Raw genomic sequence first — 144,179 nt, 5'->3', positions numbered from 1 at the left:
AGTTTTTTTTTGCATAGAATAGGAAATCTGGATAATATATTCCTTTTAATAAATAAAAAGTAAAATAATGTTTGTTGAATATATACAAGCTCCAGATATGAGAGAATGTGTCTACTTCATTTCTTTCAACATTATGAAATAGGTTTATCAATCCCATTTTATAGATGAGAACTCCTAGATTTAGAACTAAGATTATTGGGATGGCATTTATCTGGTTTTCAATCCTATACAATTTATTCTACATTGTAGTGTACACACACACACACACACACAAACACACACACACACACATGCATACTCACACACACATACACAAACATATGCCCACATTTTGCACTAAAATTTTCTGATGTGAAAATTTCAGAGCATGACATTTCAGAGCATTAAAAAATGATCCACTTAGATTGTGTTTTTTTAGGATCTCACATTCAGAAGTCAACAAACAAAAAAGAATCCAATTTTAATGTGTGATCCTTTCCAAATATCTAAATGATTTGTGAGACACAACTCCTTCAAGCTTAAAGGTCCTCGTTATGTGGACTAGCTGTGGACCTCTCTGAAGAATGCTGAAATGAAATGGTTAAAAAAAAGGAGGGATGCATCCCCTTCTTCTCCTCAGGTTGCCTTGAAGCGTCTCCCTCTGTGCATCCTTACCACCACATGCTGGATATGATTTCTCTTTCCCCTGAATTCTGTTTTTTTTCTGAGCAGTGCTGCTCCAAAATTCACATGCCTACAAGTCACTTGTGCAATATGTTAACATGCAGTAGGTCTGCGGCGGGACCTGATACCCCGCATGCTATGAATCTCCTATGTAATGCTTATGGTCAGTAAGCCATTTACTGAGTCTAGCAAGAACATAAGGGCACTGGCCACTCCTCCTCCTCTTCTTTGTTCCTTCCTTCCCTTCTTCCTTTTTAATGTCTTTAACTGTAGCTGGACACAATACCTTTATTTTATTTATGCACTTATATGTGGTACTGAGGATTGAACCCAGTGCTTCACATGTACTAGGTAAGTGCTCTACCACTGAGCTGCAACCCCGGGTTCACACTTCTTAACTAATGCTGAAATTGTGTGTGTCTTACTTTCCCAATGGGATCAATAATCTGATTGCAGTTTAAAAATTGGATTCTTAAGAAAATTTCTGACCAATCTAAATGGACATTCAGTGACTGTCTCATGTACCTTTGTTTTAATTATTAGTACAGGATTTATTCTCTATTTGTCTCCCTATTCATATTTTAAAGTAAGAGGAGGGGCCTTTCACCTAGGACCAGTGTTTTAGTCATTTTGTTTCATCACTGTGAACAAAACACCCAATAAGAACAACCTAGAGGAGGAAAAGTTTATTACGCCTCCTGGTTTCAGAGGTCTCAGTTCACAGTCAATTCCACTGATTTGGGACCAAGTTGAGGCAGCACATCGTGGGGGAAAGCCCAGTGGAGGAAGGTTGCTTACTTCCTGGTGAGAACAGGAAGCAGAAAAAAAGAGGAGAGGAAGGGACCCAGGAAGAATACCTCTTCCAGGGCATGACCAGCAACACACCTCCTATAGGCATAACCCACCTGCCATTCAAAGTAGGATGGACTGATTGGGTTTCAGGTCTCACAATTTAATTATTGCACCTGTGGATATTCCTGCAGAAACACAGGAATTTTAGGGGGCAACTCACATCTAAACCATAACTTTAAGCATCAAAATATTACATGACACAAAGTAAGAAAATTGTTTTGTTTCTTCTTCTTCTTCTTCTTCTTCTTCTTCTTCTTCTTCTTCTTCTTCTTCTTCTTCTTCTTCTTCTTCTTCTTTTCTCTCTCTCTCTCTCTCTCTCTCTCTCTCTCTCTCTCTCTCTCTCTCTCTCTCTCTCTCTCTCTCATTTACAGGTTCTTTTTCCTTATAGTTAATGACAGAAGTTACCATAAGCATGACAGGATAACTGTGATGGCTAGTTTTTCACATTCCTTAAAATTTATCATCTTCTGTATCTTACAGTTTTTGTGAGAAGACAGGCTAAATGGAGGGCCACTAACAAGTTTAATCCTATTTTAAACCAAAGGTCTTTGTGTATAGGTACAAGTTTGTGTAAATATAAAATATGCATGGCATAAAAATGTAAAATGAATAATATGTACCTTTCTTACATGTTTTTTCCCACTTGTGCTTCTAGCCTATCTTGTCTTCGTTTATTTATTTATTTGAGATTCTTGAATAGAATCAGGTAAAGTACCATCTTTTTTCCTGGGTAGCAAAAACCCAGCATTGATTTTTCTTTATTGACCAATCATACATTGCAGTATAAATATTTATGATGGCTGCACGTAATAAAAAAAATAAGTTAAATACCACAGAGGAAAATGAAATGTAAATGGGAAAGGACTCCTCATGGGTAATACATCACTTTATAATCTTATGTTCCTCTGAGAAGCACCTAACAGCTTTCTGGGATCAATGCTCAGATTAAGAAGCCTCCATCATCACAAGCAGACATTTGCAATTTGGTCTCATGTCCTCCTGGGGCTCACCCGTGTCAGGTTTATTTGGCGATTTAGCAAGTGAAATACAATATATATGCAAAGCCTTTCTAAAGTAGCCAGGTATTTAAATGGAGCTCTTTGAATATCTTATAGCACTTCTGTAGATTCCCCAAATGTCAGAGTAAAAAGCAACCATGAAGATCATTATTTCAAGATGTTTGTTTGTTTGTTTGTTGTTTTATTGTTAAAAGGAAAGGAAGTATAGAAAAGGAAATTGGTGGCCTGAGGTCACACAGCAGGTTGTTAGTTGATCAAGAAATTCATGTGGGTCCTAGTCTTTCAGTATGGTGGTTTTTCCTAAGCAAGACTCCTTTAATTCTGGAAAGCTAAAGATGATTTTGAAAAGAAAGCTGGGGGGGTGCAAAAGGGCTGGAATAGGGATAGGTCTGCTTATAAAAGACATTTTTTCATTAAATACTTATGCAGAAAGGTTAAAAGTCTAAAGAACTCAGTAAAGAGCAGCACATTCTCTTTGGGGATGGTTACTGATTTGGTTAGGCTACACAGAGACAAACACTCTATCTGACATGCATTTCTATTTTATCTACCTCAGAAGGATGGTGGCTGAAACTGAAAGCTTTTGAGGTCAAAAAAGTCCTTAGACCTTAGTGAAAGAGATCTTAAGCAAATGTGCATCCTCCCCACCACCTTTTTCCCCATGTCTCAGTCTCCTTAAGGCAAGTGCCTTCCATTCTTAGAGGCACAGACCATGTTTGATAATTCAAGATGGTGGAAGATGGGAAATTCTGATGATGATGGTTGACAGAGTTAGAAATCCTAATTGTACAATGTGCGTGTGTTGCGTGAATACTATTAGTAAATAAAATTGTGTTTAGAAAGCTAAAAATAAATAGTGCCTTTGTTTTCTACACTGCTATTTAGGGAAAAGAGGAAGTAATCATAGGATTTAAATCTGTTTTCATTGTCCTTTTTATTTTCTTTCAGGCTCCTCACAATTACTGTAGCAGGAGGTACACAATACCTCCTTTCTCACTTATCAACCTCCCCAAACCGGCTTACTGAACACATTATCCAAACCGTGGAGGGGTATAAAAATGCATCTTGGTGAAAAACACCAGGATCATATATATAGCTCAATTGGATAGAAATTATCTTATTAAAAAATGACATGGTGTCCACAGAAAGAAATGTTTTCTAATGAAATTGTATATATGTGAACACATATATTTATGTTTATGTGTGTATATATGTGTGAACACATATATTTATGTTTATGTGTGTATATGCACATGTATGTTTATTTTTTAAAGAAAGGGGCAGAAGAAAGTCACTGTACTCTCTTGCACTGAAAATGCAGAAAGTCAAGGTAACTCGAGCATTCACACCAGGTCAGCAATGCTATGTAGTTTGAGATTTGACAGAACTCCCTCAATGGCTCTAAAACCAGAGTCCAGATGATGAGAGGGATGCCTGATGTTTGAATTGCCTTTGCAACTACATTTTTTTAGGGCTTTCAAATTGCTGCTCGCTAACATTTACAGTTCCTTGCAGTCATAATATACCTCCATGGGATTTGGGAGGAGATCAAAGAAGCAGAAAAGAAATTGCTATTCCCAAATTCTTACCAGTAAAAGATCGGTGCATGTTAAATAGCTTTTAATGTCCACAAACCCAGTTCTGTGTAGACACAAGGCCATTTTCATTAGTAAAACCCACACTATCCTCATCAAAAATCTGTTCAGCTCCAAAAAGGAAAGAGACTCTGCTGTGAATCTTAATAGTTATAGACTTTAGCCTTCAAAGGAACATTCTTAACTAGGTAAATATCTTTCCCAATGGTTACGGAGTATAAGTGAGCCTTTTGTTTGGCAAACTTGCTCTGAATAACCCGTACCTTTACTTAAATAATTGGAGTAGATGCAAGAAAGTAGAATGTCTCAAAGAAAGGATTCTTCATTTTTGAAATTGGTTTTGACAAGGTCATGTACAGCATACAATACCTCTCTTCTAAGATCCACATTGCACATATGTGGAAGTGGAAGACTATAAACAAAAATGAACAAATTAAAGTGATTATCTATATGGAGAAGCAAGGGGACAGTTAAAGGTTACAAATAAAAACCTAGATTCCTCTGAATGAGCCCCATTTTGTAAATTTGACATTGGAGGCATGTAATTATGTTGCCTCATTCTGAAAAGTCAGTCAAAAAATACAAATGGCAGTATACGAAAATCAAAAGCAAAATGTGACAAACAGCTGTAATTGTGTATGAAGTCAGTGATTTAGTCACACATTGAAGACTTCTTTTTAACTGACTATAAAGCACAATGAAATGGGAATATAAACAAATTACAAAATGGACTGCAAAAACAAAAACAAAAAGTAAATAAATTGCTCACAACAATCCTAATTATAGTAATAAAACTGGTTAAATTTTGGTTCTATTTTCTAGTAAAAGACGCTATTATAGCTGGATAAATCAAATACATATTAAGGAGTCAAAATGTTTAAACAGATTCAACAATTCAAAATAAAAATGTTAAAACTATAAATTGCCTAAATTTGTATCAGAAGTAGTATGCACTGTTGACATATTTTCTCTTAATCAGAGACATATTCTGACCAGTACTTATCAATATCACTGAGTACCCTCCAGATGGTACGGCTCTCAAAATGTTAGCTCTAGTAATAAACAAAGTGGGGGGCAACTTAGTGTAATAATTAATTTTTTTCCAGATATGGGACCAGAAGCCCTTATAACACATGAAATTGCATCTATCAGTGAAAAAGCCTATACCAAAAGGAATCATTGTCTCCCACTGGACAAAAATGTGACACTTTAGGCCACAAAAAGACCAAGTACTGAAATGATTAAAATACATCCCATATTTTATAACCCATGAGCTCATAATGACGCCTTAAACAAAAATCCTAAACTCCCATTTTGTGCCTTTATGTGCCAACTTCCTCTCAATGGGAAGCCGGGGTCAGATTCAAACATGGTGTCGTCTGTGCACTAAAGCTCGACCTCATGTCCTCAAATACTTCTGGAAGGAAAATCCTTGCTAACAGAATTATGACACCTATTTATCTAATGTAGGAATTGTAGTACAATGTCAACACTTGGGCATTTCTAAAGAATTTCCAGCTTCTCAACGCTTAGGCAAGATGTTGATAAGGAATTTTAAAACGGATGGATCAGACTGAAAACACTAGAATCTATTGATTAATCTTACCATCATAAATCTATATAATCAACATTAATTCCTCTCTGATGTCGTGCCTCAGAAACGTCAGAAAACCTATAACATATTCTTTTTTTTTTTTTTTAAGAGAGAGTGAGAGAGGAGAGAGAGAGAGAGAGGGAGAGAATTTTTAATATTTATTTTTTAGTTCTCGGCAGACACAACATCTTTGTTGGTATGTGGTGCTGAGGATCGAACCTGGGCCGCACGCATGCCAGGCGAGCACGCTACCGCTTGAGCCACATCCCCAGCCCTATAACATATTCTTGCCAAAAAAAAATTAAGCTAGATTTTACCAATTTATAAAAAATATAGGACCAGAGGAAAAATATTAAGCAGCGATGCAATCTATAATCTCAAAATAAGGAAAATTCTACTGACAAATTTCCAAGTTTCTTCAACAAATAAATTACACACAAGTTTAGGTGCATTTACAAATGAGCACACACAGAGAGAGGGATCAGAATCTGTAGATTAAAACAAAGTGAAAGGGCATATCAGTCAGATTGATTGTTTTTAATCATTTTCATCCTGATTTTTAAAAACATTTGATAAAATTTTGTTTAATAACAATCAAGGAAATTTAAATTCTGTCTATATGTTTGATAATATAAAGGGATTTTTATCTGAGAGCATATGAGCTTGGTATTCTGGTAATATATTTTTAAAATGTCTTTTAATTTAAATACTTATATTGAAATATATAGAATTGACTATGAGTATGTTTGAATGAACCCAACTACTACGTGTAAATATAAAGCTCTAATTTAAAAAGATAAAAGAAAAAGAAAGAAACATATAGGTTTTGAGTGGCAAAACATCTGGGATTGGCTTCAAACTAATCCAATGGTGTGTATGTATCTTGCGGAGTGGAATGTAGGCTGAGCAGATGGGTGATTGAGACAAGATTAGCAAGACACTCAAACTATCTAAAATTGAATATTCAGTTTACTAATCTCTCTAGAATTGCATATGTTTGAATATTACCATGATAATATTCAATGTGATTTTTAAAATGCTAACCTGGGATGAACTTACACTAGAGTATTACTACATTTTTAAGACCAAATAACAGAAACCCAACTCAAAATAATTTAAGAGAAAAAGAAAGAAGGAAAAATAAAATGCACTTGTTTATATCACTGAAAATTTCACAGATGGAGCTGGTTTAAAAACTCTGAAGTTTTAAATGTCAGGGTGTTCTGCTTCTTCCTCCTTCTCCCCCCTCAACATTTCCATCTTTCCTGTTGCCGTTCTCCCCTCTCGCCTCCAAGGTCTACTTTCTTCTCTGTTTCCATCTCATTTCTCCTCTCTGTAGCCAAGATTGCTCCATGGGTAGAGTGAGATAAAGCCAGTGATACACAATCCCAGTTTACTCATCCTGGATACAAAGACTCTCTCCCAGTAAAGGTCTTCCTGCTTTCAAGTACAGAGTTAAATTAAGTTGCTGTTCTTCCCACCAATGGCTCAATCACCTCCAAAACATTTCAAGTTTCTTTCTAGTTCATTTTATTTTCATTTCATCTCTTTTGTCCCAAATATCACTTCAAAATATTTGTTATATGTTCTTTTCTACATTAATATCTCTGTAAACTATGTACTGTGGTTCTACACACACACACACACACACACACACACACACACACACACACACTGTCTATATTTCATCTGAAATTAATCATTTTGTCTTTAAAGTTTGCTTTAAAAATAACTCTACTGGAGTGTTTTTAGATACAGCAAAATACACTGGTCTGAAGAAGAGAGTTAAATGAGTTTGACAAATGTATATTCCCATGTAATGCACACCCTAATCCAAACACAGAACGTTTCCATCACCCGGGAAAGTTTCCTTCTATCCTTTACAGTAAGCCGTCCAATTAGATGCAACCACTGTTCTGATTTCTGTTACCACAGACTAGTTTGCATGTTCAATGAACTTCAGAAACAAGGAACCATACAGTACATGCTCTTTTGTGTCTAGCTTCTTTTACTCAATTGAGTATCTATGAGATTCTTCCAAGTTTTTGCATGTATCAGTAATTTTGGAATCATTATTGCACTTTTGAGTAATACTCCAAAGCAAAAATAAAGCATGGTGTTCTAAGTAGCATATGTGTATCTAATCCACTGTCTCTACCCGATTCACAGTGTTCTGAGATGTGCTGCTTTCTTTTCCTCATCTTTTCTTCTTCTCCTTCTCCTTCCTTCTTTCCTGGGTTGCGGATTGAATAGAAAGCCTCTCTCAACAGGCAAATGCTCTGCACCTAAGCTGTATCCCCTGATAAATCACTCCTTCTGTATTTTGTTCATCCAGGTGCTGGGTCACAAACATTTGGTTGTTATGTATTCCCTGCTAGCACAAAATAATGCTGCAGTAAACATCACTGAGTGCACCCCGTTTGAGGTTCATGTGACAGTTCTCTGGAGCATATAAACATTTTTTTTTAAATTTTCACTAGAACTATTCCTCTCTAGAATGCTCATAGGGGTTTGCATCCTCTTCAGCAGCCCTTGCAGGCACCATGTCCCCCTATTATGGCAACGTGTAACATAGTAATACAATAAGTTAAATAATAGCAACCAGTTTTTAAGATTAGGATCAAGGATCTTCAATAGAAATTTTAATGATGAAACAAGTATTCTGTATCTTCCTCGCATAAAATGTTAATGGCTACACATGATTATTGAACACTTGAAATGTGCCTACCATGATCGAGGGGTTGAATTTTCAATGTATTTAATTATATTTGGATTTAATGTAACTTACATAGTCACATGTGACTCTATGGCTACCATACTGGCTGTGCCCATTTAGAGTCCACCATGATGATGAGATTAGGATTCATTTCTGAGGCAAGAGGGTGTCACTGAAAAGAGGTTCAAGAGAATGACATTATAAAATTTGTGTCTTAGATCATTCCAGCTGGAATAAAACAGGGAAGGATTTGGGTTAAAGAGAATTTAGGAAGTATTACTTGAGAGGGTGTCTCAGTGACCACATCAAGTAGGTGGGGGCTTCAGAATTCAAGAAGGTGGGAGCTTGGGTAGGAGCAGGAGAGCTTGAGAAAACAAAGAACGAAGAATTTAGTGAAAACACTGGTAGCACTTAGAGACTGACTTGAAATACAGGATCGGGGAAAAAAAAATCAACCATAGATTTCAAGTTTCTACGTTGGATAACAAGATGCATGGCTGTATGTAAAGTTTCCAATTAGGAAGGTTCCAGCAAATTCGCATGGAAAACCACTCATCAGCAGGAGTGGTGATGGAAATTTAGTCAAGATCTTTTGAGTCATAGAAAGATTGTGTCTGGGGCCAATTTGTCTTGGGTCTGGAACCCCATCTGTTCCTGCTCCGCTTTCACCAAAGCTCACGCCAAAGGTCACCTTGATCTTTCACATACCACCTTTTGCTCAGTCATCTGTTGACAGAGTTTAGTACGAGTGGAATGAAGCGACGCGGGGAAATCTGCAAATATCTGGGAGCTCTGAGGTTGACATAGAAGGAGAAGTCTGGGAACTGGTGCTCATCCATTGTTTAATGTTGCAGGCAATTAGTGAGCAGGAGCAGCTGCTATGGTTAAACTGCTAAAAATGCCAAAGCAAGTGAAGCAAAACATATGGGATTGGTTTTTATCTCCAAAATCCTGCTTTGAGGATAATATTGACATAATTTGCCTATCATATTTTCCCCCTTTGAAATGATTTGCATAATGTTTCCTAGAAACAGGCTCCATATGTGTTTTAGTAATTTGGTGGAAGAGGTGTAAACTCAAGCTCATTGAAGGAGAGCCAGCTACAAGAAGAGCCATGCATCTCCAACTGGAGGCAGGAAACATTTCTTTTCACGGGAAATGTGGATCCTCAAGAGAAAGTCAAACAAGGAGAAAGGAGCTGGAAAATGCACAGAGAAGGGTAGAAGGGTTTACCTGCCAAGCACTGTATCAGCACATTGTGTTGTCCTTAGTATATGTTCTAGATATTTATTGGCATATTTATAGATCTGAAAACTGAGATTCAAGAACAGGAGATAACACATCAAGCTCCACAGGCAGAAAGTGTCAGAAGCAGGATGCAAACCAGTTCTACTTGATGAAAACAAAATGGCTCTTCTCAGGCAAAAATTCTACCTCTGGATTTGAACGAATGTGGTAATTCTCAAAGTGTGGTCCCCATCCAGTCACGTAGACCTTATGTTCCATGAAAATGGATCGCCAGAATCACCACTACAGACTTACTGAATCAGAGATTCTGAGAGTGGCCTAGAGATCTTCATTTAAATATCATTACAAGTGATTCTGACGCATGCCCATGTTTTATAGTTGCTGGATAAGTAAGGTTTAAATAATCAGATATGAATCTGAATACACAGGAAAGCTATAGCTGAGAGTGTAGAGGATAAAAAGAAATTAACACGTTTTCTACAAAAATTAATTGCAGAACATTTTGTGGGGAGATATAAGTTACTAAATGTGAGCAACTTGATTTAATGAAAAGAATGCTATATAGCTGATATTGAAACTTTGTTTCCAGACCCAGATCTGAACCTAATGTTCAGGTTGGCTTTGGACAAACCATTTAACTTCTGTGTGTTTCCTTTTAATCATCAATCGTAATGATAATGGTGATAGGTGGTAATAGTTGGTACATTTGCATAACCCCATAGAGTTAACAGAATCTGCAATATATCAGACATACATAGGACTGTAGATCATCCAAAAAGGGAAGTGTTTGCTTAGAAAATTTCCAATACATTTTCTAAATAAACACTCTAGGAAGCTATACATGTAAATAAGCTGCAAATATTAAACATTAGAGATGGTCATGTCCCTGTCTCTCAAACATAATTTGAGATCACCTGAGATCTAAACAGAGAGTTAAAAAAAAAAAAAAAAAAACTTCAGGTCTCACTCCAGAAAAATAGACTCTGCTCACGTCCCACTTACTATGGACACACAGACACACCCTTCTGGTTATTCTACCATAATTCTAAAATTGAGAATGGTGACTCTAAATATTGAATGAATTCAAATGAAGAGAGATCACAGTGGCCGACAGTGATTTTCTAGCCATCCATTTGCAGTGGCTCCCTGTCATCTATGGGGAAAATCTAGTTTACTTAGCCTGGAATTCAAAGGCGTTTTTATGTTCTACTTCCTGAGAACATTTCCTGCTTCCTGTTCCATTAATCATGCCCATAAATCCTGGCCAAATTACACTCCCTGCTTTTCCCCAGCTACACTGATAGCTCTTTATTCTTTGTAGTTTTCAAGTGTTGTTCCCAATGACTAATTTTGCCTACTGATGGCATAGTCTTCCTCCATAGCATGATGCAAGTGTCAGATCCTTCATGAAACCTTCCCTGAGGCCATCACCTGGTGAGCATCTCTTCTTCCTTTGATGTCATTTTGCACTTTGTATTTTGTCTACTAAGATGCTACTGATTGTATAAATAGAATGTCTGGTCTTGAGTAGCTTTAATCAGGTGGATGGTGTATAATCTTACAAAGTCCGAAGTAAGATTACTACAGAGTGAGATCATTTAATGGCTCCACAATGTCATTGAAGACTCTGATTCTTTCTACCTTCTCCATCTTCCATATTAGCTTTAATTCTCTCGGTAAATCCCAAGCAGCCACCACATTCCCAAGGGTCACATGCTGACATAAACATATCCAGTGGGTGGTGAGGGCTTTTGTTGATACAGCTTCCTTTTAAGAACAGGTAACCTCTCCAAGAATCTGTCCATCAGACCCCTTGCATCTTTCCATTGGTCAAAATCATGTCACGTGCAAATTGCTACACTATTCATTGGCAAGGGAAACACAACTTCTGTGACTGGCTCACTGAATTCTTGTGCAACGGGAGGAGCTCCTATATAAAATTGGAGAGCTCTTAGCAAGGACCCGTGGCAGTGACTAGTGAAGAGTGGGCAGCAAAGCTTCTGCCTCCTTTTCTCAAGCAAGGATGACCTTTCAGTTCATAAGATAATTGTCCATCACCATGTCTTCTTTCCGTCTTTGACATCAAGTCCCCCTGGAGACAGGTTTTCATTTTATGATGGACATGAGCTTCGAAGTCTGACACAACTTGGTTGAAATTAAAGCACCAAGCTTATCTTCGTGTGCCTGGGGCTGTCCTGATTTTAGCACACAAAGTCCACGTCCACAGAAACCTCTCTACATCCTGGGTGAACCAGTGCGGTTGGTCACCCCAGCTGAAATCTCATCCCTGATATTGACTGACTGCATGACACTACTTCTTGAGTGTCCCCCATGTGCCAGGCACTACTTCAGAACGCTCTTCTTGTTTGTCTGACCACTTTGATAGGAGTTCTTTCATTTCCCGCAATCGTGCTCATGCTGCCCCGAGGCTGCCCTGTGCATGACCCTCTCTCTGCACCCCATCACTCGGGGGTGATGTCAGAGGAAGCCTGGCCGCCTGACGAATGGGGCTTGGGAAATCCCCAGGAGTTTTCAGACACTGTTTCTGGCCTAAAAAACAAAACACCCGCAAGACAGCCAAGGGTCCCAATCTGCTCAGGGAACATGCCGTCCTCTCCCGTTTGCAGGGCTATTTCTTGGACAAGCAGCAGCTCTGTTTGCTGGACTTTTGGCCCTGTGCAGTCACTGTGAGGCAAGGCACATCTCGCACCAGCGAGCCAGTGAAATGAGGTCATTGTGGCTTTCGATGAATGCTATTTCTGTCTCCTAGGCGATGCTGGCTGGGATACGAAGAACAAGAGCTAGTGTATCTGACACGTTATAGCTCTCAACGTGGAGATAGACAACACAGGAGTGGGAAAGGCCCCCTCCTGTTCTCTCTTCCCAATGACGAGTGAATCTTCCATGCACGTGGTATTTCCTGACAGGATTGCCTCCATGTTGGAAATTCCTTCTAATTGCCAGATCTTTTCCATTTGATTGCCAAAGTGATCCTTAAGTGTGATTTAGCTCAACTTCATTGAACATAATCTATGTGCCAATGACATACGTGCCTGTGTGTAGATACATGTGTGTATGAATGTATTATACGAACACACACACACACACACACACACATATACTCACTCGTACATCTTCTCCTTCTGGGGGGCCCTTGGAAACAAATACGGTTATTTTTCCCACTTTAAAGAATAGCAAAATGTGACTCAAGTGGTGAAGGGCCCTGGACACAGAAATAATGCGTGCAAAGTCAGGGAGGTTACTAACGTTGCTTCTCTGAAATATGTCTTACCCTTTTTATGTTACTTCAAAATGGGAAATATAATAACTTAATTTCTGTTTAACACAGAGATGCCACTCTTTGCAGCCACATGCCTAGGCAGAAGACAGTGACAACTCTGCCTAAGTGACCAAGCCAATGGTTGATGATTGGGCTGAATGCTGTGCTTTGTTTTTGTTTTTGTGTGTCCTCGCTCACTAATACTAAGTTTCCAGTACTCACTAGTGTTGTGGATGGATTGACCTCTTGGGTCTTCCATAACTAGTACTCATTAGACCTTTAGTTTTGAACCTCTTAATAAAACCAACTAGATAACCATACATCATCCAGTTACTGCATGAAGAAAGAATAAATGACATCCACTCTTGGAACCTAAGGAGCTATATGTTATAGCTAAAATAAAAAATTTGGTTTAGTAGGCACTTTTATATCCCCATAGGAAGATGCTTGCAGTTAAGAATATTCAGTAAAAAGCAGGGATTTTTTTTTGTTTTTTGAATCCCAGTTCTAGGGCTAGTGCATATATCTAACTCAGAAAACTTCTGCATCTATTCAGCCTTTCCAAGCTTTAGTTTTCTTATTAGCAAATTGGAAATGTATATAACACATGAGTAATTTTTACAACTATTTTTTTTTTGGTGGGGGATAGTGTGGATTGAACTCAGGTGCACTCAATCACTAAGCCACAACCCCAGCCCTATTTTGTATTTTATTTAGAGACAGAATCTCACTGAGTTGCTTAGTGCCTCACAGTTGCTGAGGCTGGCTTTGAACTCACAACCTTCCTGCCTCAGTCTCCTGAGCCTCTGGGATTACAAGCATGCACTTCCACTGTCCCTGGCTATTGTTTTGCAACTATTCTAAGATATAATGTATGAGAAACTCAACAAGATGGCTGGTTCCTAATGGAAGCGCTACGAATCATAACTATGCATTCCTGCTGAGAGTTACTATTTCTATTCTTACATCAGTGACTTAAAATCTTTCACTGTCTATCCCTAGGTATTGGACTAGAAAGAGTTGTTTTCAACTTAGGGAGATCCTCAAATGTGTCTGCATGTTCACAGTACCATTTCCATGGAACCCTTTCACAAACTCTCTTGTCCAGAAAGATGTGGAGAACCTCAGTTGTGCCATCAATTACTGGGCACTCATGACCTGCATTCAAGTTTCAAATTTCAAGTATGCCTAGGATTCAGGCTATGTCCTTTGCCATGTATCCTGTTTTCCCTCACTCTTATGTTCTCTTCTGTGCCTCAACTTCACTGATTTTTTTCCAAGACTAAGCAATTTATGTCTTTTTAAAAAAAATTCAGATTCTAGCCAGGCCCAAAGGGTCTCCCTCACCTTCCACTGAAAGGAGCTAATCAAAGTACTTTGAAAGACGAAACATTTCCCACCCTGGAAAGAAGTTTTGTGCTGGCTGTTAGGTTAATGCACATAGTTCTTCTTTCTGCAATTAAGTCAGAAAAGTGTGTATACGCCAGGAGGCAACTAACTCAGCCACAATTAGAGGCAGGTTGGGAAGTTAGAGAGGCCTCACTAAGTATATATCATTTGATCTGAACTTTGAAGGATGAGATAATCAGGTACTCAGCTCAAGGTTGCCCTCTCCCCAGTGCTATTTCAGGTCACCATGAGGCAGACCCAATTAGGTGAGTTCCCAGCATGCTCAGAGGAAACATTCGCTACCAGCAAAGAACATTAGAGCTAATAGAAGTTGCAAAAGTGCAGGGCTTCTGAAGGGTGAGGATGGGAGGTGTTCTGGACATTTGCTTCTGGTTGAAAATGGAGCTGCATGTTCATTAAAACAAAAACAAAACAGAGTGCCTCCAGGAAACCCCAGTAACTAAGGCCATGAGGACCAAGAAAGCCGAGCCCTAATCCCTCGCCAGACAGCCTGTCATGGAAAAGCCTCATTTAGGAATATTGACAAATTGATCTATGCATTTTTTTTAATTCTTAAAAGACTGGTGGTTGTGTTTATGTAATTGGAAGGAGGAGGCAAGAAGTGAAAGGAAAGCCATATTATTCTTTCAGCAAGTGTCCCTGGATAAGCAAAACACGGGCAGCCCCATGGCAGGGAGTGGAGGAGAGTATTGCTCATATAAGCACGTATGGGGTGCGCACATAGGTTTATACATGGAGGAACACCAAAGTCAGCCAAGGAGGATCACTGAGTAAAGCTGAAGCTAAGATAGACCATCGTGCTACTGTAGGTCTGGTGCCTTGTGGGCATGTCAGCCAAAGCTGTGGACATTGGAGCTTCCTGAGGTCTGGGTCCTCTGGTGCCCACCTGCTCCCTCACATTATAAACTTAAGGAATGTCTTTGACTCTCCATATCCCTCCTCATCCTTACCCAATTCATCTCCTGGTGTTTTAAATAACCCTCCTAAATATGACTTCATTCTGTTTAATTCACCTTCTCTCTTTCTTGCTCTTTCCCTCTCCATCTTGCTGTAATATTTTGCTGGTTCATTCCTCAGGTGGTGACTTGCACACATAATATCTGGGGATCTTGTTACATTGCAGATTCTGGATCAGTGGGTGTGGGATGCAGCCTGGACAGAGGACAACACTTAGAACAGTGAGACACTAGGGGTAGAGACAGGTCTAGAATCTAGAACAACCCATGTTCCTTAAACCACTTGAGAGAACTTTTGAAGTATTGAAGAATAAACCTTCAATATGACACACCCGAGGCCCAAATAAGAACCACTGGGTGGAAGCAATATAGAATCTTAGTAACAGAAACACAATTCTGACATAAAACACTGATGGGCAGTAATACAAGTATCTTGTGAAATCATGACAGGGTAAATACGCAAGAAGGGGTCGGACAATTATTTTTTCTAACGTTTTCCATAAACATCTCAACCATGAAGGGAATTTGTAAAATCTGTACTGCAAATACATGCATCTACTTTCTAGATACCACACTTACATCATACTATATTTGACAGATCCTCTAGCTATTCATTTATTCATCCCTCTGTTTACCAGGCAATACAGTGTTTTTTTTTGATCCATTCCAGAGTAAGTTGCAAACACCTGTATACTTCCATCTAAATACTTTAACCTGTCTATCACTGAGTAGATTCCATTATCTGTTTCTTTTCCAGTGGGCTTAAATTTACATGCAATGAGTTCACATGTCCTATGTGTGCCATTTGATAGCACTTGACAAATATGTCACCCCATCCCCTATTAAGGTATAAAACATTAGTGTCATAACAGTAAATTCATTCAAGTCACTGTCAGTCAACTCCCATCCTTATTCTCCTAGAAACCATAACTGCTCTGAATTGTTTCTATCATTAAAAAAATTTTGGTCTCTTCTGGATGACCATGCCAATGGAATTATAGTCTCCACTCTTTTGAGTAAAATTTCTTTATGCTGCAGTTTTTAGGTTCACCTGTGTGGTTGGACATATTCATGACCTGTACCTTTCTCTTTTCTGCTGTTTTTTAAAACATTGAAATATAATTAATACACTGTCAACTTACCCATGTAAAATGTGCAATCCAGTGATTATTATTATAATTATATGGTTGTGCAACCATTACCATTACCTAATTCCAGAACATTTTCATCATTCCCTAAAGAAATACTGTATCTATTTGTAGTAACTTCCCATTCCTCCCCTCCCCCAGAATCTGGAAACCACTAATCAACTTTATGTCTCTATGGATTTGCCTATATTGAGCATTTCATATGGTATGCTAGAGTTTCAACTTATCACAGTTTATTTTTCTATTCTCCTGTTGATGTGAAACTGGCTGTTTCCAGTTTTGAGCTATTTTGAAGAAAGCCATTATGAATATTCATTCAAAAGGTATTTTGTAGACATATTTTCTTTTCTTTCTTTTTTTGGTTTTCTTTTCTTTTTTTATTTTTTGGACTCATTATCTAAAAGTAGGATTGCTGCTTCCTAGCTGAGTTATATATTTAGTTTTATAAGAAACTGTCACACGTTTTTCCAAACTGGTTGCACTGTTTTATACTCCTATCAAAAGTTAATATCACGGGCTCTGGGAGAAGATGGCAAAAGGGTACTAAGCAGTGATTTCTGATCTCACAACATAGAAAGGAGACAGAAAAGGAAAAGTGGAAGCGAGAGAACTTTACTACAGTTTATATCTGGATTTGAAGAACCGTGGAGAACTCTATCAACACATTTATTGTTTTTCTTCAGGTTGAATAATACAGACCTTGGATCTAAAGTGATTTATAGAAAATAGGGCTCTGTGGCTTCTCTCAAAGTGGTGCTGTTGAGGTCAGTAGAGGTCGCACATTGAGTTAAGCTATCAATATCTGGATATTTGCCCATCTAAGGCTCTTAAAAAAAAAAGCTAACACTATCCTGTGCATAAAAGAACCCGCAATAACCATAACAACAGGTGACTAGACATACAAACAAATGGAAAAGCAAGGGAATAGCCAACCCAAAGAGCTCGTACGTAATCCTTCCACAATTGACTCCATCAACATTACTGTAGGGCAGATGTCAGAGAAAGAATTTTTAAAGTTCATAGTAAAAAAAAAAAATACCCCACAAACTGAAAGAACCAAATAGAAATCTGGAAAAACTCAATAAGCCAAATTCAATATTCAATGGAATGTATCACCAATAAGCTAGACCATCCTGAAAATGGACTTTTGGGCCGTGAAGACAAAGTATAAAGCTTTGAAAATAATGTTGACCATAAAGAAAAAAAATGTAAAGGACCACGAGCAGAATATCCAAGAAATCTGGGACAGCAGCAAGAGACCAGCGCTAAGAATGGCTGGGGGAGGTGAAGGATCTGAAATACTAACTAAAGTGACGCACGATCTTTTCAATGAAATAATATTAGAAAAAATTGCATATCTGAGAAATGAGATGGAAATCCAAATATTAAGGTATATAGAACTCCAAATCAACAGGATCAAAGCAGATGGACTCCAAGACGCATTGTAATGAAAATGTGTAACATACAGAATAAAGATAGAACTTACAAAACCACAAGAGATGTCCTACTCCTCAGTCTATACCCAAAGGACTTTAAAACAGCATACTACAGGGACACAGCCACATCAATGTTTGTAGCAGCACAATTCACAATAGCTGAACTGTGGAGCCAAACTAGATGCCCTTCGGTAGATGAATGGATAAAAAAAAAAATGTTGCATATATACACAATGGAATATTACTCAGCAATAAAAGAGAACAAAATCATGGCATTTGCAGGTAAATGGATGGAATTAGAGAAGATAATGCTAAGCGAAGTCAGCCAATCCCAAAAAACCAAATGCCGAATATTTTCTCTGCTCTAAAGAGCGTGATTCATAGTGGGGTAGGGAGGGGGAGCAAAGGGGGAATAGACAAACTCTAGATAGGCCAGAGGGGTGGGAGGGGAAGGGAGGGGGCATGGGGTAATTAATGATGGTGGAAAGTGATGATCATTACTATCCAAAGTACAGCTATGAAGACATGAATTAGTGTGAGTATACTATATATACAACCAGAGATATGAAAAATTGAGCTCTATATATGTAATAAGAAGTGTAATGCATTCTGCTATCATATATAAATAAAAAAAATTACATAAAAAACACAAAAGGAAGAACAGCTGGTCACATTTAGGAGTAAACCAATTGGATTTCAACAGATTTCTCAACCCAAACTCTAAAAGCAAGGATGTCTTGGGATAATATATAGCAAGTTCTGAAGGAAAATGGAAACCAAGTTTATGATAGCCAGAAAAATCAAGCTTCAGAATTGAAGAAGAAATGAAAACCTTCCATGGCAAACAGAAGAGAAAATAATTCATAACCAGAAAGTCTGCACTGCAAAACATACTCAAAGAAATGTTTCAATGAAGAGGAAACAGAAAACAAAAATAATAACCAGCATAAGAATGAATTACACAAGAAGAATAGCCAATTAAAGGAGAATTAACTACAATTTAATTATTAAAAATACACCACAACTGCATAAACAAAAGAGCGTTTTCCTATAGTAACACTGCTTGTGAATGGTCTAAAATCTTTAATCAAGAATCAGGTTGGCAGATTAGAGTTTTTTAAAAGACCCCCAAAATATGCTGTGTGCAAAAAATTCACTTCACAAAGATCTTTGTATTGAGAAACCCAATAAAATTCCATCAAAAGACTTCTAGAACTGACAAATGAATTCAGTAAAGTAGCAGACTATTAGATCAACATACATAAATCAATTGCATTCTTATACTCCAGTAATGAATCTCCTGAAAAAGAAATTACAAAGACCAGACCCTTCACAATAATCTCAAGAAACAAAGCAAAATCAACCAGCTAACAAACAAACAACAAACCTTACCTTGGGAATCAATCAAACAAAAGAGGTAAAAGATCTCTACAAGGAAAACTACAGAATACTAAAGGACATTGAAGAAGACCTTAGAAGATGAAAGACCGCCATATTCTTGGATAGGCAGAATTAATATTAACAAGATGTCCACACTGTCAAAAGCGCTATACAGATCCAATGCAATCACCATCAAAATGCCAATAACACTCCTCACAGAAGTAGAAAAGTTAGTGATAAAATTCATTTGGAAAAATAAGTGACACAGATTAGCCAACGCAATCCTTAGCAAGAAGAGTTTTGCTGGAAGCATCACAATTCCAGACCTCAAATTATACTATAAAAATAAAGTAACAAAAACAGCTTGGTACTGACACCAAAACAAACACGAAGACCAATGGAACAGGGTAAAAGACAGAGACAAACCCACATAAATAAAATTATTTGATTCCAGATAAAGGTGTGAAAAAAGTACCCTGGGAAAAACTTGCTTTTTATTTGTTATTTTTAGTTATACATGACATCAGAATGTATTTTGACATATCATACATACATGGAATATCATTTCCCATTTTTATTCTTGTATACGATGTGGAGTTAAACTGGTTTGCATTAATATATGAACATTGGAAGACATGTCTGATTCATTCCCATCGTCAATCTCTTCTGCCCACTCTCCTCTGTTCAATCAGGCAAATCTCCACTCCTCCCTCTCTCCCACCTCCTATTGTGAGTCTGCCTTCGAGTATCAGAGAGAACATTTGGCCTTTGGTTTTGGGGGATTGGCTTATTTTAATTAGCATAATAACCTTCAGTTCCACCCATTTATGGGCAAAGGACATAATTTCATTCTTCTTTATGGCTGAGTAATGTTCCATTGTGTATATGTACCACATTTTCTGTATCCTTTCAGAAAGATAGCCTTTTTAACAAATGGTGCTGGAGAAACTGAAAATCTACATACAGGTGACTAAAATTTGATGACTATATCTCATCCTGCACAAAAGTCAACCCCAAGTGGATCACAGACCTAGGAATTAAAAGAGAAACTCTGCAATTGCTAAAAGAAAATATAAATGCAACACTTCAGCATGTTGGCACAGTAACTGACTTCCTTAGCAAGACTCCAAAAGCATAAGAAATAAAATAAGAAATCAAAACTAAGAAATTATACCCCATTTGAATCAAACTTATGATATGTCAAGATCATTGTAATGTTTTGAGCAACTAATTTAAAAATCAAAAGAGAAAAAAAAATCAATAAGTGAGATGTCATAAAATTAAAATCCTTCTTCCCAACAAAGGAAACTATTAAGAGCATGAAGAAACAGCCTATAGAATGGGAGTTGGGGGTTAATATCCAGAACATACAAAGAACTCAAAAAATTTAACACCAAAAAATCCAAATAACCCAATACATTAATAGGCAAAAGAACTGAAAAGACACTTCTCAAAAGAAGAAATACAAATTATCAACAAGTATATTTTAAAATATTCAACATCTCCAGCAAGGAAGGAAAAGCAAATCAAAACTACATTGAGATTTCATCTCACTCTAGTCAGAATAGCAATTATCAATAATAAAAATAATAATAAGTGTTGGTAAGAAGTTGGGAAAAAGCTACATTCATACATTGTTGGTGAGATGGCAAATTTGTATCAGCACTCTGGAAAGCAGTGTGGGGATGTCTCAAAACACTAGGGATACAAACACAATACAACCCAGCAATTGCACTTCTTGATGTATACCAAAAAGACTTAAAATCAGCATGTTACAGTGATGCAGCCATATCAAAATTTATAGCAGCTCAGTTCACAATAGATAAGCCATGGAACCAAGGGATGAATGGGTAAAGAAAATGTATATGTATATACACACGCACACATAAACACACACACACACACACACACACACACAATGGAGTACTACTCAGCCATAAAGAAGAATTATGGCATTGGACAGTAAATGGATGAAATTGGAGACAAGTGGAATAAGCCAGTCCCAAATAGTCAAAGGTTGAACGTTTTCTCTGATATGTGGAATCTGTTTTTTTTAGTCAGCTATTATGTTTCTACAACCAAATGACCTGACAAGAACAATTTTAAGGAGGAAAAGTTAATTTGGGGGGATCATGGTTTCAGAGTCTCAGTCCATAGATGTCCAACTCCATTCCTCACTGCATGAGGCAAGGCAGAAGATCATGGGAAGAGTGTGGTGGAGGCAGGTGGCTCAGGGCATTGCACCAAGAAGCAGAGAGAGCTCTGCTAATCAAGGTCAAAGCCTGCCCTCCAAAGGCACAGCCCAAGGACCCGCCTCCTCCAGCCACACCATAGCTGCTTATGGTCACCTTCCAGGTAATCCCTATCAGGGATTAACACACCAACCAGATTAACGATCCCGTAACCCAGTCCTTTCACCCCCAACCTTCCTGTATTGTGTCACATGGGAGCTTTTGGGGGACACCTCACATCTAAGCCCCGATAAAAGCTAATCCAAAATGAGGGGTGTGGGGAGAAAGGAAGAGAGAAAGAAAAAATAAGAGAGAGGTAATTCCATCAAAACAGAGGAAAGGTCAGTAGAGTAGCGGATGGGGATGGAGGAGCAGGAAGGAGGGGCTGGTAAGGGAAGAAGAGTGGCATGAATCTGGCTTCCTTATGTACATACACGAACCTCACCACAGTGACGCTCCACATCCAGGGTATCCATGAGGTACTAATTTTGAAAAAACCTATAAATAAATTGCAGAAAGGTCAGTAGAGTAGAGGGAGGAGATCCGGAGGAGTGAGGAGAGGGGAGAAGGAAGTGTTGGGATGGGATTAGAGTGGATTATACTCCATGATTTTGTAATTATGTCAAAATGTATCCTCATGTTATATACAACTAGAGAGAATTAATTTAAAAAAATTTTAAAAAGGAGTTAGTGTGATGAGTCTTGGTTGCTCCGGATGATCACCACCCTGGGCATTGACAATGTTGCTGATCTTTGCTGTTCTTGAGGAGCCAAGCATTACTTAAAAGGCACACGATAGTGAGAATTCCTGTAGAGTAAGACACTTGAACCAGGTGTCTCCCCACAGCACAGAGCTCCTGGGACCCCACTTGGTCCTGTGCTTATCAGTTTCTTTACTGCTGCCACGACACAGTGCCATCAGGGGGTGGAAGCACCACATGTGTATTATCTCGCCGTTCTCTCAATTAGAAATACGGCTTGTTTCTCAGTTTCAGGTCTCGTAAACCTGATATCAAGGCACTGCTTGACCCGAGATCTTATCTGAACAGCTGTAAGAAAGAATGGATCTCCAAGCTTATTCAGATGGCGGGTAGAAGCTAGCTCTTTGAGAAGGGAGGACTGAAGACCCCATTTCCTCCTGACCATCAGCTATGGGACGCTTTTAATCCCTAAAGACCCCTTTCTAGTCCTCTCCCAAGGACCTCCCATCCCACAGTGAGCGACAGCACGTTGGCTGACCCCCACGCTGGCGATCCCTCTGACCTGCCTTTTGCCACAGCCAGTTCTTCTGTCTGAGAATGAGAAAGGTCTGTGTGCCTAAGGGCTCATCTGATGAGCACTCACCCGGATGAACCAGAATAACTTCCCTTATTTAAAATCTGTTACGGTCACCACCATGTGATGTAACACACCCACAGGCTCAGATTAGGACGAGTATTGGAGGGAAGCCGTTGTCATGCCCACCACAACCTTCTTAAGGAATGAAGACCCTCTCCTCTGCAAGACGAAGAAGCTTGAAATTGTGGGTTCATTCTCCACACTACTCTCCAGTTTTCCTCCTCTGTCAACATCAGTTGACCCTTATCCGGTAGGTCTGGTATTTTTTCTAACCTGATCATGAACGACTTATTATGAATATTTTGGTTTAACTTGATAAAAGAGTGAGCTCATGGAGCTGTTGCTGGTCTCAGGATTTATCCACTATTCAAAATTTATTGAGTGTTGAAGAACACAAACAAGTAAAGACACAATTAGGATTTTCAAGGGCCTCATTCTTTCAATCATCCGCTCAAAAACTAATTAATCACACACCTGTCAATACGAGAGAAAAGCCTTAGCAACCTCTTCTTGTCCTCCTGTCATCTGCTTTAAAGCACCAAATTGTATTTTTTCTGTGCAATCATATATCAAGGAAGAAGAGATATATGAAAAACATTTACCATCTTCTGGGATATATTATGCACATCTCTTCACTAATTCTTCCATGAACTCTATTTTTTTGTTTTGTTAATTTTTTGGGGGGGCGGGGTACCAGGGACTGAACTCAGGGACACTTCACCACTGAGCCTATTTTGTCTTTTATTTAGAGACAGGGTCTCACGGAGTTGCTTAGTGCCTCACTTTTGCTGAGGCGGGCTTTGAACTTACAATTCCCCAGCCTCAGCCTCCCAAGCCACTAGGATTACAGGTGTGCACCAGTACGCCCAGTTTCTTCCACGAACTTTTAAAATATTGTCTCCTTTTTCAGATGAGGAAATTGAGGCTCATAGAGGGAAAATAAGTTATTTTTTAAGTATGTGATGCTTGTGAGAATTCATATCCAGTTCCCTTTTCATTTCATTTTGCAGCCTTTATTAAAATCAATTGTCTTCAAGACTCCAGCGGTTAGGATGAAGATTTAGGGATCCTGGCCTTATGTCCACCATTGACATGTATCGTCAGCATGGGGTGAGGTCCATGGCAGTCCTCAAGACGTTTTGGTTAAGTGGATGACCGCAGAAGTCGTGGGTGAAGGAACAAATGGATGTCTTCAGGTGCAGATATTTTTATTAAAAAAGTCAGAGGTAGCCAGGTTGAAATAAAATCTAGAAAAGCCAGGTCTTAAGATATTGGCTGAAACTTCTGGGCAAACATCTCCAGGAAGATGTGGTTCTTGTTGAAAAGCATCCCCTGCCACTGTCCTTCCCCTTCTCCACTGCCAGGAGCAGGGTGTTCCCATGTGGGAGACGGACCCAGGTTTCAGCATTTGTAGAGATTGCAATCTCGTGTCAGGGGCAATAGCAGGGGACAACTGTGAAGACCATGCCAGGACAAACAGAGCCTCCCCTGTAAGGATGGCACCACAGAACAAAATCTGACTCCACAGCCAAGATGATATTTCTCACTCTTTCTTACCAAGGACTGGACTGTATTAGTAAGATGCATTAAGCTTTCCATGGACTCTTGTATTTAAGCTTCGTACCTGCTCTGTGAGCAGGTATTATCCATCCACCTTACAGATTGAAAAACTGACACTCTAACAGTTCATGTAATAATTCAGGGTCACAGGAAGGACAAATGGCTATCCTGGGTTTAGAAAGCAGCATGCCTAGCTGTCTATCCTCTGTCAAGAAAATGCCACAAGTCATAAGCGTTATTTGATTTGGGCTGGTATTTTAGATCAAGTACGATGTTCTGCCATTCTTATTTGAGCTTATTTTCACTTCTAGACAAATTATATCTTGATGGCTGCCTCATGCAATTAATTTACTATGTTCTTTATCGTTATTTTAGTTCAAATATATATATATATATAGAAATCCTAATAAGACTTCTCTAAACTTGCATTAACTTCTATTAATGAGAACTCTGCATTTCAAGTTAAAAAAATGCAGACCATAGTATGAATACATACTTCACCTGTGTGACCTTGGGTACGTAATTGCAATGATCTAAGAATCAGTCTGATGAACCACTGTGAGGGGCAAATTATCCTTGTTCAGCCAAGTTAAAGAAGTTTACAGAATAAAATTAGAAATAGCACTGTGTAGACTTTGAAGTATGGTGAAGATGCAGCATCTGGTGAGTTATTCTTGTGATTTTGCTGTTGAGTGTGCTGTCTGTGCAGGTGTGTGCTCACGGAGGGGTGTTCTCTCGATCCCCCACATATCCTCTGAACTCGATACGGGGTAAGTTTGCTTTCTAGATTTGTAGATTTCTTCTTCTCCTCTTTTGTCCCTCCATTTTCCCCTCTCCTACTTTTTCCCCCTCCTTGTTTTCATCTCTTAAAAAAAATGCACTTGAAATTTTGCCATGAACTTGGCACTGTGCCACATTATATGAAGTCAAATGAAGCGGAGTCCCTGCCATGAGGAAGCCATTGGCTAAGCCCAGGTAGACAGATACATGACAAGATCAAGAAAGAAGTGGATTAACTAAGGCCATGAGGAGGCTTCTGCAGAGACAAGCTGGTATCCGGATTTTCATATTCCCAAGACGCTACTCTTCCTACAATTTTACAAGCTTCCTCTGGAGGAAAAAAAAATGCCACTTATAAGCACAAACCAGTGTTTCCAAAGCCAGACTCTGGCTTAAAGGAGAAAGAGGGCAATGAGCTTTACTGAACAGTTAAACACGTGCAACTCTCTGCTTTATTTTCCCTGAATATCTGCACATGCAGAACATTACACTTTGTTTTCATGTCCCTCAGTTATCCTCCTTCTATAGATAAGGACAAAGTTCCAAAAGGGCAAAGCATCTTATTCAGGTCATAGAACAAGAACATGGTGGAGCTGTTATCATGCTAAACCAGTTGATCAAACATGCCAAGGCGGAGGCATTTTAAAATCAATACAGAGAGCATTAGCGACAGCCCCAGTCTAGATTTTATAAACCAGGAGGGTCTGTCCTTCCCGGTCTTAGGGCTTCTAGTCCTCTAGGTCAGCTTTAAAACATCCATGGGTTGCGTGTGGATGTGGCTGTTTTCGCTAATGTTCTCCTTCTTCAGAGCTTTTATGTTGGTGTCTATCAGGGGACACCATCACAGAGACCTGCCGATGCCCTTTGAAATTGTCCCAAAGCTCTCTCTTCAAGTTGAACAGAAACCCACTTCAGCCCAAAGGAGCAGCCTATGGAAAATTCCTGACACTGTATGTTCTCGTAATTTTTGGAACACTGTAAATATTTGAGTCAGTAGATCTTAATCCATAAACACAGCTGTACTTAAAAAACCCGGATGGGGAGTTATTATAATTTAAACAATTGGGTAACAAAACAAATCACTGTTAATCATTTTCGTTTTCTAAGGACAATGGACTAAGACTTCTCATAAAACTGACATGATGAGCTTCATAATTGCATCCACAAATAAACTTACAAATGCTAAGATAAACCATTCTCAACTTTTTAAGAACATTGTAAAAAGAAAGGGAGGTGGGGGCAGGCCAGGGAAAAGAAGAAAAACAAAACAATTCTGAGCCAGACCAAGACTCTCATAACTGCAACGCACATGGGGCCTCCAAAGATAAACACGAAGGGAGAAAACCCTTTCTGGCTTTGTTTGTTCTCTGGCTAAATTACGTTATGGATTACCATTATTCAGGGATGATGCTTGTTTCAATCAGAGCTACCTTCAGCTCCCCTGATAGACTTCCCCTTTGCATCCATCTGCAGAAAGTGCTCAGAAGAGCTGACTCATCCCTGGGGGGTTTGTCCAGCTCTTTTGTATCCAAGCACAATGCTAGGCCCAAGGACACTCATGAGAAGCATTGGAAGAAGCACCTCCCCACAAGGTGATCACAGACTAAAGCCAGAGAAATAACATACTAGACAAATAATTTCACAAATTATTTTTTAAACCAATGAATATGCAATGCTTTGACTGAGAAAGCAAAGAGAAATGGCGTCCAAAGACGTAGAAGGACATGTCTAGCTGGAATGTTGATGAGTGATGTTTGGAGATGAGGTTGGAGATGATTTGGGGGTCTTCATGAAGAACAGACATTTCAGCTGAGGGTGCAAACAAGCAGACATTGGAAGGATTCTAGGCAAAAGGAACTGTTTTGTCAAAAGAGCAACACCAGAAAACAAAGGCAAATGGATGGCTGAAGTGCAGGCCAATGGAAGAGACCAGGGTATCCAAGATTGGCAGAGCAAAGCATGAGCATTTCTCACTTGGGCACTTATCATCCCTTCTATTAATGGACTGGGAAGCATAGCACTTTCATTAAAGCTTGACCAGAAATGAGACATTAAAGCTTTATCTGGCTAAGTATAGCAATAGATTGAGATAAGAATCAACAGGACATGGAGAGACCCAGGGAGAGGCGATTAAGACTTGGCTGATGAAAACAATAAATAGATGGAAAGGGGAAAAAAGTGTTGGTGACCATTTAATGATAGATTGGACACAGGGAGAGCCAGAGATTATGGACCAAATCAAGACAAACGACTTTGACTGGAAGAGACTTTAGGGTTGGAAGAGATAGTGTTTGAATTCAATACCCATCACTATTGGGGTTCCAGGTGATTCTTTGCCTACATATAAAGACAAGAACTCTATCTTATATACCCTGATCTCATCCATTGGCCTGCATTTGAGGCAGCCTAAGAGATTTTTATGAAGGCCCCTTACTTTCCTTCCATTTGCCTACATTTCCCCCAGGACTACACACTGCAATTCATGACGACAGGGGTTCACAATGGACCAAGAGTCTACTTTATTGTCACTTGCTGGTTTTCCTATGACCACCTTCGGAAGAGAAGAGAACACACGCATAAGGACTTCCTGTCCTTATTTTACAGAAGGCAAAACAGAGGTTCACACAAAGCAATCCTTAGGAAGAAGAGTGAACCAGGAGGCATCACAAAAACCAGACCTTAAACTATACTAAAAAGCTATAGTAACAAAAATAGCATGGTGTTGGCACCAAAATAGACAGGTGGACCCTGGTACAGAATAGAAGACACAGAAACAGACCCACATAAATACAGTTATCTCGTACTAGACAGAGGCGCCAAAAACATGTATTGGAGAAAAGATAGCCTCTTCAACAAAGGATGCTGGGAGAACTGGAAATCCATATGCAGCAAAATGACAATAAACCCCTATCTCTCACCCTGCACAAAACTCAACTCAAAGTGAATCAAGAACCTAGGAATTAGACCAGGGACTCTGTGACTATTAGAGGAGAAAGTAAGCCCTAATCTTCATCACATTGGATTAGTCCCTGAGTTCCTTAACAAGACTCCTAAAGCACAAGAAATAAAAGCAAGAATTAATAAATGGGATGGACTCAAACTAAAAATCCTCAGCTTCTTTTCCTGTTCAATGGAGCATTATGTAAGGATAGCTTTGGCTATTCTGGGTCTCTTATTTTTCCAAATGAATTTCATGACTGCTTTTTCTATTCATATACGGAATGACTATAGGATTTAATTGGAATCACATTGAATCTGTATAGCACTTTGGGTAGTACGGCCATTTTGACAATATTGATTTTGCCTATCCAAGAGCATGGGAGATATTTCCATCTTCTAAGGGCTTCTTCAATTTCTTTCTTTAATGTTATGTCGTTTTCATTGTAGAGGTCTTTTACCCACTTTTTAAAGTTGATTCCCAAGTACTTTTTATTTGAAGCTATTGTGAATGGGGTAGTTTTCCTAATTTTTCTTTCAGAGGATTCATCACTAATTGATAGAAATGCATTTGATTTATGGGCATCGGTTTCATATCCTGCTACATTGTTGAATTAATTACTTAATTCTAGAAGTTTTATGGTGGAGTTTTTTGGATCCTCCAAGTAATAGACTCATGTTGTCAGCAAATGATGATAGTTTGAGTTCTTCTTTTCCTATTTGTATTCCTTGAATTTCTTCAGTATGTCTAATTGCTCTGGCTAGAGTTTCGAGGACTATCCCCTGTTAAACCTCTAGCACAAGCTTTGAGGAATGGGTAAAATGCAGTGATCCTGTAGATGCTTGGAGTTACTGCTGCCTCATGCAGCACATTCATCTTTGCATTTATAAGAAGTTTCTTTGTGCAAGCCTCTAACAGCACTCCATCCCAAAACACAATTGTATTGCTAGATTAGAGGCTGTCCTCCTTTATCTATCCCATAAGCCCTGTGCAGTCTATCCCTTCCCTGCCTGTCCTGTCTCAACTCTCATCGTCCCGCGAGTCCTCCAATGTTCTCTTCCATTGACAATGTTGGACCTTCTGGGTTATTTTCCCCTCTATCTAAAAAAAAAAGAAAAAAAAAAGCCTTTTTGTTGTTGTTGGTTCTTCTTTCCAGGTGGCTGAAATATCCTCATTATTCATCTCCCAGATTAAATGTAACTTCACACAAATGCCAGAAACACCCATCGTGACTTCTCCAACCAGGTTAGGTCCCTAAGTGAAATTTTTTTTGTGTGTTTTTCTTTCACAGTGCTTGGGACACTGATTTTTAAAAATTGTTTATTCCTCCATTACTTCCCCTTTTTCTCTAACCTTATCATGGACAGCAAGACATAAGCCTCATTTTGTCCTCCCTCCCTCCCTTTTCCTGTGGAGGCACAGGAGTTTCACAGAGTACTTTCTGACCATCTGTATGACAGATTCAATATGTTGTACAAAATTGGATCAAGACCAAAAGACTGAGGAAGGTTTTATAGTTGATGGCAAGACGGGGAATCAGTCAAATTTCCAAGAGAAGATTCTGAAGTCTGATGGAGAAACACACGAGTTCGAGGGTCGGAAGCACAATCGATGAGGCTCTTAATAACTGCAGCCCTCCATAAAACTTACAATCCCTAGGAGGCCCTGTGCAGATTCTTGTTGCCTTCCATTCTGGTAAGTTCTGAAACCAAATCCTAGTTCTGTCTCTGTTTCTCTTTCTCCCTTCTCCCTTCAGGCCTCTTTAATTGTGATCTAGAAAATGTGCTCTCACTACCCATCAGACCAGGTGTCCACAGCAAAAACAGGGTAGACCTTGAAGCCTGGACCTTAGCCACAACAGGGGGGCTCAGAGTCCAGAGGAATGCTCCTGTGAGCTAGGCTGAATGCATGGCGAGACAGCCCAGAATTTACAGCAGGAAGACAGGTAGGCTGCCGTCAGAATGTCACAACCTGCCCCACAGAATGCTTCAGGGACAAAGCCAGGGGCCAGGCTGCCCACCCACACTCCCTATCCAATTCCGGAAGCCCCAGCTCTCAGCTCCTCTCTGTGTTTGGCAGGTTAGGTTCCTCCCATAGTCCTGGCTGTGCCTCACCTGAGGAAGAGAGCTCTTCAGAAGCCATAAACCATTTCGTCCCTCAACTGTGAAACTAATCCATGTCACTCAAGCCCGAACCTCTCATTCCACCGCGGAGATGAAAGGGGACTCTGGTCCAGGCCTGCCCTCTGGCGCTGCTGTCCTGCAGCTCTGTGCTCCATGGATTCTCCATCTGTGGAAATCTCACAGACGCCTTTACCCTTTTTTTTTTCCTGGTAATGGACTCAGAACTCTTCCCTTTTGGCCACGGGGCTGCGGTCTGGAGAACTAAAGCGAAAATTCCAGAAACCTCCGTGTCGGTTCCAAGACATCCTATTAAATTCGTGCATTGTTAATGGGGTGAATTCAAGTGAATAAAAATAAATCCATTTCTTGTCAAGTTGAGTTTGGGGGTTTGGGGGAAGAAGAAAAGTCACTCAGTATATTTTCAGTCTTTCTGCAGGACTCTGTGTTCATTCTCTTCCCATCTGTCCTTCTGTCAGATACAGGCATATGGGAGACACACAAAAAATACTGTTCAACAAAAGAAGTCTAAAGTTAATACAAAAACATGGAGGGGGAAATGACACAGGTGACATGGTCCTAGAATTGAGAGTCCAAACAGAACTTGGCCATTCCCTACCTCTCTTCTATTCTCTATCATTTCATTTATGTAATGAGAGTTCCACTAGCCGATAACCTAAATTCATTCAGCAGTTCTTCACCCTATTTCTATTTGTCCTGGCACTTACCAACTGACTAATCTTGGGCCAGTTGCTTAACTTCTCTATGTCTCATTTTCTTCATATACAAAATAGGTATATTAAGAAGGAAAAATGATTTAAACTATGTGAGGTAATGGGGTGGTGGGTACGGGCGCTGATGGTGTTGTCAATGTGAGGTGACGGTAGTGAAGAAAACATAGATTAAGTGCTTAGAAGTTATGAAAATAATGGAGGATCCTTTGAGAAAATGAGCATCGAGAAGATGAAGAACTCCCTCATGGGTTATATAAACTGCAACCAATTTGCAATCCCTTTACTATTCTCCAAAAGTAATAGGGAAAGCAAAATAACTCAAGTCAGCAAATTTACTTGATCTTGACTGTTGGAAATTAAGGGCAGTCTAAGAAAAATCAACAGCAAGAATAAAGGCATGAAAAGACGAAACAGTACACCACATTGTGGAAAAGGTGAAACATTCAACACAAATCAGATGGAAGAGGAATAGAGACTGAAGAAGGGGTAGAGGCCGACCATGGGTGGTCTTACAAGTCAGGCTAAGGAACAGCTACTCTCGACAGCAAGCAGGAGCCTTTGAAGTCCGGGGCCGTCGTATTCCTCACTTTCAGAACACCACTTCATCCACAGTGTGGAAAATGGAGAACTGGAAAAAAGACCACCAACAAGACATCTGGTTCAGACGAGAAAGGACACATCCCCAACTGGGAAGAGATCAGACTCAAGAGACATTTTGGAGCCGCAACTATCGGATTTTGGGGGAAAAAAAAAGGATGTAATTTGGAGGGTGAAAAAAAAAAAGTTAAAATAATAAAGGTAACAAATTGTCTCCATTTCTACTTTAGGTATCTGCTGGAATTAATGGAAAAAGTTTTGAGGAGTACTGTAATGCAGGATACATGGCAGCAAACCTGAAGGAGCTCCTGATGACCAAAGTGGATCAACTTGTGCACAAGGCCCAAGGACAATTGATTAGATAGAAACATTCATATATAGGAGTGAACGACAGTCCTTTCTTACAGTAGAATTCACATTAATGCAAGTAGACAAAAAAGAACAAAATGAAAAATCAGCTGTGAGAAAGGGCACAGAAATGATAACTGTAAATGAGATTTGCAAATGGATATTAAAATTGGCAAGGAAAAGTTTGAGGAGAAATAGGTTGTGTACAGTTTCGAGTTATTCCCCCAAGATAGTTGCTAACTATAGGAAAAGTGGGGATGAGATGGCAACGTTGTAGTGGAGAAATTCAGCAAGAACCACACCAAAGGATCAAAGGGAACCTCATCAGTATTAAAACTTATAAACCCTATTAACACAGCGATGTGATGCACCAGCAAGGATATAATACCATTTCTTTCTGTAATTGCCTTGACCAAACTGCACAACCTTAGTCTAATCGTGTGAAAGTGCTAGGCAATGCCCAATGTTCTTCAAAAGTGTCAAGGTCATTAAAGACAAAAGAATGTTATAGGCTATAGAAAAGTACAGAGAAAAGACATCCGGACATAATATGGAATCCTGAATAGGACCCTGGAGCAGAGAAAAAAAAAAAAAACATGAATGGAAAAACAGGTGATATTCCAGGAAGGTCCTGAGTTCAGTTAATGGTGCTTAGCAATGCTGACTCCATGGTTGTGATCACAGCATGAGATGTGAACATCTATCTGAGATGTTCATACTGGGGGAGTTGAGGTAAATGATATATGGAAACTCTAACCAATCTTTGGAACTTCTCACTAAGAGTACTAAAAATGGTTCAAAATAAAAAGATTATAAAAGTATCAGACAGAAATATGGCTGCTTATTCTTACTTATTTTTGGAGACAAATGCTTTGGTTCCAATGTGTACTTTTCTGCCCTCTTTCTATGTGACCTCTAGCATATCACTTACTTTCTACTGGAAGGTAAAAGTCTGGACCTTCTTCCAGAGTCTTTAGAGGTATGGTAATATTTTGCCTCTGCAAATGTAGGAGACTGGCTCAAGTAGTTATTGGAGGAAACTTCCAGCACTTAGGAGTCTATATTATACTGTCCTGTTTGAGATACTATTGGATTTGAGCCTGTACTATTTTACCTGCTAGCTGTGGCCTTGGAAAACTTAGTGAAACACTCTAATTTCTCCCCACCTTTAGAAGAAAGTTAATAATAGGAAGTTAATTCATAGGTTTTCCATAAGGATCCAATGAGATAACAAATAAAAAATACTTGGTCCAGTACCTTGTATGTGGGGAATGCCTGAAATAGCAGTTATTAATATTTTCCAAATTTTATGCTCCTAAAGCAAATTAAGAAAAGCAGTATTGAATCATGCTTAGGCACAGAGATTCCGAAATGGTGATTTTGTCAAACTCTGTTTAAAGACGGCTGCTTGTCTGTAGTCAGTCGTAGTTGACCAAGTGAGGTTTCGGGGTGGAGTTATGTGCTAATCAGATTGGCTGAAGGAGCTGCTCGTATTTTCTTCTCCTGGGCCCTTTGCCGTCATCGCCCGCATCCCTCCCTGGCACGCCCTGACATTATACATTTTGGGTAGAAAACAACCTCAGACAAGGTACTGTGTCCAAACGTGGTTAAGGAGTTAAATTTAGAACCGACGGACAGCCTGACTTCATTTGGCTTCTGAGCTCCACGTCTCAGGTCCAAACCACAGCGGTTCTCTGTGCATTCCTGAAATCAAGGGGTGGAGAAGGAAGAGTGTTTGAGAAACTCCCACCTGGCACGTCTGTTCTCCGTCTGCAAGCCGTGATCCCCAGGGTCAGCAGGAACGGGAGTTCCTTGTTCTTTCTGTTGTGCTAGACCTAGGGTCCACAGAGCACCCCAGGAATGGGCAAATGTTTGAACAGTTAAGTTTCTGCACCCAATGATGAGGCCCAGGTTAATGGGGGGGGGGGGGCTGGAGAAAACTTCGTCACTTTAGGTTGGACCTTCAAAATCATTCCGAAATCAAGGCACAATCTAAATGAAACATACAAATTTAAATACAATCAGCTCATCCCCCGAGGCCCTGCTCAGTACAAATATGGACATCATCACTGTTTTTCACTTCACAACACAGATCAGATCATGACCCTCCTCTGGTCCACCCTACCTTCAGAATTCAGACCTACCGTGATAATTTGCCCTGTAGAACCCTCCATGATTCTTCAATGCGGTTTTCTTGCCGAGCCCTGATGTCACTCCATACGACCTTCCCCAGGGCTTCAACCATAGGGCTTTTTGCTTCCCAAGCATAACTTGCTGCTGTCTTGTTTTTCACTTTTGAATGTACTGAGCCCTCCTCCTGGAATGCCCTTCCCCAGTTCATGACTAGACTCATAACTTTGAGGTCCCAATCTACACAAAATCCATTGGCAGATTATTTGGGGGGAGGGTTTCTCAGCAATCATCCTACATGTGTTATTCCCAAGTGACTTCATGTAGGGGACACTAATAATATCTAATTAGCATTTTTATCAGGCCCTGGTCATCATGCCAATCTCTCCCATGTGTTCACTCAGGCAATACTCATAAAAATCCTGGATGAAACAAAGTCATGTTATTCCCAGGACATAGCTAGGGTATCTGAGGGGTTGGGTTGAGTAACCAGAAAACAAACCAACAACAACCAAAAGAAAAAAAAATACCAGAAGGTTCATATCTAGATGGAAGAAGCCTGGGATTTAAACTCAGCCTGAGATGCTTTGTAAGCTCTGTCCCAATGTACCGTAATGACTTGGATCCATGCCATACCCACCTCTTCTCCCTCCATTTACAGTTGGGATAACTGAATCTAAGAGAAGGAAAAATGGTTTTCAAGGACTTCAGGGGTCTTATGGAGAGAAAGAGTGAAATCCACATTCCCCTACTTCCCAATCTGTGGACTTCCCACTAGATAGTTTCTGGAATGAAAGGAAACCAGCTCATGAACATTTTCTTATTTACATCATTATTATTTATGTACCTCCACACAGGCATTTAAAGTACAATCTGAATTCTTCCTTTCACAAACTTAAAACTGGTGCTGTAAGAGGACAGAAAAGGTCCAGGTTGACAAGTAACTAATGGCAAAACCCAAGGGATTGGAAAGCTGGTCTCTGGACAGGGCCAGAACCCTTTCGAACACAGCCCAGAGCTTTCTAAGACCCTCAGTCCTTACAGAGTGAGTAAGGAGATCCGGAGCCCTGAAGTCTGGCGCTCATCTCTTCTCTGAACCACGACCTGAGCGGGAAAGTAAGCTTCCAGCAGGCACCACCTCTGAAGTACACGTGGATGGAGGTAAGAAGTGTGTGTGTGTGTGTGTGTGTGTGTGTGTGTGTGTGTGTGTGTGTGTGAGAGAGAGAGAGAGAGAGAGAGAGAGAGAGAGAGAGAGAGAGAAGGCACAGAATCAGGAAGCTGGGGGCGCCTCTGTCACATCTGCATGGATTCCCAGTGAAGCCTGACAGCACAAGTCTCTGTGGCATGCTCCACTGGGTTTGTCACAAACCCCTCTATTGTCAACCTGGAGAGTTCTGACAGTTGTCTTGCTCTTCTCCAGGACACAGCTCATTTCCATTACAGCTCCATGCGGACACTGTTCAGATCCGTGAGACAGGGTTTAAGGGCACAAGTCTTATTTCTTTCTCACCTTTCTCTTCCTTCCTCTTTCTCCTCCTCTCCTCTTTTCCTCTCCCTTCCCCATCTCCTTCCTTTTTTTTTCCCTTTTTATCTAAAGGATGGAAAGTTATCTCAGGACATAACGTTATGCATTGCAGTTAGCAATTGAAGATGTGGTACCCTGAAGCTTTCATGTGTTTATTATTATTTTTTTAATGTGAAATAGTAGCTAGAATTCACGCAACAAGAATTTATTGAGTCTCCACTATTTCCCAGGCTCAGCACATATTGCTGTGCACATGAAAATGAAAACTTTTGTCTCACTGTGAACCTTTAAAATTAACAGTGGAACATTTTCTGCACTATATCCATTGCTTTATTATTGTTAATTTTTTCTATATTTAGGCTATTATTATAGTGCATTCAAAGGCACAATAAATAGGTGAATAATATATGTGTCCTCAAGGAGCTTCTGATTTAGAAGAAAAAGGACAAGGCAGATCCCCATCCTTAAAAACCTATAACCATCGCTTCTTCCCCAAATGACATTGGTTAGATTGTGGAGAGATCTGGACTATTTAACCTAATATTGGAATATATTTTTCTTTTTCTGGTATAAATTGAAGGTAATAAAGCAACCATGCTCTGTTTAATCCCTGAGAGGGCAGTGAGGTTGAACAATGAGACCACCAGAGTCTCAAAATGGCAAGAAGCTGGTGGTCAGAGGCCTGGCGTGTAGACCTTTTTTTGAGTGATATTGACTTGAAGACCCTAGACTGTAGCTCTCCCAGCTTTAATGATAGCATCACCACCAGCTCCACCTCCAGAGCCATCCCTGGGGGCCCAGTGCTGTGCTGAATGAAGCACATGCATTGCCTTGATACTAACTTATTTAGTAATATTTTCTCCACTTAGTGGATGGAGATCTGAGGTCTGGGATGAAATTGAATGGATAATTCTCACCAAATTATTTACCTAGAAAGTGGTAGAGCAGAGATTCAAATATGAAAATATGCAGATTGGCTTATATGAACTCTCAAATTTGAGTTTTAAATTTTTTTTTAGTTGTCAAGTCATCTTTTCTTTCATTTATTTATGTATTTATTTGTTTATTTATTTATTTATTTATTTATTTATATGTGATGCTGAGGATCAAACCCAGGGCCTCACACATGCCAGGCAAGCACTCTACCACGGAGCCACAACTCCAGCCCAAATATGAGTTTTTAACATAACTAAAATCTCATTCTCATTAATTTTTGTGACACAAAATTCCTTTTTGAGTGATAAAACTTAGATTTAAAAAGTCAACATGTTTATTGTTTTTATAAAAATGTGTACACCTGATTTTCTTTTTAATATTTTCCATAGTTTTAAATATAAAAAATGTATATTTTTATTTGTTTATTTATCCTTATCATATTGGGATATAGTCAAAGTTGTAGAGAGTACTATTCTTTCAGCCCTTCCAGAATGATCAGTCTGGTGTTTGTATTTTTAACATTCAATCTTCCATGCAAACACAAGCCACCACTTAAGAACTCCTAAAAGTGACAACCTGTCAGTGAAAGAAGTTTACAGTCTTTGGGTGACCTGGGCATTGGCCAGGAAAGTAAGAGGTAAATCATTAATGAAAAACAAGAGATGACCTACAAAACTGAACCTATTTTGTCTGCGCTAGGGGAGGTGAAGACTCCCTCTTACTCTTTCCAGCAGGAAATGTCAGATGACCATTTCCCAGTGGAATGGCCTGCCTGGAGGACAGTCTAAGAGCATTGTGTCTAGGGAGGTATTATGTCAGGTTTTTTTCAGAAGTGCTCACTCACACTTGCTTCCTTGAATTAAAACACACAAAGCTCCATAGGACTTCCTAGGGCCATAATGATAGCCCTGGAAAAGAATCCCAGCTGCCTACCTGTATTTTTTTAAAAATATTTTTTTAAATTGTAGATGGACACAATACTTTTATTTTATTTTTATGTGGTGCTGAGGATTGAACCCAATGCCTTCTACAGGCGAGGCGAGCACTCTACCACAAACCCAGCCCTGCCTCCCTGGATTTTAAGTCATGCCACTACTGTAGCATGATTTATTTAAAAAAAAATACAAGCAAACAATTTTCTTCTTCAAATAATTTTCCTGGCATCTTCCTGTCCTTCCATTCTTTATTTTTTTCAGCATTACTAAAGTGATATTCGTGTATATTAGAATCACTGAGTGTTAGAACCAAAGAGAAAATATCTGAGGAGCAGGTTGTCTGCATCTCTGTCTTTCTTAAGGTGTTAATGTGAGGCTATGTTAGTGTTTTTATGCCTGCTAATTGGTTGCAGGTAGGGGCTACACATAATTTGGGGGAATAAGTTATAAATACATGGCATCACCAAGCTGAGGAATTGTCTTCAGTTGCAATCAATTTCCCCCCATGGTGGCAAACAGCTCTCAAAGAGTTAATGGGCTCTCCTCCTAATGGGGCAATCAGGGACTTGTTTGATCCCAGTTCTAATCACTTCCTAAGACTCCAGCCCATCACGTAGAGGGAGATGAATGTCTAGGGGCCTGAAGTTTTCTGTGGAGGGCAAGTGAGTCGCAGACAAACTTCCTCTGAAAGGTTCATGAGGGAGCCAATTAGCCAGGGAGGAGGTGCGGCTCTGCGTGCCCTAATTACCCGGGGATGAGAGGGGTCAGATTGGAAGCCTGACCCCCACAAGTAACCACACAAAATGCCTCAATAGAGTTTTTGAGGCGGGAAAACTTAAAAGCTGGCCTCACGCCTGCCTTAGCAGCCCTTTCTCAAGAACCCAACAAAGGTTGGAGCCACAGACAATGGCCTGGGTCCTCCCATGGACCACCTCAGGGACAAAGGGGGAAGGCGATTGCCAAGATCCAAGAAGCCGAAGCTGCTGTTCTGAGGGAGGGTGGGGAAAACGGGGCGTTTTCTAAAACCTGATTTTTTTTCCCTTGGTTAAAAAAAAAAAAAAAAAAGAGCTTTTGAGCTCCAGAAATGTGGTGAGATGAGGAACCCCAGCAATGAAAATTCAAAGATTCTCAAACAGCCTTATTTTTTATGTATTTATTTATTATTGCTCTGAGGCAGTTGGATCTGTGATTTCAGAACTGTTTTTAAAAAAATCATAATGCTGTAAAAGTTTGGACTTCTGAAAATGCGCATCTCCTGCTGCTGGGTTCTGCTTCCTTTTGGTGGGCAACTTGGTAGCACATTTGGTGGGAGATTAGAAAAGGGTGATCAAAATACAGCAACCAACTCAGAAGCACCCTGGATCTCTAGGGTGAGAGGAAGATTTAGGGCTCATCTAACCAAACTTTCTCATGATGAAGAACTTAAAGTCTGAGGTCAGAAATATGCACATATTTGGACCAATGTTAAAAGGCAAGCTGGATGCTGACAGGCAAAATGTTTCTGTGGCTCATACACACACACTCTCACCATGCACACATAGAGGCGCTGGTTTTATAGTTATTTTTGGTTGACTTAGTTCGGTGGCGTTCTTATTGGAGAATCTCACTGAGTCAAAATCCAGGCTTGGAAAATCAGGGTCAACCTGTTTTTGGATCATGTTGGAAAGTTCTGATAAAGAGAGTAGGATAAGTGAATATCTTTGGGGGATTACCAAATCAGAAACTTGGGCATAAAGGGGACAGAGACAGAAGTGTCGGTTTGAAATTCCTGAGGTCACTATGATGTATCTCCAAGCAGAAGATGAGATAAGAACTGAGGTATCGGAGTGTATCAGAAAGAGATCTAGAGTGGGTAAACTTTTGCCTCCATTCTCTGGTTAACAAAAGTCCCTTTCTCCAGGCCTCAGTTTCCTTATCTGTAAAATGGACCAAGGTTACTAAATGATATCTAAGGGCCTTCCTACCCTATCTCATTTACTTGGAGGAATTGTAGTTCTCCTCAACGTTGGCAATTCAGGGAGGTAAGTTTGGGTAACTCTAGGTAACTCTGTATCCTCCACTTGTTCCCTCATATTCCAAGTGGGGAGCTATTCTTATCCACATGAATCTGAGCACTATGTCCAACCCTCGACCACTCCTTTCTGCCTCCATAGTTTACTTCTGTCACCATAGGCAGGCATCTGGAGGTAAGGGAAGGCAAATAACACCTATGATCCCAGAGTTAGAAGCTAGAAGAGAGTGTATCTGAAAGGAAGTCAAAAGGAGCAGTGGGGGAAGGGTATGCATGAATACTGCCCACACTCATGCTGACCATAGTTCAAGAAGCCCGTGAAGGAGGCCTACAGTGTCCCTCTAAGGACCGCAGGTTCAAAGCATCTGTCAGCCTACGACTCGGGCAGCAATGGAATTCTCCTAGCACTGCTCTAACACTTCACTTATTTAAAGGAAGCAGCATGCAGCAGTAACGATAATGTTGATCATTTTCATATCACATTTTTAATGTGCTTATTTGTGGCCAAAGACTTTGTTCACTCCAGGTTAAAAAAAAAAAAAAAAAAAAAAAACTTTGCCCCCCCCCCCGCCCCTTTTTTATATGAGAAGAAGCGGTTGTTCCACCAGGTTAAGGAACATCATCATCACTTAATAAATAGTGGCAGAGCCAGTGTTACTGAAAGGGTTTCGATGGCAGATCTTAGAAGACCTGTGGCAGCTGCTGGTGCTCTGGTACTTATTTATCTGTGGTTGGGTTAGTTATCTGTACACTTGCAGTCCCATTTAATTTCCTCACTTGGAAAACACAGTCAATTATGGCTTCTCGGAGGACTCGTTGGGAAGAGATAGGTAAAAGACCTGGCCTCTGCCTGGCCAACGCTACTATTGGATAAACACGAACTCCTCCTTCCAGTTTGCCCTTCACTCCTGAACTCTAATATTAAATTGATTAGCTCTATATTTTTGAACCCATAATTCTAAAATCAAAGTGCTTTCCTAATGCTGAATCCACACCCCAAAGCCTCATGGCCCCTAGCCTCTGCCTGTAGACTCTAGACTCAGACAATGCACACTCTTTCCAGTCATTGAAAGGGATATGGCTTTGGAGTAATAAGAGGAAAATATATCATGAGTAATATTAACAAGAAACCTCCATAAAAGTTGGCCCACAGCTTCCAAAATTCTTGTGGTTTATCATCCAGATGGAAACTTGGTCTCCCTATGGTAGATGGCAGCCTTTTCAGGCCATCTTCTACAAGTCACTAAGGATTATAGATGGAAAAAATGATGAGATACCATCTCGGCCGAGGATAGAGACACTTAAAGAAATTTACCCGAAGAACATCAAGAAACAATGTAATGTCAGCAGGATGTCGAAGGCCTCATAATTCCTATTTGTGAGTTGGGAATATGGAACCGAGTGAGAGGCTTCCAAGTGTCTATTAATTCAGAACATTCTGAACTGAGTGGCAAGGCTGCTTCAAGGGTTGCCACCATTCAGCTGTGAATCCTTTATCTCCTCTGACTTTTGAGAGAGCACATGCTGCCCTGGAAGAGTGACTAACAGATTAGAATCTTTGGTTAACATCATTGGTCCTTTTTCTAACACCTCTGATTTTTTTTTTTCCTGCTAATTGGCAATTTGGCTTTGGGTTGTGAAATGCTTGATGCCTGTCTCCTTTGGAACCCAGGGTTTTGCTTGTACTCTACAAAATTAGCATCTAGAACTTCTGATCTGAAAGAAAACTAGGAAACTGATAAGCTCCACCCCCAGGTTTGCACATGGGGTTGAAGACAAAAAGGTGTGAATGCATAAATATTATCAGAAACCAGATTTCTGATTTCAAGCCTGACATTTTTTTTCTACGTGCTATTCTGCTCCTTGCAAAACTAAATAATTTAGTTTAGCATTTGAGAGCTACCACAAGGTTATAGAACAGCTGTTCTCACCCTCACAGCTCATGAACTCAGTTCATTGGAGTCCTAACTCATTCTCTCATGAGCATCTTGTTATGCCTTAGTCGACATGAAAGGGAGCAGAAATAGACTCTGTTAATGAATAAAACTTTTACAGAGGGATCTAATTGACAAGACTCATGGTATGTTTTATTTACCAACATGCTCCAATCATATCCCAGTTGGTGACTAGCAATAGTGTTGGAGGGGAAAAGCTGATTTTCCTACATAACCATTGCTATAGTTCTGGCTCAGGTTAGTAAATGTCTAGACTCATTCTAGAACACTGTGCCTCTGTCCCTCAACATTTACCCAATCATTCATTCATGTCATCAGTCCAGATCCTCCACTGCTCTTCTCCTTGGCTCCCTGAAAAATGCAATCCTGCAAAGGAACAGTAGTCAGATGATAAAACATGTGAGTGGCTAATCATGGATCAACAAGGGACCCACTGATGCTTCATGGGAACAGAATTTGGCTTGTGAGAAATAACCCTTCACTGTACATGTATTCAAAATGGTGAAGGGGGTCACGTTGTGACGTAGAGGAGTCAAGTGAGTGTAGGCACGAAGAAAAGACTGTCTGAACAGTACTCCAGGGGTGTGGGAGTAGGGTTGTCAGTGTGTTAGGAGCTGAGTATGAAGTGACAGAGAAGAGGCTGTAAATCTTCCCCATTCCGGCTTTGAACCTCTGGGTTATTTAGCAAAGCTATTCTAGCATCAATGGAGATCAGGGAGCTTTTTAGAAATACAGAAATATAGGTCCTACTCAAGAACCAGAGAGTCAAAGTTTAAAATTTAACAAAGTCTGAGGAGGATACACTTATGTGTTCAAGAGTTGGAGAAGCAGACAGGTGCAGTGGCACACACCTGTAATCTCAGCAGCTCGGGAGGCTGAGGCAGGAGGATGGAGAGTACAAACCCAGTCTCAGCCAAAGCAAGGTGCTAAGCAACTCAGTTAGACCCTGTCTATAAATAAAATACAAAATAGGACTGGGATGTGGCTCAGTGGTTGAGTGCCTGAATTCAATCCCCAGTACCCGGGTGGGGGTGGGGGAATGCTGGAGAAGGACTGACCTAGGCTCTCTCAACCTTGATTTGGCTATTTATTTATTTTCAAAAAATGATAATAAAATCCCACCTGAAAGATATGCTTCAAAAATAGATCAGTTTAGGAGCAGTTTAAATGGAGTCTATTTATTAATATTAACAAACTATAGGTACTAGTATTAGCTTCTCAGTAGATAATCCAGCATTGAGTTGAAAGTGGTATTAAATTACTTCTACAGGCTCTTTATTACTCTAAAACCAAATGATTCTATAGTTTTCTATTTCACATATTTTGACATTTTAGGGTCAAATCATTACCCCAACTCCCACATCAAGAATATAAAATATTTGGAAAAACTCATGTTCTGAAGGATCTGTTAGGCAGATGTTCTTCCTCTCCTTTCCATATCCATGTTGTAAAAAGACTGCATGGAGCATGCCTGACAGCAGGCATGTCACTTCACTCATCCATAAATATGGTGGGGAGGGGAGAGGAAGCGTGTTGGAGCTGCGTTCCATCAATTTTACCTAGTCTGGGAACCAGAGCTCCTCCTTTCTTGCTGCTACTGAGAGATCCTCTACTGTCTACAATCCGTCATTCTCCAGTTGAAATGTGCATTTGTCATGCATGATGCTGAGCATTGCATTCAGCACCACGTCAGAGGGAGAGATTTAAGAACACAGTTGGTCTCAAGGAGTCCCTGGAACATAAGGCTGATGGTGTCCTTCCCCAGTTTAAAGCCCTTTATCTCTAGAATAAAGTTCCAACACCTTAACGGGACCTACACATCCTTATGTGATCCTTGCCTATGTGTCTGGCCTTAGTAATGCCCCCTTTGGTTTTGCAGTATAAAAATGACCCCCAAATGTAGTTCCTTAGAACTAGAAATGTTCATTACCTGTTTGTGAGGATTAGGGATTCAGGAGCAGCTCAGCTGGGAAGTTCTGGTTCTGGTTCCCCAGGATGATGCACTCAGGATGTCACCAGAAGCTGCAGGCATCCAAAGGCATGACTGGGGCCAGAGGATCTGTCATCCATGAAGCTGGCTTGGGCCGCTGGAACGTGAAGGCTCACTGTTGGCAGGAGGCCTCAGTTCTCTCTTGACACTTCCCTTAGGACTACTTGAGCATCCTCATGTCATGGCAGCTGGGGTCCTCCATCATGAGTGATCCATACAGAGCAGGGTACAAATCCTAAGGTCTTTTTCTGACATAGCCCTGGAAGTCACATGCTCCCGTTTCTTAGTGATTATACAGGTTCACTCCATTTAAGGAAAGGGAAAACTATTCCAGGGTAAGTAAGTACTAGGAGGCTAGAGCTATTGCTGATCATTGTGGATAGTGCTGCCACACCTCTCTGTGCTTTCAGTATTTAATTCATCCACTGATGTTGAGTTCTCAGAGACACCACAGTCCCTGCAGACATCAGCACACCCAGCTTTTCTAGGTTATTCCGTTCTTGTCCTTCATTCCTTACCTTAGATGCAGTTTTTTTTTCTGAAGAGTCTTTCCTGAGCTCCTTCCCAGGTAATTCAGAGGCCCCCTCTACTGTAAGCACTTGATATCCTCCCCATCCTAGCACTTTTAACAATAGACTGCAATTTTCTGTTTTGCACAGTTCTTCCCCTTAGACTTCAATAGCATTAGGATAGCATTTTAATCCCTGAGATTTGCCCAGTAGAACTCAGATTACAGGGGGGAAGAGAGAAACTGTAGCACAGGGGATGGGGGGAAATTGTTTTAGGCAAATTTTAATATCACTTCTTCACTGGAGTCTGATACCATCCCAATAAACAAACTTCAATTTCAGGACCCTCTGGCATATCCTTGAACTTTCCCTCCAAGTGTTTTCTTAATTGTGGCCATCATCCACAACTAAAGCTAGAGATTTTATCTAAAGAGATAGGAATAGAAGGGAAAGAGAAAGGAGAGTTGTAAAATGAGAGAAGGAAAGAGGGATAGCTGAACGGAAGGGTTTATACACAGTTGATATATTTTGCACACAAAAGATTCAGATATAATAGTGACTTCTCAAGGTTCTCTTGAAGTCGGAGGCTCTGACCTTTACAATGTGATACGCAGAGCCTTCTGATTATAGTTGGTGCATCTAGATCTTCTTAAGACGATGATCTGAGCTGGTATGACCTGCATCTTTCTGTCACCTGGTCTCCTGACACCTGACTGTCTGGGCCTTCTCAAGAGGGAAGGGCCAGATGCTGCATGGCCTCTATTACCCCCACTGTGGTGAGGGCATGAGTAGGCTCCAGCCCTCAGCTGAGCGCCAACAGTCCACTGATGATCTTCTTCTAAAGTGGTCTGGAGAAACAAACTGGAAATGTCAGAGTTAATTTCTTTGGAGATCATTGTAGCCAATGGGATGCGCCAGCAGAGGAAGACTCTACAGGTAAGTTGCTGCCCTTCCTCCTCTCCTCACCTTGGATACCTGGCCTGACACACAAGGACTGAGATAGCCCTTGGCTGGACATTCTCATGAAGTGGTAGTTAGGTCAGTGGCTCAAGTCCTTGTGACTGCTTCCCCTTCACCTAACTTTCCTTCCCTCAATCCTTGGGATGGAAATCCCAAGAGAGCATCAGCATGTAAGCATTGCCTCAATCTTTGCTTTTGTCTTTTAAGTGACCCAACCAGTGTAGGTCAGTCCATGGAGAAAATCCAAAGAAAAAGGTGGAATTTGCAATCATTAAGGAGAGAGTGAAGGGGATGACCCTGGAAGAGAGGCAGAGTGGGCCCTGAGAAGGGACGCTACACACTGAAATGAGAGTTAGCCACAAAAGTCTTTGTAGATGATCCTTTGGCATGGCAAACAACGAAAGGGAGAGAGCCAAACCCCATTCTGTCTATGGAGGCTTTGCAATCAACCACAGGAATGTTCAGGGCTCCTCAAGATCAATGCCATCTGTCAGTCTTCATTGAGAAATGGAGATGTCCACCCTTGTTTTGTGGAAAACTCAGTGTATGAGCTCAGGACATGTCACCTCCCTGTCCTGCCCTTTCATTTTCTCCTTTAGAAAAAAGGCATGATTGGGCTAAGTGGGCAGGAAGATGTCTTCTAGCCTCAGTGTTCTTTCCTGATATATTTTATGGTCTCCCAAAATGTCCAAGATTTACATCTGCACAGCCAGACTTCAGATGTGTTTCAGCTCATAACAAGGAGGCAGTGAGTAATTTCTCCTTCAGAGCATAATGGCCTCTCAGTAGGGTCAAATGCACAGCACTGCTTTCCGTCACCGTGTGCCATTCAGGAACACCCAAGGAAATAAAACTATGAAAGGTCCTATGTAGGAAAACTAATTTTACTCCCATTTAAAATGTAACAGCAACACGCTTCAGAGGCAGGGCACTGGGAATCCCAGCCAGCGCCTGACAAATTCAAACCAACCCTCTATTCCATCACAACCAAACCAAACACACGCATGAAGTCATACTGCAGTCTCCCCCACCACCCTCCTCCTCCTCCTTCTCCTCCTCCTTCTTTTTCTCTCTCTCATCCTCTCTTTTTCTTCCCTCCTCCCTTCCTTCTCTCCTCTTCTCTCTCTCTCAGAGCAAAAATTATGAATTAATTAATTAATTTAATTAAAAGGGTGGACATTTAGTATGGGCTCTGAAAAAATTCAAATGAAAACCTAGTATTGGTTTCCATGATTAGTGGAACATCCCATCCCTGAAAATGTAATCAGATTTCCAGCCCCTCAAACACTTACTGAAATTCCAAACACCTCTGGATCCAGAGTAAATGGAATGAACATCATTCCATTCTTTTATCTTTTTTGGGGGGAGGGGGATACTTAGGATTGAACTCAGGCACTCGACCACTAAACCACATCCCAGCCTTATTTTGTGTGTTATTCAGAGACAGGGTCTCACTGAGTTGCTTAGCACCTCGCTTTGGCAGAGACTGGCTTTGAACTCTTAGTCCTCCTGCCTGAGCCTTTCAAGCCACTGAGATAACAGGCATGCACCACTGCACCTGGCTAGAATTCATTTTTCTGGCTTTGCACCTTTGAGTATTTAAGGATGTTACAACAGATGACAGAAAAAAGAATGGGAAATCTATGGACATGATTCCAATTTTATGGTTTTTCTCACTGAGTGGCTTTAGGCATATTCATTTTACCCCTCTGGCCTCAATTTCTCTCTTAAGGAAACAGGAAACCTCTTACAACAGGAAACCTCTTAGTATACTAACTTTGTTGACAGTGATGTTCCTTGTGGACTGCAGGCCTCCATGGGCGAGGAAAGCCGTCTTAGTTATGCTAAACTTTCTAGTTAACACAGGTGGGATCATGTGATGGAGGAGAAGAGTACTGCTCCCAGACTTTGGTTTTCAGGGAACTGTAACCACTGATTTGTTTTCTCTTTTCTAAGGGAGTAAAAAGAACTCCAGGTGAGACCAGTGAAAATGAGCCAGGTGAGTTGGATCCACAGTTCTTTCACATTTCCAGGAGGAAAAAGAAAACCAGAAAATGCAAACACTACAAAGCTGCTTGGCAACTTCTCTCTTGCAAGACAGTGTAGGGTAAAGATAGAGTGACTCCTTCGAGGATCAAGGAAGGATAGATAGCAGACAGATAATGCAGAGAAGGTGAGAGCTAGAAAATCCTTCTTCATAACAGCCATTCAGGATGTCCAGCTTCACTTCATTCCATTCTCAGTACTTATCATCTGGGAGCAGAAAAATCCTACTCATTCCTACAGTACATTCTCTTGGATGTGTTTCTCCATATAGTATCTGACTTGAAGAAACAAGGTTTGACTTGAACAACCACTCTTATTCTCAGGGTAGGGCTCCAGACAGGTTACTGCACTAATACTATTCTGCCTGGATCTACATTGTGCAAAACCGATGCTGGATCCTTCAGAGCTCGGGTTGAGTAAGACACGACTCTACACTCGTGGAAGAAATAGAGAAAATAAAAAGTACAAATGGCAAAAAGCAAACTGTAATGAAATGAGCACATAGTGCAGAGAAGCATAATGTATGGGCACCTGGAAGAGACAACTTGGGAACGTTCTTTTGGAAGACTTCCTGGTGAAGCTAGTGTGGATCCCCAAAGCACAAAAGTATTAGCCAGAGAAAAAGTGGGAAACACCGATGAGTGATGAATGGGTAGAAGTAAGGTGAAGTTTCAGTCTGGTTAAAATAGTCTCATTGCTTGGGATAGGGTGTAAATGAGTCCAATGACTGATGAGACTAGACATAATTGTCAAACACCACAAAGAATTTTTTTGTATGAATTTTTTTCCAGGCCAATGAGACCATTTAAATGGTTTCCATGTTGGGGGGAAGGGAGGTGTTATGATCAAAACTTCATGTTACAAAGAACATACATTGTTAAAGAATAGACTGGGTGGGACCAAACTCATTAGAAAGGGTGGTTAGAAGGCTGGCAGTAATGTAGATTAGAGATGATTGGCTTGGACTGGGATAGATGCAGTGCAAATAGATTGATGGGATCATAAGTAGGGAGAACCTACAAGAACTAAACCCTGGGCAGACGTAGGGTTTCCAAGGAAAAGTATTCTGTGCCCTGGATAACTAGGTGAATAACAGACTTTATACTGACAGGTTCCCAGGAAAAACTAGAGGCGGAAAACGAGATGCAAGAAGAGATAATGCCTGTTTCAGCTACGCTGAATTTGAAAGGTCTGTGGGATAGCACAGTAGCGATATCAGTTAAGTAGGTAATGTATCTCAAATTATAATTCAAAACAATTCAAAAAACAGCCAAAGGAAAATATTTGGGGAATCATTAAATTGTAGCTATTCTTAGATCTCAGCTTTAATAAGATGAAGATAGTCATGTTTATCTAATTCACAAAATAGAAATGTGAACTCCAGGAGAGAGTGAACGTGAACATACTTGATAAGGTGCATGTTGCCATGAAACTGCAAAGTGTTTCTTATTAACCCCAGAGACCAGAGAAATCATGATTTGATCAAATTCATTGCATTGAAAGAAGGATTCCCATAGATGACCTTGGCTAAAGAATCTCTTTGGAACTTAGTTGGGATGAGCAAACAAAGTCTCACAAAAGGAACCGTGTAAAGAGGAGGGGAGGAAATAAAAATGAAGACAAATACCAAAAGCCACACGTAGGGAGATATGGAGCAACTGGTATCTGAAAGCGATTTGCTGCTCCTTTGCAAATAAATATGTATTTTATTTGCTTTGTCAAACAGACCCTAATGAATTGAAAGGACACTGCTGCCTTATTTGCAGCCCAAATAGATTCCTCTCACTCTTCGCCACCAAAAGCAAGCCTCAGTCACCCAGGTCGGCTACACGTGGACTGGTATTTTCCTTCGCAGTTGCTAGGTGCAGGATTCCCCTGGAATTCACTTAGGGAGAATAACCATAATTCCAACACCACTACTACCCTCAGATGGAGTGAGACTGCTCAATAAACACCTTTCCTCTGCATACTCATAACATTCTGATGAGAAGGAGGGGGTGACTCAGCCATAGACTAAGAGGTGAATGAGTATCACCAGCCCCACTCAATTATGGGGCCAGAGGGAAAGGCAGAGTCTGCTAAAGTCAAAACAGATTTTTGAAACCGTTTTTCTTCCAGCCTCTGCAAAACCTGCTCGTTCAATTCCATTTCTGTTGATGACTTTGGCTTCTGAGACAGGGCCTTTCTCTGGCGGCCCAAAGCTCTGACAATTCCCCAAATGTCAGGGGCTTGGACAGCTCCTTGGGGTTAGGTGTCCAAAAGGACAAAGCTCCCAAGCCTCAGAATCTTTGCTGAGCTCGGGAGTTTCCAAAGCTGCCGTCTCCTTCAGAGACACTGAGCTGCAAATGTGCGCTTCTGGAACTCCTGAACCTTCGCCTCCTGGGTGTCCCCTCAGCTTGGGCCCCTTCCTTGCTGCCTTGCAGTGATTAATTACAATCAGCCAGCCGAGCTTCATGGGACCCCACTTCCTTTGCTACAATGGACTTAACTTGGCTGTTTGGAACAAAAGATCCATCTCAGACCCCTAGTGCCCTTCACTAGCCCACCACAAAAGGGGGATTTATGGCAGGAAAAAGCATTCTCATCCCTTCCTCTCATCAATTCAGGGTGGATGAGGACAGACGTGTTAGGCTGAAAGCATGATGGACAGGGCCATTTGGTCTAGGTCATAGCTGTAATCCTGGCTCTGACCTTTACTATCTGTGTGATCCTGGTCAGGTGACTTCTCCTCTTTGAGCCTTAGCAACCCTCACAGGGTTATCAGGAGGGATCCGTGCTCTTTGTCAGGACAGACAGGAGGGATCCGTGCTCTTTCTCAGGACAGACAGAAGGCAACGTGCTCAACAAAGTATCCGTGCCTTCCTCTTCTCCAAAGCTGTGTACAGCATGATATGATGTCGACGATGGTCTATTTATATAGGGCTGTAAACATACTGGAAGGGGAGGATTCCCTAGCTGAGCTGAGTAACTCATCTCTATATTGTTTTGCTCCAGCCGTTGCCTCTGCTTGGAATGGTCCTCTTTCCAAACATGCAGCTTGACCTCTTTCACCTGCAGCATCAATGCCACAGAGGGGCGGCCGTCTTCTGGGCTCCAAAGGCATCTTCTGCTTACCCAGACCCAACTCTCATTCCTCACCACCACCGTCCATCACTCTCTCCTTCCCTCCCTGGAACAGGGTAAATGCTCAGTGGAATTTTTGTTTGTTTTTTATATGAATAAACTTGGCTCATCTAAAAGAATAGAACACTTTTTTCCCCCTATAATCACAAAAATAGCCATCTTGAATAACCCTCTGGCATTTACAAAGCACATCCACATGCATCTCCTCATGTGAGTCCACCATCACCATTTAGTAAATACAGGTATTAAGCTTCTTGCCTCAAGAAATTTGGTGGGTACATAAGAGAATGGGAGCAGAAACCTTCCTCAAGGACTCCTCAGGAGCACTATGAACTGGCAAATGATTGTAGTAAACACAGGTGTATCTACTGGGCACTGGGCACTATGCTATGTGCATGCGACAAAAATAAGTAAGACTATGTCTCTGTCCATAGGAAGCTCACAGGTGAGTGAATAAAATTATTAAACATAAAATTCATTCGCATATTAAACTCCTCTCTTCTGAGGACCTACAGTGAGGGTTGTAGGCATCTGGCTACATGTTCATGATGACTCTTTACACTATCATGGAAGAATTAAGCCCTGGTACAACTCACAGTGTGTCATAAGGATCCTGTTTGTATAATATGTGAATTTTATGTAACGAACATATATTTACTTTGAGTCAGATAAAATAGGTGAAAGGGGAAAAAATGACAATTTAGAAAACACTATTTACTTTCGTCTGTTTATATATGCCCCTCCCCATTTGTTTACCATTTGTAGCCTATAAGCGTAATAAATGGATAGAGGGCTTTAGAAGAGGGAGAATATACTTCTGTCTGGAGAATCATTGCAATCCACATTTTCTTTGCAGTTTTTGCTGGTAACTTTGAAAAGAAGTTCCTCAGACATCTGTAAAGCCACAGTTCCAAAGGGCACAGTTCCAAAAGGCACGAGCAGGCACTTCCAGGACAGGGCAGAAAAGAGAAGGGGAGGAAAATACAGCAGTCAGACGGGGTCGTTTAGCTTTTGTTTTGTTTTCTGTCTGTTTTGTTTTGTTTGCTTACAGAACATCTCAGAATCTTCAAAAAAGCACACGACTCCTGAGATAGTGAGTGAGATGAGGGAGGGAAAGAACATGTAGCATTTTTCAAATGCATTATCGGGAAACCAAGAATTGAAACTAGTGTTGCTAAGAAATACATTGATGAATTTAGCCCTTTCAGACTGTAAATACCTCTTTATGCTAATCAATGGAACACTGGCAGTTGCTCAGGTGAGATGGGACACAATGGGATAAAAGGGGCATGTAAGGAGAGACCTTTTGCAGCATGACAGTTAGGCAGATCATCTCCACCTGCCTCCTCTCCAGACAGCCGGCAGCATATCCCACTTGACCTACCAAAGAAAACAGCACCTTCTCTCTTTGCAACCAGGAAATCTTGCTCAGACACAGGGACTGGATTTGAGAACCATCTTCTCAGTTCTCATTGGAGATATTGTGGCACTGTCTTCTTAGATATAAGATCACTTTAAGGAACAGTAGATCTCCCTCCTCAGTTTTAAACCACAGGGAGCTACCTATGGGACTGCAAATATCATGAAGCTCCAGAAAATGAGGATAATAATTGCTTTTCAGGTTGGGTATGGAGATTTTATGGGTTATTTCATGAGAAGAATCAATCATGCTAGACACATTGTAGCCACCAGGTAGCAGAGATCATTATTAGCTGCACTTCTCCAAGAAGTTGAGTCTCCTTTAGCGTTTTTATTTTTGCAAGATGGAGCACTATCTTCTAACCCAAAAGAGCCATACAATTCAAAGGCTCCCACTGAGAATGAAAGTCCTGCATTCATCTTCAGTAATTAATACATGCCCTCAGGGAAGCTTGGGGTTGGAGATGGGAGGGTGGGGGACTGTTTTTCCTTTTTGATTGAGTGCCTTTTTTTGTCTCAAGCTATTCAGAATGTCACGGGGGAGTTAATGAAGACGTGTTGTGCACCCACTGCAAGCGCAATAGAAGAGAAAATGCAACCAGTTCTACCACTGTCTGAGTAGATGAGACACCGGGAGTCAGGGGAAGAAATGAGAGTTATGACAGGAGATGGATGGAACAGGAGGCTGGTCACAGAACCAGAATGAAAGAAAAGAGACCCCCTTCCATCCTGCCTGGTTTTTCCTGCTCTTTCTTCTTTCTTCAACACCCTCTGCCTCACCACAGAAAGTCAGTACAAGGTCTCTGGATGCACTCGAACACCAGATCATAAAATCAGCAAGATTCAGTCTGAGTAGTATGTATAAAGCAAGGATCGCTGCATTTTTTTAATCCCTGTGCAACAAATTTGCTGTAGATAATCTAAAAAATAGCCAATAACCATTTCACTGGTAGCTCTTCCTGCTCCAGGAATGGATCTCAAAAAACAGATGTGAAGTTGTTCAACCTGGTGGCTGTTCCCAATTCTTGAGTGATCTGATGGGGGGGGGGGAAATCTCCCTGTACTGGGATAAAAAAGATTATCTAATATCTGAAGCCCCCAAATTTCCACGTACCTCTTGTGTATATGATATATCCAAGAAATGGCTGGATGTGTTCTCCCCCAAAGGCAAGGCACTCCTTCTTTCATAAGACGGCAATTTGGAGGGACCCAAGGGGGTTGTTGAGAAGGTCAAGAAAGTCTGCAAAACTGTTTGGACTCTCTAGGGAAGAGTTTCCTGCACGAATCTTAGCAATTATGACTGTCTTTCCTTTAAAGAAAAAAAAAAAGTTTAAAACAAAGTGATTCTACAGTGTGGTTATAAAGTGAGTTTTTCTTTAGAGGAACAAAGTGATCTCCATTTTTAGTTTCCACTGCTCTTCTAGAAATGACCTGGTATACTTCAGAATAGAGCAGATTGAGTCGTTAAAATGATAGCTCTGTTCCTAGCTCAAAACTGTCTCCAAACAGAGCACTGGTTACATCAGACAAGGAAGTTCTCCCCAGAGGAAGAAAGGGGTGTGGGGTTGCAAAGGAGAGCTTTTGGGCATAGTTCAAGAGTCAAAAAACTGAGCTCAAAATCCAAGCCTCTCTCATGGGATTGAGTTTACCTCTCTGAGCTTTACTTCCCTCATTCACGAAGTGGTGATGATGCTTATAATAACAAATAACCCCTCCCTGGCGGAACCATATTATTTTAAGGGATTATCATCATTAATTTACAGCATTCATGTTGACATACAACATCCAAGGTCTGAATGTGCCAATTCTGCCTGCCAACAAAAGGAAAGGATGTCACCCGGATGTTGCTGATTTCTGCAGGCAACGGTCCATTGAACCCTCTCCCTTACCCTGGGTTTGTCTAGCCAGGTGGAAGCAAGTCCCATGAAAATTAACTCACAACTTGAGATCTCTGAGACAGAAGTCAAAGCCAGGTCTAACTAGATCAGAGCTCTTTATCCTCTCCACCTGACAGTGCTGCCCTGAGCTAGGAATGTACATACCCATTTATTCATCCCTTCAGTCCTTCAAAACGTATTTATTAAACAAGATATTGTATTGTGTAGCGGGGGTATCTTAAACGTGAAGGTACTTTAAAAAATAAAGTCCTGCATGAAAGTCAGGTAGCCAATTAAAATAATTTCTCCCAGCCATTTAGGGTAGATTGATGGAATAGCAGCATTCAAAAACTAGAGAGTGCTCGGTAGAGAATGGGGGACCACAGAGAAAGTAGAAACTATAGGTCATAAAAGGTAACATGGTACCTGAGCCAGGTAAAGAAGGTCAGTATCAACACTGATAAACCACGTTGACGTGGACCCATAATATGACGTCATGAGAAAAACTATTTACTTCCCCCAAACAAACATCTCCAAGTCTAATGATGGCAATAACATGAGAAAAAATAAAAAATAAGGACGTTCTACAAAGCATCCAAATATAATTCATCAAAATTGTAAAGGGTTTCAAAAAGTTTGTGAAACTGTCACAGTCAAATGAGCATAAAGAGACATGATAATTAGATTACATAATGTGCCACCCTGGAGGGGATCCTGGAAATGAAAAAGGACATTAAAGCAATCTGAATAAGGAATGGACTTTGGCTAATAATAATGTTATCAGTATTGGCCATCAATTGCAGCAAATGGACTCTTTACTTAATTGCCATAATAAATGTAAGATGTTAATAATAGTGGAAACTGGGTGCTGGGTATAGAGGAAGGCTCTATATTGGGTTTCAAATTCCCCTATAAACACAAAATAGTTCTAAACCATTAAACTCACTTAAAAAGTGGGGAGGGGTACTGTTGCCATTCAAAGGAAAACTGGAAGCCAAAATAAAAAGATTTGACGCAAGAATAAGCAACTCTTGTCTCTTTAAGCAGTATTATGCTTTGTTCCCTCTGGAAATGGATATGATTTACTTAATTTTAATTTGTGCTCTGTCTTGATCCAGAAGGTGCATCAGGTTCCTTACCAAAAGATATCAAAATTAAAACTTGAGAAACTGTGGCAGGGCGGGAGTTGACAGAGAGCAGTCCAGCCTAGGTTGGATGGGCAAGTTCTGAAATCAGGTGGACTTGAGTTCATGTTCTGTTCCTTGGTGAAGATATTCAACCTTTCTGTTGCCCGGTTTCCTCATCTGTGATGCACATTGGATGAGCTTTTCGGGTGCCACATACAGTATCATATGCATCTTAACACAGTGCTTAACCATGCACCATAGAGTTTCAGTGGCCTGAAATCCCAGGTTTATTTCAGGGCTCCACCACCACGGGATCCAAACTGAAGAATGTATTGGTTTGGCCAAAGTATCTCGAATATTTGGGATCTTGCTGAAATGTCTTCATAAAGTAGCAATTTTTCCTACAAATAAAACATTCTTCATCCGATCAGGTGTGGTGGTACATGCCTGTCATTCCAGCTACCGGGAAAGCTGAGGCAGGAGGATCTTGAGCGTAAGGCCAGCCTAGGCAACTGAGTGAAACTCCACCTCAGAAAAGAGAACAGAAATTCTTCATCAATTTTAGTGTAAATTTCTCCATTTTATAGATTTCAAAACTTAGATCAAAAGGGTGTCATTTGCCCATGATCACACACACAGCATTGGACGCAGAAACAGGCCTTGGTTGTAAACATCTCAGCTGCTCTGGAGCCTTTTCCTCCCACGTATCGAGTTACATTTTTTTGCCTTGCAAATGCACTTCCTGTACATGTTAAGAAATAACCTAACCGAGGTATGAGAAATGTGCAATTTAATATTCCAATATTAGGGATTAAAGATTTCTTCAAGCATCTGCTTGTTGATTGGCTGCGAAGTCTACACCAGTTTTCGTGGATCCAAATTAATCAAAAAAGATTCCTTCGTGACATCTACTTGCAATAAATTTGAAGTCATAAAGAAACATGCCCTAGGTTTGTTTTGTGTCTGCTTTATTCTAGCAATGATTAACATGAGAGTTGAGACAATAGACTTTGGAGCCGGACAGATAGAGATTCAATCCTGGCTCTTTAAGTTTACCAGCTAGATGATCTTGCCTGAGTCAGAGAAATCGTGTTTGAGCTTCCCTGCTTTCATCTTTGAAAGAAAGGTGATTATAATCCAAAATTCACAATGTTTATGGCAATGTAAAATTAAATCATATAGATGAATTATATAATGAAGAGCTTGGTACACAGTAAACACTCAGTGAACTTAAGATGTCGTTGTTGTTAGTGCTTTTGTTATTACTGTGTTCTCTTCCTGGGAAACTAATATTTTGTGGTTCCTGGAGAATTATTGCAATGAGACAATGTTGAGTCCTTTTTACAGGGTATCAGGAGACCTGGTTCTGTTTATATCAAACTTGCAATATATTAGTCATGGGATTGGGTCAGCATGCTCTTTCTCTGGCCCATGTATCAGATAGAGCATTTCTGTTGCATGGGACAAAAACTTGGTCTCATATAATCTCAACAAAAATATGGAAGTTATAGGTTTAGGTCACTGAAACCTCTGCATGTGATCCCTCCTCTAGGTTCAGGATGATTAAGGACTCAAAACTGTGAAAAAAAAAGTCTGTTTATTTCCATTGTTCACATCTGTTCATCTTCCACACTGGTTTCATCCCCAACATCCACATTGTGGCAGTAGAGTGGAGACTCCAGTTCTATAGCTTGATGCTCTCAGGTTGGATTTCAGGGAAAAGAAAGCACTTTGCTTCCTTAAGCAGGTTCAACAAGAGCCGTAGGCTGGACTGTCACTGGTGGACATGGGGTAATATGCCCACCTCTGACCTAATCCCTGGGGACAAGAGAATGGAGGAGGGGGCTTATCCTGAGCATCTAGATACATGTCATTGCAGGAGTCTGAGTAAGACCGTCCTGTTTAAATAATTAGCAGTAAAGCAATGAACCCTGCATTCAATTCCTATTACAACAAATTACAACCCAATTAGGCATCTGAAACAATCCAGTTCTATGATTTCGACAGGTAGGTCAGAAGTCTAGGCATGGCATGGCTGTGTTCCTTGCTCCAGGCTGGCACAAAGCTGAAATCCAGGGTCAGCCAGGTTGGGATCTTACCTGAGGCTCAGAGTCCTCTTCCAAGATTGTGAACTTGTTGGCAGAATTAAGTTCCTTGTAAGTTCTGGAAGAGATTCTCAGGTTCTGGGTACATGATTGCCTCTCCCAGAATGTGGCAGATCCTTTTATTCTCAAGGCCAGAGAATAATTCATTATTTTTAAAAGGGCTCATATGATTAAGCCAGGCCCAACTAGGGTATTCTTTCTTAAGATTAACTCAAACTTGACTTAGTAGTAGCCTATTCTGTTAGATTCTACTGGTTCTATTTGTGGTCAAGGGGAGAGGAATATATAGGGAATGTCTACTGGGCAGCAGGGATCTTAGGAGCCATTCTAGAATTCTATCACCACAGACTCTAAATGTAAATAGGAGTCTGGTTAAAAGGAGAACATTGAATGTTGGACAGCCATAACATCAAAATCCCCAACTACCCCTCAAAACACAGAAGTGCTTGGATTGGCCCAGATTATCTCTAACATCCCTTCCAATTCAAATCATGCTTAATTTTGTGAAATCAAATATAGAAACTAAGTATTTCCAGGGAAGTTGGGGAAATCAGCAGTAACTGTGTATAAAAGTCACTCAACATAGAGGGCAAATTCTTCAGAAATATCACCCTCAGAAAGTTTCACAATCCTCCCCGCTTTGCAGGGGGCATCTTTTGCCCACTTAATTGATATTTTCTGACTTGCTGTTGACAGTCCTATTTTTACAGGGCTGGAAGGACACAGTCTAGTCCAAGACCCAAGGGAATCGAAGGAACCTTCCTGAAATATGGCCCTGGCTCAGCAAGTGAGAAGCCTTCCCCCAGGTCTGGGAGCTTGAGCTATGGTTCATCTCTGGCCTTATGTTGTTGGCAGCGGAAGAGGAGGATGTGGTCAGGATCACAGAGGCATTACTCAGAGCCAATTTTGTGCAGAGACAAGAAAGCAGGCAGAGACCTATTCCTGCAAGGTTCCATTCCTGTGTGCAAGAGCTTCCCAGGGGGCCACCTTCAGGACCTTGGCCTCAGCCAAGGAGCTGTTTGGCCAGTAGGAATTGAGCACACTCATGTGGGCTTTCCCATGTGGGCAAGTGCAAGAGAAGATACACAAGAGCAAACAACCTCCTTTTGGGGGACAAAACTCATAATCGTGTTTCAGATTCTCTGGGAGAAAATTTAATAAATGATTCAGCATGGATCAAAGCACCCATAGGAATTCTCCATATCTGAATATATGCATTCACATATGGAGGATCAGAGAAGGCCCCTGTCCTAGGACTCCTGATCTACTGCCTGAGGTTCAGAACTGCATTTAGACAGATCCAGCAATATGCGAAATGTCATCATAGAGAAAAAAACAACAAGGTACAACACCTAAAGTAAATGAAGGCAGAGGGATTCAGGAAAGGTTTCCTGGAGAAGAAGTGTATGAGTTGAGTTTTAAGGAACAAATGGATGCTAACCACGTGAAGAATGAAGGTCAAATGTGGTGTTCGGAATTGAACCAACTGTGCAGAAAAGGTTCTGATATACAGAACAGTCAAGAACATGCAGAGGGAAATGCAAGCATAGGTACAGCTTGAGGCTTGAACTTGGTTATGTGGAGAGGAGCAGAGAGGTGGCCCTATGCAGGGATGAGTATGGGGAGGTCCCCATGACAAGGTCACAGGCAGTCTTATGTGTCCTGTGGTCAAAGTGCCTGTAAAGTTCTGAGAGGTGGAGAGCTCGGTGAGACTAGTCTGCTGTGAATTCCTCTGTCTCAAGTGTAGACAGACCAAGGCCCCAACACTGGAGGTGCAGAGGTCCACTTTCAGCTGTGGCAACCATTCCAGTGAGAGATGGTGAGAGTCTGAGCTCCAGCATTAAGGCTGGAAAGAAAGAAAGGAAGGATGAGAAATACTTTGGATGGGATATCTGCAATATTGATGATAGATTAGCTGTGCTACCTAATGGAGAGACTAACATCAAGATCAATGCCCATGTGGTCTTTAATTTTTCCCTTTTTCTTTTTCTCCTTCCTTCCTTCCTTCCTTCCCTTTCTTTCTTCTCTTTAAGAATCAGGTTGAAGTTCAACCAACATTTATTATGGATCATGTATTGTGGGCCAGTGGTGTTCAGAACACGGGACTACAAAGGATCACATTTTACTTCCTAGCATTTTACAGTTTTGCCAGACAATGGATAAGAATGAAATCTTGAAGAGACCTTCATCCTGTTGAAAGTCCACTAATAGAAGAGACAGGAGTAGTCAGCATTTGCTTCAGAGAATTGATGCCCTTTGCTTGAGTCCTGTACTATCGAATTTAGGATTTTTAAAACTCAAAATGCATACTTGGAGTTATTCTAAAAAGCAATAATGAGATACCAGTGAGAGCTATATAATGGCCATACCTTGTATCACCCCCGCTATAGTTAAATTTGGAGATTTCAAAACGAATGTTTTCAGCCTCAGCTGGACCTCATGATCATCTGAGAAACCTTAAAAGGATACTAATGCTGACCCCCAGCCCCTGGAAACTCCAGTAGAATTAAGTTGGGGGTAAAGATTGTGTTTAGGCAAGGCCAAGAATCACAAGGTCCATCCCCAATACAAGCTGCAGAAGTTGTTCTCTGCTGAACTCTGTCCCTGATGGTCCTCCCCTCTCCTGCAGAGTCTGACTCACATGAAGGGAAGAACATCTCTCCGGCATGGCTCTCTCCCACTCCTGCAGCCTCCCCGTCGCTGGTGGTCCTCTGTTCTTGGCACAGATGGCTCCGCTACCTAATTGCCTGCTTATTTGTCAAGTGCTTGTCCCCCACAGATGTTCCCATGTGGGGATTTGGAGGCAGCATCTGTATACAAACAGCTATTGCATCACTCTTCTGCTTTTGATCTAGGACTGATGCGGCCCCGCCAGGCCACGCAGCATCTTCCAACACTGACCTGAGGATGAGCCTTCTGATCCCCATCTTTCATTCCCAACCTTTTGTCTCTATCTTCTTTCGTGGTCTCAGAAGCTTTTCATATGTCCTCTTGGATTTTCTCCCTCTGCTTTTGTGTTATCACTATTTTTTTGTTGCCGTTGCCTTTGATCTTTCTCTAAGAATAACAGCACATGATGGGAGTCTCCATTCTCAGTTCCTGAAACAAATGTGTAACTAGGACCCAGAGAGGATCAGGATACAGTCATTCAGGGACAAGGCTGAGCTCAGTTCTCTCTCTGATCTCCATTATTCTCCACCTAATGAACACTCTGGAAAGATTCAGGCCTCCTATGGTGGTTCTGAAAGTGAGCTCTGTAGACTTTGATGAGTGACTTCCCTTCAGTTAGCAAGAGACTGAACTTTGGTGTCTTTTAGCATCACTGTGAAGTTCTAAAATAATGTGCATAACTTCACCCAGAAAGGGTTGTTTGAAAAGGCAAGTGAATGTGCTGGAAAATCAGTGATGATATCTCCCATGATTATCAAGTGTATTAATTTGATATTCTCAGCTTCACATTCCTATTATAGCTACTCATTTTCAGAGTTACTTTGGTCAAGTTACTTCAACTCTTGGAGCCTCCATTTCCTCCTTCTAAAAATGGGAAGAAAACTAATAACAACCTTTCACGGCTATACTAACATTGAGTGTTTATGACACAACTTCACACATAGTGAACAATGGGGATACTGATAAATATTAGGGATGATGGTGAGAAAGAAGGAAAACATTTTTTAAAGGAACCAGACAACATTTTCTATCATGTAAAAAGCTCTGCATGAAGAGTCAGGGCTCCTGATTTTTAATCTTAGCTCTGAAGCTAATTAGCTGTGTGATCACTGATAAATATCTTTCCATCTTAATGCTTTAGAGGTCTCATTTGAAAGACCAGATAGTCTTTGAGTCTTCTTCCATGCTGTGATCTATATCACAGCAATGTTTTCCTCTTATCCCTTAATCCCTCACCAGTCAAAGACATGACATGCCAGGATCCTTCTGGCTTCCTCAAATCTCCTCCTTTGATATCTCTTTCCCTGTTTTCCTAGCCTTTGTGGCATGGCTTCCTTCCCATTGCCTTAGAATCTGTGCAAAGGAAAGTAGTCTGACCATTTTCTAAGACCCCCTTCTTTAGATGTGGGCAGAAGGACCCAGGAACCCAGCCTAGGAGATAAACCACCACGGGCTTTTTGAGATAAGCCACAATCTCCATCTGAGAAGGCAGCTGCTGTCAAGTGGAAACACTGACATTGGCCTTAGCTCCAGCCATGCAAATAGTATTACTGCAAAGACATATATTTAGCATCTATGACATCAGCTTGATTTACCTTGATTAACGGAGCAATTTGCTGTACATTTTTCCAAATGCTGTAATCAATTAGAACTCAAAATAGATTAGAAAAACCTCTATGGTGTGGCCACAGTCCAAAAAGGCTAATCCATCATGAAATATATGTACATGTTCTACCCAGCCATGCAGAGGATAAAGATTTGTGTCTTGGGTGAACTTGCAGTGGGTCCAGTTTGCACAGTTAAGGAGCAGGCACTTTTGATACCAGCCATTGTGAGGACTAGTTGATGGGGGTGGGGCCGCTCTGTGAACACCATTTCCACTTGATCTGCTTCTCTACATGTCTATGTGTAATCCTTTCCCTGCTCCTGTCCATCTCCACAGTGATGTCTATCAAATACCTGACTGGTTAATAATAACAGCATAGACACGAGTCCCTTTGGTTGGCATTGGCCACCTTTTAAAATATGTTCTCATGGTGCTCTTTCAATGCACTCTTCTTTGTTCCTATGCACAGTCCATATTTTATCATTTTTGTACAACTTAAAATTCCCTCTCCTAAAATTTGCAATGAACTAACAAACTATGTTTGTTCCTTCAGTCCTCTCAGTTTGTAATAGCAAAAAAGAAGTAGTATTACTACCCTGAGTTGATCACTACACACTATATACATGAGTCAAATTATTATGCATTATGCCATGAATTTGTACAATTAAATGGTAATTTAAAAATAAAATATCTGTTTAAAATTTTAAGAAGCAAAGATCAGGCATATGCTAAATGCTTTCCACATACCATTGCCCTTTATTCTTTCAACCACCCCATTAGTTCTAAGAATTAATATACTCATCCTAAGATATACACGGGCGACATTAAGATTAAACCTAGGCCTATTTGACCCCAAAGCCCTTGGTGCTCTCTCTTCTAATTCTTCTCAATCTTACCCATTGCTGGAACTCTCATTGGGCTCTTCTGTCTGAGAGGAAATCTACCTGCTAGACCAACTTGCAGATGTTAGGGATGGCTGTGTAGCATGTTCAAAGACAAAGTTAATACCTGCCCAATTTGCACATTCTACAATGACTGACTGTGTTGCTGTCCTAAGTAGAACACCTTCCTGGGTACAATATATGGTATAGTGTAACAGGGTATTAAGGACTGGTTATAAGAAAGTGCTGGTTGAAAATGGAACTCAAATGTTCAGAGTTTCAGATCTTTTGTTAACCATATGTATAATTTTGTGATTTTCTGAATCTTTTCCATTAATAAAAATAGATTACACACCATGTGTGGCTGTTGGTAGGATGGATTGAGTTGACAAGAGGCTACAAAGGTGCTTTATCTAGTGCTGTTTATCCTACCTGGTGCCTGATCTAAGGAACTTCTTATCCAGTAACTCTTAATTTAAATTCTGTATAAAGCTACTCTATCAGCTACAAATTAGCAAATAATTTTTAAGTGAGAACGAGAGAAGAAATGTAAATCATTGAGATCTCTGCCTAGTTCTTCGTGACTTCCCCAGGACCTCAAAAAATGCTTGGGCCATGACTGGTTCCTCAAAACATACACCAAATGAATGAATACTGTTGTCATTCAGAAGCACCAAGAGGAAGTCGGAGACCTGGGCTCTGGGCCCAGCTCTGTGCCTAACAGACACTAATAAGTAAATTCAGACACTAGCGACCTCAGTTTCTTTATCTTTAAAAAGAGAATGTTAAACCCCTGACTTCATAAGGTTGCTATGTGGAACAAATAAAACTGTCTACGTGGAAGTGCCTTGTAAACTATAAAGAGATGTATATGTACAAGGAGATGAACAGAACTGACTTGTATTCTCAGAGGCATGCACAGGCATGCAAGTGCTATGTTCTGAGACTCTCAGAGGATTTGCTTCCAAAAGCCTTCAATTCAAAGTCCAGTGGTTTATTCCATTTTTACAAATTACCATTCATCTTCTTGACTTGACACTTAGGGAAAGAACCACATAATCTTACAATCCACTGGTTAGTTTATTCTTGTCAAAAAGGACATTAAAGACTGATGACTACCATCCTCTTCCCCCAGTATACACTACTGTAGCTCAAGGAGTTGAGCTCCCAGAGGGAAGGGTCTACACCTTTTCCTTTACCAGCAACTAGCACAGTGTTTCACTGACTATGTGCATTAACTTTTGTTCAGTAAGTGGAGGAATTAATGCACACTTGAATAATTTATTCGATATCCTCAGTGCCTAGCAGAGTGTCTGATCCACTGTGTTTATTTGTTTATGTGTTTGTTTATGAAAGGAAAGAATGAATAAATGCTCATCCAGCAGTGATTGTACACAGACCTCTTGCCCTATATAATGCCCTATATATCGTAAGTTGGTATTCAGCCTGGCTTGCTTTGTTATTCATTGATTTCTATTTGTGCATTTTGTCTATCTGTAATTCCAACTCTGTGGAAGCAACAAGGGACCCCATCACTGGGTCTCTTGGAACACGTAACTGGAGGTTGATCACGCAATTAAAACAAATTTAGTAAATATGTTTTGATTGTATGTACCTGCACAAATTCAAGAGGCTACTTGGAGTGTGACTTTCCAGGAGGAGATTGGGTAGGAATTACTTTGTGTGGTCTGATAATGTATTTATTTATGGAACTAAATGTTTATCTAAGCCTCCAGAAGATCTCTGGCTTCGTTTTGGTGTCTGTGTGCATTTGTGTTATTTTCCATGGTCGCAACAGCCCCATCCTTCTGGGGTCCAGCTGGGCTACAAAGTAATAAACAGACATAAAACTTGGCTCATCCCATGACAAGAAGTGGGAGCAACCCAGAGCCTTTAAGAAATTCTTCTCTGAGTAGTGAATGCCCCAGCTTCCAGCTAGTTCAAGTAGGGTTCAAGTAAGCACTCTAATTTTATGAAAGCCATCTAGGAGAAGCACAGTGAAGCCTCTCCACACACTCAATTGCTGAGCATCTGAGATAGAGTTATCTTTTCTTCCTGTCTGTTCTTTGACAGCAATCAACGGCATTGAGTTACTTGGAAAACTTTTATAACCAATCCAGGGCATGAGAAAGTCTTCCCTTTGGTTTCCTTAATATATCCCTTTGCCATTTAAGAATTCAACAGAGGCTGATGCAAAGCAATGATCATACTTTATTTAGAATGGCAAAGCCAAGTGAGTTCAAAACCACTGTCTAAAATATCTTACTGGAGGCCCCCAAAGAGAGCAAATCACTTTCCAAGGTTCATCACATCTCATTGCTTATGACATTTGCTTGCACAGAGAATCCCATGCAGTCCAGAAAAATCACTGTAAGACACTTCCCTTGCAACTGGTAGACCAGTCATTTGCCAACCTGTTTATTTCATCAACACAGAATAAATAAGCCTGTGCCAAGACATAGATTGAGAGGTAAAGGCGATGGCCTTCTGGAGGCTTCTGTCTTGGCAAGAAGTGCATAAGTGTCCACTTCCATCATTCCAGATGGAGAGAACTCCCCCACACAGCAGAGGGACATAGTGTTCTAGCAGCTCAGTGAAGAGGGTGGCCACTCCTGGAAGGAGATGAGAGGAAGGAGGTGAAATTGGGAAGGTCTTCATGGGGCAGGTGACAGATGACACTTGAGCTAGGTGGGATGGGTGTGCACAATACTCTTCAGTTTTAGAGGGGGATGCACAGAGCTTCAGGAGGTGCATGGTCTCCAGCAGCTCACCCACCCTCCTGCTCGCTGGAGCCCCATGCCCCAAGCAACTACCCTCTCTGGGTCATTCTCAAAAAACTAATCACAACCACACTGACTGGCTCCAGTACCATTTGAAATGCTTCATACTGTTGAGCTGCTCACCACAAAGGCGTAGGAGGTAGGTACCGCCCCATTTATGTGGAGGTGGCAACTAGAGTTCTGATAGAAGTTCTTGTCACTCTTCTAATGTCATAGGACTGGTCAGTGGATCACCTGGGCTCCAATCTATTTCTCGCTTATGCCTTAGACTTTCCTCTTAACCCCTACGCTATGTCCTTGGTCAGATGGTTTAACTGCTCCGTCGGGGAAGAGGGTCAAGAAAGGGGCTGTTGGTGGGAACACCTAGGGAGAAGGTCTTTAGATCAGATTCCCCAAGGGCCATGCAGATGCTTGCAGGGGACAGAACTCTCATGTTGCAGGGGACAGAACTCTCAGCTGCTCCCACCTGAGCCTGCGATCCCAGGAAAGGTAGAAATGTAGGTATCAAGTGCTTCCTTGTCCCAGGTCACACTCTACTCTTTTCACTCACTCTCAGGTTATCCACACCAGAAGCTGATGGCCAAGGATTATTTTCTTCATTTTGTGGATAAAAAAAAAAAAAAAACTAGGTCTTGTGTAGTTGCAGGATTTCCCAGAGCAAGTCTCTACCAAGGCCAGCATTTACAAGTAAAATATGTAGCCCCCCCCCAAAAAAAATCCATCTTCCTTTTACCCCTGTCTTCTTGAGCCTGCCAAAAGCCTTAGGGTAGATAGCATAATGATCACAGTGGAAAAGGAAAATAAAAAGAATAGAGGAAAGAAGAAGGGGGAGGAGGCAGAGGAGAGAGAGCAGGTGGAATGTGTCTGCAAGTTACTTATTCACCTTAAATGAGCCCTGCATCCAAGGACGCTCACTAAGATAGGACACAGAGAAAGCATTTGCTGATATTTTCTGACCTGGATTTTGAAAAAGGGAACCATGAACACCAATGGGGCTTCTGGTGTTTTGTAACCCAAGCTTGGACACAGGAGGCAAGTCCACATGACTATCTTAGTGTAGCAGTGGTGTTGGTTACTGCACAGCAACTCGCCAAAACCTCCTCGGTATGACCACACGGCCCTCTTACCCTGAAAGCCCCCCTCTTTGTTTATTGAGCTAAATGGTGGATTAAAGGTTCAGGTGTTTTTTTTTTTTTTTTTCCCTAGCAGCCTAGGAGGGTTATTAGATAATCATTGCCCCCACCTCAAGTCATGATCTCATTGCATGTGTTGTACGCCTTCTGAGCTCTGGCTTCTTGGGAATGACATTCATATCTGCAAGGTCTGTTAGCTCTTTCTTCTTCACTGATCGCAAACAGCTCAGAAAGAAAACAAGACAAAAGCCTTGAGACTCTATTTCCCAGCCTCCTTCCTTCCTTTTCCTCTCCTCCCGAGCCCCTCCCCTAGAGAATACCAGAGAAATAAAAATAAAGTCGTAATTAAGAAAAGGACTAAGAATAAATTCCATGCATTTAACCAGAGTTCCATCTCTGAACCCAGGAGGATTGGCGCATAGCTGTGGCTGTGCAGGAGGAAGCATGCAGGGAACTCATGCTGTGCTTTCAACACAAATACAGCTCATAAGGAATAGTTTATCACTTAAACCATCTCTTTAATTCTGCAGAGTAAAGGCAAGACCTCAAAAAAGGCTCAGATACCACCACCACGGCCACTGGGGGTCTCCCATTTCTCCAGTCCCTCTGGCTCAAATAGCTCAGAGCAATTCACAAACATTTATTGACGGAACCCATGACCCCTCCCCCAAGTGAATACTTTAATATCCCATTCTGCAGAGGGCAAAATGTAACATGGAGAAGTTCAAGGTTCTTGGCTGCCTGCCACCCAGAGAAAACCGAGTCCTGGCTGGATTTTGAAAGAAAAGAATCACCAGGTGCACGGGTGGATTATGCGAGAAATGTGCTGAGAAGAGCACGGGGCTCTAGGTGGGAAGGCCTGACCCCTGACCCGTCTTCTGTCCCTCACTCTCTGGAGCACTGGGGCCAATGCACCTCGCCTCTTCGGACCTACGTCTCTCCAACTGTAGAATGGAAGCTTGAAGGAGGAGACCTTAAAGCCCCTTCTACCTCTGAGAATGGTAAGCTCTACGTCCTCCAAGCCAGAGGGGCAGGAGAGGCAGCACTCCTTCCTGGCAGAAGGGGCCCAGAGCCTCTGACACCAGCCCTCCTCTCAAGGCCTGATTCCACCGCTCCTCCTCCAGGGTGGGTGCTCTGAGTTGTGGCTGCCCGTAGGAATTTTGTAGTGTTTAGAATTCCAGGTTGTTTATTTTTCTACATGGAAAAGGCTCCATACATATTGGCCAAATTAGCATATTCTAGGTAGTGGAACCATAATTAATTCCTTTGCTCTTATCTGACTTGCAGGGCTATAAGGACCTTGAGGGCAGAATTGGAAAACTACTTGTTAAACCCCCAAAATTGGAGATACCTATGATAAGGCTCTTAAACATAGATATTGATATCTAAGATATAGATCTTAAATATCTATGGATAGCTAGCTGCCTTTTCTATGTCTGTCTAGATTTTAAAATCCCGATGATACACAGCCAGGGAGGTGGGTCTTGATGTGTAGGTCCAATTCAATGCACTGTCATTCAATCTGGCCATTAATTATTGATCATCTATTCTTTGCCAAAAACAATAGTCGTCTCCAGAATTACAAAGATACCCAAGATTTCATTCTTTTCCTGAAGGGTATTCTGTTCCTGGGGAGAATCAGGCAAGAGAAAAGACAATGGTAATACACGGTACACACTTCAAATGCAGGATAAAAAAAGTGTGGACGAGAAATCAAGAATAAAAAGACCCATTATGACTCAGGTTTTTGGTGAACTTGCTTTACCTTTCTCACCCTAAAGTAAGAAAATTACAGCATGAAAATTTCAGCTCTGGGGAAATTTCAGAGCACAAAATTGAAATATCCCAAGGTCATCATATGTGTAGGGCAGGCTGAGGGTTAGCTGCATTAGTGAAAAACTTAGATACAATTTTAAGGGAAGTGCAATTGGCATGAATGTGGTTTCCAAACTCACCAAAGTGTAGACGGCTCTAATGAAAAGTAGGTTATTGCAACCATACCATGGCAGCATCTATGGGAACATTCCCACTCCTTTCTGGCATGGTTTCCTTAGAAGTGAAAAGGAGCTGGTTAGATGAGATAATCGCAGGGATGCCTTCCAGCTCTGGTGTTCTGTAGCCATGGAACACAGACAGTGTCTTCTCTGTTGCCTCCCACAGCATTTACTGCTGGGTGGGGCACTAGGATGCAGGGAGGGCGAGAGAGAGGAGGAACCGAGGGAGGTAGGGTTGTTTTTTCCCCCTCCAGAGACTGGGTTTTGGAGAAAGGTGACATTCAGAGGCAATCAGAAAGGAAAAGAAGTAGCAAGAGAAGGCTTGTCATTGTAAATACTTGTTCAAGACGTATTACAGGTGTTTTGTAGTAGCATTAGTTTGTAATCATGAGGCTTAGGTCTGGGTTCAAGTTCCACCTTGTTTGTTTGTTTGTTTAGACAGGGTCTGCCTAAGGTGCCCATGTGGGCCTTGACTTTGCTGTCCTCCTGCCTCAGCCTGCTGTTTAGCCGGGATTCAGTATGCACCACCACATACTCTTCTTCTTTTCAATGAAGAGCTGATAGACTCTTAGGAATTCACTTACTCTCTTGAGACTAAATTTCTCTGTAAAATGGATTAAATATCTGTGAGCCTCTTAATTCAGGTGAATGGAATAAAATAACTGAAAAGGCCATTTGGAAGTTGGTAATGGGTGGTGTTATATTTGCCTTCACCAAGTGATGGCGTTATCGGTGTTTGTGACAGGTAGAAGTGAAAGAATTTGGGGTCAGGAGCCATCTCGTCCCCTGGAACATCCTGATTTAGCCTCACATCAGCTGGAAGTCTCCTCTGCATTCCGTGTCTCACCCAGAGCAGTAAGGAGAAGCCTTGGAGGGCTGGTGGGATCTTGCAAGTCCATCGATCTATACACTCAGAGAAAAGGCTGCTAATAATCCCCAGCTCACCCTGGAGCAGAGACACACAGAGTGCTGTGCTGTGGCCATAGAGGGGCCTCAGACAGCAAATTTATAGAGTTGGTCTGCATTTTTAAGCCAGATAACTAAGCCCTCAAAGTTTGCCCTGAATATATATATTTTTAAAAAATCTTTACATGTGTATGATTCTCACAAGCTGAAATTTATGTAGACATTTAAGTCTGTTGATGTAGAAGGTGAATTTTTAATTCACCTTGTAGCTGGCAGAGCAAACCAAAAAGGAAGGATGTTAGCACCATCTACAGGTTATTTGCGGGCAGTGCACACACTGAGAGGAGAAAGTGGGCAAGGCAAACTTGCCCTTTAAGCCTCAGAGAGGGGCTGCAGAGGCACTGGCACCCTTTGAAGGGAACCTCAGAAAGGAGCTGTGTGAGTCCGCATGGGTCAACACAGTCACACAGTCCTGCAGAGACATGAAGTCAAGGACCATTCCATCAGAAACCAAGCACACTCTGCTTTTGAACTCTATGCTCCTAAGTAAGTTGCTTAAACTCTGTAACTCTCAGTTTCTTGTCCTGTAAAATGGCAATACCAAACTCTGCTTTAACGGGTTGGTGATGAAGATTGCATTAAGAAAACAGTCAAATATGGGAAATAACCACCATTGGTCTCTGCTCTCTTGATACCATCTACTTCTTATCATCTTCGTGTCTCTCCCTTAGATTCCGACACAAGTAGCTTCAACATCTTGATTTTCCAACTGAGAGTCTGAGGTTAAACATGGGTCAATGACAAGGCCAACATCACACGGTCTGTAAATGGCAGAAATGGTTAGAACATGGTTGATACATCCCAAAGTTCTCACTTACTCCGCTGTACCAGACTGCAGGTCTTCCCACATCATGATTTTCTCCAAATGAATATGTAGGTGCTATCATGCCCCTAGATTTGTCTATATTATTTTCTTCCACCTTGATAGATAGGTATGCACACTTATCCTTGTGCAGATAAGAACCTGAGGCCCTGAGAGACTAAGTAACCTACCAAAACCTGGAAATATATGAGAGAACTGGGAGTTGGGCTCTGGATTTTTGATTGACAAACTCTTGCTTTCCTCTGTCCTCTGTTGACTCATCCCCCTTCATCTCTATTTGTGAAATACGTTATTGTTTATATTTACATCTCTGCAGTTACATGTTCAAATAAAGATACGTGCATTTATCAAGGTTCATGGAATCAGGATCTATTTCTCTGTTTATAGAAGATGAAGGTTTAGCTTTGGCAGGCAAAATTGATCCCCTTTGACTTGGAAAAGAGCAATGTGTCTCATGAGGGCCAGAGAACAAGCTGGATAGATGCAGAGAAGCTCTGCTCTCAGCCCACTGAGGGGCTTCTGCTCCACAGTTAGGTTTACCAACAGAGAATCACTGGGAAAGGAGGAGAAAGAAACGCAAGGCCCTGCTGTGCCTGCAGAGGCTCAGGGACACAGAGGACCCAACGATGGTTGACTCAAAGTCCATGAAGCAACTTGACACTGGCCAGGTTTCTTGGCCCCAAGTCCCTCTAAAACTACCTGTTTACATCAAACCCTTCTGACCCAGGGAGAGTAAATTACCCACACTGTAAAGAGCCTCTCCACCTGTCCGCTGCTTCCCTCTAGTGGTCATTTTACTGTCACGCAAGAAGACACTTTGGACAGAAGCTCAGTCACATTTGTTGGAATACAATTTGAGAAATACTGATATTGGTATTGGTTTTCCTGCCCCATAACACGAATTTCCATTTTAAAGACATGACAGCTGAAACCCACAGGACAGTGATCATACAGTGACTCATGTAATGCTCATACAATGACATTTGACCTTTAGAATTAGGTATCTAGGTAGATCCTCCCTCAGCCTGTGTGTCTGCTTGAACTGCAATCAACCTGCATCAGCTCGTGGTAGACAAACACTAAATTCCTTCTCAGTCATTGGCTTCTTTGGGTTACTTGCTAGGGAGCAGAATTCACATGCCCTGAATAGTGGGACTACATTTTCCATGAGCTGCCTTCTGTCCTGTCTCCCTCTGAGATAAAGGTGCAGGGGGACTCACTTCTCCTTCTGTAGGCAGAGCAGAAGATTAAAGTTGGTTCTTTTGTTTTGTTTTTTCCTCTTGAAGCACTTTCTGAACTCCTCCTTGGTTCCACTATGCCTGCAGTTTCCTTGACCCCAAGCTTCTCCAGTTCTATTCCGGGAGGTTTCTGGAGATCTGTCCTCATTCTTTTGACCTTCATTGGTACTCTGCACACCTCTTTGTGCTGAGTTCTTGTTCCTCCAGGTTTCTATCAAACAGGACCCACCAAGTGTCCACTTGGGTCTGTTTCTTACTTGGCCCACATACGTTGCCTGGCAAATAATCAGTGACCCCCTTGCTCTGAAAAACTCTCCAACTGCACCCCTCTAGGCTCCCACCCAAAAGAGTTTGCCAGCCCTTTCTTTTCCTTTCTGTGTTTTATAAAGCCAGTTAGTCTTCATTCTGCACTCAGCTTTAGATTTCTCAGACTCAGCCCAAACATGGTCTTCTAGATCTCGAATTTGTAAGGAATTCATTTCAAAGATCTTCAACAGATCTCCCAAAAGATCTTATTATTACAAATCCTCTTACTATCAGCTCAGGGCTGGAAGAAAGCACACTGTATTAAATAATACAAGTCCAACTGCTGTACCCACCAACCTTTAGATCTTACTCTCTCAATTCAGTACATGTTTGTTTCTCATTCGCATTACCGTCCATACAGGTTCGCAACAGGGAAGGACTCTCAGCAAGTTCTCATTCAAGGACACTTGCACCTTCCTTGTAATGGCTCCAACACCCTCTGCACCTTTCATTCATCCTCTGGATTCACTGCATCCAGCTGTAGAGGATAGGAGAAGGGGTATGTGAAGGATCACACGGGAAGTTTTACAGGCTGGGTTTGGAAGCAGCACTCATAACTGCTACATAGATTCCTTTATTCCTTTGTGCTGTTAATTACAATTGAAGCTGAAAAATACAGTTTTTGTTTCTGTTTGTTTTTTGTGTATGTGTGTATCTCCAACAGGGAAAGGAAGCAAATCTTACAGAACATGTTACATTGTTCATGCTTTGGACCTCACCTGTAGTTACTGAATATTCATTTCATTACTTCTTCCTATACTTAGAATATACTTAGTCTCTTCAGAAGGGAAATAAAGCCAGTTCAACCATCTCAAAGTCCAATAGGCTTGGCGGATGTATGGTCTTCCCCATCAGCTCTGAACGTGAGTGCTCATGTCATGGGAACCTATTCAGAAAGAGAGTGAATGGAGACACATAGCAGCTACGGGATAGAGCTAATTTGAAATCTCCATGAGAAAACATTGGGAAGACTCTCTGTGGAGAATTGAGAAAGTTCATTGATAGACTAACTCTATTCTCAGAGCAAGACTTTCTCAAGCCTTGTTCTCTGACTTTGAACTCCAGACTCCGTGATTCTTTTCTGTCCATTGCACTCTGAGCCACCTTTGAAGTGGGTGCTGGGGAATGCCCTTCTTGGGATCCACTCATACTTTGCAGTCTGTTTCCAGGCCAAAGGTTGTTTTAAGGTTTGCCAAGAACTTTCAGGGTTTGGGATCAGGCTTGTGGTTTCTTGGCAATATTGTTTCATGCAAAACATCAGAGCTTATGACTTATTGGATTCCCATCAGTTGCATGTACCAGTGACTACACCCAACATTATGTCCCAGACATGGTTTTTAAATTCTGTTTTTTTGCTTCCTCCCCGCAGGCTGTTTCATGTTCCCTCTTTATGTGTTGGCAGCAACCTGAGGTTATCTGGGATAATAAGCTCGAGAGAGAAGGGAAGCTCTTTCCAAATGCTTCTTACTGGATGTCTGAATCACTTTTGCTTCTGTTAATTGTTAATATTTGCTGGATTCTTTTACGATTTAAAATTGTTTTCCTTTTGTATCTTTTGCTGCTTGAGATCTGAGAGTAATGAGACCTTTAACATTTAATGCCCCCAACATCTGGAATCCTTGTAATTCTCTTTCTTTAGAGCTTCCACACTTGGACGTTCCTTGTAAAGTCTACCCCTTTCTCTCGTGACATCTCGTCCATGTGGACCAAAAGAAGTCAAGGTATCCTTATTGTCTGTTTCTTTCCAACCAAGTCCCCTAAAACGACAGTTCTCCCAGCAAATGGTCTGCTTTGCAAATTATTGCGTGTAACTATTTTACCAAATGCTCTTGTACTACATATCAGCCCCTCGTCTGCTCACCCTCTGGTATCAGTTTCCCAGCTGACCAACCACGAAGCCAGAAACACATCTTTATTTTCTGTGGCAATGTAGTCATTTCTGTTACCAATTACTGTATTAGTCAAGGTAATTTAATTTCTGTATCAAACCCATCAAGGTCCCAAAGGCTTTTCAGAATAAAACTTTATTTCTTGCTGATAACATAGTGCAATGCAATTTGGCCCCAGGCACTTGCTCCCAGCAGTGAGTAAACTACCCTGGTTTCTTCTGCACAGGCTCAGTCACGTGGGACTTTGCTGAAAAACCTTAGTAACTTAAAAAAAAAAAAAAAAACAATTCTGATGCCCAGAAGTCATGACATAGCAATTAAATCAGAGGATCTGAGAATAGAAGAAATCAAGCATCAGATATTTTCAATGCCCAGTAGATTAAGAATCATCCCCACTGGATCAGGATTCAGCAAAATAGAGCCCAAGGAAAAAATACAGTCCACCAACTGTTCTTATGAATAAAGTTTTGTTGGAACACAGCCAAACCCACTCTGTTATATATAGTCTATTGCCGCTTTTACTACAGTGACAGAGTTTTGCGGCTTCAACAGAAATCTAGAATATCCACTGCCATTTCCTTGACTAAGAAAGATTTCTGACCTCTCCCCAGGGATCAGAAGAAGAAGAAAGTGGGAAATTTTAGGGTCTTTCCATAGTTCAATTTATGTGTCTGATTTTTAAATCTTGATGTGAGTGCTTTTAGCTTTCTCTTTAAGGTTTGCTCCCTTCGATATCCCAAAGATGACTTTTGGAGGACTTCCAATTATTTATTTATTTATTTTTCTTAATGGTATAAAGCAATTCAGACTTTCTGTTTCTTATGAAGTCACTTTTAATGGACCATATTTATTTAGAAATACATTCATTGTGTTATCAATTATAGCATAAAATTGGTGGTGATATTCTCATGGCTTTGTTGGCATCTGTAGTCATTTCTCCCTTTTCATTCCTAGTGTGGTTTCTTTGTTCATCTTGAAAATCCTTACTAGAGGTTTACAGAGTTCATTAACATTTTCTGCACTATCTTTTATTATGACTTTTTAAAAACATTTTAAAATTTGTTCTAATTAGTTACACACGACAGTAGAATTCATTTTGACACATCATACATAAATGGAGGATACCTTCTCATTCTTCGGGTTGTACATGATGTAGAGTGATACAGTCCATGTGATCACATATGAACATAGGCTAATAATGTCCGATTCATTCTACTGTCATTCTTACCTCTCTACCTTCTCTCCTCCTTTCACTCCTTTCTGTCTAATCCGAAGTACCTCTGTTCTTCCCTAGCTGCCCCCCTTTACTGTGAATTAGCTTCTGCATATTTCAGAAAACATCTGGCCTTTGGTTCTTTGGGACTGGCTAATCTCGCTCAGCATCATATTCTCCAGTTCCATCCATTTACTGGTAAAAGCCATAATTTCATTTTTCTTTAAGGCTGAGTAATATTCTGTTGTGTGTGTGTGTGTGTGTGTGTGTGTGTGTATATATATACACACACACACATACCACATTTTCTTTATCTATTCATGTGTTGATGGACACTTGGTTCCATAGTTTAGCTGCTGTGAGTTGATCTGCTATAAACATTGAAGTGACTGGGTCACTGTAGTATGCTGATGTTAAGTCCTTTTGGTATAAACTGAGGAATGGGATTGCTGGGACAAATGGTGGTTTCATTCCAAGTTTTCTAAGGAATCTCCATATGCTTTCCGTAGTGGTTGCACCAGTTTGCAGTCCCACCAGCAACATATGAGTGTATCCTTTCCTCCATATTCTTGCCTACATTTATTGTTGATTGTATTCTTGATAATCACCATTCTGACTGGAGTGAGATAGAATCTCAGTGTAGTTTTGATTTGCATTTCTCTAATTGCTGGAGATTCAACAACACCTTATGCCCTTGTTGATTTTGTTTTTAATCTTTGTTTAAATTTCATTATATTTTGGTCATAAAAGTTATCTTAATCCATTAGTTCTCTTTTCCTTAATTAGTTCATAACTAGTTAAGCTAAATGTTTACATATTTGACATAAACAAATTTTATTTTCTAATATGATTAAATGACAATAAATATCTCTTGAAGTACTATTTTCGCCATATTCTAAATTTTGATAGGTCACTATTTGTATTATCATAGTAGTTTCACTATAACTCTTTGTTATTTCTTTGATCTATGATTTATATAATAAGTTTGAATTCTTGAATTCACATGATGTTTCAGTTAATAGCTTTTTATTAATTATTAACTCAATTGCTCATTATAGTCAGAAAACATGCTATATGAGGACTATTCTTCTCAAGATAATTATTGATTTAAAAACATGTATGTATATGGTGTCCATATAGTTAAAAATATGTAATTAATAATTGTTTGTAAAATGGTATGGCACTTTAAAATGAAGCATCTAGAACTTCAGTTTCAAATCTACACTCTGTCTATTTACTGTCTCTTAAAATTAAGAAACAGGGCAGAACAATTTAATTGTTCATGCTTCAGTTTCAGCATCTGTAAAATGGAGCTTATAATAGTATCTGTCTCTTATTTTCAGAAGAATTAAAATTAATTAGTTAAGATGCATGAAGCACTTATAACAATACCTGGAGCTTTGGAAATATCATCCACTATTTTGTCCATTAAGTCAATCTTGTTCATTTTCCTGAGAAAATCTTCTTGATTGTTCTTTTTCTTTGTGTCTGTTTGAATTATATATTTTTTTAAATTTTTATATTTCTTTATTTTCAGACCAATTAAGTACATTTACACAAAAGTTGTTTTGTTTTCATTCAATCACCCACATGATAAAAACAGCATTAAAATTCTTGAAAATAATAGTCACAGTCCCCCTTTTATTAAATTTTTCCTGTTTCTGCCAAATATTAGTTTGCTTTATAATTATAATGGTATTTTATTAAGTGCATCAAGTTTAGACTGAACCATCTTCATGGCACATTAAGAACTGTATCATTCAGGAGGAGCCATGTTTCTTCTCTAAAGGTGATTATTATTTTAAAGTCACTTTTCTCAAATATTGATGAAATAACTTCAGCTTTCTTTGCGTTAGTGTTTTTTGTAGTCTATGTTATTTTTACTTTTTTTCATCTTTATTTAATTTATTTTTTATATATAAAAGCAGAATGGGGGGCTGGGATTGAGGCTCAGTGGTAGAATGCTCTCCTAGCATGCACGAGGCACTGGGTTCGATCCTCAACACCATATAAATGTAAAATAAAGATATTGGTCCACCTAAAACTATTATTAAATAGTTAAATATTTTTAAAAAGCAGAATGCCTTATAATTCATATTACACATATAGAGCACAATTTTTCATATGTCTGGTTGTATACAAAGTATATTCACACCAATTCATGTCTTCGTACATGTACTTTGGATAATGATGTCCATTAGATTCCATCATTATTTATAACCCCCTGCCTCCTTCCTTCCCATGCCCTCTGCCCTATCTAGAATTTATCTATTCCTCCCATGCTCCCCCTCCCTACCCCACTATGAGTCAGCCTCCTTATATCAGAGTAAACATTTGGCATTTGTTTTGGGGGGGATTGGCTAATTTCACTTAGCATTATCTTCTCCAACTCCATCTATTTACCTACAAATGCTATATGCCATTATTTTATTTTATTTTACTGCTGAGTAATATTCCATTATGTATATATGCCACATTTTTATCTATATATAGATAAAAAGAGAGAGAGAACTTTATAAAAATCCGTTTTCATAATCCCTACCTTTCACCTACTTATATATGGTGATTATTGGTATATTTATATATTCTTCCACCATTTTATGCTGTGCTATTATTTCTATACTACACATACTTAATAAAGTCCAAAGTCAATTAGTATCTTCATTGGCATTCTGAATTCAAGGTTCTAGAATCACCACAAAGGTGTCCCTCCCTCGATCCCTGAATTGTGAGATTTTATGTAATATATAAATTATTCAGTATCACAATTATTGTTTTATATAGATAGTACTTGTTTCTTTGCTTTTCTTTAATTTTTGCATTACTGGAGATTGAACCCAGGGCCTCTCGCATTTTAAGCAAGTGTTCTATCACTGAGCCACAACTCTAGCCCCTTGTTTTCTTCCCGTATCTCAGACTTTGCTTTGGAAGTCATTTTTCTTTGTCCTGGAACTAATCCTTTAGACATTGCTCTAGTGACACCTGCTGGCATTAAGAATTCATTTGATTAGTTGTTATTTCCTTCTTGAAAGGTAACTTAGTAGGTATAAAATTACAGGTCCACATTTGCTTTTCACCAGTTATTATATTAATGCTATATTAATTTGAAGTTATTATATTAATGTTCTTTGATTTCCGTTGTTGAGAAGTCTACTTTTAGCTCATTTGCTTTTCCTTTGTGTATACAGGGCTTTACTTTATGGTTGATTTTAAGATGCTGTTTGCATTGTGGTTATGATGTTCTTTGGTTGCAGCAGAATGTGTATTATTAGACTATTCAATTCCATCATCTATGTCCTTAATCTATTTCCGAAGGGTTGCACCTCCCAACTATTTTCAGAACTATTGTAAAATAGCTGTCTCTTGAGTTAGGACTAATCTGTTGTTTAATCCATCAAATAAGATTTGAATTTTGACGAATTTATCATTTCTTAGAATTATGATTTATAAATTAAGTTTCTGTAAAAATGAGGCTGTTTTTTTCCCTTTGAGTCAAGGCTAAAGGAGGCAGTTGATGATTTTTGACAGCTTTAAAATTCCAACCTCTACCTTTATTTTTAAATATGTCCCATTGTATAATATATACCTGATAACATTTTTAAAAATTTTTTATTGGTTTTATTTTTTTAAATACATGACAGCAGAATGCATGTCAATTCTTATTATACTCATAGAACAATTTTTCATACCTCTGTTTGTATATAAAGTATGTTCACATCAATTCATGTCTTCATACATGTACTTTGGATAATACATCCTTGCTAATCCTCTGCCCCTCTTCCCTATCTAGAATTCATCTAATCCTCCCATGGTCTCCTTCCCTATCCCAATATGATTCACCCTCCTTATATCAGAAAAAACATTTGGCATGTGTTTTTCTGGGATTGGCTAATTTCACTTAGCATTATCTTCTCTAACTCTATCCATTTACCTGCAAATGCCATGATTTTATTCTCTTTTATTGCTGAGTACAATTCCATTATGTATATATCCACTTTTTTAATCCCTTCATCTACTGAAGGGCATCTAGTTTGGCTCCACAGCTATTGTGAATTGTGCTGCTTTAAACATTGATGTGGCTGTGTCCCTGTAGTATGCTGTTTTTAAGTCCTTTGGGTATAGACTGAGGAGAGGGATAGCTGGGTCAAATGGTGGTTCCATTCCCAGATTTCCCAGAATCTCCATCTGCTTTCCATATTGGCTGCACCAATTTGCAGTCCCACCAGCAGTATAGGAGTGTGCCTTTTCCCCACATCCTCACCAACACTTATTGTTGTTGTCTTCATAACAGCTGCCATTATGTCTGGAGTGAGATGATATCTTAGAGTAGTTTTGATAAGCATTTCTCATCATTTCTTAGAGATGATGAGCATTTTTCCATATGATGGACTGAATATCTTCTTCTGAGAATTGTCTATTCAGGTCCTTGGCCCATTTATTGACTGGGCTGTTTGTTTTTTTGTTGTTTAGTTTTTTTAAGTTCTTTATATACTCTAGAAGATTCTATAATAAAAATTTGCTCCCAGGAAGTAGGCTCTCTGTTCACCTCAAAGATTATTTCTTTTGCTGAAAAAAACTTTTTAGTTTGATTCCATCCCATTTATTGATTCTTGGTTTTGATTCTTGCACTGTGGGAGTCTTATTAAGGAAGCTGGGGCCTAATTCCACATGATGAAGATTAGGGCCTACTTTTTCTTCTATTAGATGCAGAGTCTCTGGTTTAATTCCTAGGTCCTTGATCCATTTTGAGTTGAGTTTTGTGCATGGTGAGAGATAGAGGTTTAATTTCATTTTGTTGCATATGGTTTTCCAAGCACCATTTGTTGAAGAGGCTATCTTTTCTCCAATGCATGTTTTTGGCACCTTTGTCTAATATAAGATACTTGTAATTATGTGGGTTAATCTCTGTGTCCTCTATTCTGTACTATTGGTCTACCAGCCTGTTTTGGTGACAATACCATGCTGTTTTTGTTCCTCTTGCTCTGTAGTATAGTTTAAGGTCTGATATAGTGATGCCACCTGTTTCACTCTTCCTGCTAAGGATTGCTTTAGCTATTCTGGGTCTCTTATTTTTCCAGATGAATTTCATGATTGCCTTTTCTATTTCTATGAGGAATGCCATTGGGATTTTAATCAGAATCGCATTAAATCTGTATAGTGATTTTGGAAGTATGGTCATTTTGATAATATTAATTCTGCCTATCAAGAGCAAGGTAGATCTTTCCATCTTCTAAAGTCTTCTTTGATTTCTTTCTTTAGGGTTCTGTAGTTTTCATTGTATAGATATTTCACTTCTTTCATTAAATTGATTCCCAAGGGTTTTTTGGGTTTTTTTTGAGGCTATTGAAAATTTCTGTCTCAGAGGATTTGTCACTGATGTACAGAAATGCCTTTGATTTATGGGTGTTGATTTTATAACCTGCTACTTAGCTGAATTTGTTTACTAGTTCTAGAAGTTTTCCAGTGCAGCTTTTTGAGTCTTCTAGGTATAGAATCATATCATCAGAAAATAGTGCTAATTTAATTTCTTCTTTTCCTATTCGTATCTCTTTAATTTCTTTTGTCTGTCTAATTGCTCTGGCCAGTTTTCAAGGACTATGTTAAATAGAAGTGGTGAGAGAGGGCATCCCTGTCTTGTTCCAGTTTTTAGAGGAATGCCTTCAGTTTTTCCCCAATTAGAATGATTTTGGCCTGGGGCTTAGTGTAGATAGCCTTTATGATGTTGAGCTATGTTCCATTTATTCCTAGTTTTTCTAGTGTTTTGAACATGAAGGGGTGCTGTATTTTGTCAATGCTTTTTCTGCATCTATTGAGATGATCATATGATTCTTATCTTTGAGTCTATTGATGTGCTGAATTACATTGATTGATTTTCTTATGTTGAACCAACCTTGCGTACCTGGGAATCCCACTTGATCATGGTGTACAATTTTTTTGATATGTTTTTGTATTCAATTTGCCAGAATTTTATTGAGAATTTTTGCACCCATGTTCATAAGAGATATTGGTCTAAAGTTTTCTTTCTTTGATGTGTCTTTGCCTTGTTTTGGAATCAGGGTGATACTGGCTTCATAGAATGAATTTGGAAGTGCTGCCTCTTTTCTATTTCCTGAAATAAATTGAAGAGTGTTGATATTAGTTCTTATTTAAAGGTCTTGTATAACTTGGCTGTGTAACCATCAGGTCCTGGGCTTTTCTTGGTTGGTAAGCTTCTGATGGCATCTTCTATTCCATCACTTGATATTGGTCTGTTTAAATTGTGTATATCTTCCTGATTCAGTCTGGGCAAGTTGTATGACTTAATAAATTTGCTAATGCCTTCATTATCTTCTATTTTATTCAAGTATAAGATTTCAAAATAATTTCTAATTGTCCTCTGTATGTCTGTAATGTCTGTTGTGATATGACCTTTTCATTACATATGCTGGTAATTTGTGTTCTCTCTCTCCTTCTCTTTGTTAGCATAGCTAAAGGTCTGTCAATTTTTAGTTTTTCAAAGAACCAACTTTTTGTATTGTCAATTTTTTCATTTTTTTTGTTTCCATTTCATTGATTTCAGTTTAATTTTAATTATTTATTGCCTTCTGCTTTTGCTGCTGATTTGTTCTTCTTTTTCTAGGGCTTTGAGATGTAAAGTGAGTTCATTTATTTGTTGACTTTTTCTTCTTTTAAGGAATGAACTTCATGCAATGAATTTTCCTTTTAGAACTGCTTTCATAGTGTCCCAGAGATTTTGATATGTTGTGTCTATGTTCTCATTTATATCTAAGAATTTTTTAATCTCCTCTTTGATGCCTTCTGCAACCCATTGTTCATTCAGTAGCATATTGTTTAGTCTCCAGGTGTTGGAGTAATTTTTATTTTTTATTTTGTTGTTGATTTCCAATTTCATTCTATTATGATCTTATAAAATACATGGTAGTATCTCTACTTTTTTTTTGTATTTGCTAAGAGTTGCTTTGTGGCATAGTGTATAGTCTGTTTTAGAGAAGGATCCATGTGCTGCTGAGAAGAAACTGTAACCGCTTGATGCAGGTTGAAATATTCTATATATGGCAGTTAAGTCTAAGTTATTGATTGTATTATTGAGGTCTATAGATTCTTTATTCAACTTTTGTTTTAAAGGTCTATCCAGTGGTGAGAGAGGTGGGTTAAAGTCACCCATGATTGCTGTGTTGTGATCAATTTGACTCTTGAACTTGAGAAAAGTTTGTTTGGTGAACATAGCTGCACCTTTGTTTGGAGCATATATATTTATGATTGTTCTGTCTTGTTTGTGTATGGTTCCCTTGAGCAGTATGTAATGTCCATGTAGTGAAGAGGGTTAGTAGCAAGAGAATAGACAGGAAGTAATTTAGGGTAGGCAAGTACGTGGAGGACAGTAGAGTACGTAAAACAAACACACATATGTATTTAGAAAAATACAGATGTTAAAACAGTAAAATTTTGAAAGGGAAAGAAAAATGAAAGAATAAAAAGGAAAAGAAAAAAGGCATATGCAAGACTACTATATTATATTATTCAGATGACTCAGTCCTCAAAGTCCTATTTCGTGCAAAGTTGTTGGTTTCACATATGCTGGGGGATGTGAGGGCCGGAGGATGGAGGAATACAAGAGAAAAAACCGAACCAACGAACAAACAAAAAAACAAACAAAAAAACTCAGAAACCAGGGTTGTGCCTAGCTTTAGAGATCCGTATCTTTCCTGCTTCTCTTCTCACCCAGTAGATGGCGCTGTCTGCTGTAAGCTGCTGTCTGCCCTCCAGATGGTGGAGGTCACCAGGGTGGGAAGACTGGTCCTGGCTCAGGGCGCCTGGATGCAGGGAGGGGCACCCACCAGTCCCTGCAGAAAGACTGCACCTCATGGGTCTCTTTTGGGGACTGCTTGCTCATAAGACATGAGCACCCGGTACTGTCTCCCCTCTCACCTGGAGGTTTTCCGGTTCCTGGTCTCTCCCTCTCCCCTAGCAGTCAGTTCCCAGTTGAGGAAACTCTCACCCCCGGGCTCCCTTGGCCGGCTCCCTGTTGCACTGCTCACCTGTGTTGGGCAGTACTGTGTTGGAGGGGGAGGTTGGAAACCTGGTACCTGGCCCCTGGAGATCCAATCTGGGAACTGCCCAGGTAAATGGTGAGAATGTTGAGTCAAGATGGCGGGGTCTGCTTTCCGTGTTGGGTGCCTGATGAGGTGGGGGAGCCTGGTGATGGCATTGTGCTGTGGGTCATTAGCAGCTGGGTGACCTGCATGGGAGCCGAGCGAAGTCTTGGCCATCTGCACATGTGTTGATAGGTGGTTCTGCTAAGGCGCTCGCTGAGTCTTGCATGGACTGGAACTTCGGGCTTTGGGTCCTGCTCCAACGCTGGGCTTCCTATTCCTATGCTGAGGCCCGGAGCCTGGGGTCACAGCGCTGGTGGTTTCTGTGGAGAGCAGCTGGATAGGGGTCTTCTAACTCTTGGAGATGGAGTATTCCCACTAGGCGAGATCTGGGGGTCTGGCTGCGGGCACGGGGCAGCTCACTCCCTTCCCGCCACCATTTTGGATCGCTCCTGATAAAATTTAATATTTGAATTTTATCATTTGTTTCTGCTGGTAACTGCTTACAGTAGTGTGTTTTACAAGAGTGCTGAGTGATTTTAGTCATAAGCCTCTATTTGGTTGAATACAATTAGTTCATAGAAATCTTGAGGACCTAAATCAAGGATGCTTCTCTCCAGGGAGGATGTACTTTTATGTTTTCTGGGAGACATAGAACATCTCTGTCTTTGAACCTTATTCTCCTTCTTCCAGGATTCTGGTTTAATTGGAGTCTTAAGTGCAATTACCTCAATGCTCAGAGGACCCCTTTTGAGTCTTCAGATCCTAATGTTGCCTTAAGTACTTGTTCCCAGAGACACCTTGGTTTGGTGCCCTGTACAAATTACCATCAAGGCTTCCACCATACTATTTTACCTTGCTTTTCTTGACTGTTTTTCTTTCTTTACTTTTTCACTTTGATCTTCGGAGATTTTCTTTCTTCAGCAAACATTAAAAGCATTTAAAGCAAAGATGTATTCAAACGTTCATTTTAAATTTTTTAAGCCCTCACTTAATTACTATTAGGAAAATTTCCAGTATCCAGTCCAATATACCCCCAGATGATGAAACCATTCATTGAACATTCAAACTCACCTCATGATATTTTGCATGTATCTTGTTATCTCTCCTATGCATCACTCTACATGTTCATATGTCCTCCAACTCATTGCCTGCAGGCTGGTTTAGAGCCTATGGAAAGTAAGGCCGTTTCCTGTTTGTTCTGTTTTGTTTTTATGAACAGTTCCAGTGCTGTTCGTATGGGTCCACCCAATTGCCAGGGGAAGGAGATCAGTCAGCACTCAGCACTCAGTCAAACTGTCACTCCTGACACGCCTCCTTACTCACCGTGACTGAAGGTGCACTTCTCTTTTGATCAATTCATCATAACAATATTTCCATCATGACCCTCCTTTCCCAACTCCGTGACAATCACCCCTGCTTGCCTGAGTCTCAGAAACATCAGATAGCCATCACACACTGCATTATCCCAGTACAAAATATAGATACATGAACCCAGGGGCACTTTACCACTGAGTTGCATTCCCAGCCCTTTAAAAAATATTGGTTATTTTTAGTTCTACTTAACATTAGAATTCATTTTGACATAATTCTACAAGCATAGAATATAATTTGTTCTAATTCAGTCCCTGGTACTTCCTCTTCTCATCCCTTCCTCTGTCCCCTGTTCCTTTCTCTATTCTTCTGATCTTTCTGCGAGGAATATGACCTAACTTTCCCATGTACATGTATGAATATACCACAGAGAATCTCACTATCATGTATATCCTCATCCCTTTTTAATTTTTCTTTTGGGACAGAGTCTCACTAAGTTTCTGAGGTTGGCCTGAAACTTGATATTCTCCTGCCTTATCTGCTAATACAATGTGATTACTAGGTAATATAATCATTATTATACTGTGTTGTTAGAAAACAATGACAATATATAGGCTGTATACATGTCTATGGTGAGTTGACTCCATGGATATAGAACCCGACTGATACAGAAGGCCACCTGTACCTATTTAAGTCTTCCAGAATCATTGAGACTACAGGTGTGTGCCATCAACCCAGGCTTAAAACAAATGGATATTATAGAATAGAACTACAAAACTAAATACTAGACTTTAAGTTAAATTGACCACTCTTTCAAAAGGGAAAGTTAAAATCAATATTTTTTCTTGGTCATAGATTTAGAAATCCTAAACAAAATATTGGCAAATTAAATCAAGACATATTCTATCAATGTAATATACTATGATCACATGTAGTTTTTCTATGAATTTAAGAAAAACTTTTAAACACTTTTTCTCACAGCAATAAGAGGAAAAAATTGACAATTGACTAAGAGAAAAATATATAATGATCTCAATAATGCAAGAGAAATATCTGATAAAAGGCAAAGCTAATTTATGATGGACCCTCTTAATGAAGAAGGAATAGATAAGAGTGTCCTTAATCTGACAAAGCGTTATCTAAAAAAAATTGTAGCACACATCAGAGCAGTGATGAAATATTAAAGGTAGTTTTTTTGGGATTGAAGTTGGACAAGGATCTGTGTCATTTCCTTATTCATTCAAAGCCACACTATAGTAATAAAGATATTCAGATACTGGTGCAAAAAAAAAACAAGATAGTAGATAATGGGACACACAGATACAATCACTTGATTTATGATAAAGTTGTTTTTATAGTGAAATGGGGAAATATGATATTTTTAGTAAAAGATCCAGGTTCACTGTATATCCATATGGAAAAAATAATTTTGAACTCTACCTCACACTTTATACAAAAAAATCAAGTCCAGATGTATTACCTAGGAAAGTAAACCAACATGCTTATGGCTGGAAGCATAAGAGAGTGTTTTCAAAGCTCAGACACTGGCAAACATTTCTTTAAAAGGGCACAAAGAGGGCTAATCATAAGATGGCAAAACTTAGACACACCATATACTATGTTAAGATTTCTTGTCCATCAAGAGAATTAGCAAAAGCTTAGAAATATCAAGAGAATACATTGAGAGATACAAGACTGAGAAAAAGTTTTAAATATATAATTAAATAAATATATTAAAGGCAGACAACCAAATAGAAAAATAGACTGAAGCCTTAACTAGGTACAACTTGCCTTCCATATCCTTTGGGTTCTGTATTTGTGGAGTCAACTCACCACAGACAGAAAATATTTTAAAAAAAAACCTGCATTTGAATGAAACATGTAGAATGCCTTTATATTGTTATTGTTTTCTAACAACATAGTATAATAATGATTTATATAGCATTTACATTGTATAGATATTATAATTGATCAACCAATGATTTAATACATACAGGGGATGTGTGTACATTTATATAAGTGCAAGGCCATTTTATATAAGGGACTTGAGCATCTGCAGAATTTCATATTCATGAGGGATCCTGGAACCAATCCTCCTTGTATAATGAGGGACTACTGTGTTAACACACATGTGTAGATGACATAGATAGATAGATAGATAGATAGATAGATAGATAGATAGATAGATAGATAGAAATGAAAAGAAAAGAAAAGGTGAACTACTCTCTGAGTCAGAGACTTGAATGCAGAGGAAAGCGGGGTTCCTGGGGAGAAATTCTTAGCCACAACTCCTTCAAGAAAGTGAGAGAAGAATGATTGAGCTGAGAGAAAAATAGAGCCAGAGTGGAATTACAGCAATGACCTTGGCTGAGCCCTCAGGGAAATACCAAGTGCGAGTGAGTAAACAGAGAAAGTAGAACTCTTATACATTGCTGCTCAGAATGTCACTTGGAACAAATTTGGAAAACAATTTAGAATTGTCTGCTAAATCTCAATGTAAATGCCATGACTCAGAAGTTCTTCCCTATAAGAATTTTCTGTAGACATATTTGCAGCCCATACATGAAGATTTCATGCTTTCTTGCAGCAGAGGTATTTGGAATAGATAAAATTAGAAAATAAAATATTTACTAATAGTAGAATAGATAAATATTTCATATATATGCATACAATGGATTACGACACAGCAAATGAGAAGGAATGTCAAATATAAAGTGTGATAGGAAAAAAAACAAACATCAAAGCATACGTTCTAGATGCTTTCATTTATATTATAATCTTCAAAAGGAAGCTATCATCAAACTATGTCATTAGAAGTCATAATAACAAGAGAATTTTAGAGCAGGAAGGGTTAAGTTGGCTCATGGTACCAGTGTTTCAGTCCATAGCGGACCTACTCCATTGTTCCAGACCCCATGGTGAGGCAGAGCATCATGGTGGAAAGGCCTGGTAGAGGCTTGCTGCTCCATTCATGTCAGCCAGGAAACAGTGGGGTGAGGATCGGATGCAGGGAAGATGAACCCTAACAGGTTATGTCCCCAGTGACCCATCTCTTTTGCCACACCTCCTCATAGTTACCATCCAATCAGTCCACTCAAATTAGGATGGACTGCTCAGGTTACAGTTCTCAGGATGCAATCTTTTCAGCTCTGAGTATTTCTGCATTAACCCAGGAGCTTTGGGGGAACACCTCATATCCAAACCATAACAACTTGTATGCTTAAAGAGTTTACACCAGTGAAAAGTAACTTTATTTGGTCTTGATGTGAACAGCGTCACTTGATGATCCACTCAGCCCAATCTTTATTTTTTTTCAGTTCAGGTAAAAATCACACAATATGAAATTAGCCAGTGTAATGTGGACATTATTGGGACATTTAGTACATTCATAACATTGTGCAATCATCCCCTATATCAACCTCCAAAATGCTTTCATCACCCCAAAGAAAACCTTGTATTCATGTAGCAGTTGCACCCATTCCTCATCTTTCAGCCTCTGGCAACCAACAATCTGCTTTCCATCTCTTTATGGATTTTCCAGTATTGAATAGCACATTTATACATGGACTCCTATATTTGGCTTTTCATGTAGGGCTTCTTCCACTTAGCATAATGTTTTCAAGGTTCTCCACAGTCATTGCATAGATCTGCACTTTATTCATTTTTAGTCTGACTAGCATTCCCTTGTATATAGTACCACCTTTAAAAATCCATTCATTGGTTGATGGACATTGGGTTGCTTTTACTGTCTATTGTGAAGAGGGCTGCTGTGAATACTTATGGTCAAGTTATTTGCTCAATTGCCAGTTTTCATTCCTTTCATCTGTGTAACTAGGAGTGGAATTGTTAGGTCATATGATAATTCTATGTTTAATTTTCTTCTTTAGTATTTTTAGGAACTGCTAGACTTCTTTCTCACCGTTATGTGTTCTCACCTGCAGTACTTAAGAATTTCAAATTCTCCACCTCCTCATTAACACTTCTTAATCAATTTATTATTATTATATTACCTTCTTATTTATTATTTTTATCATCATTATTATATTACCATCATAATGGGTTGAAAAGTGGCATCTCATTGTGATTTTGATTTGCAATTTCCTTAATTACTAATAATGTTGTACATATTTTTATGTGCTTCCTGGCAATTTGTATGTTTTCTTTGGATCTATACTTATGCAAGTATTTTGCCAATTAATTAATTGGGTTGTCTTTTGTTCTTGAGCTTTAAGATTTCTTTATATTCAATCTAGAGACTAGACCCTCAACTGATAACAACTTCAACATGTTTCCACTCATTCTTTAAGCTGTTTTTAACTCTCTTAATAATGCATTTTTTAATGCATGAAAACTTTAAAGTTGGATGGAATCTCATTTTTCTATTTAAAAATATTATTACTGGTTTCAACTCTAAGAATCCATTGTCAAATCCAAAGCCAGAAATTTTACCCTTATATTTATACAGGTTTTAAAATTTTGCTTCCCACATTTAGTTAGTTGATCCACTTTTATATCATATGAGCTCTAAGTACCAATTCATTCTTTCAATGTGACTTTCCAAATATTTCAACACAACTGGTGAAAGAGATATTCTGTCTTCATTGGGTGTACTTGGCATCCCTGTCAAAAATCAATTGTTTAGGTTTTGAGTTTATTTCTAGACTCCCAATTCTGTTGCCTGGATCTACAGGTTTCTCCATATGGTAGCACCATGCTGTTTTGATCACTGTAGCTTTGCAGTTAGTTTTAAGAATGGAAAGTACAGGTCCTTCCTTCAGCCTTGTTCTTCCTTTTCAACATGGTGTTGACTGTCCTGTATTCTTCACAATGAATTTAAGGACCAGCTTTTCCTTTTACTAAAGCATTTCGGTAAATCTGAGAGGGATTTCGTTGATCACATAAATTGCTTTGGGATATTTTGATATTTAATTATTTTAATCCATGAACACAGGGTTTTTCCATTTTTTTTTACTTTATAAAAATTTCTTTCAGTGAAGGTTTTTGTTTTTCAGTTTTCAGTGTTTATATTTTGCCTCCTTAGGTATATTTTTACTCTTTTGAATGCTGTTTTAAATAAAATTGTCTTAATATTTTCCTTTGGGTTTGTTCATTGTTTTGTTGTAAAAATGCAGTTCATTTTAAAATTTATACCATATGTTCCCTAAATCTTGAAGGTAAACTTTTGTCATTACAGAATTTTTTGGGAGAAAGAATGGTCAAGAAAAACCCTAGGATTTAGGGCTTTAAAGGAAATATCTCTAATTTAAGACAATGATTCTCAAGTATAGATTACAAAGGTCTAGTTTCCAGCCAGAGGAGAAGGGCAGCAGAGAAGGGAGATCCTTATGAAGGTCTCCTAGAGCTGATCTATGTCCTTCTTCTGCTCTACGGAACTGTCCAAGGAAGTCCCACAAGACGGAACATTGACTAAGTCTCACCTGCAATGTCAAAGGTAAATCTCGTTCAAGGTTTAGAATATTCATGAAGAATGCAAGTGCTTCTATCTCATCTCTTTCCTAGAAAAGGTCTAAGATTTTCCTGGAAGTTAGTTCTCTTTGCTGAATAGTAGTTTATAAACTTTTTATGATCATTTTTATTTTTAAAAGTCCATTAAAGGAAAAAAAATTACATCAGTTTCCCAGTTTTCAGATAACACACACACACACACACACACACACAAATACACAGTTTCTGACAGTAATAATTCCAGTACAAAGTATAGAAATAAAATTAAAAATAGAAAATCCTGTTAGTAAATCACAGCAATAACTGTTGTGGGCAAGATCAACCAAAGTATATTAAACTAGGTCAGAAAGGGGTAAAGAGAATTGGGATATTTGCACAGGGTTTCAAAAATATACCAAAATAGTACATGGTTACATCATGAAAGTAGTTAGTATATGGTGGCAAACTCCATCAGTCACCACCTTAGCCAAATAGTGGAAGATGACACGGATTGACCTTGTATCTCCTACTCTCACGCATGAAGATTCTTGTAGAGTGTGCATGGTAAGCAATTGTGCTATTGGCAGGGCTGAGCAAGATCTCCCAAAATGGAATGTTTCAGATCTTGACCCCATGATCAGAGGAAAATCTTACTCAAGGCTTGGAAAACTTACTAAAAAATAATGTTTCTGTCCTTTCTCTTTTACTGAAACTATCCAGGCATTTTCCTTGAAATTACACTTTCAATAATATTCAAAAGCATAAAATACTGAGGAATAAATCTAGGCAAAGTGGTGAAAGATATGGACACTGGAGAAAAAGTATAACACCTGTTTCATTTACATTAGTGTATATCTTCAACCTAATAAGGAAAATCCATCAGAAAAAAACCACATTGAGGGATGTTCTACCAAGTACCTAGCCAATACTCTTTCAATGTATCAAAGTTTTAAAGGACAAGCCAAGATTGAGAACCTGTCGAAGACTGGAGAGAACTATAGAGACAGAATAACTACATGCAAGGTGGGATCCTAGGACAGAGAAAAAAAAAGAACATTAGTTGAAAATCTAGTGAAACCCAATTATCTTTCCACTTTAGTGAGCAGTATTTTACAAAGGTTAATTTTGTAGTGTTTATGACATCCTATGATAATATAAGATGCTAATGTGAGGGGAAGCTGGGTAAACCATGTATAAGGACTATCTATACTGTTTTTGAAACACTTATATAAATATAAAATAATCTTAAAATAAACAAAATATATTTTGTAAAGAGAAACTAAACAGTATACCAACAATTAACAGGGTCCCCTTATCCCTTGTAGCCCACCCCTTGTCAAATATTAAGAAACCTATCATTAAAGAAAAAAAAGTATCTATTGGAACTGCAGTTTGACTGAAAGAAATATTCATCATATAGTTACATTTGGGTAGCAGATATCCTTCTCACGGCTCCCCTTAAAAATAAAAAGGGTGGGCTGTGGCTGAGGCTCAACCATAACACTTACCTGGCATCTGTAAGGCACTGGGTTCAATTCTCAGCACCACATAAAAAAAATAAAATAAAGATCTATCAACAACTAAAGAAAATTTTAAAAATATAAAAATTAAAAAGGGTAGTAAATTTAAAGATGTTATACAGTAGTGTTTTCATTAGATGATATTTAATATTGTGCTACATTTTATATTTTAGATGAACAGGAGGAGGATGTAGATGGGTTTATATTTAGAACTATATTTAACAGAATTGCTTAAGGCAATGGGAAGTGATACACCTACTTTGTTTTTTCCTGGTTGGACTTTTTTTTTTCAGCAACACTGATCTGTATTGAGTTCATTCTCTTCCATTGAAAAATGTAGAGCTTTAGGCAAAGCATCTGTATTTCTTTACTTTCCTCACCTGGGAAGCTCTATCAGGACTACTAGAAGAATGCTGGAGTTCACAGGGACTCAGCAGGGATGGTTGTTATTAACAATAAAAGAAAATCAAGAGAGTACATTGAACTTTTATGAAAACATGAAAAATAGGAGCTCACTTTAAATGGATGCATCTAGAGGCTTCTTGTCTTGATCAATGTGGAGCAAACTGATGTTAACATGCATTTACCCCCTTGCTGGGAGGATTCACTATCAGAAGTGAACTGAGCATATGTGTACAGTTGACAACATGATGAATAATTTGAACAGACTCTGAGCTCAAGGTGAAGCTGAAATTCAAAATGTGGACTCAGAAGGAATATCAAGTTCGGCTATCAAAGGAATCAGAGGGATATGTAATACAAAAGGATACAGTTTTTGACTATTGGATCTTTATGTTTCAGAATGTATATTAAAGAGTGCTATTTTAAAATGAGGTCATTTTGGAAGGGCAGTGGCGGTTACACTATAGAGTTGACTGTGGAGCCATAATGTCTGGGCTTGAATTTCAATTTTGCCACCTGTTAGCTATTTTCCTTGGGAGAATGCCTTACATTTTTTGAACTGTATCTTTATCATCAATAAAGTGGATATATAATAACTGAAGTCATGGGTTGATATGGAAATTTAATGAATTTATATCTTTAAGCACTTAGAATCAGGAGTAGAGTAAGGAGATAAGTGATTCACTATCATATTTTTAGGGAAAGTACTGGGGGCAAAATTGTGCTTCCACTTTAACTATAGACTGAGGATTCATAAGCCTTGATCATATCACAAAAGTACTTGGATAATTTTGAATTAGCCATCCATTCATTGCTCTATGTCATTTTCAAGGGGGATAAGTCAGATCTGAATAACTCATCTCCCCAAGCAAAGCCATTAAAGATTAGCTTTGAAAAGGCCAAACAAATGACAATGTTGTTGGCTTATATCATTACATCCAATCATTACTCTGAGTGGATTTTCTTCACCTTCAGTATTTGGTTCCTAAAATATAAACTAATCTAGTAGGATAAAATAATCATTCGTCTGTGACCTAACCTTAAATGTCAATGGCTTTTTACAAATTGGTTCATTTTCTATTACAGTCTTGCCAGTGTGCTCTGGATGACTGTTTTTGTACCTTCTACCAAAAGTGTAAGTAATTTAATAGGTACTAATACCCTCTGCTGAAATGAGAATAAGGATAAATAAGTTACAACATCACAAATAGCTACTATTTTGCTTTAACTTTTTAAAATGATTTTTATGCAAATCATAGATATGTGATTTTATCCAAATAGATATATGCATATGTGTTTGTTTGTGTGTGTGTGTGTGTGTGTTTGCATGTATGTATGGGGGGGTGGGAGGAATTGCCTGTGTTTCTATTCAAATATAGCCTCTCCATGTTTTGCCATGTATAGCAGTATTTTCTTCTAGGAATATATAACTACCTTTTAAAACAAGCATTCTTTTATGCATATGGCACATTCACTTTACTAAGATATTTATTTATTTATTTATTTTTATCCCCCAAATCAACTCTCCACCTAGCTCGGGGGAAAAACAATGATCACTAAATTGTCTCATTCCTATCCCCTTTTCTAGCTAGGCCTGGCAACAACACTCCCACATATGTGTGCCACATGGAGAGAAGAAAGAGGAAAGGTTGGGTTCCTTAAGTCATTTGGGATATTGACCCAGGGAAGGGGAAATGAATGCTGATAAATATATATATATATATATATATATATATATATATAAATGTTCTCTCTTGTTTGATATGACCTATAACTTTCCACTGAACTATGGTTGTGCTGCAAAGTATACTCAAAAATACTCTAAGAAATAGAGTATTGATATTCTTATCAATAGGGGAAATGGGCACATAGATATAAATGAAATTTTTGTAAACATGAGGCAACTTCAACTTCTTTCCACTCACTTCCAAGTGTCCTGGCCTATGCCTTCAAACACTCAGGTAGAAAAAAAATCATTGTAAGCAATAAAGCAGTGGCACCTAAGTGCAGAAACACTTAAAAGCCCTGGGAAAAATGTTTTGTGGTCGTTGAACAGAACAGTAAAATCCAACTTGAAAAAGAAAATGTGGCCAGGCATGGTGATGCATGCCTGTAATCCCAACAGCTTGGGAGACCGAGGCAGGAGGATGGCAGGTTCAAAGCCAGCCTCAGCAATGGCGAGGCACTAAGCAACTCAGTGAGACTCTATCTATAAATAAGATACAAAAAAAAATAATAATAATAAAATAAGACAGAACTGGGAATATGGCTCAGTTGTTGAATGCCCCTGGTTTTAATCCCCAGTATCAAAAAATAAAACAATAAAAGAAAGGAAATGTGGCACATATATAAAATGAGATATTATTCAATTCGAAAGAATAAGAAAGTCCTACCATTTGGGACAACAAAAAAGAAACTAACGGACAGTATGATGAGTGAAATGAGCCAGTCATGGGACAAATCCAGCATAATTCTACTTGTATGTGGTATCTAAAATGGTTAAGCTTAATATTAGAAAATAGAGTGGTGATTTCTAGGAAGTAAAAAGAAAAGGAAATGATGAATTATTACCAAAAATGAGTACGTAGTTTGAATTTTGCAAGGCAAATAAATTCTGGAGATCAGCTATGCAACATCATAATGCTATATTGCTACAGTTAACCTATCAAAATACATGAAGTGGTAGATCTCATGTTATATGTTCTTACCATGCACACAGGAAAACAAGAAAATTTTTGGTGATGGAAACATTTAGTAGCTTGAGTGTAGTGATGATATCATATACATATGAACAAACTCATCAAAATATATAGATTAAATGCTTGCAAATTTAAAGTATTAATTACATCTCAATAAGGCTTAAATAAATTCCTGTTTGAATCTGGACTTGAAAAAAAAATAGAAGTGCACAAGCCAGGAATTCCTGAAATTCTAATTCTTGAGTCTTTTCCCCCATTATAGTAGCATTTTAATGTAATTATAACCAAAATAAAGAAAAGTACACATTTTTTTGAAGCTCAATAAATTTTTAAAAAGTAAGACAACACTTGAAATAATAACCCAGGTCAGAAAGCAAGATATGACCCAAGCAGGGCAAACTTTCAGCATGAACCCCTGTAAAAATCAAAAGCGAGTAACATATATCCAATATGTAAAGGTAAATAGTACAAGGTCCATTCCACAAGGAAGAAATAGGGGCATAGAAAAGGGATGGGATCAAAGCAAGACCAAAATTCAGCTGGCTAGCAAGTCCTGTGATTCCTTGTCTCACATCTGGAGAACATGGCATTGTGATGTTCTCTCCAAAAGGCTTGTGTAACTCACCCCTGTGGCTTTGCTGGTTGCAGCCTACATGGCTTCTCTGTTGGTTTGTCTCTGCTCAATCCCTGCAGCTTTCCTGGTAGACATACCATGTTACTAGCATTTCTTAATCTCAGGGGTCTCAAAGTGAAGCTTCGGCTTCCTTCTTCATCACTCGCTTAATGGCAGCCCACAAGGACTCTGACCCTGCTGCACTTTGCCTGGCCTCCCACGTTTTCCTTTGAAATCTTTTAGAATCTTCTAAGACCCCCTAACTCCACCCTCCTGCATTTCTGCAGAACCAGCACTATGTGGTTGCTGCCATCTTAAACAATAGCCAAGTCTCTAGGGACCACTGCTGCAGCAGCCTCTGAGTGCCTGAGAGACTGAGCCTGGTAAAACAAATTCTTTGGCCCCCTGTGCAAGTAGGGTGCCCAATGATCTCTTCTCAAAAGAATTTTTACTTTTGCACCCTTCAGCCTGAGGTACGTGTTGTTTTGCCAATTCCTGGGATGTCCTCAAGCCATCTCTCCTCTGTCTCTGATTAAAGTCTTTAGTATTTGGCTTTAGTGCCTTTAACAACCACACCTTCCTGAGTCTTACTTTTACTTGCAGTTTTCTGGACAAACAGGAAGTTTTTAAAACCTTTGTGCTTTGATTTTTGCTCCTGATTATCATAATAAACTTGGCTAAAAATTGCCATCGACATCCATCCATGCCACTGATTGAATATTTTTCTATCTTGAAATTTCCTCCATTGGATTAATCAGTCCATCATCTTAAATTCAGACTCACAGAAAGTCACAGGACACAGGCAAGACAACTTCTTAGCTAGAACATAACACAAATGGCTTCTAGTCCAATTTCTAATGCAGTTCTCCTCCCCTGAAACCTCATGAGCCCAGTCTTTACTTTCCGTAGTCCTATCAACATGCTGGTCTTCTGAGTTCCGACCAGAATTGTCTCTTAGGCTCTGTTTACAACATTCTAAAGCTTTGTCACCTTTCATCTTTAAACTTTCAAAAATTCCTCAGACAGATTCCAAAAAGTTCCAAAAAGCTTCTCAACCTCATGGTCAGAGTAGTCACAAAATAACTCAACTTCTTGATACTAATTTCTGATTTAGTCAGCTTTTGTGAACAAAAGACCTAACAAGAACAATTTTAGAAAAGTTTATTTGGGGACTTATGGTTTCAGAGGTCTCAGTCCCTACACAGCCTACTCCATCCCTGTGGGCTTGAGGTGGTGACACAGAACTTCCTGACAAAAGATTGTGGCAAAGGAAAGCAGCTGAGAACATGGCATTAGGAAGGAGAGAGAGAGAGGGAGAGAGAGAGAGAGAGAGAGAGAGAGAGAGAGAGAGAGAGAGAGAGAGAGAGACTCCCCTCACCACTGACAAAATATAAAAGCCAAGAAATGCCCCATGGACCACCTCCTCCAGGCACACCCTACTTACCTCCACTTATGGCTCAGTTAATCCCTACCAGGGAATGAATGCCCTGGTAAGTTAAGGATCTCATAACCCAATCATTTCACTTCTAAACTTTCTTACATTGTTTCACACATGAATTTTGAGGGGAAACCCCATCTCTTAACCATAACAACCCTAGCCTATAAATAATCTTTAATCCAAATTTTTAAGAATGCTAAAGCTGATAAACCCTGTACCACCTCACCTCTGGTATGGCTGTTCTTTTCTTCTTGTGTCTTAGTTGTGTAGCAATATCTTGTGATTTTTCTGATAATTGGTGAAATGGTGTACCTTTTCATATGTATGATTTTTCTTTTTTTATGGAGTGTTTATTCAGACTTTTTGCACATTGCTCTAGTACATTCTCTGTTTTTTTTTTTACTGGCTTGTAGATATTTGTTCATTATGATATATGTTCATGAATCTGTGGTTGTGCACATGAAAATGTCCTATTCTGGTATGTAGTTGAACATATCACTCTTTTAAATCCTGTTTTTAGTAAAAATCTTAATTTTAAGAGTCATTAATTCTTCTTTAATGTTTAGTGTTATGTCTTGCTTAAGAAAAGTTCACCAACTTGGACATCATGAAAGTATCTCCCTATGTTTTACTTGAAAATTCTTATAAATCTACATTTCACACTTAAATATATAACATTGCATCTTGAGGTAGACATCAAGATATTTGTAGATATGAATATTAAGATTCAGTTAATCCAAGTTCTTCAAAAGAAATCCTTCCCACCAGTGAACTGCAATGACACATTTCTCATTGGTCAGATAACCCAATGAAGAAGTCTGCATCTGGACTCCACTGTTTAGACTGTCCACTTGCTTATTTTATATCAAAACCACATTATTATAATTACTTCAAATCATAAAGTCAAGTACACCAACTTTGATCTTTAAATTATTTCTTGTTTGATCTGGGTCTTCTCATTTCCAAAAGAATTAAAAAATTTGCCTATCAACTTTTGCCTGCATGCACACAAACACACACATACACACACACACACACACACACACGCATGCATGCACACACACATACATATGTTATGGATTTCACCAAATCTATAGATCAACTTGAGATAAATTCACATCTGGGCACTCTTGGGCTTTCCAATTTATAAACATAGTATGCCTTTTCATTTATTTGGGTTCAATTTAATTTCTCTTAGATGAGTTTTCTTATTTACACATTTGGGGTCTTAGACATATGTCACATTTATTGACATATATTTGAACAGTTTTATTGAAGTATAATTAAACTCTAATGTACTTTATATATTTTAAATGTACTTCTTTATCATTTTGACCCTTTATCCAACTGTGAAACCATCACCACAGGTTAGTTAAGGAACACACATAACACCACCACAAAGCTTTCCAGAGTCCTATTGTGATCCCTCCCTCCTACCCATCCTCTTCCTATTTCTAACACCAACACTGCTGATCTATTTTCTCTCACTACATATTAGGTTTCCTTGTCTAAATATTTGTGTGAATAAAATTATATGTATATATTGGATTTTGTCTTGCTTATTTTACTCAGTGGAATTATTTTGAAATGCATCCTTGTTTCACTGTATGCTAATAGGCCATTCTTTCAGATTGCTAAATAACTTTTTGTTGCATGGATATGCCAAAATTATTTTTATTCTTATGCCACTTGATGTATATTTGGGTTGTTTCTAGTTTTTGGCAATTACAAATACAGCTACTGAGAATATTTGTGCATAAGCCTTTGTATGAGTATCACGATTTAGATACGAGGTGTCCCCCAAAAGCTCATGGGTGAGACAATGCAAGAAAGTTGAAAGATGAAATGATAGGTTTATGAAAGGTCTGACCTGATCAATACATTAATCCCCTGATAGAGACTAACTTGATGGTAACTATAAGCAGGTAGGGTGTGGCTGGAGGAGGTAGGTCCTTGGGGTCATGCTTTGGAGTCTATATATTTGTTAAGCACAACTCTCTCTGATTCCTGGTGCCATGTTACCAGCTGCTTTTCTCCACCACACTCTTCCACCATGATGTTCTGCCACACTTTGGGCCCAGAGCAATGGAATCAGCCATCTATGGACTAGACCTCTGAAACCATGAGGCCCAAATAATATTTTCCTTCTATAATTTTCTTGTCAGGACTTTTGATTGCAGCAGTGAAAAAGCTGATTGAAACAATGGATATGTGTGTTTGTTTCTCTTTGATAAAACCTAGAAGCACAGATAGCTGGCCATAATACAGTAGATGGTACATGTTTAAACATTTAAAAGACATAGTCTGTTTTCCAAAATGAATGCACCAAATCTCATATTCTACAGGAGAGAATGGAAGTAATTCCAAATCACCATTAGCACTTGGTATGGCCAGTTGTTTGAATCTGAACCATTATAATTGGTGTAGTGGTATATGAATGTAATTTAAATTTTGTTCCTTTAAGGACTTATTATGATGAGCATCTTTCCATGTGACTTTTCACCAAAGGGTAAAGACTTGATCAAGTACCTATCAATACTGTTGTACTTTTTAAACAGGTTAATTTGTTTCTTTAATATTGAGTTTTAAAAAACTATCACATGTTGTAGATAAAAATTATTTATCATATATATGATTTACAATTATTTTCTGGCACTTTCCATTTTGTCCTTTTATTCTCCTAACAATGCCTTTTAAAAATCAGAATTTACTCAATTTGATGAAGTTTAGATTATTCATTTTTGTTCTTTCATTTGTTGAATCTAATAAATATTTACATAAGTCAGGGACATAGAAATTTTCTTCTGTTTTCTACTATCTATATCTATCTATATCTATATCTGTATCTGTATCTATATCTATTTGCACATTTCTGCCTGAGTGGTATGATCTGCCTAAATATGGGGAATCCCAGTATTGTCAAGTAGTTAGCACCCTACAAAAGAGCCTCAACTTCTCATGGATAGGAATTGGTAAATAATCTCCCAGCTTTATAGGTCCTTACTGGAACAATTCTGAGCTGCTTTCAATATGGTCTCCCAGAGGATTCCCAGTGGAATGAAAGCCTCCAGATACTGGGTATTGGTTATTTCCAACCTGCATCCATTCTCTATGCTGTCCCATAGTATGACATTTAGGTCTATGACACACTTTGGGTTAATTTTAACATACAGTGATCCATTTTTATATTCCCTGTTCTGTTTCACTTACATGTTTGTATATCATTGCAGAAATTCCAAATTTTTGTAGATTCCATTTGATTGTGTACATAGAAAATTATGTTGTTTATAATTAAAGAACACTTTCACTTTCCCTTTCAACTCTGGTATCTACTGTTTACTTTCTTTCCTTATTTCAATGGCTACAAATATCAATAGTAAGTAAAATGCTAAAAGAAGAGTTGGGTAGAGTCAGAGTTTCCTTTTTTCTGACCTGAGGAAAGCATTCAGACTTTTGTAATAAGTATGATATTTTCTGAAATTTTGGTAGATGTCCATTATTAGATTAAAAATGTTCCCTTTGATTTCTAGGTTGAATTTACTTACATATAGTTGTTCTGTATCTTTATAGAAAAACTTGAAGTGTTTAGTTAGTTTTCCAACTATTTTTTTCCTTCTTCTTCTTCTTCTTCTTCTTCTTTTTGTTTTTTTTGCCAACTACTCTGAGTCTGTCCACATAAACATAGAATCAATTTGTTAATGTCCACAAAATAACTTTCTGGAATTTTTTTAGAATAGCGGTGAATCTACTGATCAGGTTCAAAGGAACTCACCCTTTAATAGTAGAGTCCTCGGTGCATACACATGAAATATCTTTCCATTTATGTTGTTATTTTTTTTATTTCTTTTATCAGACTTTAGTTATTTTCCCTCCCTAGATATTGTAGGTATTTTGTTAAATTTATGCCTAAGTGTTTTATTTGGGGTAAACTGATGTAAATAGTATTGAATTTTTCATTTAAAATTTCACTTGTTCATTGATAGTACATAGGAAAGTGATGGATTTTCATATATTCACCTGTGTCTAATAATCATGCTATCATTCCTTATCTGTTCCAGGAGTTATTGTTCTGTTTTTGGTTTTATTTATTTTTCTCAGTTCTCTGGATTTTTTTCATATGAATGTTCTTATTATGTGTAAGGACAGTTTTTTATTAACACAATTTTTATTTCCTTTTTTTGTCTTTTATTTGTTAGGGCTTATTGTCACAACATTAAGAAAGACTGATGAGAGGGAACATCTTTTCCTTGATCTTGACTACCACAGATGTTTTATTAAGGTATTTTAGACTACTTTCAATTAAGCTTATCATTGATGTCATTGGGCTTAAATCTATTATTCTTAATATTAGTCTTCTACCAGGTAGGTAACATTTTCCCAATCGCTACAGCATTAGTATCTATAGAATTATAGATCCTGGACACATTCACACTAGAAGACAAAAATAAAGGCTTCATTGAAACTAAAGCTCATACTTATAGACTGGAAAAAGAACAAAATAACCATCCAGGTAAGAATTATTAACACTTATTATCAAGGGGAATTGGCGTTGTTATATAATTAGGAGACAGATACCATGAATTCTTTTTGATGACTCTTGATGCTTTCCCAGTTATCAATATGGGTGAATACATAATCATATCAATCACTAACTGACAGAGTCTGTGTTATTCCCTTAAGAAAGTGTTATAAATCAATATATATGCTAACAAACATTCAGGGCAATCTAAAATAGGTGATAGTAGAGGGACATTATTGATAATACCTACAGACTTGGGGTTCATGCCAAAGTGGGGGCTATCTACTGTTTATTAATCTTTCCATTTTAAGCTTTTTATATACAGTTACTGAAAATAGATCCACAATGGGGGGCATGCGTGGATCTGAGCAATACAACTTGAACCCCCCTCACTTGTCTTCTGCTCACCCAGAAGTCATCTGCTTATGATCGGTGTCAGATGTGCAGACTTTTTTCTGCATATTTCTGCCTGAGTCATATGATCTACATAAATATGAGCAATCCCATGTTGTCAAGTAGTTAGCACCCTACAAAAGAGCCTCAACTTCTCATGGATAGGAATTGGTAAATAATCTCCCAGCTTTGTAGGTCCTTACTGGAATAATTCTAAGGTGCCTTCAACATGGCCTCCCAGAGGAATGAAAGCCTGCAAATAATGGATATTAGTTATTTCCAGCCTGAATCCATTCTCTATGCTGTCCCATAGTATGCATGTACATTTTTGTTGAGATTGGACCAATTCCTCTTTGAGGTCATTATTAATTGTACACCTATTTACTATCAAAAGCATCCCAATTTGTATGATGAATTATATGACTGTCCTATATAGATGTTTTAAAACTCAAACACTTGGCAGAAGCCTAGGCAGATAACAAATGATGTGAACTGAGTGAGTAATGATAATTGCAAACTAAAAAGGTCCTCTATGAGTATATAAATTGTCCCCAGCTCGTTATCATGAAAGTTCAGACACAACGATAGAATGTATTCCAATTTTTTCAAAGGAAATGAGTCACTGTCCTTACATGGAAGATACATATATTAAAAAACTAAGTCAGTCTGTCAAAGAGACGTCTGCCCTTCACATTTATTGCAGCACTTTATTCATAATAGCCACGTAATGGAAACAACCTAAGTGCCCATCAACTAATAAATGTTTTTTTCCAATGTGGTACATATACAGAGTAGAATATTATTCAGTCACAAAAGTAGTGAAATCTTGTAACTTGCAACAATATGGATTGAACTGGAAATCATAATGCTAAGTGAAATAAGTCAAGCACAGGGAGACAAATACAAATGATTTCACTCACGTGTGGAATGTGAAAATGTAGGTCTCATAGAAGTTAAGAATATAATGGTAGTTACCAGAAGGAGAGCTGAGGGTTGACTGAAGAAGGCTGATAAAGGGGCACCAAGTTATAGTAAGATAGGAGTAAGAAGTTCTTGTGACTACATATAATGATAATATATGGTGTATTTAAAAAAATCAGAAGGAAGGATTTTGAGTGTTTTTCTATATAGATATGGTAAATGTTTGTGGCAATAGATAGGTTTGACTTCATTTAAACATTACACAATGTCTACATGGAACACAATATTACATTATAGCCCATGAATATGTACAATCCTTGTTTTTATATCAGTTAAAATAAACATAACTTAAATTTAAAAATAAATATCCTTAATAAGAATTCTCAATGCACATAATTTAAAAATATCTAAACCAAAAATATTCAACACAAAACACATATGCACGGTAAAGCAAAAGCCTGCAATCTAATATTGTACCAAAAATTAAAGGGGTGCTCTTAGAATACTATGGTCCTTGCCATCAGAAAGCAGTGACCAGCTTGCAGACAGTGTCTCTGACCAAATCTAAAACATCTTCACACTAACCTTAATCACAATAATAATGAATTGCGTCTACATTTTGCAAAGAGAGGAGAAACTAAAACTTAACGTGTGTAAGAGGATGAGAATGTGTTCAGAACCTATTCAAAATGACACAGCTCCCTGCAGAGCCAGCTGCAACAAACACGCCACCCAATTTCCCTGAGCGCTCCTCTCTGCCCACACGCTTTGTTGCTTGGCCAAACCCCTTTGTAGCCTCTTCTGGTATTCTCCAGTCAGCCTCATTTCAAATACTCAATTCTGGAACAAATACCGGCATTTTTTAAAATATGCAAAAAGTCCATCTTCCAACAAAAATAGTTTTCTTTAATTCATTCATTATGGCCCACTTAGAACCCAACACTAACTTTAATTGGAATCAGTGTTTGATGCCTGCGTTCAGATATTAACTGGTGTTGAATCTCTGAAGCCATTGCTAATCAGGATAAACACCCTCTCCCAGGAGTTGGGAGTCTGAGGAACTGGGGCTAAGTGAAGGAGATGGAGAAATGAAAGCAGGCAGAAATGAACACTGCAGTTGGGGGGACCTGTTTCAGAGGACGGTGGTGTGATGGAGGATATGGTGTGCTTTCCTCCTCATCAATTATTTGGTGTGTGTGTGAGAAATCATCTGTTGAAAGCACTTGGATCACATTACTTACCTTGGAACAAATGCAGAGGCTCCACAAGAGACAGACTTAGCTAGTCAGGATGATGTTTTTTTTGTTCTGTGGTAATTATTGATATATGTACTGGGGCTTCTCAACATAAAATTCCATGTTTGTGTGTGTTTAAAATGAATGACTTCCATAGTATTTTGCAAAAAGAATGTGGAATTTTTCCCTCCTTTCCACTCTGACTGAATCATCTCCTCTTTCAAAAATCCAATCTTTTAAATCAGATATCATTTTTTAAAAAGACATGGAACCTGTCCAGAGTGGGCACTTTCCAGACCAACAGCAGGTACTGAAAAGCATTCTTTGGAAAGGAATGTAAATCTACCTAGCTTTTAATACCCACCGCATTGGTCCTTTCTATGCATTTTGAAAGTCAATAAATATTTTGTGTCCTTGCTGTGCCCAAAGCATTGCACTAGGTCTTTGCTGCTATACTAATCTTCTCTATTTTAACTCCCTGTATATTTCCTTCAGTGCACTAATTACAAGCTACAGTTATTACATTTTCCTTGAGCATGGTCTATATTCTACATTAGAAGACAATGTCTATCAGGGCAACCTTCACTTTGTGGTTTCATCTCTATTTTATATCAGGGATCTAGCACCAGGCATGCCTGGAGGCTTATTATGTTTTTGTTCAAAGAATTTCTCTGACCATCTATAATAAGCTAGGTACAGCCTATCTGTGAAGTTGTGTAGTACAATGTTTAGAAATATGCACTTGGCCTTCCAGCTGCCTGAAGTCAGATTCTGACTGCATCACTTCCTAAGTCAACTTGGGTGAGCTTTGCTATATACTTATCTGTATCTCAATTCACTCATCTCTGAACAATGGTAATGATAGTACCTTAATTATGGGGTGATGATGCCCATCTGAAGCACAGTGAGTTATCAATAAATCTTGGCCAGTATAATAACAGAGGCATTGCTAGTTCAAGTTCATAGATGACAGAAGAAAACTCAGAGAGATTAAGTAACTTGTTTAAGAGCACACCCACTCATGAGAAGCAGGACCAGTATTTGAGCCCATGGTGGTCTGAGTGCTAAGCTCAGGCTGTCAGTATAAACTTCTGCTGACTATCCACTACAAAACACTGGACACTGACCTCCAACCATCAACACTCTAGAGAACCATCATGCACACACATACATGACCCCGCTACAGGACCCGGCAGCTCCAGGTAGTAAGACAGGTAAAGGGTTACTTCATTGCAGGTCTCTGGGAGGTTCCTGAGATGGAGGGAGCTTTGAACTCAGTCAGAAGAGAATTCTGTCAAACGTGTTTCTAAAATCATGACTCTCAGTTTCTCAAACAGTCCCCAACATATCAATCTAGTAACCCTGTCTCAAAAGGAAATGAAATTGTCTGCATAATGGCTTCCACATGTTCTCATTTTATATGCTCCTAAGTTCCACAGGCAGAGGCAAAGAAGCAGAACTAGCTACTGATGCTCTCATCTGCTTGTTTTCATCCTTGTAGTGGGACGTGGTATCTGTTATAACTACAGTGACCTAAGGTGAGCAGATAACAATGGCTGCCCAGATTCACTCATTCATCCATTCATTCACTCATTCACTCAGCAGTTCTGGGATGCTCTACCATTGAGCTAACACCCTCATCCCTTGTTAACTTTATTTATTTATCTACTTATTTACTTATGTATTTACTTATGTATTTATTTATGTATGTATGTATTTATTTATTACACAGGCTCTCAGTAACCATTCTGGGATGGCCTTGAACTTGTAATCCTCCTGCTTTAGCCTCCTGAGTGACTTGGATTATAGCTATGTACCACCACAACAGTGACTGCCCATATTTGGTAAGCCCCTACTGCATTCTAGGAATGGTTGTAAGATGCTTAAATATGGAAATTAATTTATTCCTCATAACTACTAAACAGGTACTAGTAGTGTATTGACTTTGAAAAAAAATAAAACATCATGTTTCTGAAGTGGACCTCCCCACTCCCCAAAACCTAAGCAAGTTAAGGGAATGCTGAGAGTGAGTCTTGGCGGGAACATTTGGGCTGTATAATCCCAACCTAGCTGTCTTCCTGCTGCCTGTTCTAAATCCTCTAATTCCTCTATTCTTTGTCTGGCTTCTGACAAGGAAGAATGCATTCTATATTAAGAGATACTAATTTAAAAAATGATAAATAAATTACAGAAAGAGCAGTAGAGTATAGGAAGGGAAGCAGGGGAAAGGAGAAGGGGGGGATAAATGCTGGGGACTGGGGAGTAAATTATATTCCATCTAATCATGAAGGGCACTGACCTCCTTTCATGTATGCTGGGAACTAGGGCAAGTTAATGGTATATGAGGAAAGCTGCTTTCTTGCCCACAGGCTAAATTCCTTGGGTTGCTGGTCACACAATAGGATGAAGCAAGCTAAGCTAGTGATGTCTCTGTCTCTAGCCTGGCTTATCAAACCCCTCTCCCTGCAGTAACTTTGTGGATCAGAGCATCATGGAGAGAGAAGTGCTCTCCATCCAGCTGCCCCTGGACAGAGCATCATGGAGAAATGGAGGTGCCATTTTCACTAGAGGAATATGTAAAAAAGAGTTAGAGGTGCACCTGTGAAGCCCTTTATCATCTCCCATAAGCATTTCTCAATAACCTATGTCTTACTTCCCATCTCCAGGTGTCTTCTTTGGTCTCTCAGCAATCTACCCCCTTGTCTTAGCACAGCTGGACTGTTGATGCTACAAGAAGTATTTTCTTCTAAAAAATGAGGACACAGAGGCATAAGGTGATTAGGTAGTTTGCTAAGATCACCCGACCAAACAAGTAAAAATAGGGATGTTCTTCTCAGGCACCTGGCTACTGGAGCCTGCGTATTTAAGTCCCAAGTTCTCTCCACTGACCCTATGAGATCCTAAATCTTGTGCAGAATTAGCAAACATTTCCAGAGCAAGACACAGAGCAAGTTCAGAGAAAGTTAGTTTTCTACAGTAGGGCAAAACCTTTTTTCTTTTGACTTCCATTTTCTGAGCTCTGTGTCCAAAACAACAGTTAAGTGGGAATGCATTTGGAGTGCCTGAGAGACTGGCACATGAAATACCACTGAAATGTGTCTGTGTTCTCTCCCTCATGCAACAGAGGGATCCCATAAAGATTAACCTAGCTGTCTTTCTGCCTCTTATTCTAGATTCTCTAATTCTTCTATTCTTCATCTGGCTTCTGACCAGGGAAGAATGCACTTTTTAAAAGGTGAATTAAAGGGATACTAATCAAAAAGAGAAAACTATAAATAAATTACAGAAAGATCAGTAGAGTATAGGAAGGGAAGCAGGGGAAAGGAGAAGAGGGAGGGGGAAATGCTGGGGACTGTAGAGTAAATTATATTCCATGCTTTTGTGATTATGTCAAAATGTGTCCTAATGTTGCATATCAATAACAAGAATTTTTTAAATAAAATTTAAAAATAAAAAAGAGGGCTGGAAAAAAAGCTAGTACTTAGAAAGAAAAATCATCTCATCCCCAAAGTCTGAAAGGGAAGGGGACTACAGCATATTTGCCTGAACTTGGCTACTTCTTTGGTTGTGGGAGAGAGATGACCATTATCACAAAGCTGTGGTCATATTAGGAAATCACGTCCATTATCAAGAACACTGTCTGAAGGGAAAAGAGGGCAGGAAGAGGGATGAGTATCCCACCTCTCTCCCCTCCATCTTCAAATGTTGATTAGCAAGCAGAGAGCCAGGAGCTCAGGCATGATAGCCAGTAAGGGTTCCAAATATATCTAGAAAGATCAAAGGAAACTAACTGGCACAGGTTTCTCGCCCCATTTTTTTTTTGTTATGTTTGACTTTTTACAATCAATGCTGTAATGAATATCATCTGTGTATCTTGCAAACTGGGCCCCTAATTCTGCAGGACAGATTGCTATTTGGGAGACTGTCAGCTCAAATGGCTTGGGAAGTTTTAAATGTCTGCAGATGCTACCAAATAACTTATCCAAAGGACCGTAGCAATTTCACAAATGCTGTATATATACCTTCATTAGCAGCAGATGTTTTTAATGTCCTAAAACGTGCTAATCACATTGGCACAAATTATTACTTAGCATTTTATTTTGCATTTCCTACATAACTAGTGAGAAGGAGTGAGTATATGTGGGATCACTGCTGTGAATTCCCTATTCCTATGAGGAATGTTTAGTGTCTATATTGTCAATTTACTCCACTTGCCTTTCTTTTGAACTTATATAGTCTTAATTGCAAGACAGTTTTTGTTTTGTTTTATTGAGAGTCAAATTTCCCAAACATAATTCTGATCTTCAACTTACAACCCTTTAGAAGCCACCCCTTACCTTCAGGATAGAGCCCACATTCCTTTGCTGAATTAAAGGGCCTTTCTGTGGTGCAGCTGCAGACAAGCTCCTCAAGGTCATCTCTAGTCCTTCTTCACCCACATCAGGTACAGGGACAAACCTGCTACACTCTAACACTCACCATCAGTGCATTAAAAAAAAATTAGTTGTATGTAGATGGACACAATACCTTTATTTTATTTATTTACTTATTTTTATGTGGTGCTGAGGATGGAACCCAGCACCTTGCACGTGCTAGGCAAGTGCCCCACCGCTGACCCACAACCCCAGTCCCCATCAGTGCATTTTAATATTTTCTTTTATTGAGATGACTGTCCTCTTGCTGATTAACTTCTATCCTTTTTCAAAGATTCGATCATGCATTGTCTGCTCTGTAAAGCAAACACGTTCTGCTCCTCCTTGTCTTTCCGGACTGAGCCACAGATGGCTGTCAGTCAAATGGACTGGATTAAAGGCAAACCACAGACAAGATGCTGGGGGCAGGAGATATCCAGATGGAAAAGCTCTGTGTCCCAGAGGTCCACTGCCTGGTGGCTTCATTACATTTCCCATATTAAACAGAATAGTCTTTAGCAATGTATTGAAAAAAATCTTTACTTTGATATTTTACTACCATCAGTTTTCCAAGAAAAGATGCTAGGAAGTGGTTACTCCTAAGAGAGCCTCACACCATGTATCTAAGTCCCTCAGAGGAATCCCAGTAGGCTAGCTGCAGTATGATGCTGTCACTCCAGAGCAGGCAATTATAGTGAATCATCTCCAACTTCTACTAGCAAATGCTACATGTGGATGTCCTCTGGCTTCAGGGACCCCATGTGATGGGACATAATGAATAAGATTCCACTGCACAGAAATGTCCACTCCAATGCCTCCTCAATCACTCTCTCAACAGGCCTGTGCCCCCACGGCTTGGTGTATAGTGAGGCACTGGACATTTCTGTCTAATTGTTTGAATCCCTGCTGAGACAAACTTCAATAATACCATCCCAGGACTGCGGACCACCTTCACTTTAAACAAAACTAATGCATTAAATTTTGCATTTATAGAACCATGTGATATTCTTTGTAAAATAATTCAAATAAAAGTTAATCTGCAAAAAAAAAAAATCCCCTCATACATTAGTTCCATGTTGTACCTCATGTAGGATTTGTAAGACTCTGTGTCAGAGCACACAGTGGAAGACCCAGAAACCTCCCGACAAACGCAGGCTGGGACAGCACCACTCCGCTTCAGTTTCCTTGTCTGTGAAATGAGAGGAATGTCTGTCTTCCTGGGAATGATGAGGAACGAGAGAGTGCGCCTCTGGGAAGTGCCTGGCACAGTAAGTAAAGAAAATGGAAATAACGGTACAAACATGTTTCATGCTTTTCCTTTCATGTTTTAAACCTCGTCTCCATTTCCTTCACAATTCTGGATGTTGGAAAGTCACAAGAGTGTCAAGCTAAAATGACCCTCTGGTGTTCTGATTATTCTTATTTCTTTATCTAAACTCTACATACATCCAAGAATTTTCAATGGCTCACAAACCAGCCCAGCGAGACAGCCCAATAATTAAAGATTCACATAGTCAAATGAGGACAACCACATTTATCAAAACTTTCCTTGGAAAAATTATCATGTTTCTTTGGAGAAAAATGGTAAAGCACCCTGAGTGAGCTCATGCTACTGTGCCTTTGAAGGAGATGGAGGCCACCTGAGGACTGATATTTTGGATGGATGGAAAAGAAGAGAGGAAGATCTGAGTCTATTCTAAATAACATGAAGATGAGTAAATTAAAGTTCAGTTGGTGAACTGTGGCTGGGTAGAATCAACTAAGAAGAAAGGATAAAAAGATGACTAGATGCTTGGGAAATAGATAAAAGGAAAGCTATGAAAGTCAGGGAGAACAAAACAGTCAAATAAGAATTTTGTTTTTCTATCCCATGTTGACATCTTCAGTAAAATCTAGATTCCTCACCAAAGCATTTCAGCCAGAGAAATCTCTGGGAAGCTGACTACTGTAGGTGCAAGCCTGGCTTGGTATGGACCTGGAGCAGACCGTCTGGTAAGAATGCAGGAGCTTAGTGGCTAGAAGACTGCTGATACCAAAGTCCATGCACAACAGATGACCAACTGAACATGAAGCTGGGTGTGGTGGCTCACACCTAATCCCAACTACTCCCAGACTGAGTCAGGAGGATCCAAAGTTGGAGGCCAACTCCAGCAACTTAGCAAGACCCTCTTCCCGAAAAGAAAAATAAAATAAAATTTAAAAATCTTGAAATGTAACTCAGAAGTAGGAGTGCAGTGTGCGTGGAAATTCAATAATGATGACAATAACACGGGTAAGGAAGGCTGAAAGAGGCAAGGTGCTCCAAACAGAAGGTGCACATTCCAATGAGAAGCCAAGGGAGACGTGTGCACTCTATGTGGTGTTGACTGTCAGGGGAAAGAGGCGTTGATCAAGAAGGTAAAGATGAACAAGGGCTGGCCACGCTGATGAGGTAGAAAGGACTAGACAAGAGGTGACTGAGGACTCCAACGCTAAGATCTCCACAAATGCATATAAATAAAAGATAGAATAATCAATGAAAGAGGGACAGCTAGGTAAACAAACAAAAAAAATCACAGAAAGACAAAAAGATTGATAGATAAGCAAATAGACTGATGTTATGTAAACAAATGATCAGATAGAGGTAGGGTAGTCTCTGTCATGTGACTCAAGAATTTAAAATATTGGGTGGAAGAAGGGGAAGGGATCTGGTAGGAGGCCACAGATGGATTTTTAGATTATTCTGTTTTTTTTTCTTCTGGCTAAGTAGGTCCTAACAACAAATTCTCTCAAGTTGTTGTTGGTTTTTTTTCCCCTTACTATACTCTTTTTTAAAAAAATATTTTGTTTATTTAGTTTTAGTTGGACCCAATACCTTTATTTTATTTATATGTGGTGCTGAGGATCGAACCTAGGGCCTCGCATGTGCTAGACAAGCACTCTACCGCTGAGCCACAACCCCAGCCCCTTACTGTACTCTTAATTAAAATAAATTGAGAAATTTCCCAAGAAACCAAGTAAGACAGAGACTTCTGAACCCCAGGATGGATTTCTGTGTGAACTTATAACTTCAAGTCCCAATTCTATTATTACTCGGTCTTTATTGGTATGCTGAGCTGGTCTGCACTTTCATAAACTTCAGAAGTATACGTTTGTACCCTCACAAGTGGATAAGCTCCCATCATTTCTAGGATACTACTCTCTTCTGCTCAGAAGCACAAGATGGAATGAGGAGAGGCAGGACTTCCTCAGGTCTATAGGAGTGACCATCTGCCTCACACAGCTTTATGTCAGCATGACAAGAAGAGCAAATGGAAAGGTTAGCCATGAACCACAGACCTAAGGTTAGCAAAGGGCAAGAAGGCAAGGTTCCAGTGGGTTCACCGTGGGCTGGAACAAGCTGACTCGTTCAAATGTATTTAACTGGAATCATCCTCTCTTTTCATTTTAAAATAAAGAACTAGGTATGATGAACAGGACCACACAAGGTCAGAGACATCAGAGCTTAAGGGACCTTGCACAAAGTGCTTGGACAACAACAAAAGCAAAGAAAAGTACCTGAAATTCAGAGTAGTGAAGAAAGCTGCTTACACCTAGGTTGAATGATGTCAAACTTCAGAGCTGTGCTGAAGTGAATTGGAATGTGACTAGCACATCCTGCAGGACAGGTTAAGTTGGGTTGCTATAACAAACAGCCTTGAAATCTGAATGTTATGGCAACAAAGGTTTAATTTTGCTTGAACTGCCTCTGTGCCCATTGTAGCTTCCCCAACTCAGTATCTAGACTGATATCATAGTCACTCTAGTGACTTGGTAGTTTATGTGACAGGAATAAATAATCAAGCAAAAAAACTTGTAGAATGCTCTGCATTGAAAAATCTTTGGTTCCTCAAGTCTTAACTCAAAATTTCATTTGTTGTTGTTGTTGTTGTTGTTGAATAAAAATCTTTGCTCATTCAGCATGTGTCAAGTAATGTTTCAACCACTAGAAATACAGTTAGGATTTCATAAGTCTTTGTTGAATTAACATAGGCCTGTTCAGCAAAAAGATGCCCAATGAAGTTTCCACCTTTAAAATGCATAATGCATAATAATATTTCAATATTTATCCATAACACAATATCCACCCAGAATTAGATTTATTTATCAAATATTTCCATTACCCAATATGTTCCATATTTTGTAAAAGAAAAATACTAAATTCACTTTATCTGTCTCTTTTCTTGCTCATGTGGGTGGTGCCAACAGATGATTTCAGTGCTTTTTATGGTAAAAGTAAAATTATTAAAAGTTGAAAATTGATTAAAGAAAAAAGTATGAACTAAGTTAACTTTCCTTAATTATAAAGGTGATTTTTATGCTGAAATCTGTAGCCCCACCATTGAGATTTGGAGTTAGATGCCCTCCAAAAGTTCCAATATTAATGCAGGCATGTTCAGAAGCAAAGTAATTGGATTATGAAGGCCATAACCAAATCGGTCCATCCTAGTTTCAAAGGACTCACTAGATGGTAATTGTGGCAAGTGCGGTGTGGCTGGAGGAGGTGGATCAAGGCTGGGATTGGAGGTTGTCCTGGAAGTATTGTGGCCCCTTCTCTTCTTTTTTATCGTCTTTCTCTCTCTCTCTCTCTTCCTCTGTATTTCCTGACCCTGCCATGAACTGAGTAGCTTTTTCTCACTGAGTCCTGTATCTGATGTCCCTCCCTCTAATTTGTTCTTGTCTGGTATTTTGGTCACAGCGATGACAGCGATGGAAAGCTGATGAACAGAACCCCCAATGACAAACTAAGCACATGCAAACACTTAATGCTATTGGAAAGCCAGAGAGCTGAGCCATAGGGAAATGAATGTTCCACTCATTCATGTTCCAAAAATGTTTGGTAGGGACTTACTCCATCTATAGCAAGAAGAAAAGAGAACTTACAGTTTTTTGGCAATAAAAGACTTCCCAAACTACAGATAAATATTGACATTGGCTTGAAGACAGCAAACACCCACAATCTCAAGTACAATAGACATATGGAAGACTTTGAGGAGCCTTATAATATTATACTCAGTACCCTTCCATTTAAGACAGAGATTAATCAACATTTTTGCTGTTTAAGATCAACCGAATGGGGAATTTGTCAATTCAAAGAAATATGTGTGTATGTGTGTGTGCGTGTGTGTGTGTGCGTGTGTGTGTGTGCGTGTGTGTGCACACACATACTTATATATTTCTCTTTTTTAAGACAAAATTAAAATGTAACTGTCAACCTAGAATTTTCTCTCTAGCCCCTTCTGAGTTAAAATGTCCCCAAGAAGCTTCACTTCTCTGAAGATTTTTTTCAACAAAAATTAGTTTTGCCTGTATTAAGTATTCTATAAATAAAATAGTTCAGTGTGTACTCCCTGGTGTCTGCCCCCTTGTGCTATCCAATCACGTTGCTTAGTGTGTAAGTTGTTCTTTTTCTTATTTAATAACATTATATTGCCTGAATATGCTGCAATGTATTTAACCATTTTACTTGTAAGGTGTAATGAAAAGGGTTTATGTGAACATATTTTATAAATTGTTTTGTCAGAAAACATTGTCATTTCTCTTGGCAAAACATCCAGCAGTAGAATTGCTAGGTCATCTAGAGAAAGCATCCTCACCGTGATATGAAAATACCAAACGTTTCCCCCAAAGTAGCTGTGCAATTTTTTATTGCACCCTCACCAACATTTGCTGTTAGCACTCTGTTTGTGAAGCCTCGTTGTGGTGCATTTTCCTGATGGTTAATGATGCTGAGAAGTTTTTATGTGCTTACTGGCTAGTCATATGTCATTCTTTGCTATTATGGGACAATCCCACTTTCATTAGGCCATTTATCCTACTGTTAAGATATAGAAAGTGTGTATATTCAGGATAAAAGTCTATACTAAAAGTATGAATTACAAACTACAGCGTGGCTGTTGTATTTTCTTTTGCTATTGATGTCTTTTGGTGGGCAGAAAATTTTAATTCGTCGGGTCCTATCTGAGAAATCTTTGCCTTCTTCAGACTTTCTTCTAGAAAATAATTAATTTTAAGATTCAGATTTGGATCTTTTCTTTATCTTGAATTATTTTGTGTGTGTGGTTTGAGATGGGGATTGAGCTTTTCCTTAGGTACAGATATACTGCTTTTTAAGTACCATGTATTAAAAAGAATACCCTTTCTTCATTAAAATATTTTGGCACATTCATTGAAAATAAATTGAGCATCTAAATGTGCCTAATTTCTGGACCCTCTAAGGGTTTCCATGGTTCTATATCAGCCCTCATATCAATGCTTATTTATAAACTTATATTTAATTTGTGCTTCTCTGCAGAAAGAGTAAGAATCCTCACCACTGCCACCTCCAGCCCCTGAACACCACTGACCTATTTTCTATTTCTAAGGTTTTCCCCTTTTCAGAATTTCACAGAAATAAAATCATATAGCATGTAGCATTTGAATCTGGCTGCTTTCATTTAGTATAATGCATTTGAGGTGCACCTATGCCATTGTAGGTATCTATAGGTTGTTCATTTCTGTTCCCAAGTACCATTCCACCATTTAATATTATTATATCATTCGACTTATTTATATTATTTATATTGCCTGAATATGCTGCAATTTATTTAACCATTTTAGTTGTAAAGTATAATGAAAAGGATTTCATTATGTGATTCAGCTCTTCATCAATCGCAGGACATTAGACTATTGCCAGCTTGTGGTGACTATGAATGCAGATACTGAATAGACTCACCCAGAGGCTTTTCTGTGGCCATATGTTTCTATTTCTCTTAGGTAAATGTCTAAAACTGGAATTGCTGAATACTATTATAATTGTCTTAGAAGCTGTCAAACTGCTTCCCAAAGTGGCTGTGACATTTTGTACTTCCACCAGCCATATATGAGAACACAAGCCACTCTACATTTTCTTCAACATGGTATTGCCTATTTTTTAAATTCTATTTTAATTTTTAATTAAAATATCTTTAATTCTAGTAAAGATATTTATATCAGTGTACCACAACAATTTTAACTTGCTTTCCTTCCTAATTACTACAGACAGCAACATCTTTGCTTATGTATGTTTCACACCTGTACGTCTTCTGTACTGAGATGGCTGCGCGTATTATTCACATATTTTTAAGGTAGGTTGCTTTTCTTATTATTGAGCTGTAAGTTCTTTATATATTCTGTACACTTTATTTTATTGTATAATGCACATTGCACATATTTGTTCCAATCTGCAGAATGTCCTGTTTTCTTGTCTTTTGAAGAGAATTTTTTTAATATTGATGAAGTCAAATTTGTCAATTTTGGTTTTACAGACTTTTTTATTTTGGCCTTAACTAAAAGTATTTCTGTCCCAATCTAATGTTGCAAAAAAAAGTATCTTACATTTTTGTCATGATAATTTATAGGTTTAAGTTTTGCATTTAGGTCTATGGTCAATTTAAAGTCAGTTTGTATATGGGATATGTTTGGGTCAAGATTTATTTTTGAGTATGTAGCTTTTAATTTTGAGGGCCTCTACTATTATGGGATTAGAATCCTGGACTTGAAACTCTGTCTTACTTCTTTCCTAGAGTTAGAAAATGTTTTTGCTCTTCCCTATCCTTCCTCTCCCCCAAACAATGGGTCTTTTCAAGTGCCTTCGGAGAGACAAGATTCCTTCCTGTCCCCCCTGGAAACAGTGCTCTGGAGAGAAGATTCTGAGCAGGAAGTCAACAGGAGGTTGGATGAGTCTCTGCCATTCCTGTTTCCTGCTTGAAATGTCAAGGGAGTTCTCTCCATTGTTTCCTCTTCCCACACTCTGCCTCCTAAGCATCACATGGAGGTTCCTGGAAAGACCCCCTGACTCTTGACAAATAGAAGTGAATTCTCTTCTTTCTGCACTGTCACCGTTTCCCTCATCTAACTTTGCATGCTTCAAAATTGCTGAAAGAGAAGACAGCTCCTTAAGTTCTTTTCTGAGTGGTCAAGAACCTGGAGGGTACAGGTAGAGCTCTCCTCCGGTTCCTGGAGGCCTCCTCCATGTGGGGGGGTTTGCTCTCAGCTCCAGGGTGGACCTGTGAACTCAGCTCTCAGGGTTGTGAAGGCAGTTGAACTTTGGAGTTTAATTGGTGATTTCTCATTGTCATGAGGAAAATCATGCTCTTTGGTTTCCTATATCCTAGACCACAAAATTTCCTCACCTTCACGATCAAAGAATATTGTGATTGCATATAGAATTATGAATTAATAGAATTTTGCCTACCCTGTATATCCTGAATAAGTGTGTGTGTGTGTGTGTGTGTGTGTGTGTACACATAAATGTTCCACAATGGCTGCTGGAAAGCCAAGAACAGTGGTGGTGGTTTAGTCCAAGAAGTGGGAGAGAGCAAGAGAGAGAGAGAGAGAGAGAGAGAGAGAGAGAGAGAGAGAGAGGTGTGTGCAGCCCCAATACAAGGATGGAAACCTAAAAGCAAAGCTCTCCTTTCCAATTGCTACTATTGTGAAGTCCACATTTCAAAGCTAAAGAACCTGGAGTATGATGTCCCCGGGCAACAGCAGCAGAAAAATGAACCATGCCCCGACTTGGAAAGGAAGTCTACAAGGGAGCATCTCTCTTCCATTTTTTTTTTTCATTTTAGCAGACCCCCAGCCTATAGGACAGTGCTGGCCACGTTCAGAATGGATTCTGTCCACCCAGTTTGCTGACTCACGCACCAATCTTCTCTGGAAGCACACTCACAAACCAACCCAGGGGCATGCTTTATCAGTTCTGTAGATATTCTTCCATCCAGTCAAACTGACAAACAAAATCAACCACCATAGTATTTTGATTGTTAAATATCATTTTTAAAAATTACACCCTCTAGTATATTAACATCATTCTTAAGCATGGATTCTGTTTAAAAAAAAATTTCCTGGAGTGCCTACTCTGTCTCAGACACATTGCTAATCCTTGAGGACATAGGAATGACCACTCATGGTTTCTATCAAGAATTCTCTGACATCCCTCTCTCTTATTCTTCTCTTATCACTCCTGCTTTCTCTGTCTCTCTCTCAGCCTGTGGTTCATAATATGTGTGCTGAATTGTCTATTATGGATATTATTTTGGTAATAATAAATATTCTGTTGTACTTCAGAATTTTAAGGTGAGTGACCAAAATCCATACCTCGAATACACCGAGCAGAGCAGCTTCAATTGCCTGTCAATGTTGATTCACATGAGTATACATTAAAATATCAATAATAATCTTCACAAAAATTTGAATTTAGTACAAAGTTAATTGCAAGGTATGTTTACTATCATTTTGGCCATATGTTTAATATTATTTTGGCTTTGTGAATTAAAAATAGTATACCATATTTTGATGTTTTCCATCAAGACATGAGAAAAAAGTACATTGAAAATTGAAGTACTAATCATACCATAAACCATTATCATGATAGGTTTTCTTTGTTGTGTTTTTGCTTGAATAATTATTAGGCAACATTTTGACCTTAATTTCTAAGTTTAGGCTTATGTGCATGATTAAAAACCACATGGAATTTTCATATCTCTAGGTTGGAAGTTGTCTCCCATCGAGTAAAATATATATCCAAAGTTTTGAAAGAATTATGATTTCATTAGGATGCACTGCCATTCTAATTCATTCAATTCTACTGTATAAGCATTTACAGATAGTTAGAGTATATTCAGTATTTGTATTGTCAATTAAAATCCATTGAGTAGCTAGGACACAAAGTACTCTTTGAAACATATTACATATTTGCTTGTTTTTGCAGTACTGGGAATTGATCTCAGGGCCTCATACGTGCTAGACAAGTGCTCTACTCCTGTGCTACGTCCCCAGCCCTGAAAAAATATTACATGTGACAAATTGATTTAATCTCTATGTCGATGCTGAGATGAGAATTATAGTTTACCCTAATTTCACTTGAGGAAACTGAGGCATCAGGGGGATTGAGAAACTTGCCTAAGGTCATGCTGTTTATAAAAGGCAGAGTGAGCTTGGAGCCCAGACATTCTGGCTCCATAGAATTTAATCAAGAGTTGGGAGGTGTATTGAATCAATTGTTCTTAAAGAAGGAAAGAGTATGAGACCAAGTATGAAACCAAAAATAAAGTGAGAAAGAAGGGGGCGTTGGGGGAAGAGCACAATGTGGCAGTGAGTGCCAGAAGATGGGTACTGTAGCAGCATCAATGCCACAGAGAGACAGTCAAATGGCAAGAGAAACATAACCATCGTGTCTGGCAATTACAAAGCACCTTTCACCAGGAGGTGTCTGCAGAATGGTGGCAGAAAATGAACATGACAGAAGGAGGAGAAATGGAGCAGAGGTCACAGATACAGAGGGAAAACTTCTAAGGACCTTGTTTGGGAACACACCTGAGGGTGAGCAGAGACAGGAGGTAATTTTGGTTTGCTGTCTTTTTGTTTGGGGACCTGTTTTGTGTTTTAGGATGAGAACTGAGAGCATATTTATAGACAAATGGAAAGGAGCGAGCAGAGAGGGAAAAAAATGTTGCATAAAATCTAATTACAAAACAATTTTTAAGGATTAGCAGAGCAGCCTAAGACAAATAGAAATAAAGAAGGGTGCATGAGTTGGAACAGAAGGTGTGGAACCCATCTCACCTGCGTTTCCACGTGTTTCTCACAAGCCCTCCTCCCTGGCACTCCAGACGGACCCCTGATTCCAGAGTAAAACACTAGAGGCACGTTGGAATCTGTTTCTCTGACAGAGCAGTCTGTTGATGAATTAAGTGTAAGTGAATCAGATACAGATGGATGGAATTTCGCTTGAAATAAACATGAATTACAAAATTGGAAGAGGAAAGATGCCCAAAGAACAATCACTCTGTGCCAACTGAAAATCGTTTGGAATGTCAGTTTTCCAGCCTGGCTCAATATTCCCGTCTACTCCTCAGCTCTCATTCAACATGTTCACAATTTGTCTGGAAAGTTGACGTCTTTCCGTCCTCTGGAGCTTCCAGAACAGGTCTGGAGACACCATGGAGGCAGGGACTTCTGAGAAGCAATGTCATAAGATGTATGTAGGCATTTATTAGTCAGCATGAGGTCTATGAGGTGGCTTGTGAGAAATGATTCTGATGTGCTTCAAGAATGTTCTCCCTCCTTAGCTGGACAGACTCAGACATGGCAACGTGTCAGAATGGAAAAAAAATCCATGGGCTTTGGAGTCAGGCTGACCTGGATCGGAACCGTGGAGACACCGTATATTAGCTATGAGTACTTACTCAAGGGACATTACCTCATCAGCCTCAGTTGCATTATCTGGAAAATGGAAATAACAAGTATTGTCCATCTCACAAAAATATTAGTCTTTATTATGGCTGTCTACTCAGAAAGAGCCTGACAACAGTGACACGTTGAGAAAAGACACTCTACTTTCCATCTAGAGGAGGCCAGAGTCCTCCAAAATCACCGAAAAATAGAGCAGAAGTTCCTAGTCTGTATCTTCAAGTAGAAACTTTCTCTTCTAGACAGGATTCAGATGGGACTGTAGATGAGGTTCAGAGATGCATATTTTTAAAAAACTTCTTAAGTGATTCTGATGATAGGTTACGCATAAGAACCACTGGAATAAAAACTAAGGCAGAAAAAATATTCTACACATGCCTAGTGTAGGATTAGCTCCCTGCAATGCTTCCTCATGCCGCCTAGATTACGGGTTCTGCTTCCCTTGGTTCTCAGTCTTGTGAGACTCATGCAGTTTTGCAGAATAAGAAAGCTAATTATGGTTTAATCAAAAAGCTGATTTCAAACAGAGATGCTGTGTTTCATAAAGTCCATCTCAGAGGAAGGGAAAAGAAACTAGTTGCTGAAGGAACGTTGGAATGGCTGTGTCAGCTGGAGACCCAACTCATCACTTGTAGATAGAGAAAGTAGAAAACTAACCCTTCACCTCCAGTTCACAATGTGTTCTTCAGGGTCTATCCTGAGGGATCTGAATGAAATAAAGGGCACCTTGCTTCTGATCCAGTAAATGACTGCTTAGGTTGTGTTAATAGCAACATTAATAACCTAAATAAAGCATCAGGTGAGAGTGGCCATGTGACCAGGTTCTAGGCAGTTAGACATAGTTGGAGTTGTCAATGAGGCATCCAGAGAAAGGTCTTCAAGCAAGAGAGCTATCTAGCTTTTATTCGTTGTTCTTCTTTTTCTTGCCTAGACCACGACTGTAATGCCATCAGGATGGAAGCACAAGCCAAAGTAGGGCTGTGGAACAGGAAGAGCCCGGGTCCTTACAAGCATTGTGAAATAACTACAGAAACTCTGTAGTGCTTACCTCCAGATTTATTTGTTATATATGTATAGTGTATACTGCAAACCCTCATTTATTGTGACACTTGTTTGGGGGCTTCAGTTACTAATAGGCAAAATACTTCTTGATATAGGATAGAAGAATGTGAGTTCCCAAACTCCATAGAATAGATTTTGTTACACAAGCTGGGGGCAGCAGCCTTCCAGGATCCTGTAGTAAGAGTTTCTGAGGGATACATATAAAACACAGAGCTGTGTGACCCAGAGTGACTTAAGACAGTGTAGATAGATATACCTAGCAATGGCCGGCTCTGGGGGCTGGTCTTGAAATTGGTGCTGTGAGGGAAGTTCTCTACTGGGGCTTGAGACAGGTGTAACAGTGTGATGGACAGCTGACTGAGCAGGCAGGGTGGATATATTGTCACCAAAGGTATTGGATGAGAGTATCTCTAGACAAAGAAACCAGAAAGTGGGTGGAAGATTTTATATCCTAAGAACCTATGTTCTATGTTCTTGAGTGACTTCCATAAAAGGCCCATGTGGCATAACATGAGTCAGAGCACATTGTTGGAGGAAGAATTCAGATGCTGATGTATCTCAAAGACAAGCTTTGAGTCTTGGCTTTACCACCTACCAGGTGTACCAACTGGTGCTATCCCTCTCTGGCTAACAGTCTTCTTCTCCTCTCTCAACTTCATAATAATGACTACTGATAAGGATCAATCATTGGCAGCCCTGTAAAGTGCACAGCCATATACATAGACAGAAAGATGCAGATATAGATATATAATCTTAGTTGTTGCTATTTTTCAGTCTTTTTTCAGCTTATGAACCCCAGGGACCTACTGTATGCCAGCTATCCAGATGCTACAGAACACTAAACATGGTTTCTGATTTTAAGTCCTGTAGAAAATAGCCACCTTCTCTACAAAATAACTTTTAAATTAAAAATCAAGCCACTCTTCCACTTAAATCCTCTTGAGAATTTCTCTTATACTTAGGATAAAGACTTGAAATTGTTAATATATAAGACACCAATGATGCTGCTCTGCTTCAGAAATATCAGTCTAATCTCAAGTTATCCTTTACTTTCTCAATTCTAGTTACCTGTTTTTTTAATATGTAGTGTATTTCAGATTGATTAACGACTTTCACTAGATCTAAGCTCCTTGTGGACCCAAAATCTCATCTGTTTTGCATACCTGCAATAACCCTGAAACTGATTAAAACTTCTGACAGCTAGGAATCTGTTGTTAGGGTGTGGATCTTAAATATCTTCCAAAGGCCATACACTAAGACTTGGTCATCAGTCTGTGACTCCACTGGGACCTTCTGGCACCTTCAGCAGGTGGGGCCCACTGCAAGGATTTAGGTCTCTGCTGATGTGCCCTTGAGGGATACTGGGACTCTGCCCACTCCTTCCCAGGTGCTGTGAGGTGAACAGACCTCTTGTACCACATACTACCACTAGTTGTACTGTGACATGACAGGTCCAAAGCAATGTGTCTTTATGACCATGGACTCAAACCACAAGCCAAAATAAACCTTTCCTCTTTTTCTCAGATATGTTGTCATAGTAATGGAAAGCTGACTGATGCATTGGTCAATAAGCAGGGTTTTATCAAAAAATGAACAAATGACAAATGAGAGATGATATGACATATAGAGCTATCCCATTCAATGAGAGCACAGACAGGCAAACAGAAAAGTCTGTATTAGAAAGAGGACATAAAGAAGACTTTGAAGGTAGTAGGATATTCAAACTTGGTTATAAAACACATCACAGAGGACTTCTGCAAACAGGGATTGCTTTGTGAAAAATCCCAGGAGCTACAAATATTCAAGCCTCATTGTTCATCTATACAATGAATAACTTGATACCTATCACAACACAGAGAGATTATGAGTATCAACTGATATTCAGAAATTATTTGCCATATATATAAGGTATTATAATGGTTGTTCATATCTCTTAGGGATTTTGCTTCATGTTATAGAGATAGTGAACATGGAAAAGCTTTTAAATAACAATAAAAACAACATAGGAAGGAGAAAGAAGAGAAGGAGAAAAGGAAAGAAAAAGGAAGAAAGAAAAGGAAAAAGAATTTCTCTTTTTGTTTTCTATTATGCATTTAGAATTGAATATTCATTATTGTAATCCTACCATAAAAACCTTATAGAAACTATTATTTTTCTTAATTTAAAAATACAGAGTTGTGTTTCACAGAACTTGAATGACTGTCCAAAATCATAGAATAGTAAGGAATTAATTTTAATGGCAAAATTTAAATACAGTAACTATCAATATGTGTTTATTATGAATCTACAGTGGATCAATCAATTGCTCAATATTCTGGTGATGAAATTACATATAAAAAATAAGTGTTTCATTTCCATGGCATCCAGTGCATTGGGGTAAAGCATATCACACAAGGTCTGGCTGATGGTCATCAGTTCCACTTCATGAGGCAGGGTGTCTCTTCCCTGCATGGAGGGGTATCACTGCAGGTAGATGACAACCAGTTCCAATGTCCTTGAAGGTGTTGCCGCCTCGTCTTTGTCCTTAACATCCTCGTGTGATGAAGCCAGAGTCAGTAGGAAAGGGAGGATACAGAGTCTGACATGATTAACAAGTGAGACAACTACATCGTCCAGATCCAGGAACAAGAAAGAGCTGGAATCTACACACTTCAGTTCTCACTGGCATCCGTCTGGACCATGATGCCGCTCAGTAAATATCTGAAGGCTATTTCTACAAGACATAGGATTGATGATCTCTGGGTCAGAGTTTCTCCCTCTCAAAAGGGGTGGATCAATGAAATGATTTTAAAGCCACCTAGAAGCTCAGATGATATATTAGGATCAGGTCTGGTTTGCAGCCTGGCAGACTTGGATTAAATCCTAGATGCTGGCCGTACATGGCCCTGAAGTCATTCAGCAAGGTGTTTGCCTCCCTGAGTCTTTGTTCCCTTCTATGCAGAATGAAGCTAACTTCTACATGAGTCGATTTTTCTGAGCATTAAATGTAAACATGTAAACTATGGGGTAATATAGAAACTAATAATTGTTAGACTACCCCTAGTCCAATCATCACCATGAACTATGAATAAAGGAATAAATGAACACATAATATTTTTTCAATTTCTTTACTTCTTTCCTGCTTGGATTTTTACTTTTATTTTCTTGATATCATCTAAAAAATACCCATTCTATACTGCTGTTATTTTTCTTATGATTATATGATCTAAATTGTTTCTCTGCAAACTATAATACTTTTATAGAATCTTTCAGACACAAGAATCTGAAGCACCCTCCTTTAAAAGGACAGGTGAATAAGCATTTATTCAGTGGCAGGCTTGTCCCACGGGCTACATATTTAGTTCATTTAGCCTTCCAATTTGGTAAGAACTGAGTCTACACCTTGGGGGGGGAAAAAAAACAAACATTTTCTTTGGACATCTGCAGAAACCTCCTCATACCACCAGAGAGCAGTAAAGAGCCATGAATCAGGATTTTGAAAACTCTGAAGTCCTCACCACCAGATAACTGCATTTCTCTCTATATAAAATAGCCTGGAAAATATGGAGTAACTCTCAGCTGGCCAGCCTGTAAGATGAAGGCAAGTGAGGAAGGGAAGGACCTGTGAGCTAGAACAAGTCACTTCTGATTTTAGGCACGTAGTTCATAGGAGCTTACTGAAGTTGAATAAGGAGGGATGCAGTTTCCCAAGCAATCATAGAGATAACATATCTCTGTCTCTGCTTTTTGATAGAAAGGGAGACTGAGATGCAAAGCTGAACAAAGACTTATTCAAGATCACCCAGTAAGATGGGAGCAGAGCTAGATCCAGAAGCGGTGGACAGATTCATATTGACTCACGTCTTATCATGCAGGCGCATACCGGTAAAATATTGTTAGCACGTAGTTGAAGGGCAGACTGACTTTCTTCAGTGAGTCCTTCCATTCTGGGGTTCAATGAACATAGCACTTTCATTTGTATTGTTGTTAAACAACTCCAGGTTTATTGCTTCTTGATAGAGGATAGACAGGTAGGTAACACATAGAACACTTATCAAAGGAAAACCTAAATGTGGTATTCAGGAATATAATTCTGGTGGTCACAGATAATGGGCCTTTTTCATTTTGAATATGATACCCAGACAGTTCTCTGGGAGACCGTCAATGCATTCATTCATTCTTCTTCTGCTCATAAAATAAGAAGTTGGGTAAGAGTCCAAACTCGCACCAAGCTCTATCTTAGAAACTGTGGGCATGGGTAGAAATAAGATGCAATGCTTCATGGATATAAGCAAGATATAATTCCTATTCTCAGCAAACCCACAATCTAATGGCATGTCTTGGCGAGAAACCGGGTAATTGCAATGCAGAATCAGAAAATTGATTGTGGTTGGATATATGCTAGTGATTAAAGTTTATTTTTCCTCCTGTCCTTCAGAAAAGCACATGCCAGAAAGCCACTTTTGACTCACCCAGAGCAGTCTGACTTGGAAGTGGGGTAGTGCAGAATAGAATGCCTTGGAAATACTAATGAGCATGTGAATACTTTGGAATCCCTGGATTAGCTTTTACTGGAAAGATAATTCTCTCTGGTGTTTTAGAGATTAGAATCCCTCCAAAGGGAGCTGAGAAACGAAGGCTAAGTCTCTCAGAAAGATGGGCTTCTAGCCTCATTATATAAGGAAAGGGCAGGCTGATCTTCTGTGCATGAAAAAATTGTATGTTCCTACATTGATTTCCAATGAGGGAAGAAAATGGGGACTCTAGACTGGTGTTACCTGACACCAATCCTCTTGACTTATGGTTGGTTTGTTTGTTTATTGTTGTTGGGGCTGTTTTGCTTTTTCTTCTTAAACAATGTCTTGGAGAAAGGGTATTCTAAAAACATCAATCAATATTGAAGACTTCTAACGACTCACATCAGTTCCCATATAATAATAAGCATATTCGAATCTGAGAAATTAATTAAGAGACTCAATCATGTGCGACTACTTTTACTTTGAGTTCAAGAAGCGTTCTGCAGAACGTAAAACAGCATTGGAGAGGCAGTTGGCTGCAGGCACAAAGAAGAAGGAACCCAAGTAAGACTGCACAAGATATCAGAAAAGGCTTTCCAGAGGAGGCAGACCTAGGAAGGAGCACAAGTGACTCAGAACTCAGTTGAAACAGGACACCCGGGCACGGGGGAGCAGCGTGTGTGAAGGGCCAGTGCCCGGAATCACAGACATCCTTTTCATTTTAACCTTGTGTTGGGGAGTGGGATGCAGCCGTGGGAAATTTAGCCTTCAGAAGAGTCAAGGAAATCATTTGGTTTGTCCATTTGCTTCTTTGGGTTTCCAGTCCATTAAGGTTTGAAATTCTGTAGCCAGAGCATTGGGTTCCTGAAAGGAATGGACAGAGAAGAGGCTGGTGACCGGGCCTTCTGGGTTCAGGAGTCAGAGGGTGTCTTTTCATGGGGAATGCCATCAGGGAAAGAATCTCTCAGGTTCTGAAGACCACAACCTCTGAGGGTGGGGCCACTGAGTCCTCTCTCCGTTCCAGGCTGGAGACCTGCAGAGAGAAAGGGATCAAGGAGTACAGAGCTACCTCCCAGTGTGTGTTGATAGGGGCTTCAAAACTACCAGCTGAATAGACAGGGCAGGGGTGTTCTCTCCTCATCTACGAGGAGCCAAGAATGCGTGACACCTGTCTCACACCAGCGCCTACCGCTGAGGAAAGTCCATCTCTGTTCTTTGATCCTCTTCCACCTGAGGGCTTCTTCAGTCCAGGTTGGCCACAGAATCCAGCTGCAAACAGTTTATACCTCTCCGATCTAGACTTCAATTTTAGCAGCTGCATCTGATGAATACTATAAACTCTGTTCTAAGTGTCTGAGTGGCATAAAACACAACCTTCTTTAGACACCTAGAGGGCCACTCACGATCTGCTTTTGCACCTCCCCTCAGCTTCCTTTCCTGATCCTTAATCCATGTCCCCTGATCCAAGTACCTCACCCAAGTCACACCAAAGAACTGAATTCTTCCTGACCATCACGTCTGTTTTCAAAGTCAGATCTTCAGCCTTTGCATGATTTCTGTTCAATAGAAAGTGGCTCCTTCCATCTCCAACCCATTACTGGGGAATTCCAAGTCTTCTCTCAGGTCTTGGCATGGATGTCACCTCCTCCAGAAATCCCATCCTGATACATATAAACACGTTTCTGTGTCTTCTCTGTGCTTTCACAGAGAAGCACCTATCAGAGTATATTGGAACTGCCTGCCTTTTACCTGTCTTTACAACCAGAGAAATAGACTGCAGCAAGAAGTTAGCAGGGTTATAGTATCCTCCAACATCCTTCCAGTACCCAACAGCATTTGACAATTGATGCATGCTCAAAAAATGATTGGACGAATAAATAAATGACTAAACAAACTAGCGCAGACATCATGTGAGGATTTAAAGGAGGGAGTGAAGAAATATGTTCCAGGGCATTTGTTCCCATGGTAGCCTGAGACTCCTCGACTCTGTCTCCCAGTCGGAGTTCCATATTCAATCCTTGCTCAAGAGGTCAGGCAAGGTCTGCTCAAGCCGGGAGCCCATTTTCCTCTGGAAAAGTATTCACTGCTCCTATTTTGCATTCTTTTGCCTCTGGTGTTGTCAGTGAAGCCAAGAGCTTCTGGGATCTCTATTAGACCCAGGCTGTGTGAACAGATTCTGGGCCAGAGCTTTGGCTGGAATGAACGCCTCTGGTGTGAACAGAGCTTCCAAATGCACACACAGAGAGTAGGTGGCATTTTCTCTTGGTGAGCAGGGAAGGTAGTCAGGTGTAAAGGATAATTGATGAGAGTCAGACAGCTGTTATCCCCCAAAGGCAGTGGATACTGTAGAAAAGTGACAAACATGAGATGGCAGGTCTTCCACTCTCTGTATGACCTTGGGTAAGGAATCTATCTTTTCTAAGCCCAGGTTTCCTCAAATTAGTGTTATGTAAGTACCTAATTCTTGCATTAGGATGAAATGAAGTGATTCTCATGGGCTCCTTCCATGAATTCTGGGCATGTTGTAGGCTTTGTCTGTTTATCTGCTATATATATCTACCTACATATTTATCCATTCGTGCATCTACTGAGATGTATGAATAGATGGAAGATTCCTCATTCTTTACATATGATCCCACGATTCTTAAAGTTAGCACAGCACTAAGAACTTTTATTCCACTTTAATCTTTCAGATTTCCAGTTTATATTCCTGATAAACTGTGACTTTCTAAGCCAGTACCAAGAACCCACAGTGTGAGAAGGAACTGTATATTACCATTTCTCTGCATCCGTAAGATGCACAACAATACCCATTTAAGAAAGAAAATAAATGAAAAAGGAAAGGAAGAGAGAAAGAAAGAAGAAAGGAAGGAAGGAGAGAGAAAGAAAGACAAGAAACTAAAAAGCCTAACCTGGTTCTTTGAAAATGTAGACTAGTAGCAAGTCATGAAATAATACACAAATTAATGCCAATCTGCTGCCAGAAATTGTGATATCAGAGAAACTCTGCTTATTAATCACTCTCACCCTACCTTTATCCATCCCATCTAGCCTGTCATTTTCCAGGAATAGTGGGATGTAATGAGATAGGGAGAAAGATATGTGTGCAGTTAGGACAGCTGCCAGCTGGACAGTCTGGGATCCTTGTCTTGGGCAGGCAGGCTCAGGCCTCCCACTCCTGTTGGAAACAGTATTACCCAGAGGTGCGCCAGAGAAGCTATTCATGCTCTGAGCCTCCTCCAGGGCCAAGGCTGTGGGTACGGCTCTGGATGGGCTCCCCGCTGGGGCTTCTATCCAGCAGCACAGAGCTCATCACGCTTCTCTCTAGATAATAATGGGCCATGCTTGGCTTCTTAGCCAACCCAAATAGGAGCCATGCCCAGATTTCTGTAAATCTTTCTAAAAATGTATTTATTTCAAACAAGAGCCATCCTTCAGATCTAGCCTTTAGGTGCAAACTGACTTAAACCCTCATTGGATTTTTGCAGCATTGACAGGAATGAGCACTGAGTGTGCTGTACTGTGGTGTCCACCCGTTTGACCTACTAGACTGAGTGTACAGCTTCCTTTGCTGGGTAATGGCATGGAATTTCCTATTTTAAAACCTTCCCGCTACTTACATCTTTCAGGTAGAAAAAGAACGTGTATCTTTAGTCACTGGAAAATATAGATTGATCCAGTCATTATACTGGATCTCACCAAATAGAAAGAATGACCCAAGTGTGTGTGTGTGTGTGTGTGTGTGTGTGTGAGAGAGAGAGAGAGAGAGAGAGAGAGAGAAGAAAAAGAAGGAGGAGGAGGAGGAGGAGAAGGGGGGAATGAGGAGGGGGAAAGATGGGAAGGAACACAGAGGAGGGAGAAGGGAGGGGAGAGAGATCAGAGACTATAAGAATCTGCCTCAGATTCTCTCCACTTCCAGAACAAAATAGATTGTGTGTGTGTGTGCGTGCTGGGAGTACAGATACTTTCTACTTTATGATTCTGTTTTGAATTATTTTTTTCTAAATAAAAAGAAAATATAAATAATAAAGATATATAAAAATATATTCCAACTGAAGGAATTCAATGTTTTAATTCAACAAAATACAATCAATTATAATTTATGGTACCAAATTACTGTTATTAAGTAAAAAATGTTGTCAGTAATAAATAAAAGTAGCAGGGAGGAATCTCAAGAAAGTGAGGCTTCAGAGAGTGCATGCTACTCGATCCATGGTTCAGGACCCTGGTTCAGAACCATCCAGGACCATGGTTCAGGACCCTTTGAGAAGGGTCCTGGAAGGGAGAAGAGGAGGACTTCTGTGTGGCTGATGATTCTCAGGTTTCCTCTGGCTGCCAGGTATAAAGGTGTGCACAAATTTGTGAATATCTTACAGGCTAGACACTATTGATCTTTTCTAGATACATGTTATACTTCAATGGGCTGTTAAAAACATCCTTAGACAACCCTTGTCCTGAATCACCTGCATCAATTCATCAATTATTTAGGAAAGATCACTAAGTTGCTCTGATATGCTCAAGGGGATATATATATATATATAAAATTGCAAACCACTCCAAACCATTTTGAAAATTAAGGAATTTTGTACTTCTATTCCCCTGTGAGTATTTTTTTTTTTTTTGCAATTCTCAGCAAAATGCTTCCGAATCCACCCTCCTCACAAATTATTGTGGAGTTAGAAGCATATTTTTCTGGGCTTGATCCACCATCCACATTCTGAACCAGTCAAGAGAAGCCAGTTCTGCTTTCTCTGGATAACACAGGCAAACCCAGTGGTTTATGGAAGGAGGGTGCGGTAATGACTGTACTGCTGTTTTCTTTACAAAATCAAACTGAATTGCACATACATAAAACATTCCCAGATTTTAGATGTAAGATGTGTAAATGTATCTAGTACAGCCTGATATTATTATCTTAACAACCAGCACCAGATTCCTCTTTAGGAGTAAATTATCTCTTAATGGGCAAAATATCTTTCATTCATGGCCATAATAGAAATTGAGATCCCAAGAGCCTAGATGTTGGCCGACTCCCTTGCTTCAGAGAAAAAAGGCAAAGTAGCTTTAAGAACGGAGGAAAAATCTGTGGCTTTTTGGAGACTTGGGGAATATGAGTGAAAGTCCACAGTGGTATGAAGGGATCTTTTAAAAATGGAGATCCTGCGATATTTCATTTCAAGTTGCTCAAGTTAAAATGACAGGAACTCTTAAGTGCAAACTGAACCTCATCAGAGAATTCCTTCTGTGGGTGGGGTTTTGAGGAACCTGTAGTTTCTTAAGATTAACATGACATGTGTTGCTAGAGAAGTGGTTCAGAGCAAGAAGTTCAAGAGGTGAAAGAGGCCCTGAGAAATGAGCTGCCGTTGAATATTTGATTAGACTTTTGACTGCAGCATAGAAAAGCAGGAATCATAGAATGAGTCGGAGGGAGAAGGAAGTCAAGAGATCCAGGGGTAGGGAGGGGGAGCATGGGAGGAATAGATGAACTCTAAATAGGGCAGAGGGGTGGGAGGGGAAGGGAGGGGGCAGAGGATTAGCAAGGATGGTGGAATGTGATGGACATCATTATCCAAAGTACATGTATGAAGACACAAATTGGTGTCAACATACTTTATACACAACCAGAGATATGAAAAATTGTGCTGTATACATGTAATAAGAATTGTAATGCATTCTGCTATCATTTTTTTAAAAAAAATCAATTAAAAAAGAGAAAAGGGCAGTGTCTACAAAGAATAAGAAATTGCTTAGCAATAATATTAAAAGGGAAATTTTAAAGTACCATTATACTTGTAATTTATATATCTATTTTCCTATCTATACGTCTTGGGGTTTGACTAATATCTGAAGGATTTACAAATTATATGACTAAATATTTACATACTGTATTGTGTGTATATGTATGTGTGTGTGTGTGTGTGTGTGTGTGTATTTTTTTTCTTTTTTCACAAAATAAGAACAGCAAGGATAGGTATTCAGAGTAGTAAACAAGAAGGAGCATTCAAGGCATGGGGGTATATGCCTGTAATCCCAGTGACTTGGGAGACCAAGGCAGGAGGATCTCAAGTTCAGTAACTTAGCGAGATCCTCTCTCAGAATAAAAATAAATGCTTTACTAACTAGAGAAGAAGAAACATTTCTAATTTTTCATCTATGAATTTTGGTAGACAAATCTACTGTATCTTGGTAGATGACTTTTGGAAAGACCATGTATTCATGATTTAAAATTTAATTTAAAAATGAAGGAAAGCACAGTCCATTCCTCCCCGGCGGTCTTCCTCTGCCTCTGTATATAACAGCACAGTGCTGACTGTGGGGCCATCTCCGCCTGGAAAGCAGAGGGTGCTTATGTTCTTATCTTGTTTACCTTTTCAGTGCTTAGTAAATTCTCGGAGACTAGATTTAAGTCACAGATCTTTGATGCCCCTCGCCCAAGCTCCTGAAGTCCCAGCACCCTCTGGCCACTACACACAGGCTCACCTTTCTCTACAGGAACTTTTTGTTGTTGTTATTGTTGTTATTCTTCATTCCTTTTTTTTTTTTTCATGTTTACTTCTCTGTTAGTCACATTTTCATCTCTGTGGCCAAAACATGTGACAAGAACCACTTAGAATAGGAAAATTTATTTTAGGTTCATAGTTTCAGAGGTCTCAGTCCACAGTTGGCCAACTGTATTACTCAGGGCTCCAAGTGAGGTGACCATCATGGGGAACGGGCGCTGTGAAGGAGAGCTTCTCAATTCATGGCAACGAGGAGGCAGAGAGAGAAGAGATGGTACACGAGGGTAGATGACACTTCCAGGACACAGCCTAGTGACCCACCTCCTGCAACCATATCCCACCTGCCTACAGTTACCATCCAGTATTCCATCCAAATTATTAATCCATCAAATGGATTAATCCATGATGAGGTTACAGTCCACATCACCTAATAACTCCACATCTGAACATTCCTATGTTAACAAGAACTTTGGAGGAACAGCTCATATCTAAATCATGGCGTTCCCCAACCTTAATTCTCCTACATTCAGTTCTCTCTGTTAAATTCTATCACTTTCTCTTAATTACTAAATGAGAAGCATGCTTTCTCTGTTCCTGACTAGACCCTTCCTGATAAAAACTGAAATTGGTACGGATGAATGAGGCTGCTTTGAACCCGAACCTGGCATTAGGCATTCCCTTTTCTCTTCCTCATTCATAGATTTGAAAGAAGGGCTGGGGTTCCTCTTTGGTTTTCCCCCTTACAAGTGATGGGAACACTTGGAGATGGTTAGTGTCAGTTCCCTGAAGGTGAGCTCAGAATTCTCACCCTCTGCCCTCTGCTTTCCAATCTGTGCTTTTGAGGCAGGTTCCACCCTCTCTACAGCTAGCTCGGAGAGTACAATCAGAGTGAAGACTCCTCACTGTACCTCTGGGGTGTAGATCTGTTGGGCATGTTACAGCAGGACTCCTCTTTGAATTTATTACTCAGCTGTTTCCCCATCAGCATCTATTATTAGTAGTGGCTCCACATTTGGCATTTGCTTCTTTCCTATGAGAGGTAGAATATGAAAAGAAAGACTATTAAGTGATTGGTCAGTACCCTTAATTTCCAACAGGAAAAATAGCAGTAACCAACAATAACAACAAAAAAAAAACAGTGGAAGAATATCTTCCAAAATACATTAAACCACTGCTGCCTGGATGATTTTTTTATCACTTTTCTCTTTTATGCCTGTCTGAATTTCATTTACAATAAAACGGCATTACATTCCTTTTAAAGAAAAATTATCATAAAATTCAAAAAAAATGTGAGAAAACTAAATCTAGAAAGAAATCTCACCATGGGAGGAAAGCAGAAGTCTCCCAAGCATGAGATTTATAATCAAGCCGTGTTGTCTGAGCCATGCTGCTGAGCTCTTGTGCATGCTGCTGTCTGAAAGAGAAATAATGGTACAAGAAGGAATTAAGCCAATCAAAGGCACAAGACAAGAGGTTCATTTAAGGAGCATAAGCAAAGGAGAGTGATCCACTAGGAGACAAAAGGAGAGGTGAGCTGGAGAAATGAGGGGTAAAGAGATAGAAGAAAAAGTGCCGTCTTCGGGCCAGGGCATCTGATCCACCACCATCTATGGAAGATTTCTCCTGGTTTCCTCAAAAGGGAGGCTGGCTCCCGGCCCCAGCTGGCAGCTCCTCCAATCTCATTCTCATGTCAGACATCTGTCAGCACTCTGTGAGGACCACTGGAAATCAAGCCGTTCACAGTTTGTCTTGGACCTCCTGAAGTCTTCCACCCTCACCAGCTACTGAAATGGGAAGGGAAAAAAAAGTTTTTAGAGTTTCTCCAGCCGTGGTGGGAAGAGGCAAAACCAGAAAAGAGAACAAGACAGCATTGACCAAGGAGACATGTCCCCACGACTCCTGATGGTCAAAGACTCCATTCATTCATTCATTCCTCAAATATTTGTTGAGCATAACTGTGTGCCAGGCACGGCTGTACGCAGGGGTGACACCTTAGTAATGCCACCCTGGGCAAAGCATTCTTTACCCTGCTCTTAACTTGTCCCACCAGACAAGGGTCCTGGGGCTTCAACTCACTTCCACCTCTCTTAAGAGGTCCCCTTGCTCCTGGGAGTAGGATGCCTAACACTTGGCAAGTGAACCAGAAAGGGACGAACAAGACAAGGGGACTCGCTCAATTTGCTATTCCAAAAGGACACATGCTAAAGGACAATGCTTCCACCTGATCTTCAATTGACTCTGAAACTTTCTCCAACATCAAGAATACATACCTGAATGAGATGTCATTTTTCAAAAGTACATATGCAAATGCTTTTCCCACATCAGAGACTTAGTCCATACATTAAGATTTTCCTTTTATCTTTTCTTTACTTGCTGGTGGGATCCTTATCAAACTTTTTTTTTCTTAAAAGTATTCCGTGTTATATATATATGATAGTATATCTAATGTAGATGGATCAATAGGTAACACTATAAACTGAACATGTATTCCCTGCCTCCAAATTCATATGTTAAAACCTAATTGCCCGTGTGATGGTCATTGGAGGTGATGTCTTTGGAAATGATTGATAGTCCTTATGAATGGGACCTGGTGCTTTTAGAAAAAGGATGCTAATGAATTCCCTTCTGCAACTGAAGACCCAGGGAGAAGACAGCTGTGTAGAAACCAAGAAGCAGGCATAGACTTTCCAGTCTCTAGAAATATAAGAAATACATATGCATGGTTTATAAGCCATCCCAGTTTTGCTATTATGTTTCAGCAGCTCAAATGAACTAAACAGATGGGTGGATAGAGGGATATATGGGTATTGATAGCTACAGAGATAGGATAGATACTAGGTAGGTAGGTAGGTAGATAGATGTAAAGGAATACTAAGAAAAAAACATGTATAGCATGTATACACAACCCAACTTAATAAATAGAACAATACAGAATCTCTAAAACTATGCCTCCTTCCCTGAGGGCATTTTATTTTCTCTCTTCCGACCTCCAGAGGTGACCACTGTTCTGAATTTTGTATTAATTACCCCTTGTTTTTCTGGGTAGATTTTTTTCTGTATGTTTCTCGGTTGATCTTGTGTAAATCTAAATGGGATCATACTATATGTATTTCCTCATGAATTATCCTTCCATTAGCTTAATCAGGTTTTCTGCGTTTAATCAGGTTTTCTGCACTGTAGTTCTATTGTTTTCCTTCCTCTGTGTATTATCCAAATGCAAGGACTACTGCAGTGTCTGCATTCCACTGATGAAGGCATTTAAGGCTCTTTTGCTGGTAAAAGCAGCACTGCTGGAAACATCCTAGTTAAACGTTTCCCAATCTATGGTCCTGGTACTAATGCTTTATTGTTGCTGTGAACTGTTATAAATATCTTCTCCAACGTGTGGCCTGTGCTTTCACTGTCTTCTGAAGAACAAAGGTGATTGATTGTTAAATAGAATGTGATTTTTCCTTTTTCTTTATTATTTATACTTATGTATGATTTTTTTCTTATTTTCATCCCCCAAAGTCACATATATGATAGATAGATAGATAGATAGATGATAGATAGAGATAGATAGATAGATGATAGAGATAGAGATAGATAGTCCTGTTTTCTATTTTTTTTCTTAATTTATGTTTTCATATCTTTGAAGGAAATATGTTCTTTTATTTTTCCACATGGACCATCAGTGAACTGCCCAGCCCCATTTGCTAAATTTTTCACTCATTTTCTCCATTGTGCCTTGGTGTCATTTTTGGCATATACTCTTTGTTTATATGAATGCCTGTCCTAATGCTTAGCTTTCTGTTTGATTCCATTAGTTTATCTGCCTGGACCTGCCTTAATCCAAAGTGACTTAATTATTATGTCTTTAAACAAGTACTTGCCACATGCCTGGGGAAGTTCCCCTGAGCTGTTTTCTAGGCTAGCACAAGCTAATAAATCTAGCTTCCCTGGTCCCTTTAATATAAATTTTGGAATTAGCTTGTCAATTGCACACACAAATAAAGAAAATCCTGCAGAGAGGTTGATGGGTATTACATTAAATCTACCAAATGGGGGAAATTAAACAGGTTAATTTTTTTTCTATCTGTGAATATGTCATGTCTCTAACTTTAATTAGGAATTTATAAAAATATCTTGCAATGAAAAATTTAAAAATTTACTCTGCACAAAATATCTTGCATGTCATTTGTTAGTTTAATTTCTAGGTGACCTATCTATTTGTTATTAGAATATAATATTTTTAACTAAATTCTTTAGTTATTTTTGGTGCAAGATATCAGTTGAGAATAGTATATTAATCTGACATTAAGGAAACTTTTCATACTTTCTTATTAATTTTATTTATTTTCTGCATATTTGTTTTACATTTCATACATGGATAATATAATGAGTATTTAATTTCTTATTTAATAGCTTAATTAATTTGACATTTCTGAGCTGGATAGGATCTCTAGTATATTATTGAATCTTCTCTGACCCTTGGTTTTATGGGGAAATTTTCCAGTATTTTAGTGTTAAGCATAAAATCAGCTATACACTTTTGGTAGATGCCTGCATGAGTCCTTAGCAGTTATTTCCAAATGTAAGAATTCTTCATCTTCCTGGTAGTTGGTGGGATCAACTTCCTGGACTCCTCTCATGGCCAAATGACTAGTCCTGGTCAATGAGCAGTGAACAGAAATATGGGTGTCTCTCTAGAGCACTGCATTTACTCGACTGCTCAAGGCTCCACACCAGCTCTCTTTCTCTCCAGCGTGGTGATATCCAAAGCTGCTACTTTTCAGCCTGGCTCCCCAAAGATATACTCAACTCAACTCTAATGACTCTTCAGTGTGAGCAAGAAGCGATCCTGTTGTGGGGACCTAGGAGATCCAGGTGATGCTTATCCATGGTGTGTGTAACCTGACTTGGAAATGGATTTGCTTCTCTGGAAAGTACTTCTCCCTTGAGAACTGATGTCATCCATGAACAGAAGTTCACTGACGCTGAATATTTGTTCTGCATCTACTGAGCTTTTCTTTTCTCTGAAATAGGTCAATATGATAAAGTATCTTAGCAGCTTTTATGACATTGAATCACCTTGCTGTCTGGATTCATGATAATGCATGAGTACCGAGTTTAGGTTCTGAATGCTTTGTTTAATATTTTATGTCTGTGCCTGAATACGACGCCCCTCATTGCCCTATCTAGTTTTATATCAAAGTTATATTACTCCTGAATTGTCTCTTTATATGTATTCTTTGAGACTAGATAAGAATGTGAATATTTTATATATTTTGTATAAAATCAAAATTTTATGGTTATAGACATTTTCATATTGAGTTATTCTCTCTCTCTCTCTCTCTCTCTCTCTCTCTCTCTCTCTCTCTCTCTCTCTCTCCTCAATTTCTAATGTTCTTGAACATATTAGACTTTCTTTTCCTTCTGGATTCACTTTAGCAATTTCCATCTTATAGTTATCGACCTTTTTCTAAGGTTATAAATTTATTGGCTGAAAATTCATACAAAGCCCTCATTTAAAAAATCTACATTATATAATTAAATTCTCTATTCATCCTTATTATTATTTATTATCCTTCCTTTCCCTCTCTCCTTTCACTCTCTATCCATCTTACCAACAATTTGATTCCATTATTTATTTTAAAGAACAAACTCTGGCTTATATGAGTAAGTTTGCTATTATTTTCTAATATTTCTTTTTTTTTCTCTTGCTCCTTCTTTACTTCTAGTTCTATTGTTATTTCACTATCTTCTTAAACTGAATTATTTCCTCCTTAAATTTAAGGTTTTTTTATTTTGCAATTAAAGTACAGTAGATTATAAATTAGTCTCATCTTGCTTTTTATTAGATTCCATTATTTTGAAATGCTACATTCTAATTACTCAGTTATGCTAATATTTCCATAATATTTTATTTAAATTATAAGATATTTAGAAATTTAGATGTATGTTTTTAAATTTCCAGGAATATGTGGTTATTTTTTATGTTATTTTTACTTATTTTTTTGTTTTTTATTTCTAACAACTGTATTTTGATCAAAGCATGTGGTTTATGGAAAATAATTCTTCAGGATCTTTTTATGAACTAGTGTATGGTCAATTGTCATTAATGTTCCATGCATGCTTTAAAAATAGCATTTTCAAATGTTATGCAAATCATTATATGTATACACACATAAACACACACACACATACTAAAATACCAATATATACACAGGGATACACACAGGGAAAATCCTTCTTATCTGTTAGCTCAAGAATATTAATCGTGACATTTAAATTTCCCCTATCCTTGGTTTTTTAAAATGAATAGTTAATCTTATGATCCTTGAGGCAATATGTTTTTTATAACTTTGAATCATTTTAATGATAATGTCTTTCAGTATTGGTGGTAGATTTATCTGTTGTTCCTTGAGAATTTCTCCATTTGTACTTTACATATTTTAAATTTATATTATCAAGTGTGTGCAAGTGTTGCATCTTACTGTAAAATAAACATTGAATTGACATGTAGGGATCTTCCTTATTTCTATGACAGAGTTTTATCCTCAAGTCTTTTTTGCCTGAATTTAAATCCATTGTTCAGGTTTAGATATGAAGTGTCCCCCAAAAGCTCCTGTGTGAGACAATTCAAGGTTTAGAGGTGCAATGACTAGGTTATGTGAGCCTTAATCCAATCCGTGGATTAATTTCCTGATAGGGATTAACTAAGTGGTAAGGGAAGGGGGGCAGTTGTGGTTGGAGGAGGTGGGACATTGGTGGCATCCTTTGGGGTATGTATTTTGTTCCGGGCGAGTGGAGTCTCATTCTCTCTCTCCACTTCCTGGTGCCATGTTCTCAGCTGCTTCCCTCAGCCACACTCTTCTGCCATGATGTTCTGCCTCACCTAGAGCCCCCAGGAATGGAGCCAGCCATGTATGGATGGAGACCTCTGAAACTGTGAGACCCAAAATAAACTTTTCTTCCTATAATTGTTCGTATCAGTTCTTTTGGTCACAGCACTTTTTACTTTTTAAGCTAAAACAGCTATCTATTTTTGTTAGTGTTTGCCTACTATAACTTTTTCCATTGTAAACTTTTTGTGACCTTATGTTTTAAGCATAGAATTTTTAAATCAGATAGCTCATTTAAAAAAAATTCAACCTGACAACTTTTTAAAGCCTGAAAATAATAGAATTAATGAACTTGGATTTGCTTCTTTTATCTTATATTTTACATTGTATTTTTGAACTTTTTCTCATTTATTTCCTTTTTAATATTTTTGATTGATGGCGAACATTTTCCGCCTCAATCTGTTTCTCTTTCTGTATCAATATGACAGTTTTACAACAGATTTATATTATTACAGAGTTTGTTCTGAATTACATATCTTATTTTTTGATTTTGTTCTAAGTTAATCACTCATTTCTTCTCTTTCTGAACACAAGAATTTTAGGATGTGGTAGTTTTTCCCATTCTTTGAATGACATAAATACTTTTCATTGTGGTATTTAAGTGTGGACTTAAAAATAAATTGGGTAGTCAAGTTTTGTTTAGACTTTTCTGTGTGATTAACTTTTTTCCTAAACATTTGTTGTTACATTAAAAACTTTCATGAATTATTTTTCTACTTCTACTTTTTAAAAAATTACTGTAGTGCAAGAGTGAATTCAGTTCTTTAGCTGAAGATATCTTTCTATTTTACTATTAGTTTATTTACTAGTTTTATTGCTATACATTTCTAGGTTTATATATTTAGTCATTTGAAATAGTTTGTTTTTCTCTTCCTATTAATTAAAGTTATAAGCTAGTGTAACTTCCATGCCTGTAAATGTTTTGTCATTCTCTCATAATTAAAGAATATCCCCTTGCCTTTGATGTTTCCCTATACTGCTGTAGTTCCACTATTGTTTATTAAGTTTATGGGTTTCTCTGTTTTCTAAACTAGGATTTGTGAACCTCAACTATCTCTTTAAATGACACCTCTTGATCACAGAACTTTAATTAACATGTACTGTACCTACTATTGATAGTAAAGGCAAACAAGTCCATGCATCCTCATCCCTTCTTAATGTTTTCTGTGCTCTTGTGTTCCAGCATTATGTTATGCTTAATTTCCTCACACTGCCTTTTCAATTCTATGCTTCTCTCTTCAGCACTGTTTAATTAATGATCCAATGAAGTTTTCATTTCAATATCATATTTTCACTTCTATAATTTCTTATCTTTGACCAAACTAACCTGGAATCTTTTTGTAGGTTATTGCTTCTTGTTGAATTTTTGTTTATTACGAAAGCATAAAAATATAATTATCTTATATTATTTATCTGGTATAAGTATCTTTGGAATCTGATTACACTGCTTGATGTTTCTCCTGAGGGTTCTTCATGATACCATTTTCTTTGTATGCTCTGTAATTTTTTTAAATTGTGAACTGATAACTCATTGCTCTGAGTTTTCAGGAGATATTTAAAACCTGTTTTGAGGGTGTATGGGCATGTGTGTAGAGGCATTACCAACCTAGAAGAACTTTAAATTTTCAGCTGGAAGTTTTGGCACCACAATCATTGACTAAACTAGCTTCAAACTTGGATGATAGTGGTTTTGTAGATAGATTGAGAAGTCTCAGGATAATTTCCTTTTCTGTTCCTCTGAGAATTGAGGCCAAGTGATGCAAATAACTTTATCACAGGTCTGAAAAAGGCCATTTCTCTCTAGTTCCCCAACAATGTGCTGCATTGAGAGGACTATAGATTTATGAAGAGTCTCCAATCTGACCTTTTAACTTATCTGGACCCCAGGATTTATCTTCTGTGACAATGCTGATGCCTTTTTAGAACCCAAGCTCTGAGCCATTTACTATCACAAATATCTATAGGAAAAAATGCACCCTCACCTCTAACATTTTAGTCATTTTTTCCCCCACAGGTATATTAGACATTTAATTTCTCTACTGCTTGTAAAGAAGTATTGTGAATACACACTTGTATTCATAATTCTGATTACTCCAAGTATTGAGGAAGGCTTTTCTTATTCCCCAGCCAGCCTAAAGCCCTTTCTTGGTTATTCTACAGCAAGAATTCACTCTAAATTATCTATAAATATAACTATTTCCCTCCTCTATACAAACTTTTCTTTTGAGTAGGCTTCTTGAAGTAACCCTGTGGTTTAACAAATAATATTTGAAAAATAATTTCCTGCATAGCTCAGTCAACTTTGTTTCAATGATGGTTTATTTCTTTGTAGAATTAATAGGTGAACACACACACACACACACACACACACACACACACACACATAAACATGTACACACGTGTACACACACACTGCAATTTATTATGCTGTACTCTCTGTTACAGTCCCCCAAAAGCTCACGTGTGAGACAATGCAAGAAGGTTTGGAGAAGAAATGATTGAGTCATAGCCTTAACCTAAGCAATGGATTAACTCTCTCATTGGGATTAACTGAGTAGTCACTGACGTGGTAAGGTGTGACAGGAGGAGGTGAGAATTGGGCATGGGGTTTATATTTGTATCTGGCAAGTGGAGTGTCTCTCTCTGCTTCCTGATAATTATGTGAGGTGCTTCCCCCCACCATACTCTTCTGCCATGATATTCTGTCTCACTTTGAGCCCTGAGGAATGGAACACCCTCTATAGACTAAGACCTTTGAAACCATGAGCCCCTAACCTTTTCTCCTCTACAGTTATGCTGGTTGGAACTTTTAATCACAGCAAAGAAAAAGCTTACTAAAAGCCTGTCTTTCTATCTTCTATTTTCAATAGATTTGTGGGTTTTTTTTTTAATTTCCGGATCATATCTATCTATTCATTAGGCAAAATTTCCTCAATTGTTCTCTGTATGTGAACAGTGAATCAAGATTGCTCCCTTCGGGATACTGAGTGTAAGGTTAAATATTAAAGAGGAGATAAAAAGACAGAGATGTTCGGCAGGAAGTGGTGGTGCTGATCATTTCCCACTTCTTCTAGCCATTCTAATTTCTTTGAGTTCCCACAAATATGACATGATGGATCTTGCTGAAGTGCCAGACTGCTAATAACTTATGGAATATTTCTGTGTTAATTAGAGAAAGAGTCCTTCTCTGTGCAGAATGAGAAAACAGGAAGCCCTTCTGACAGTATGAAATCCCAAGGCTCCATGACACGACACAGGAAAGTTACCTTCCTGCAAATTAAGAAGGATTCTTTCATCCAAGTAAGTATGTCTGGATTTTACTCTTTTCACTCATCATCTGATGGTGCTCACATACAGGGAGCAGGCTGTACAATCGTGCGTTACACATACGAGTGCAGATGTTGAGTAGACAATTTGACATCAGCCTCTGGGGTTTGAGTAGTTCCAAGTGAGATCTATCTTGGGGATTATAAAATGAGAGATACTTTCTTGTTTTAACATCATCACTACCATGAATGCTCTCCTCACACCTGGAATCTGAGGCACATAAAGGAGAGGAGGGACAGTAGAACATGAAGAGATGGAGGAAATCCTGGAAATCAGCTGGTTCCTAAGGCCACTCATCCTACAGCTTCTGGACTAGAGACTTGTGTTATAAACTCAAATGAAAAACCTATCACCAGCATCTTTAACATTATGCAGTAAACAAAATAAGCTTATATCTTGGGCACATATCCATCACAGTTGTTTTCACACTGTATGGTCAGGCATTTACTTACACATTTTTAAAAAGTTTATTAGTAGAATCTCCCAGATCACCTACCACACAGCTAGTTGTGCACACTTCTCATTTTGTGAAAACACTGAGCTGGATGATCTTCCAACCCAGTCTAGAATTTAAGAGTTCAGGGAATGGTCCAGATGAATCTTAAATTTAGAGAGGAAATGATGGGAATTCTTAGCAAATTCATGTATTCAGAATACAGAAGTCCTGGGTGGTTCTAGATTATCTCAAATTGTCCTCTGGATTCTAGCCCAGAGGCTGGCATAGCATTAACTCAATAAGAGTTTGTGAGATTAATTAAGTTTGCCAAGAGGCTTGGCCTGAGTTAGATGTCTCTGAGATGCAGTCTATAAATAATGGGCTGCTGGATGTAACCAAGTGATCAGTTTCTATATTCATAGTGCTCCTTGGCATCTGATAGAAATTAAACATGAATTTACTGTATGGGCGCTGTTATTCTTCATTAGTACCAAAGTTGCTTATGAGAATGTGATCAAGATTTTATGGTAAAATCATTAAGGGCCTCTCTCCATATAGCATAGTGCCTGCAAATAAAACAAAACCAAACGCCACTAAAATATATCTTCAACAGCTTTAGTGCTTCCTTGCCCAGGAGACAAATGATTTAGAAATACAATGATCCATTCTTTACCTGGCACAGTACAATTTCTTGTGGGTGGGGAGCTGTTTGCATGATTAGCATTTCCCAAGAACAGGGGACAGCTTGCTTCTTTCAGTTCCTGTTTATTTTGTAGCAACTGAAGCCTTTCCAAATAGCAGTTAATGAGAATTTCAGAGATACTGGATTGTCATGAAAAAGATGTACCATCTCATAGCTCATCTGAGCCAAAACTTCAAGCATGCAAGGAGTACATTAGTCTTTGAGCTGCACCCACCCCATTCAAGATGACCCTGGTGGCATCTTGCCATTTTGCAAGGTACGAGGCATAGATGAGGAGATCCAGACTTCTCACAGTATTGGCTATTAGGCACATTGGAATTCTTTACTCTCTGAGTGGCCATCTGTTAACGTAAGAACACATCACACTCTTAAAGGGTATATTTTTGAATCAAAGCAAAGATGGTCTACATAGCATCTGCTCACTTTTTATGAACATTCTTATGGATCTAGTCTAAGATAGTGTACTCTACCCTCAGACTTGCCATTTCTAAACTGTGACTTCAGGCTGTTTGCCAATTCTTCTGGGCCTCAGTTACCTATCCTAAAAAGAAATTCAAATGATAAAAATTAATAGCCACAAAAGGAAAACTGAGGGATTCAGTGGCCACTAGGTTGGCTTTTGTTTCTCAGATGTCTAGTTCTATGGCATGATTGACATCCAGCAGGAATTTTATTGGCTATGACCAGTTAGGTGGCTACTTTCAGGAGCAAGCCTTCCGTGACTATTGATTTGCAAAGACACTCTTGTTCGTGTGACACTCAAGTTCACAGAGGGAGCTGAATGATGTGAAAACATGCCTTCAGAAAAATCAGAAAGCAGGTGGATATGGGATTTGGAGATATTGCCCAACTTAGACATCAGTATTCAGTCCTCACTTGTAAGCATGGAAAAATAGAAAAGAAAAACAAAAAGACAAAAGAAAAGGGAAAAATCAAAGTTGAAAACATCAGAAGATCTTTCATCAAATAGAGCAAGGGAAGTCTAATCAGATGAACAGGGAATAAACAGGAATTAAAAAAATGAACTTGGCTGGGGAATTTCAGAGGACCAGAAATCATGGTTTAAATTTTAGAAGGATGAATATTAACTCCAGACTTTAGTATTTATTAGGTCTATGACAGAGGGTGGGTTTACTGACCAGGCCCCTGTCCTGAACATGTGACCTGTGCAGTTACATAAAGTCTGACCCTTAGAAGAGCTACATGCTTTATTTATTTATTTACTTCTTGTTTGTTTGTTTGTTTTAATACTGGAACTTGAACCAAGGGACACTTAGTCTCTGAACTACATCTACATTCATTTTAACTTTTTATTTTGGACAGGACCTTGCTAAATTGCCGAGACTGGCCTCAAACTTGTAATCCTCTTTGCTCAGCCTTCTGAGTTATTGGTGTTAACCATCATACCCAATTTCTGTGTGTGATTTAATATTCTGATCCCTGCCATCTTTAAATTCTCAATGGTGTTTGAACAAGGGGCCATGCCATGCATTTTCACTGGGTCCTGGGAATTATGTAGCAAGTCCCGCGCTTAACCTCTCTGAAATTGTTTTTCCACTTCCAAAATGAGAAAAAGGTTGATTCTTAGCATTCAAGATTTTAGCAGGGATGGAGAGAGACACTTATGGAAAGGTCCTTGTGAACTCAATGCATGATGTGTTTGCTAAATAAATATTAAGACTCTTTTCAACTTTGATCCATTTATAGACCCAACTAACTATTCTTCTTTAAAAGGAGTTATAGATGCAGAGTTTTGTTTTCTTCTTCTTTTTTTTTTTTCTCAGAGCCTGGTGTAGACCAAATGTGGAAGCATAAAACTATCTTGAATAAAAAGCTGTTTGGGGCCAGTTCAGAAATAGGAAATATAATAAAATCTCTCATGTGTTTATAGTTGGTGCTGGGGCGTCACACAGACTGACAACCCTGATGCGGGTTTTGAGAATTTCAACAGGAGACTGCCTTTCAACTAATGCATCATCCCCCACCCACAATTAACACTGTGCTTGACCCCCTTATATGTCTGTTCTAGACAAACAGGCCCTTACATGGCTAATAATCTTACTTCAATGAATCTTTTTCAATTTTGGAGAAAATATGGAAAAGTTACATCATTTATTTTCCTTGAATTCTCCATTCCCAGTACATTATAAGTTTTGAAGAATTCAAATTCTTCAGTTCAGAAAGGTCTTCTCTCTCCACCTCTGGCTGAAGAGATTTTGATGAATATGGTTTGTTGTTGATTTCTGTTCCCATTTGCATATTTTCTTGATTATAAAGTAATTTGACATTGTTCTTGCATTTCTTACCTAGAATAGGGTGGAGTCGGGGGAAGTTGAGTGAATTCTGATGACATAAATAATAAAACCATAAATAACAAAACCATTTAATGAGCTATGCACTAAGATTCTCCAGAAATTAACACATTTTTAAAATTTTGTCTTCATA

General features: G+C 39.2%; 1 long non-coding RNA gene across 2 annotated transcripts; it reads left to right on the top strand.

Moving 5' to 3' along the window:
• Nucleotides 1-66,243: 66,243 nt before the first annotated feature.
• Nucleotides 66,244-137,346, top strand: LOC144377343 (uncharacterized). Of its 2 annotated transcripts, XR_013438256.1 has the most exons (8): nucleotides 66,244-66,662; nucleotides 99,811-99,893; nucleotides 104,415-104,526; nucleotides 108,186-108,362; nucleotides 113,869-114,011; nucleotides 114,133-114,218; nucleotides 123,122-123,252; nucleotides 137,217-137,346. It is a non-coding gene; the product is annotated as an uncharacterized LOC144377343 (long non-coding RNA). The 2 variants fall into 2 exon arrangements; XR_013438257.1 differs by lacking the exon at nucleotides 99,811-99,893 and having other exon boundaries at nucleotides 66,246-66,662.
• Nucleotides 137,347-144,179: the final 6,833 nt, after the last annotated feature.

The sequence above is a fragment of the Ictidomys tridecemlineatus genome, chromosome 4, assembly GCF_052094955.1.
Source record: "Ictidomys tridecemlineatus isolate mIctTri1 chromosome 4, mIctTri1.hap1, whole genome shotgun sequence".
NCBI lineage: Eukaryota > Metazoa > Chordata > Mammalia > Rodentia > Sciuridae > Ictidomys > Ictidomys tridecemlineatus.
This window is presented reverse-complemented; position numbering and strand designations above follow the sequence as displayed.